The 144,179-nt window shown below is 36.2% G+C and overlaps 2 protein-coding genes and 1 long non-coding RNA gene across 4 annotated transcripts; 2 read left to right on the top strand and 1 right to left on the bottom strand.

The window, feature by feature from the left end:
* The first annotated feature begins 31,634 nt into the window (after positions 1 to 31,634).
* Positions 31,635 to 58,356, top strand: LOC147076874 (uncharacterized). The gene is made up of 3 exons (XR_015069381.1): positions 31,635 to 32,073; positions 35,508 to 35,623; positions 56,078 to 58,356. It is a non-coding gene; the product is annotated as an uncharacterized LOC147076874 (long non-coding RNA).
* An 8,694-nt stretch (positions 58,357 to 67,050) lies between these two features.
* Positions 67,051 to 118,147, bottom strand: LOC147076873 (uncharacterized). 2 transcript variants are annotated; one of them, XM_085940547.1, is made up of 40 exons: positions 117,653 to 118,147; positions 114,270 to 114,498; positions 113,190 to 113,281; positions 112,920 to 113,099; positions 111,205 to 112,367; positions 110,179 to 110,404; positions 108,231 to 108,603; positions 107,264 to 107,704; positions 106,024 to 106,157; positions 105,203 to 105,286; positions 104,778 to 104,880; positions 103,890 to 103,989; positions 103,273 to 103,400; positions 102,819 to 102,991; positions 101,879 to 102,018; positions 100,354 to 101,686; positions 96,274 to 96,362; positions 95,968 to 96,069; positions 94,732 to 95,484; positions 92,611 to 94,595; positions 89,442 to 89,756; positions 88,138 to 88,310; positions 86,091 to 86,219; positions 85,306 to 85,498; positions 84,223 to 84,467; positions 83,447 to 83,693; positions 82,980 to 83,232; positions 82,516 to 82,648; positions 82,285 to 82,426; positions 81,195 to 81,457; positions 80,656 to 80,998; positions 80,101 to 80,276; positions 78,885 to 79,572; positions 77,961 to 78,154; positions 77,085 to 77,408; positions 76,107 to 76,218; positions 74,353 to 75,380; positions 73,719 to 73,820; positions 72,397 to 73,378; positions 67,051 to 67,375 (listed from the first exon to the last, which is right to left on the bottom strand). In XM_085940547.1, the coding sequence occupies exons 1-40, from the start codon at positions 117,989 to 117,991 to the stop codon at positions 67,191 to 67,193; spliced, it is 14,394 nt and encodes a 4,797-aa protein (XP_085796673.1). In that variant the 5' UTR covers positions 117,992 to 118,147; the 3' UTR covers positions 67,051 to 67,190. The 2 variants fall into 2 exon arrangements, with proteins under 2 accessions (XP_085796673.1, XP_085796675.1); XM_085940549.1 differs by having other exon boundaries at positions 67,236 to 67,375; positions 72,393 to 73,378.
* Positions 118,148 to 119,072: 925 nt separating this feature from the next.
* LOC147076872 (pseudouridylate synthase RPUSD1-like) lies at positions 119,073 to 130,002 on the top strand. Its single transcript, XM_085940546.1, has 5 exons — positions 119,073 to 120,064; positions 122,664 to 122,904; positions 123,854 to 124,009; positions 126,710 to 126,827; positions 128,722 to 130,002. The coding sequence occupies exons 1-5, from the start codon at positions 119,966 to 119,968 to the stop codon at positions 128,870 to 128,872; spliced, it is 765 nt and encodes a 254-aa protein (XP_085796672.1). The 5' UTR covers positions 119,073 to 119,965; the 3' UTR covers positions 128,873 to 130,002.
* Positions 130,003 to 144,179: the final 14,177 nt, after the last annotated feature.

The following is a 144,179-nucleotide window of genomic DNA, read 5'->3' as shown; positions in this document are numbered from 1 at the left end:
GTTTTATAAAGTAAAATAAAAACTAAATTAGGAAATAATCGTTTAGTTAAGTATAACCTTTTATTGAAAGTACACGATATAAACCTATTTTATTGTCATAAGTTTGTCAAAACAAAAGCATGTCTCACAGGCTAATTACAAATTGATTAATACATAATTTTTTGGTACCGACTATTAATTTGTATTACTAATGACCGGCTGAATTCTCTATTCATCAGTGTGACATCTCGTGGGGATAGGTAGGTCATACGTTGCATAGCGGTAACACATTATGGGCAGATGAAGGACCGAATACAAATATATTTAAAAGCATAATTTTTAATCATACTTATATTGTATTTTAAAACATATTGTAATGTTCACCGCACATTTTCACAAGGTTGCCTCCAAACCTGTCAGCGTCACAGATCTTTACGTACCTGAATTTGGGAGAAGGTTTCGTGAAAATGCTGTAATTTTCAGTAAATGTTGTGTATTTAAATAAAAAAAAATTGAGTATTAATTATTGTTTTGCTATTATCTAGTAAATATAAAACCAAAATAATTTATGTATTTATATTTATTCAAAAACAATACATAATAGAAAAAATCAAGAAATAAAGTTGAACCTAACGGGGGCCTCTATGAGGCCAGAGCACTCACCCGGAAAGTAAAATAAGTTCGAGTCTCACTCAGTTCAACTATTTTTTCTAGATTTTTTTCTGATTTTCGTATACATCCGTATATCATGGGGTTACTGCAAAAAGTTGATAAGTCTCGAAATTATGTTATGGAGTAATTGCAATTTGAAATTTGACATGCCCTCTAAAATCAGGCATAATGCTAATTTCTTTGTGCTTTGTGTGCATGTTCTATGTATCGGATGACCTTGATTTTTTTCTATCATACAAATATTTACTTATATAAATACCTAAAATATCGACTTACCAATTTTTGACAGCAACCCCACGGTATATACTCTAGAGAAAATTTTCTTAACTTGAAACATGTGTAAAACCTTTGTGCCCTCAGCCCCTCAATTATATTGTGACTACAATATTGTAATTATTTTAATAATAAGACTAAAGTTTGTAATATCATTGTAATATTATAACCATAGTTTTTTGTATGACCGTTATGAAATATTATTATTTATGTCTATGTTTTTAAATAAATATTTTTGCTTCTATAATATATGTATTATAAAAATTGTATTTTATTTCTACCTTATTGCCCATCTACAAAACATATATTAAAAAAAATCTTTCATCATGTTATATAAGACGTATTCTAAATAATTCAAAAATATATCTTATATCAATCAACATGTGCTAGGAAACTAAAATCAATGTTCATCTGTAGGTACACAATATATATTATGTTTTATTTCAAATATCAAACGATGAATGGAGATAACTGCTTTGACTCCAGATCATTACATCAGCCAATTCTTACTGAACATGGTGTCTTTGCTGGCAGGCTCTATGAGCTTGGTCGGTTACCCGTTCAACATGTCCATGTGGTGGAGAAACACAAGGTGCAAACCACATCCTCTGCAAATGTCCTAAAACGTGTACAAAAAGGGAAGAGCTGCTCAAGTCGGTTCAACCAACTGCTGAGCCGATCACACCGTCTAATTTGGTCGTGATAAAGACCAATTTGCTTGCATTTATAATATTTAGCATCATACTGTTAAAGTAAAAACCTCTTTACTTAAATTTGTCGGCAGTTTTGTATTAGGTTTTATTATTTACAACTCTCTCCCATCTGCACTCTTAACTTAAAGTCGTGTAAATTCAGTCAAGGTGGCCGCGCGGCTTAAGCGTTGGACTATAACGCCGTGGGTCCCAGGTTTGAATCCTGGGTCTGGCAAGTACACATATTGTTTTCCAATTTGTGTCTGTCAGGGTATGGACCTAATAGGATGAGCAAGTGGCTGACATCCATTTCTCATAAAAAACAATATATGTAAATACAAACCTCTACTCTGTAGAGGCCCATGTGATCCTATTAGGATCGGACATGGTCTAAAGAAGAAATTCAGTCAAAGAACACTAGAGTGCAGAGCAACCACAGTATTAAAACATTCCCAGTTATAGAACAAAATACTAATACTTCACATGCAAACGTAGAACCTGCCCGATTAAGACCGGGTGTGGTGCAGGCCAGCTGTAGTTTTGTGGGGCCATTATCTTCGATGTTCATATTATGTATACAATTTACAGCGTTCAGAACCATCTTTATCTATGCGATTGTACACATCATCTTGAGCAGTGTTAAGAATATATACAAAATACGTAAGTATCATGAAACCTTGCAGTTGAGTAGTGGAGAAAATGCTCGCCTCTTAATTTGTAGATCACGGGTTGGTATCCTGTTATTTGAATAAATTTAATTCATTTGATATTTTTACAATATGGTTGACCAATGACTAATTTCTTACTTACCTGTTTTTTTTTAAATTTCTGTTAAGGTAACTTCCACGCAGAGAAAGGTGGTGTAACTACCTCCATTATTTCCAAATCAATCTTCATCTGATTATTTGAATTTTAAAATTTTAAATGGTGTTATATCCAGTTTGATAAAGTAGCTAATTTCCATGTCTCGTAAAAACAAAAATCTGTTAATACAAACCTCGACTCTGTTGAGGCCCTATTACCATTTTAGGATCGGATATGGTCTTAATGTAAAAATCTATCTCCAGTTATGGTAAAAATTAAATTGGCATTGCTTATAAAGCTCTGAAAGAAGATAATAATAACCTATCAACCCATTGGAGACAATTGGTACCAATTTGACGCCACTGTTGACGCAGTGATTCTGGATCGAAAAACGTTTTATTTTTCATATCCTACCAATTTCCCTACATTATTAAAAATAGAAGTATAACCTGAACTGTTTTAATGCCATAGGCAAATGGTGGAGGTAGGCTGTTAAGATCTGACATAAATAGTGCACACTAAACTTTGTCAGCCATAAGTATTTGTTTTCATTGAATTACGACTTATTGCAGATAGTTTTGGTTAGTTTTTAAAATATAATTAAATCTTATATAAAACGAGCCATAAACAAAATAATCGTCTATCTATAAAATATCTAAGATTTTTAAATTAAATCATACATCATTTAGATATTTTATAGATAAAAAATTATTTTTTATATATTATGGTTTGGTTAAGGCAGGGTTTCATTGAGTTTTTAAAACTAACTAGCACCATCTACAATTTGCATTCTTAGTTCAATGAAAACAAAATAAGTATGACTGACAAAGTCTAGTATGCACTTTTTATGTCGGATTTTAACAGCCTACATCCACCTCTCGCCACTGTTACTTATATAAGTTTTAGAAAAAAATTTAAATACAAAATTGTTTAAGTCTCTTGTCAAATTTAATACAAAATGTCTACTGACTATTGATTCACTTTTTTCTGCTTTTAAGTCTGTCTATTAAAAGAATTACGTGTGGCTTGAAAATTATTAGAAAATTTAGTTATTTTCAAATATGGTTAACTCCACCTAAGAGCACATCATCTGAAGCCGTGATAAGATTACACACACGTTAAGTAAGTATGATGACACCTCTGCAATTGCGTTGTGTAGTAGAGGCTCGCCTCTTAATTTGTGGATCTCACATTGGTATCTTGCTGGTTAAACAATTATAACTACATGTATTTTAATCCAGTGGCGATTACAAATGGCTAATGACCATTATGACTCGCACTTAAGTGAGTCGCAATAAAAAAAAAAAAAAGTTAGTAATAGATGGTTTTTAATTCCATTCAAATATTTTTGCTGTAGAGACATATTATATTTATTGGGAAATGACAATATTTGTTTCTTATTGAATAATCATTATCATCTTGGCTGCTAATTTATGCATTTTAATAGTATACCTGGGAATGCAGGGGATCTATAGTTCCGCATATCGCCGCTAAGACATCCGCAGCTATGATAATTATAATGGTAAGGTAAAGCTATTCAGAACAAAAACACATTCAAGATTAACTCATTGGCATTTATTATAAAGATGCAGTACACTACGATTAATATTATTCAAAGAACATAATTAGGCTATATTTTACTGCCTTGCAAGTTTATCCGTTTGGTAATGGTTACTGAAAAAGCTATGAACATATGTTTTAAATCATTTTGAGTAATTTTAAGTAAGAAAAACACCATCTTGATTAGTTAAGTGCCCTCTCAGCTGTATTTTGTAAGGAGGGGAAAGGGCTGTTAAAATTCGACATATGTAAATAGTGCACACTAAACTTTGTCAATCATCCTTATTTCTTTTCATTGAAATAATAATACAATTTACAAAAAGTATTGATAAGTTTGTAAAATTAAATTAAACACTGCCAAAACTAAACCATAATAGTGTAGAAGGCATGCTATGGGCGATCCGTATAAAATAAAATATATTTATTGTATTAATAAACGAATGTTTTTTAACTATTATCTACTATGGCTTGGATTAGGCAGGGTTTTATTGAATATTAAAAACTTACAAACACCATCTACACATTGTATTCTTAGTTTAATGAAAACAAATACGTTTGATTGACAAAGTTTAGTATGCCAAATATAGCACTTAATAGCATATCTCCATTCTTCACCACTGATTCTTAGTATGACAGAGGCTGATCTTGAAGTACGTATTAACACTGCCAAAAAGTGTCATCCCTTCGGTATCTAATTCCATATAAAGAGGCCGGAATAGTCATGGGGCTGACTCATGGAAATAATATGAGCAGGTTTGGACTACGAGACGTAGCAAGTAAGTATAGCATAATGTAATTTATTATTCTATTTACAAACAAATCATTAAATTAGCCCAACACAGAGAGTACAATTATACATACTAATATATAGCCACCAATTAAACCCATGGTGGCCGCGCGGCTTAAGCGTTGGACTATCACGCCATGGATCCCAGGTTCGAATCCTGAGTCTGGCAAGCACACATATTGTTTTCCAATTTGTGTGTGAGTCAGGGTATGGACCTAATAAGTTGAGCAAGTGGCTGACATCCATTTCTCGTAAAAAAACAAAAATCTGTTAATACAAACCTCTACTTTCTGGAGGCCCATATGATCCTATTAGGTTCGGACAAAGTCAGAAAAAATAAATAAAAGAATCAAACCATACGAAAAACGTTATGGAATCGCTATGAAGTTTTGTATTACAAAATCGTGGTAAGAATTTAATTGAATTCTATAAAGGACTTTCACTTGAGGTATATCCAAATATAGTTAAACATACAAAAACAAGTATCTACAGTGAGCATTAAGAAATCAAACTTAATATCAAAATTAACAGACAACCAAAATTTGAGCCTAAATTGGAGGATTTAGTTTCTAACAAACAATTGCTTAAATCACATGGTGAAAAAATATTATTTTTTAGTATAGTGATAAGAGTAATAATAATGTATATTTAGTTAAAAATATAAGTTAACTCCTTATGTTTTCGAAAAACAGAAAATCATTTTTTTTTCATTTATTTTCATCATTGTCTACAAACATTTTACCATGTTGCATTCTAAAATTGAGGAATAAAAATAGTATTACTGTCTAAATTTATAGTTTCATGCGACGGCCTGGCTATAGTGACCTTTGATTACAATATTTCAATTTCTTTGTCATATCGAATATCTATGTACACTGTACAGGCTGTATTTTGGTATATGTAGTTGTATATCATCCTATAGCATATTTCCATTGTGATTTATGACATATTTTACACGTATAATATGTGTACATATATTTAGTTTTTCACTGTGTTATACAGATATGCATGATCAACTACTACAATTAAAACGCAGTTTCTATGGCAATATTGATTGGCCTCTCATAGCTGCATCTAGGCATCATCTCGATGCATATAATGTCATTATATACGTGCATACCATCGTATGTCAATATACGTCGTTGCTATGGTGATTTATGATATGTCGTTTCATAGTATTTATGTATCTACAGTCTGTTTGGGATATTATACAGCTAAACACTTGACTAATACATATATAGACATGTCTCTATGGAAACATTAATATTCTTCTCTTTGGTTAGGTATATCGTTGGTCAGTTATTACATACTTTTAATGGGCATATTGCTTTGTTATTCATTTCAAATACATTTAATAACATCAAATTGAGCACATTATAAGTTTAAGACATTCACAATATACATAATATGAAAAACTGCAAATAAAAATGTAATTTAGCCCAATTTGATAAGCATTTCATATAACAACTACAGGTTAAAATCGTCGTAATTAAATAGGATATCCGTAGCTTAATTGGAAAAGTTCACCGTAGCGAAACCAGCGATTATATGTTCAAGTCTCGTTGTCGTAAGTTTTTCTAAAAAAAAATTCTAGTGAGTACATGCACGAGATGTTTTAACAGTATGTATGATCAATATATCTATAAAATAATTATTTCTATTTTTATTCTACTCAAATACATTATATAGGGTTATCAAATTATAACTATAGATTTTTAAAACGTCATAGCAGTCATCTTTTTGTTTGGAAAATCATCATAGAATTACAGTACAGCGTATATGAATAGGGCCCGGATTTATATGCTAGTGCATGTTTTGTTAGGGTGTATGCATACCTATGAGAGTTGCACAGAAATCTGTTTTGAAAGACACAGAATCCAAATATAAAATTTTATTGTGCATATAAATGCATATTTGAGACGTTAGAGCATATTTGAGACATTAGTGCATATTTAATATATACATGCATATTTTAGAGTTTTTGAATGTATAATTTTAGTTTTTTTTAATTATGTTATCGAAATATAGCTAAGTTAGGAAGGAAGATAGTTTAGATGCACTTGCATTTTTAATGCCATCTCCGAGCTGTGGATTTATCAATGGAAAAAGTGAAGTCAACTCGGGCACTATTATTTAAAGTTTTCCCAAGTGGACGTTGAGAGGTAGTTTTCCGCATATAAACAAAATACTGACAGATACCTATGCGGAAAAATTTAATGCCAGAGCAAAACAACTGGCAAAAAACAGAAAATAGTATTTAGGAATAGTTAAGTGTGTCGTTTTTGTTTTTTAAGTTATGTTTGGTTTACATTGCATTTATTATTCAATTATTTGTAGTTACTTGTGAAAAAACTATTTTGAAAATTGTACTTGATTAACTCTATATTCTTTGTTTGTGTTTTTTGTTCTGATATCGTATTATGTTGAAAAATTATAAACTAGTTTTTGTCAGTAATATTGGGTAAAGTGGGTATTTGCAATTTTTTTCCACAAAAAATGTCAATTTTAAACTGCATATTTCTTCGGTTTTAGTGCATATTTTATTGATTTTAAGTGCATACGTGCATGCATATAACCATGTTTTTTGTTGCATACAAATCCGGGCCCTATATATGAATTATTAAAATGTATTACAATAATAATGAATCTATAAAAGCAAAGTTTTGGCAATAGGTACGTTAAAATTACCTACAGAGCTTACTATTCGTAATTTAATCAAAATTTTCAAGTCAAATGGTAGTGTTAGCAATGTTAAAAATCCAACGCGTCAAAAACGTAAACGTACTGTTGAAAATATCGATGTTGCGAATCAAAGTGTGGATAGAAATCCAGAACAGTCAATTACAACTTTCTTATGGCACTAAATGGAACATTCTTCATAAAGATTTCCATTTGAAGGCGTATAAAATACAGTTAACAAAGGAACCTAAGCCGAATGACCATTTGGCGCATCGAAATATTGCTGATCGAGCTCTCTTATTTGACAACCCTTTGTTATCATTAAAATATAATTTTACATAATGTAAATGATTGGTCAGAGGACACTAAGTAAGTAAAATGGACAATCGCTGGATTTGTTGTTTTAATTTAATAAAACGCAATTTTTTGTAGTAAATATTCCACTTTTAATCAATAGATTAGGACCGGTTTCGTCCGCCACAGAGGGACATTTTCAATTTGTTGAAAATGTTTTTAAATTTTCTGTTGAATCATATAAACTTGACTTGACTAGCTTAAACGATCAAAAAAAATGTACTTGATAGAAATACTGAATAAACATAGAATACTGAAATGTCATTTTGACATTTCATATTGATTTCCATAGTAACGCACGTATATAATATTAATAATTTAGTTGCTATGACACCAGACCCCTAGCAACCATTAATAGTGTTTTACTTTTTACAGATTTCTTTCGAAATAACTTTTCATACAAAACAGAATTAACTGAAAATGAATTCAAATCTACTTAAAGACGGCTAAAAAGAAGAATGCATTGGCATCGTGTCCTGATATATTCTAAAAGTTTCAAATGTCTAGCTAGTCGGGAAGTTAGTTAAAATCGATTGCAAGAGTTGTACTGGATAAACAACCACCGGACAAACAAGAATACGACCTTATAAAAACGTTGTAAAATCTCAAGTGACTCATAATTATTATCCAATCATTCGACTTCCCTGACCAGTAACCATGGTAACACCAATACCGAGGCAGTGGTGACACCCACACCAATAATAATTGAGAGAGACCGTCTGTCACCATGGCAACAGCTTGCTGCAGCTAGACCAGCGGTAGGAAAACTTTCAGAAAGCTGAAAACTTTGTACTTTTATCAGAAACATGTTGAATATTTATAATCTGTCTGTATTTTTATGAAACAAGAAATATATTTTAACAGGTTATTTTTCAGTATTTTTTTAAAACGCTATCTAAATAATTGTCTTCAGTTCTGTTTATTCTAAAGTCCTAAATAACCTGGAACATGTATGAGAAAGCCGTTGATTGAAATGGTAATAATTTATAAACTCTTTTTGATTTTCAATAAAACCAATTCCCAGGGCATACACTCACGTTTTACTTAAGACATTTAAAAAAAATACACAGATGTCTCAATAATTATGATCACTGTGTAGTTCTTACAAATTCTGTAAGAATGCTATAAAAATGGTTATAACAATAATATGCCATGCCAGTCAAAATTGATATCGGTCAGTCATCTACGCCTTCTGCTTCAAGGAGAATAATTAGATGTGAGATATATCGAACATTTTAATGAGGATAGTAATTTTTCCTGTAACAATCGTGAACAAACAAGAACATTAAATTGCTCATATCTCCAAACTATATTTCTGTGGCATATCATTGTCTTGCAATAACCCCTTCAATTGAGGAGTTGAGTATTGAAAGAATACAAGTGCCACTACACCAATAACTATGTTGAGAAAAAAGATTTCATTCAAATTAAAAATGTTATTTATATTAACATATAGTAAACATTACAAATTATTTACTTAAGACGTTCACAATATGGCCTTTAGAAGCAAAGAAATATTATTAAAACAGTATTATATAATAATAATAAAAAAAAGTTCAGTATTAAGTAATAAATACACCCACGATGGCCGCGCGGCTTAAGAGTCGGCCTATAACGTCGTGGGTCCTAGTTTCGAATCCTGGGTATGTCAAGTACACATATTGTTTTTCAATTTGTGTATGAATCATAGTATAGGACTAATTAGTTGAGCAAGTGGCTGACATCCATTTCTCGTAAAAACAAAAATCTCTTAATACAAACCTATACTCTGTGGAGGCCTATATGATCTTAGTAGGATCGGACATTGCCGAAAAATATAAATTAAGTCATTAGACAGTAGAAAGCTATAATTACAAAAAAATATAACCTAGATACAAGGAAGTATACCGAATGAGTTAAGCAGACCCTATTTTAAGAATTTATAAAACAATGTCCACCTATACTCAACCTCACGTAGGTGGAATATGTCAATATACGAAGTGATTTGGTTGAACAGAGTTATTGCCCTCCCAATTGGCATTACTAAATGGCAGGTTAATGTTTGTTTTTCAATCTAAGTATGCCTTGTTTCTGCTTCACATCCGCCTTTTCGGAATAATTGTCGATCGATGTGTTATTGCGGACAATTAGAAAAATACACCATAGTATGTCTCCAAGTGGCGCAGTCATAACCGTGATTTGTCTACGCCACATCTACGTAAGGTCTACGTCACCTCTACGGTTCAGCGTAGACTTACTTTAGCTGACGCTACAGAGCTTTCAGCTTTTCCAACTAATATCAGTCATGAGCTCTCTCTCTTCAGTTGGTCAAATTCATCCCTCATTTCATCCCTCTCAATGTTATCCACTCATCTCTTCCGGGACAGCAATATAACGACTTTATAGCATTGCGTAGAGGTTACGTGACTATTGTTATCAGTTAAAAACCTGTAAACTAATATTGGTACTCTATAAACATATGAATATATCATCAACTGGTGTCAACTCACCACTGTATAAAAACCTCACCGTGCTCCCTTCACTCTTCTCGATCATTAGGTCTTCGCTGCCATCGACATCCACCGAACTTTATGAGTGCGTTCATCCAGCAGATTTAGCTCATCCCTGTGGAAGTTTAGTGCCTTTTAAGTACCATGGCATTTGTCCAGCGATTGTCCACTCGTAGAGTAATATATCCAACCAATTGTCATTTCATCTGCGTAGCGAAGATGAATATATATTTTTTTATGTAACCCTGGTAAAGTTCTGCTACTTTGTAATACATATGTCATTAGTAGAGATAGTGTTCTAATAATTTTCTAAATCAAGAATAATTATTTTTTTATCCGATAATTCGAGATTGTTATATTGATTTTTTGAGAATTTTCGAGAGTCTCGATAAATCGTCATTCTTGCTGAATTATCTCTTCTTGCCGATTTTTTGATTTCAGACCAGAATTTTTTTTTTTAAAAATTCCAGTCAAATTGAAATTCAGAATCCAGCTAAACCAAATTGTATCTTGGAAATTCAACAAATTTTCTTCAGAACCAGAAGACGAGGGCCTTTTTCTACCGAGAACATTTTTTCTAAAGCAGCTTGGTTTAGTGACATTGTCTCGATTTCTTCAGAATCTCGTTAATGAATTCTCGCGAAATGAGAATTCTCGAAATTTTGTATAAATAATTTCTCAAGATTCGAGATTGGCCTTTTTTTATATATTTCTTGAGATTTTTCAATCACAACCTATAATATTTAGTGGTTACTATTGAAATAATGATTTGATTTGACTGCTGTAAATATTTGCATTAATTATATTATTTACTGTTATTTTAGTGTAAAAATATTATGTGATAATGTCAAAAGATGAAACTGATTTTGACATACCATTAAACAGTATTAATAAGTGAATGTATATCAAACAACACTGCAATTTACATGCTACGTCGTAGAGGCGTAGAACGTGTCGTAGAGGTCTGTCACACCACATTTAAATAACACGTTAATTACATCTAATGGCCAACTGCTCCAAACGCACCAGTCGCAGTGTTAGCACTAAATGAGTTAACTAGAAATACATTAGTGAAAATGTATACTACCAAATCTTTATAACTTAGTTCCAATAGCTTTTGATGCAAATATACATATCATATATAATTTCATAATTTCCTATGCCACGTTGCCATAGTAATTTACGATGTATGTGTCATGTATACATATATTATTTAGTTATTTCAGTGTATTAATATTAAAAATATTATGCAAGATCAACTACTACACGTAAAAGCAGTTACTATAGCAACATTGATTGCCCTCTGAGCCCAGACAGCATCTCGATGCATATAATAATATGATCTATGTGCATAACGTCCAATGTAGATGTTTAACGTTGCTATGGCGATTTATGATGTCGTTTCATAGTATTTATATATCTGTAGTTTGATTGAGATGTTATGTATATAGCAGGCATGTCCAACTTCAAGTGGGCTATGATCTACAATCCGATTTAAAAACTTGAAGATTTACATGGTCATTCCTTGACTTAAACAAACTATGTATAAAAAGCACTTATATGACAGCTTATAAATACTATACTACTAATAATTAATGATACTGTTTGCTTTGTGAAGTTGTAATGTACATGTATTTCTTTACATATTTCACTGGCTCTAATGTAGCAATTAATTGTCCAAATTAGATTCCCAAACGTATTTGGTCTACTACCCCTTTTCAGAAAAAAAAACTTCTCAATGTCCTCCTGGAAATTCATATCCTTTAAACATTATATCAGGGGTTCATAAAGTGTGCCCCGCGTGACTTTTTGATGTGTCCCGCTAGATTTATGTTAAATCTGTATTATTTTTTATTCTTCATATCGAGTATTAAAAATTACGTTTAAAATTAAATATCCTCTGGCAAGAATGAATGGTCAGACACTTTGATATTTGTAAATGCGGATGTGTGGAGTGCTATTCCAGTAAATGTGCAGTTTACAAGAGAACATGGAAGCAAAAGCACCTTATCGTGATAAGAATTTAATCGAATTGTACGAAGGACTTTCACTTGAAGTATATCCGAATATAGTTAAACATGCTCATCAAATTGCTTCTTTATTTGGAAGTACCTATATTTGTGAAAAAAACATTTTTTACAATGAGCATTTAAATCAAACTTAAATCAGACAAATATCGCATCTGTTTTGCGTATTCACACCACAAACTTTGAGCCTAGATTGCAGGATTTAGTTTCAAACAAACAATATTGCATAAATCACATGGTGAAAAAAAATATTATTTTTAGTATATTATTAAGAGTAATAATAATGTATAGGTGTTTAGTTAAAAATATAAGTTTACACAATGATTTTTTTTTATATTTAAACAATATAAAGTTTAAACGATCAAACAAACAAAAAGAGTGCATTGACAAATTGATGTTTGTTTAAATAAAATTAATAAACATAACTAACACCAGTGGCGAGGGGTGGAGGTAGGCTGTTAAGATTCGACATATATAGTGCACACTAAACTTCGTAAGTCATACTTATCTGTTTCCGTATTGAATTATCTATTTATTTATTGATTTAAGAAAACAAAACATTGTGGACGTTCACAACATGAGATTTATATTATAACAATTAATATTACCCTCACAAGAGGAAAAAAACATAAACATTTGTATACAGTAAAATAAAGTTTTAAAACGAAATGCACATCACATCATTGAAAATGTCTATGTCTTTAGGGAGATCTTGACTACTCTTGCACCCCTCGCTAATGATGCCTGATAGGCGTGACTCGAGAAAATAATTCTGACCGAGAATAGGTCATGGCTCTAGGCGCATATAAATTTTAATTCTTTAGGATGCCAGCGTATCTATTCAATACACAAGACGGTTATTGGCAGCTATCATGGGTAGTTTTTCATATGTTTGTATCGAAGTATTATAAATGTTGCAATAAGTTAAGTTCATGTCTATCTCGCTCTAAAATTTAGCACACCCAAGAGAGGTGCTGTTAAAACATTGCAATTACAACTAATTTATATACATATAAATAATAAGTGCTAATATTTCGATACAAAACTACCCTCGATAGCTGCCGTTAGGGCCGACAGCAGTCCTGTGTATAGAATAGATGCGCAGGATTGGAAACCATCTCTCGTGATAGCAGGTAAAAATTTATCGAGAGCAGAAATGACCTACGAGATTCAAGAGAGTGAAAAATGAGCATGCCTTGTAGAAAGGCAGTCGAAAATTAATCGATTGACGAATTATTATTAGAAGGAAAATAATTATATGTCTAATAATAAAATTGAATAAATTTCTTCTGGACGCGCTATAAAATATATCAATACCATATTGTATTAATATTATTCCGCGCCCTTTATTTCGGAAACGTTTACTATCTGCCATGACCTAACCCACCCCGTTTCCAGGCGTCAACCCCAACCTGTTGCCAGGGTGTGTGCGGCGCCTCACGCACACATACACACTCCAGCAACTCGCTTACACAGACAAGCGTCAACGCACCAACACCAAACAATAGTATTTAGGTTGCCATGGAAACGTTGTGTTGCATACAGCTACACATTTTGATATGCACACCCCTGATTCTGTGCATGGTTACAATGGTGAAGCTAACTGCAATACTCTATAAGCGATAAAATTTGTCTAACTAGATATATATGTTATCACGCAGTGGCTAAGAGTGGAGGTAGGCTGTTAAGATCCGACATAAACAGTGCACAATAAACTTTTTCAGTCATAATATGTATTTGTTTTCATTGAACTAAGACTACAAATTCGAGGGCTTAGTGTCAAACAACACTATCTACAAAAGTGCAACTTTACAGGAGAGCCAAAAATCGTTATTTTAGATTCTCGTAACTTAACAAGGGAAATGTTTATTTAAAACCTAATGTTAATATTTTATAATTTATTGTGTATTATACATTTATCTTGCTTATGATGATGTTAAAATTTATAGGGATAGTTTTAAAAAATATGAAAACAAGGGTAACTTATGTAGTTAGCGTTAAACTTTACTGACGATTTAATAAGAAATTAGAAAAGATTGACATAACGTTGTTTGACTATCATGTAGCCGTAAATGTAAAATAACGTTATCTCAAAAAAAAAACACTTTTATGTAGATAACGTTGTCTGACTTTAAGCACTCGAATTGCAGATAGTGTTGGTTTTTTTTAAATAACAATAATTAAGCCTTCCCCAAACGTAACCATAATACACTTTTTATTTTATTCAATGAATAATAGTTCGCAAGATTTTGAGAATGTAACATTCTATATATTGAACATACATAACTTGAAAACATTTCAGATATATACCCACTAGAAAAAATCATATTTGAAAAAAATACGAAGCTCAACGGGATTTGAACCCATATAACCACTGGTATCGCACCAACTTTTGCATTAACCAATTATGCTACAAGCCTCCTATCTAATTGCGACGATTTAAACTAGTAAGTCATACATGAAATGCTTATCAAATTGCGTTATTATTCGTAAAATTAAGAATATATTTCACATAATGTGGTATTGGTTAGTTTTTTTTTTAATTCAATCTTAACCAAACAATAATAGATAAAAAATATATATTTTAGATAGACGAATATTTGTTTACCTACTATTTTATCTATTATGTTCGATCTTAACAGCCTGCCTCCACCCTTCGCCACTGCTAAATGCATGATATCCTATATCACGTTTTTATAGTGATTTACGACAGTTTACGCATATAATATTCACTTATTTCACTGTGTTAATAGACATGCAAGATACTACTACCATTAAAATTCAGTTTCTGTAGCAACATTGATTGCCCTCTGGATAGAATAGCTGCATCTGGGCAGCATCTCGATGCATATATATTATTATATACATACATCATATTATGTAAATATAGTATGGTGTTGCCATAGTGATTTATGATATACTGTACCATAATAGCTGTCATCTCATAATGCTCTACATGCGAGCATTTTACCAACACATTTAAAAGACATCTCTATGGAAACATTGATTTTCTTCTCATTGGTTATGTCCCGGATGCTTTTTATAGAAAAATTATCTACTTTCATTATGCTACTATATACTTATTTAATAAATTATTTATTTTATTCGACAAAATAAGAGAATGGAGACTTTGCCATTCTTGGTGATATTGACTTGTGTGTCTCTGATAATTATCTCAGGAATCGAGGGCATCCGTTGCTTGTTCTCCCAAGGTGCGGAATTAACCTGCCATTTAGTAATGCCAATTGGGAGGGCAATAACTCTGTTCAACCAAATCACTTCGTATATTGACATATTCCACCTGCGTGAGGATGAGTATTATAGGTGGGCATAGTTTAATAAATTCATTTTTTTGTATTTACTCTTTTCTACTGCTGAATGCTGATCTATTTATTTTTATATGATAATAATTGTTTTATTCATATTTATTTTCTTCTAATAATTGTCATATTGTGAGCGTCTTGAATTAATAATTTGTAATGTTCACTATATGTTTTAAAAAAAAAAATGAATTGAAGATTTTAGAATGTAACATTCAATTGAACATACATAATTTCAATAATAAAATTCTTCTTTCGACCATGCCCGATCCTAACAGGATCGTATGGGCCTCCACAGAGTAGAGGTTTGTATTGACAGATTTTGTTTATTACGAGAAATGGATCTAAGCCACTTGCTCAACCTATTAGGTCCATACCCTGACACACACAAATTGAAAAAGAATATGTGTACTTGCCAGACCCAAGATTCGAACCTGGGAGGAGGAGCCGCGCGGCCACCGTGGGCGTTTGATGTAATTTGAATACATCCCATGCAAATTATGCTCACTAGAAAAAATATGACATCCGAAAGGACTTTAACCTATAACAGCTAGATTCGTGCCAGGACATTCAAGGTAATCCGATATATAGAACATGCACATAAAGCACAAGTAAATTAACATTATGCCTGATTTAAGAGGGCATGTCAAACATTCAAATTGCAATTATTCCATAACATGATTTCGAGACTTACCAACTTTTGGCAGTAACCTCACAATATTATGATGTTCCTATGGTATTGCTCCATACAATATATTATATAATTACAGTTATTTCGTGATGAATAGGTAAATATTGTCTCACTATACATTGAAGTTAATGGCCCCACCAAACCACACCCGGTCTTAATCGGGCGTATCACGGGACCCTATGTTTGGTGTGAAGTATCATTTTTTTTATGACTGGGGATGTCTCGGCAAATCGAGGAGAATCATTTGGTTTATTTATAGAAATAGCTACCTTAACTTAGTAATAATGAAAATATCTCCAGGGGGCATGCTCTACATACTTTGTACTAGGGTTTTATAGTCATTCATTCAACACGATTCGAATCTATGATCCTACAAACAGTAACACAGTGCTTTACCCTGTACTTCGTTGTTTGGGTCATTAAACCACCAATTTTCACCTGCAGTGCGACGTAATTATGACAAAGCTTGGGGAGATCTACATTTGGAAAAAAAACTCGGGAGAATATATTTCTTAAGATGAATTTTCCCCGGTAGAGGAATCAATTGAATAGCATCACAGAGTTTTATTTTTCACATGAATTATTTTCATAGAAACGACACCCATATAGATCGCGCAGTCGTGTTTCTGGACAACAACAGCCAGGGCCGTGTTTAGACCTTCGTAGGCAATAGGCATTTTTATTTTCTAGAATCTAGATCAGGGGTTCACAAAGTGTCCCGCGAGATTTATGATAAATCTGTATTTATTTTAATATTTTTCAAAATCCCTTTTTATGTAACACAGACGCTGTTTCCCTAAATATGCAGTTTTAATTAATAGATTTGCAAGATAACGCGGAAGTAAAAAAACATCTTATCATGATAAGATAAAAACGCTTCTTTATTTGGAAGTACCTATATTTGTGAAAAAACATTTTCTACAATGAGCATTAATAAATCAAACTTAAGATCAAAATTAACAGACAACCATATCGCATCTATTTTGCGTATTCACACCACAAAATTTGAGCTTAAATCGCAGTATTTAGTTTCAAACAAACAATATTGCAAAAATCGGTCTGTGTACTTATGTACGCGCGTTAGAAATTATACTTCTTTGGCGTCTAAACAAAAACAAAACTTGTAATAACCTAGATTCTTCGGCTAGCTCTAGTGTGGTGATTTAGAATCAGGTTCACAAAATTGAGTTCAAAAGACATTTTCCAGTGCTTTTATAAGAATGTAGACTAAAGTAAATAGTATCACGACACCTACTTTTGTATTTCATAAACCATCATCTACTACCTACACTCTACATGGATTTTATAAGAACCCAATACATTCACCTAGTATGAAAATATCATTATTCATTATTTAAATTTAGTAAGAATGCAAAAATTCTAAAAGAAATGAAATTGCCATGGTAACTATTAAGCAATAATCAAATCGAATTGTCTTTATTGATTATAAAGCAATATATACCTACATAAATTTATGAGTGCCTAATACATTTTTTCCTGTGCATCGATAATATTTGAAAAATAGAACATTATGATAATTTTATATTTTTTCACAAACAATCCACCTTATCTATGAGCTTTATATTATGTGAGCCTAATACATTTTTTTTTAAATATGGAATATCGATATTATTTTTAGCGTAGTAATAAATAGGTGAAAAATGTAGAAGGCATTGTCAGTTCTTCATAAACAATCTACCTGCAGGATCTTATGCGAGCCTAATACATTTTTTTTAAATAATATGCGATATGAATAATATTTTAAGCTAGGTGAAAATTCTAGAAGACATTGCCATTTTTTTAAAACAATCTACCTGCAGGGTTCTATGCGAGCCTGACACATTTTTTTCAAAATATGCGATATGAATATTATTTTAAGCGTAGTAATAAATAGGTGAAAATTGTAGAAGGCATTACCATTTTTCATAAACAATCTATCTGCAGGATCTTATGAGAGCCTTATACATTTTTTTCAAAATATGCTATATGAATATTATTTTAAGCTAGGTGAAAATTCTAGAAGACATTGCCAATTTTTACAAACAATCTACCTGCAGGGTCTTATGACAGCCTAATACTTTTTTTTTCAAAATATGCGATATGAATATTATTTTTAAGATAGGTGAAAATTCTAGAAGACGATGACATTTTTTCAAAAACAATCTACCTGCAGGGTTCTATGCGAGCCTGATACATTTTTTTCAAAATATGCGATATGAATATTATTTTAAGCGTAGTAATAAATAGGTGAAAATTGTAGAAGGCATTGTCTTTTTTTCATACACAATCGACCCGCAGGGTCTTATGACAGCCTAATACTTTTTTTTCAAAATATGCGATATGAATATTATTTTAAGCTAGGTGAAAATTCTAGAAGACTGACATTTTTTCGTAAACAATCTACCTGCAGGGTTCTATGAGAGCCTGATACATTTTTTTCAAAATATGCGATATGAATATTATTTTAAGCTAGGTGAAAATTCTAAAAGACATTGGCATTATGGAAAAAAATAATATATTTTATATAAAAATAATCAACTACTTATTTCATAAATCCTTCAAAATATTTCAGTACGTATTTTTTTATAACAATAGAATGTACACAAAACAGGTTTGACCTATTAAAAAACAAATGAACAGGCGTTATGCATTTACAGATCAAAAAACATTTAGATAAGTGTACATAATTTGAAAACACCTCAAATACATACATACTAGAAAGTGCCTGAAAGGATTTGAACCTGCATCCATCGGATTCCGGCCGATGTCCTTTATAAATTTATCTACCCACACTAAACCTAATTACGACGAAATTAACTAGAATAGTTACGCAACTTAAGCGCTTTTGTGGTTTGACGCAAGGTATTCAATAATATATATTTACATTGATACATAGCCGACTTTAAGATTTCTCCAAATTGTAATCGTAACGTACTTACACTTACGAATAACTGAATATATTTATTTATTTATTTAACGAATCATTCAAGATTTTAGAATGTAACATTTTTTAATATAATTTGTAAACACCTCAGAAACATAGCTATGAGAAAAAATATTTTATAAAAATTAGTGGTCCTTTTTTGACCATCTTCATATGTTTAGGGTTTCATCTCTACATATAGGAAGGTTTCCTTTCGTTTCCGGTAATTTTTACCTATGCAGTTTGCCGTATCACACTTCACTGTGAAATGTTGTATCGGAAATATATGGTCGTATAATTTCATTTCATTTTCATTTCATTTATTTTTTTAACATATTATGGACATTACAAATTATAAGTTTAAGACGTTCACAACATGACATTTAGAAACAAAGATATATAAATATAACAGTATTACATAAAAAAAGAGATATATCAGTAGATGAATTAGATAGGTACAAGGAAGTACACCGGATGAGTTAAGCAGACCCTATTTTAAGAATTTATAAAACAACATCCACCTAAACTCATTCTCACGTAGGTGGAATATATCAACACCCGAAGCAATTTCGTTGAACATAGTTATCACTCTCCCAATTGGCATTACCAGTGGCAGGTTGGTTCTGCACCTTGGGAGAATAAACAACTGATGGTCTCTATTTCTAAGATAGTTATCAGGGACACACAGGTCAACACTGCCCAGAATGGCAGAGTTCTCATTTATACCTTGTATAAGTCGAAAAAAATACGTAGCTAAATAAAGATTTCTTCTAAATAGCAGACTGCAGTATGTAAGCATGCCTAAGAGAAAGTCAGTTGGATAAAGCCACGGATAGTATCCATACAACCTCAAGTAAAAGAGTCTCAAGAATTTCTTCTGTACCCTCTCCACCATAAGGCCATACTTCAACTGGTGCGGTGCCCAAACAATAGACCCACTCTCAAGTCTGCTTTGAACTAAAGAATTAAATAAAAGTTTTAATACCGTAACATCTGAAAAGACCCGGGAAGTACGCATGACGAAGCCCAACATTTTAAGCGCTTTGTTACAAATGGTAACTATATGGCTAATAAATGTCAGCTTACTCTCAAACGTAATGCCAAGATCCCTTACAGATGATATTCGTGACAGAACTCTGCCATGCATCGAGTATTGGAAAAACAACACTTTTGAGGCTCTGGTAAACGATAAAAGATTGCATTTATCAATATTGAATTCTAGTTTGTTACGCCTGCCCCAATTTAATATATTATCTATATCAAGTTGGAGCTGACGACAATCGTCCAAGGTGACAACTTCCAAAAAGAGTTTCAAGTCATCAGCGAACAACAAAAACATAGCACTTTTTATTACCAATGCTATGTCATTTATAAAAATCGTGAACAGCAACGGCCCTAAGTTTGAGCCCTGGGGGACACCAGAAAATGTGTAAAAGGTCTGTGACTGATAAAGGCCGTACGATACGTATTGTTGACGGTTCCTAAAATAACTCCCGAATAGCTTCAAAAATCGATCCGACAATCCAATAAGTTGGAGTTTCTCCATCAGGATGTCATGATCGACCTTGTCAAATGCTTTCGAGAAGTCATTGTAAGAACAGTGAACCCGGTGGCCTCTATCCAGTGCCGATGACACATAATCGGTAAATACCATCAGGTTAGTTTCCGTTGATCGGCCTGCTCTAAATCCATGCTGTTCATTTATTATAAATGACTCAATTTTTGGAGAAATCATGTTGTGCATGATCATCTCAAGAACTTTTGCTGGTACAGAGAGAACAGCTACCGGCCTGTAATTCTCCACTGATGACTCTGTACCACTCTTATGGATTGGAGTAACCTTCGACATCTTTCACGTTTCCGGGAAGATACCTGTCTCCATTGCGAGATTAAACATATATGAAAGCGGGCCTTTGACGAAGTCAATACAACCCTTTAAAAAAAATGTAGGAACATAATCAGGTCCCAAAGAGCAAGTATTCTTTAGTTTTTTAATAAACTGAAGTACATCGCCCTCATTAATTGAAAAAATATCGACGGATTGGGCACCACATGACGGTTTTCCTGACGTTGAGGCAACATCCAGATTTGGAATACTACTTGCATAGACAGACTTGAAATGACCAGCAAATGCTTCTGCCACTTCATGTCCGGTCACCTCTTCGCCCTTCCAACTCATCCTATCGGTAAACCCACCATCTCTTCTTAACGATTTTACGTAATTCCAAAACAATTTAGGATTTTCGCGAATGGAATCTCCTACCGTTTCCATATATTATGTTCGATAGGCCCGTCGAACAGCTTGTCTCACTTTCGAACGATAGATGCTAAACATGATATAGTCAGTCTGATCATGCCCAGCCTTCCATGCTGTATGATAGTTATGCTTGACCTTAATGTCCCCAATAATCTCCCGAGAAAACCACCTCGGGTATCGCCTTCCACCACGACATGGCGACTTCCTCGAAAAACATTGATCAAAAATATTATACACAATATTGTAAAAACATTGTACCGCCTCATTCACATCAAAAATCTCGAGCAACTCACTCCAGTCCACTTCACTCATCAATGAGTAAAGTAGCTTGAAGTTTCCGCCTTCAAACCTCCACCCGCCGAATTGGTTGGTTTTGTAAGAGGGAATTGGAGTCTGAAGCGGACGAGTCGACCGAAACCTGAGCAGAAAAACTAAAGTTGGATGATACACATCTTCGCGTACAAGAGGAGACATGCATCGTGAAAGCGATAAGTCGATATTGCTAAATACCCTATCCAAAAGTCCATTGTTCCAAGAGTTAGAGACATCATTGTGCTGAGAAAATCCAAAAACAGAACATAGAAATTCAAGGTCATCGCTGACTCTTTTACCACTACGCGCTGAGTTTAGATTAAAATCTACCATTACAATAATCTTTCTATCTCCAATTAAGTTGATATTAGATAGCATACTCTCAATAAAACACTTATACACCTCCAAGTCACTTGCTGGTGGAAAATAAATGACGCAAACGTAAACAGTGTCTCCGTCGTAGGTCAGTTTCACCCAAAGGTCCTCATTTTGAGTCTCCAAAGCACGGAAACGTTCGGCCTGTAACCCTTCCATACTTCTAACCCCCAAAAGACAACCCCCACCCTGCCTGTGGCCTGCGCCGGAGTCTCGATCCCTCCTAAAGACTGAGTACTCACTTCCAAAATATTCACGGCTAAAAACACTATCATTGAGCCATGTTTCAGTTAACCCTATGATGTCATAGTCATCAGCCAAAACACTGCTCAAAAAATCGACAGATTTTGTTTTCAAGCCCCGAACATTCTGGTAGTAGAATAATAAAATTTCTTAGGGCAATTATTATTTTTATTGTTATTATTAAGTCAGCTACTCGGTAGCCGTGGTGTTTCCATCCTGGCAACCCATTCTTTAATAAATGAATGGCGGGGCCAATTTTCCGCCTTCAAAACCAACGTGCTTAGCTTAGTAGGGATCCCTACCTTAAATGAAGCGTAATCACCCTTTGACTTCAGTTTAACTATTGTGAAATCAGCAGTACAATTAGTAATTTTTTTAATATAGTCGTTCATGTCTGCAACTGTGATGTCTCGATGAAAGGGGTAGAAGTGGTAATTTTTAACCACCTCCGTCCCCCTCACCGCCCCACCAAAGCTACCACGAATCGCAATGGCTGCCCTCTTCCTCTTCACTACCGTTGACCATTCTTCACCGGTAGTGGGGTTTCCAAGAGATATTTCAAGACCGTCAAACCTCTGGGTCGTATAGTACTGAGATAAAATTCATGTCAAAATAAAACACGGTCCTTGTCGGTTTACACTTTACATGAAGCTAGCAGCAAACAAATTTTGATAATAGTCAATATCGCTGGTTTAAAGGTAAAACTCATTATGTTACATTTTGATGTTCTGAGATAATGAGGTTTGAACATATTTTTTGCAATTAAAAATCCAATTTCAAGTTAACATTTTTTCTTCTTTTTGTATAAAATGTATAAAAAATCAGAGAATACATTGAAGGTAATCAGATTCTATAAAAAAATTAGGAACATTTAAAAAAATGAGTTTTTGTACATAATGAGTTTTTCCACACACGTTTGTTAGTAAAGTGATAGTATGTCAATACTTTGGCAAGGGTTTCGCAATGTTTTTTATTGTTTTGGATACTTTTTTAGTAGGTACTTAAGACTACTACTAAGTACTAAACAATAAAAAATATTTATTTTAACCAAAATAGGAAATAGTAACAATTCAAATTGAAAACAATTAAACATACACTGAGATTAATAATAATTATTTCACAATAATAATACACTGGTGACGGTAATAAGGATAAACCAATAATTATAATAAACAGCAATAAAAAATATTCTTTATTCCTCAACAATGTCTTCCAAAACGTCTGGCTCTGGTAATGTGTCTAATGTGTCGCGATCTATATAGATGGTAAATTTTCATACCAATATCTTAGCTCTTCCGGAATGTCACCGTTTTTACAAAACTTCATAAGATCTGTTTTTTTTCAAATTAGATATCGGTAATATGGATTGATATGCACCTACTAATTGTGGAATAACATTACTCCGTCTCCATTTTCCCGCTGCATAAATTTTTCTGCAAGGTCCTGTATGGTTATACCGATATTGGATAATTCCAGGTAATTTTTTCTCATAACGTAGACATTTAATTTGGAGCCACATTACTAGCTCTACATTTTTATCTATGTTCCTATTGCTTATTAATTTTAAATTTCTTCGTCATATTGGGTCTTCAATATCTTCAATGTGCTACAACTCCAGAAGTTAGCGAAGGTAATACCATTTTCCTCGGCTTGTAAGATCAAGTCGAAGTTGAAGCTTACTAGACAAGCCTTGCATGAAAATAGGTGCTCCATGCTTTGCATTTCACCACACTCGCAGGTTTGGTCCTCAGAGAACCCCCACTTCACCATGTTATCTCGGGTGCGCCCTGCCATGGTTTTCAGTCTGTTAGGAGCTTTCCATGTTCAGTACCCAAGACTGGCTCCATGCAGGAGGTGCTCTGCTGGCTTTACCCAATCTTTGAAACCCTCAGAGGCTAGGTTAGCCGCCCATGCGGATAGTCTATCTTATTCGGGTGAGACGGTCAGACGTATTATAGTTGTCGCCATAAAGCCTTTTCTGTATTTTAGCCTTGTTTTGCACATTTGATACCTATGCATGAATTGTCGCGGACTCTCTCTTGGGCTGCCTTTTCAACTAGGGCTGCAGTTTGGAGTCGGATTAGAGGGAGGCTATTTCTGAAAGCACGTGAACTTTAATGACAGGCGTGGATTTCAAGCACCCTGTCACGATCCGGCAGGTTTCGTTGAGCGCAGTCCACATGTCTCGTGTGCGCAGACATGTGCCACACCGGACAGGCATATTCGGCCACCGAGGTGCATAGTGCAAGGGCTGAGTGTATGTAGTTGAGCTCCCTACGTATTACTGCTTAGCTTTCTCAAGATACTGTTCTTTGCTGGTGTCTTCATTTTAGTATTAATGCAGTGTTGCTTATAGGACAGCGTCCGATCTAAGGTGATTCCCAGGTATTTGTTGGCTGTTTGTGGGTTCTAAATGCACCCCATCCCAAACAACATCAAGCAATTTCCCGCGTCCATGTTTTGGAGATGGAACGCTCCTACCCGTGATTTACCTAGATTTAGCTTAAGTTGATTGAGGTCGTAGTATGTCTTTAACTCGCTTAATGTATCTTTAAGCTGTTTCTCAATCACTTCGAAGCTAATGCTTTGATATAACACGGCTAGATCATCTGCATAGAGGAAATGTTTTGTGTTGACTCCGTTTGGCTGATCATTAGTATAAACGTTGAACAGTATGGGTGCGAAGACGGTACCTTGTGAAAGGCCGTTCCGTTGTTGTCTCCAACGGCTGCGTTTTCCGTGCAGTGTTACAAAGAATCTTCGGTTGGCCAGGAGCTTTTCAATCACTCCTGTTATTTTGAAATCATTCAGGAGGTTGTAAATGTAAAGTTTACTCAGCAGAATTCTATGGTTAATTGTATCGTACGTGGCTGTTAAGTCTACGAAGGGAAACTCTTAATGTGATCGATAACCAGTTTCATGTTTGCCTCACTAGCTTTATTGGCTGGACTTTTTTCCCCTCTTCGGTCATTGTTTCTGAATGATCCAGTTTTGGCTTAATCCAGCTAAAGCTGTATTAATTGGTCCATTTGAAATGCATCAAATTTTTAACGTTCAGGCAGTATTTTACATTAAACTTATTAACACCATCATTCTGATTATTTAGTATAAGTATCATTTATTCTCATCTTATACAAAAAATCAACCAGTAATATACAGTTGGCACAATATGATAGTTATAAACAATGCAAACCACAGATAATACACTCACTAACTTACTTATATACATGTTTACAGTTCAGGAAAAAATCATTATGTGCGGGAATGACTTTTTCCTGAACATAAATCTGAAATAGGTACTGATAATGATTTCTTCCCCAGTTTTTTTCCGTTAATAAGATAGCTATCGTCACAGTGACCTTTTCCAGCAATAGATATCGTAAAAATTAGTGGATATAATGAAAAAACTCATTTTGGCCAAAAGTGCACATAATGAGTTTTACCTCCAAACCAGCGATATACTGGATTATTTGTTAGGTTAGGTGTTCATTCTTGAATTCATGAATTTTGCCAAAATCAGCTATGAAAATTGAATTAATGTTCATATTGAATCTAATAAAATTGGAGACCGTATAGTATACGGTCATCTCTTTTCGATAAGAAAGCTCACGGCGAACTGTGCTACGGTGAAATGCTTTTACAAAAACACAGTTTGGGAATTGAATCGTAGTACAATGCAGGCATATTTAATTTGTAGTTATTTTGAAAGAATAACATTTGTATGAGACAATTTTGGTAGACAAAAGTGTATGAGGCTTGGTCAATTTGGCGTTATTTTATTGTTCATATAATTCATCCATATAATACGTCAATGCAAAGACGTAATAGACGCCCACTTGAAAAATAATGAACAGGAACCTCACGATTTCCTCAGAATCTCTGAACGGTAACCATGGTAACACTCACACCTTATAAGCGACGCTGTCTGTCACTATGGCAACGCCCAGTGGCGATTTTCTTTGAAATTGATGACGCAATTTATTTTGTCAGAACATTTAAAAGAAGCCCTCTAAACAATTCAAACTGACCATACAATTAAAAAAGTATACCTACCTAACAAAATCTTTATAATATGCACGTTTCTCATGCAATTTTTAACAGATATATAACAGTCTGGTTTCAAATACAAAAAAAGTTGGGAAACACTGATCTACATAACCACCAGACGCCATTTTTATGAGTGTAGTTTCTAATTTCTTTTTTCAATTATTTTAACAAATTATCTCTACCTACCCCAACCAAATACCATAATATTCAGTGTTTCATGGCTTGGTTTCTTCTTCTTATTCAGCCAAGTCCTCCCCTTACCTACACGGCGCCTCCAAGAATCCCTGTCACCGCCCAGTATGCATGCATCATTCCTTGGTTTAATGAAGCTAAGGATTCAATTATTATGTAAAAACTTCAATTATTTTACATACTACTCTCTATTATAATAGTTAAATCTCTCTGACTATACACTGAGATTCTACTAAATAGCTGCATCCGGGCTTCGATTTGATATACATACTTGCATAATATCATACATCATGTTTCCATGGTGATTTGCGACACATTTTACGCATATAATATAGTTAGTGTTTTCACTGTGTGGTACAGAATATATGCAAAATCAACTACTACACTTAAAACGCAGTTTCTATGGCAACATTGATTGCACTCTCAATAGCTGCATCTAGGCATCATCTCGATGCATATAATATTATATAATGCATAACGTCGTATATAATAGATATATGACGTTGTCATGGTGATTTATGACATGTTGTTCCATACTTATTTATGTATCTGCAGTTTCTTCGTGATATAGTATTGGTAGATATTTGACCAATACATTTAAAGATACGTATCTATGGAAACATTGATTTTCTTGTCATCATAGGTTTATATTCCGGATGTTTTCTACGGACATGTTGTTTTAGATTACAAAACATATCACTGCACATTTCAAATACATTTATTAACGTACCTAGCCAAATATAAAAAAAATCGTTTACAAGACTACTATCGGCGTTTATCAAGGGTAGTTTATCATATTATGTTTGCATTGAGGTACGAGAATGATAATCTGTTACAATAGTTAGCCATCTAAACAGTCAAAACTATCTATCTGGCTATAAAATTTAGCACAGCCGAGAAAGGTGCTGTTAAAACATAGCACTTATTGTAACAATGATAACTAACTTATTGTAAACATCCTTTAGATAGTTCGTCAAATGATTATTTTCCGACTTTCTTTCTACAAGGCATGCTAACTTTTCACTTTCTTGAATCTCGTAGGTCTCTTCTGCTCTTGAAACACTTTTGCCTGTTATCGCGAGGGATGGTTTCCAATCCTGGTATTCTAATGAATTTGAATTTACATGCGATTGTGATTGTCGATTATCTACGTAGTCACAGCCATGATTTATTCTGGATCGAAACCGTTTCCTCGTGCCAAGTGCACCATTAGCGAGGGGTGAAAGACTAGTTAATGAGCTCCCCAAAGACGTCTGTATAAAATTGTACTTAAGTATGTTTTTATTTTAATTTTATTTATTAATAATATTATTTTTATTTTGTATATTTATTCTCTTCTTCTCTCTTGTGAGGGCAATATTTGCTATAATGTAAATCTCGTGTTGTGTACGTCTTGAATTTAGATTTGTTATGTGCACAATGTTTTTTTTTCTTAAATAAATAATACTTTAATACAAAAATATGAAAAACTACCCTAGATAGCTGCTGATAGCTGCCGATAGCAGTCTTGTATATAGAAATAGATGCGCATATTTCGGAAATGTTTAGCATCAATGATGACCTGCCTCACCTTGTTTTCAGGCGCCCATCCCAGCCTGTTGCCATGCTATGTAGGGCGTCTCTCACACACATACAGACTGACTCCCACTCTAGCACCCCCACACGGATAGTCACTCATACCAAACAAAGTTAATAAGGTTGTCACGGAAACACCGGGCTGCAAATGTTGCGTCCTTCCACCCCTGGCCTTGTTCTGTGCACCGTTACCATGGTTACACTTACGTCAGTATTTGTGGATCACGCAACCCATCTGAGCACTCATACTAAGCAGGGTTGTTTAGATTTTCATGGAAATACCGGGCTGCATCCAGATAACCAGTGTTTCTAAATCAAATTCAATTATAAAATTGCTTTAAAATATGTTGTAGGTACAACATGGCAAAACCTCTTATATAATATTTATTACGTTTACCAAAATTTGACGCAGGCGAAAACATTCTTAGTTTTATAAAAAAAAATACCTTTCAAATAGATAATATTTTATCTATTGAGAAGTAGTTGCTTATATATATTACACAACACACATTTTTGATAGAGGACATCCACTATGTAGCAGTAGTGGCGAAGGGTGGAGGTAGGATGTTATGATCCGACATAAATAGTTCACATTAAACATTGTCAGTCATATATAATATGTGTTATTATTGAACAAAAACTTGTGGTCGTAGTAGTAGACTGTAGTGTTGGTTAGTTTTTAAAATTCAATTAAGACCTGCGTAACCAAGCCATATTAGATAATAGTGAAAAAATATTCCTCTATATATATAAAATGTCTAAAATTATGCCATTAAATCATACATTTTAGATATTTAATAGATAGAAGAGTATTTTTTGTCTACATATTGTGGTTTGGTTTAGGCTGTAAAATATCTACCTAACACCATAATGTAATATAATGTTAATTCGACGAAAACAAATAAGAATGATTGGAAAAAGGTGCACTATTTTTGTCGGATCTTAATTAACAGCCTACCTCCATCTTCGCCACTGCTATATGGACCAGGGAACACAGAATTAATTTTAACTGAAATACCTAACGGGTATGGAGTAACAGGCAACCGAGATAAATGGTGATAAACCTAAACACGTGCAACAGTACGTCATTCTAAGCTTGTCCATCGTTCTGACAACTGCTCTCGGTTTATGAACTGCATTCAATATTGGTGTATTTGAAGGTTGCAACATACACTATTGCACATATTCTACAATGTTTGTTTCATTTTCGTAGGTTACTCACACATTCAAAACAATGCGTCAAAATGTAGTGTATTGTGGTATAGCCTACCTGAATTCTATTTATTAAACTTACTCTTCTGTAACATGGAGATATCAGCGCAATAACGTCTAAAATCTTGAAAAAGCTTTCCTTGTTCATCCAAGAAGATTTTTGAGCCACTTGCAACATCTGATTCTACCGAGACTCGGACCTCGGAACAGTATCATAACAGTAACATAACTACTCTAACATTCTCTTGTACCGACTGTTTACACTGCAAATAAAAACTTGCTCGTTCATCCATCGGAGCAACTACCAAATCTCGACTTCTTCATCCACAACACTATGACTCCTACAGTGGTGACCCCGACGTTCCGCGCAACCTTCTGACGCATATATTATTATATATTTTGTCATACTACATAATACACTGGACCCATTTGAGAAACACTGTAAATGAGGCACTCTACAAGCAAATTTCTACCACTCCTTTAAAATTGTGCACACGGTTTCTATGGTGATTCAGTTGTAGAAGGGTAAAATCAGTTTAACTACAGATACGTCCTATATGTGTTAAGTTAACCCTTTGAATTCATGATCAATTCGCTATCTATCATTTAAACAAGGACATATAACAGCTTTAATATAGGGAGTAATGCTATTATTTTCTGTTCCAATAATAATAACAAAACCAGATTTTAATATACCTAGTTCAAAAGATCATAATTTTATTATTATAGAAAATAATATTAACATTTGTATTTGTTTAATAAAACATTAAATGGCAGTTATTTTCTAGATGGTATATGAATGAGATGTGGGCATCTCCCATTGATATTTTTCATTAGAAAGTTTCTCTTAACTCAGTCAAAGCACACTTGAGTGCGTGACGGCTTCAGTCGCGTGTATCTGCTCCTGATATATTATCAGCCGTACAAAACTGTCGATACTTTACAGAAAACATAAAGCATCATGATACGCTAGATTAAGACCGAGTGTGGTGCGAGGTAGTTGGTTTCGGATGTGTATTTGTCTGTGTTGGTAAAGCACATTGGCGCGAATATAGTGATTATAGGTTCAAGCAAGGCATGGACAAAAACGAACCATAGTTGCGAGTGAGAAAGCACTTCGGCACGCTTATATTCTCCGCAATATACGTTAGAGTAAGATATAATTTCTACGACTGAATTAAATATTTTTTGTCACGTCGCTGGTAAATATTGGTTTGAACGATTCCATTCATTCAAAAACTGCGAGCATGTATTGCTGAAATTTATTGTTTCTGTGTTAAATATAAAGTTAGTGGTAATTATTTTTAGTATATTTAGTAGAAAACATGGTTAACTATGTTGTGTTTAAATTTGGTAAGCAACGTAATATTATAACGTGTCATAGTTAAGTTAATAATAATAAAATTGATGTTGTACTGTGTGTTATACGCAAGAAATACGGCTTAATATAGCTGAACAATACACACTATCTTTATAATTGGTTACATGTAAATTGCACGTAAAACATTTCACCGTGGCACAATTCGCCGTGAGCTTTCTCATCGGAAAGAGATGACCGTATACTATACGGTCTCCAATTTTATTTGATTCAATATGAACATTAATTCAATTTGCATTGCTGATTTTCGCGAAATTCGTGAATTCAATAATGAAAACCTAACAAATAATCCAGTGTTTCCAGTTTGCTGTTGGCTTCCTGTAAAGTGTAAACCGACAAGAACCGTGTTTTATTTAGACTTGAATTTTATGTCAGTACTATACGACCCAAAGAGGTTGGACGGTATATAATATACGGCTATATATTTCCGATACAACATTTCACAGTGAAGTGTGATACGGCGAATTGCATCCGTACAAGTTTCCGGACACGCTTTATGTTACTATTATGAGTGTTCAATTCTAGTAGGTTTATAAGTGTTTTCAAATTATGTATATTCAAAAAGTTCATCTTTGTTAAGACAATATACATTTTTTCAAAGGTAGTATAATCAACCGGCGCTCAATGCGTTAACAAGTTTTATTATTATACAATTATATACATCCTACGTTGTATGATGTATGTTTGTATGAGATCCGGGGTCCAGACGGTTTTATTGATTTCCCGTGTCAGCAGAAAGGCTATAAAAGGAGTGCAATCGGGGAAAATTTCACAGTTCGTTTTCAACACTCGACCAGTACACTTGCCTCGGCAAAATAAATAACAAAAAAACCTCTCTTATAATATAAAATAACAGAAAATATAAAGTTGTATTAATTTGCAGTGACTTTATTCATGTGGCGACAGATTTTCAATGAAAAATTAACGGAATTACTGTCGTGAAAATACTAATATAACATTGTAAGTTATTTACCGTGTATAGACTTTAAAAAGGGGATGTTTATTAAGTATTAATCGTCTGCCCCATTACTTATTTCAAGTTGTCTGTATGACCGATTTGGCAGCCGCTATCAAATCTGAAACGTATAATACAGACAGTGTGTAAAGTGAATTTGTGACTCTCTGAAAAATACTTGAACGAGTAGAAATTGAATACTGAACTGACAATGTACACATCTACTGTATTTAAGATATTGTCGAACTTAGGCCTGTTTGCTTGCTTCCTTTTGATGGTAAGTTTTACAATTAATTACTCTAAACTAAAGCCTCCCCCTCAATAATGATCTATGTTACATTTAGACATTTTGAGATAATCAAATAAAACTATTTTAATAAACCATTTCTTTTATTCAACGAATAATTCACAAGATTTAAGAATGTAACATTCTAAATATTGAAAAACCCTACATAATTGTTGAAAACGCTTCTGAGAAAATATACTATAACTAGGTATTTAAATATTTTTTTTGAGCGGCCCCACAACAAAATATCAAAAATATCTATCTGTTTCAGACAATTTTGAAACATTTAAGCCCTATTTGTTAGCACCTATTTTTAAATATTTTTGGATAATTACATATTTTTACATATTCTAAGTTTAAGCACATATTTTCACATAAACTCAAAAATATTGGGAAACCATTCCATTAAAAATTAATTGGCATTCATCATTCATCACATCAAATTATGGTCATCTGGTAAACACAATTGTAATGTTAGAATCATCTACAGTCACTAGTGGAGCATATTAATATTTTAAACAATACTGCTGCTATGTTTCTGGACCAATTGGAATAAAAATAAGTTCAAAATTAAATAGCGTTTTAAATAAAAATACTGGACTTCAAACGCTGCAGAATATTACAGCTCTTTTGGAAAATCCATCAGATGTCTCAGATGTTTAAATTTTTTCTACTTCAGAAATAGTTTCATTTAGATACGCAGTGATAACATCTGTAGAAGTGGAAAGAAGTTTTACCATTTATAAAAATTTGCTAAGATCAAATTGTCAGAGATTCACTTTCGAAAATTTGAAGCATTATTTTATTATTTATTGTAATAAAGCGTTTTCTGTTTGTGAATAAATAATAAATTAAACTGTTGAAATATATCTATATGATTTATTGTAACACTTACTTCAAATTTTAGCACCTATTTTTGTTTTTTAGCACATATTTTTCAATTAAGTATATCTACATATTTTAGGTACCTATTATTCACTTTTTAGCACCTAAAAATCATAAGCCTAATTATAACCAATAGAAAAAATCTTTTTGAAAAAAACAAGACGGGAATCGAACCAGCATATGCTCTTGTGTATCGCACCCATGCACATAGACCACTATGCTAAAGGCGTCATACTTAACTGCGACAAATTTTAACTGATGGCTTTTTTAATACTCTCTGAAGCGTTTTCCAAATTGAGCTATTATTGGTGATCGGTTTTGTTTATTAAATCAAATAGGTACCTACTACTTCAATTACTAACCGACGTCGCAGATTTCTCCAATATTTTATGATGTAACTTACTCGAACTTTCTAATAATTTTTAATTAACTATTCATTTTATTCAATGAATAATTCACAAGATTTAAGAATGTATCATTTCTAGTTAATTTCATTGTAATTATGTAGGATGTACGTGGTTCAATTGGTAAACCACATTTGCACAAATCCGGTGAATACGTGTTTGAGTCCCGCCGGCCTTTGTATTTCTTCAAAGACTTTTTCTTCTTCTATCTTTTTTAACGGTGTCCGCCCTTTCGTTGGAGCATATATGGACACCAAACTGTACCCCCCCCCCCTCAACTGTCTTTCACCAGCCTTCTTGCGTTATTCCAGCATCCCATAACTCCGCCGTAACACTCTATATATGTCATAGTATTTAGCGGCCTTCCAAGGCAAGCCAGGTTTTAAATTATCTTCAGGCATCCGCAGCACTTGGCCGAACACCAGTCACAGTCATGTAAATTGTACCTAAACCATTTCACTGTAGCACAGTTCATCGCGAGCTTTCTATCGGTATGGCCGTATACTATATGGTCTCAAATTTTATTAGATTCAATATGAACATTGATTCAATTTTCATAGCCGGTTTTGGCAAAATTCATGAATTCAAGAATGAAAACCTAACCTAACCTAACTTGACAAATAATCCAGTATATCGGCTATTTTCAAAATTTGTAAACTGACAAGAACCATGTTTTATTTAAACATGAATTTTATCTCAGTACTATACGACCCAAGAGGTTGGACGGTCTTTAATATACGACCACATATTACCGATACAACATTTCACGGTGAAGTGTGATATGGCGAACTGCATACTTCAACGTGATGTGACCTCATTGATGTTCTGGTGATTTCGGAAGATTTTTCCAACTGACAATGTTAGTTTAAATGTTCAAAATATGCTACAGGATCAGTCTGACCATTTTAAACACCAAGAAAAACGACATTACACACTTTTTTCCCATCGCGGGAAGCGATCAGCCCGTGACAGTAGGCGACAAGCACCGTGACATGCACCTCAATGTGGGTTGCGCTTTAGGCCACCCTCTCACGTAGAAACTAAAATCCGTCAAACTGGTTGCTGATGGAATTCATAAACTGGCCAGTGACTGATGCCTCGTACACGGGGCCACTGAAACCCAATAATCTCATAACCTCAAACTGTCAAACCCATTGTCTTTCCTACTTCCTTCTAAGCTTTTTCCGTAATATCTTTACGGGAATATTCTGGCAGCCTGTAACAGTATACAGGCAGGAGTATATTGGACAACATCTGCCACATATTTAAAATTAAAAATCGGTTTGTCCATTATTAAATTTTGACGTTTTGACTTGCTATTGCTTGTGTATTTCAGTTCAGTGCTACCAATTTTGGTAAGAAAATATGATTTTGCATCGAATCTACTGATATTGGTAACACTATTTTATGTGTGACTGGAAACTGAGAGACTGGGAGACTGGCATGACGTGTCTCCCCGGTTTCAGTTGCGGGCAATTTAAAACTGAGAGATTCCAGTCTTGCCGTCAGCGTGCCGCTATTGAAATACATTAGCTAGATCATTGCCAACTGAAGATAAAGCCGATATATTCACGACTGGTCCTACCTTTCCACCCCTTCCGTTATCTATAGATGACCTGTCATTGTCTATAGAGTGCTCATACTGACGCGTCTCTCGTGTTCACTTATATGATGAGTTAAATGATAAATAATACACTAGCATTAATACACTTTCTACAAATGTAATGCATAGATCAATGCTACATATTTTTTGAAATCGATATTACCACCGGTTTTGTGTGAAGTTTTGTCTGACTTTGACAGCTGATGAATAACAGGAATGTATATTATTTATAAATAACACTGATAGAGTTAATAATATATTTGATGTGAGAATTTTTTATAATTCAATTTGAAACGAGAAAGGCCGAATCAATATGTCAAGCAATCTGGGATCTGATTTTGACAGCTGAAAAGTGGACCACTCGTTGTTTGTGCAAAGAGTTATGCTCAGGCTTTATTAATCTAAAGATGGCGGTGGCTAGATACATACTGGAGTTTCAGTCTCGTCTTTTTTTAGTATTCAAGTGAGAGGATGGCCTTATACACAAAACCTCTAAAAATTGACTCATTTGTTTTCTATTTCTATTTTTCCAGATGGCGAAGGAAAGGTGTCACTGCCCCAAAATATGTACTCCCACGTTCTTCGTTGAACCGTTCTGCATCAACGACAACGATTCGGCAATATTTCCAGGACGGATTTGAATTCACCTGTGAGATATTACTAATTATACACACCTCCAATAATCATAATTAAAACGCAATGCAGAACCATCAAGGGTTGCTAATTTAGCTGGACGTATAGTGTTTTGGTCGTATTTTAAATTTAATGGTTTCGTTCTAGCCCTCTGCCCTTTTCCGTAGGTTTACTACCTGCTATAAATTCAGTGGCGAGGGTAGAGGTTAGTGCATGCTAAACTTTGTCAATTGTACTGAACTAAGACGACAATTCACAGATGGTGTTTGGTTAGTTTTTAAAGTTCAATTATACCCTGCGAAAACTAAGCCATAATGGATTATAGTCAAAAAAATACTCGTCTATCTATAAAATATATATAATTATTATGACATAAAATCATACATAATTTTATAGATATCTTATAGATAGAGTGATATTTTTATATGTTACGTCTTGGTAAAAGCAGGGCTTAATGAATTTTAAAAAAAATACCAACAACATGTGTAATAATATAATGTATTCTTAATTCAACTAAAACAAATAAGTATGAATGAAAAAGTGTCCACAATTTTGTCGGACCGCCCCAAGCATGCCAGAATTATTATGGTTTGGTTTAGGTAGGGTTTAATTGATTTTTTTAAATTAACCAACTCCATCTGTAAATAATTGTAGTCTTAGTACAATAAAAAAAATACGTATGACTGGTAAAGTTTAATGTGCACTATTTATGTCAAATCTTAACAGCCTACCTCCGCCCTTCCCAACTGTGCTATATTATGACATATTGTTACGTAGGTATGTAAACCGTAGACCAGTGTTGAACGGTGGACGTGGGCTGTTAAGATCCGACATAAATAGTGAACACTAAACTTTGTCACTCAAACTTATATGTTTTCATTGAACTGGTACTATAATGTGTAGATAGTGTTTGTTAGATTTTCAAATTCAATTAAACATTGTTTAATCCAAGCCATAGTAGATAATAGTCAAAAAATATTCGTTTATCTTTTAGAATAATATTTTTTATCGGCGACATGAATTTTACAAAAAACTAACTAATACATTCAGTAATAATATGTATTTTTAATTCATCAAAAACAAACAAGTATGACTGAAAAAATGTGCACTATTTTTGTCAGATCGCCCATAGCATACCTAAACTATTATGGTTTGGTTTATGTAGGGTTCAATTAAATTTTTAAAACTAACCAAAAAATTATTGTATTATTTGTTCAATGAAAAAAGTTTAGTATGCATTATTTATATTTATATCGAATCTCAACGGCCTTTTTGCACCACTCGCCACTGTTGTAGGCGACGCAGTCTAAGTTGCCGTCATTAGCCTCTTAAAGATAGGCGTGTATTTTAGGCACTTACATTCCTAAGTATGGTTCTGCATTGCGATCTTAGTATAATAATTAGTTTTAATATTATATTCAACTATTTGATAGTCCAATTTTAATATATTTAAAAAATATAAATCGTCATTCAGTTCTTGACATGTTCTAAGTATTTGTTTTTAAATTAAACATGTTAAAAACAAAAAAGCTATTATCAATTTTAACAATATACTCAGTAGCCATTTAATATCTGTTTTGGTCAAATTAACTCATGGAAAAAAGATGAACCAACAGCCACATTTCATTTTGTTGTAATTTTTACAAGAATTAATAATTAATACTACAAAGTTTTTTATTTCAATATTTATTTAAAAATTCTGTAGAAATTTCAAATTATAATTGCCCAATAAACATTTTGTCATGGAGCAAGGTTTTGAAGCAGGGTACTTTATGATGTTCCGGCTATAAATCCAAAGTACCTATAACAAAGTCTGCTGACTGTCCACAATATTTTTTAATTTCATCACAAACTTGAATGCATATTATTATTATCAAACAGACGTACCTAACTATTGAAAATAACATATTCTTTAACAGGTGTTTAACTTTATCCTAGTGGCGAAGGGTGGAGGTAGGCTGTTGAGGTCCGACATAAATAGTGCACACTAAACTTTTTCAGTCAAATGTATTTGTTTTCATTGAACTAAAACTATAGTGCGTATCTAGTGTTTGTTATTATTTTAAATTCAATTAACAGTGCGTAAGGAGATTATACCATTAAAGCATACGTACATTAGTTATTGTACAGATAGAAGAGTATTTTTATCAACTACGGTTTGGTTTAGGCAGAACTTAACGAATTTTAAAAAACTAACCAACACCATCTGTAATATTATCATGTATTAGTAATTCAAAGAAAACAAACAAGACAAGTATTACTGAAAAGGTGTGCAATATTTTTGTCGGATCGCCCATATCATAACTATCATGGTTTGGTTTAGGCAGGCCTTAATTTAATTTTAAAAACTAACCAGCACCATCTGCAAATTGTATTCTTAGTTCAACGAAACAAGTGAGTATGACTGACAAAGTTTAGTGTGCACTATTTATGTTGAATCTTCACAGCTTACCTCCACCCTTTGCCACTCGTTTATCCTATATTTTTCGAGTGATTGCTTCAAATATACTTATGATAAGAAATTATAGTATAATATGTGTTTATGTGTATTAGTATTTTAAAGGTTTAAAGGGGTACAAGTCAGACCGAATTGCTTAAATATATAAGAAATGGTTCCATATTTAAACTTTTTATTTCCGCTGATTTTTTAAACATAATTTATACCTATATCTTTATATATATATATATATATATATATATTTATATATTTTTTTCGTCGTTTGCGATTAATATAATAACAGGTGTGTGATATTATATCTTCGAGATTGACATAAGTGTTTAAAGTCGATATTCTAAGATATAGTACTTTCAAATACTTTTCACCAGATAATTTACAAAACAGAATATCAAAACACTGTCACTCTATTCAATGTCTACTGGGTCGGCCGAATAGAATAACATGACCCTGCGCGTAGAAAGAGGCAACTCAACTTATGCCATGTATTCATTAGGAGACAAATCGAGCAACATGTCGCGAGACATGACGCTCAATGACTTCGTCGATGTCTCGGGAACAATGTCGCGGAAAATTTTGCTGGTACGCACCAGAACTCATATTAGAAGATGTCGAAGAAACATCAGGACGAGGAGGTTATGTCAGTGCAATATATAAAACAGAAACTTTCACTCTATTCAATGTCTACTGGGTCGGCCGGACAGAGTAACATGACCCTGCATGATCGAAAAATAAAATGTTCCAACTACGGATTGACATCTCCAAGTGTTTCCAAACCGTTATTCCAGTATTTTCTAGTAACGATAATAAATAGTGAAGGGTAACTTTTGCATTGCAGTAATTAATTTATTACACACCACATGAAACTGTGGCCAATGTGGCCAAAACTCTATTCAAAGTCTACTGGGTCGGCCGAATAGAGTAACATGACCCTGCGCGAGGAAAGAGGCAACTCAACTTATGCCATGTATTCACTAGGAGACAAATCGAGCAACATGTCGCGGGACATGACGCTCAATGACTTCGTCGATGTCTCGGGAACAATGTCGCGGAAAATTTTGCTGGTACGCACCAGAACTTATATTAGAAGATGTCGAAGAAACATCAGGACGAGGAGGTTATGTCAGTGCAATATATAAAACAGAAACTTTCACTCTATTCAATGTCTACTGGGTCGGCCGGACAGAGTAACATGACCCTGCATGATCTAAAAATAAAATGTTCCAACTACGGATTGACATCTCCAAGTGTTTCCAAACCGTTATTCCAGTATTTTCTAGTAACGATAATAAATAGTGAAGGGTAACTTTTGCATTGCAGTAATTAATTTATTACACACCACATGAAACTGTGGCCAAAACTCTATTCAAAGTCTACTGGGTCGGCCGAATGGAGTAACATAACCCTGCGCGTAGAAAGAGGCAACTCAATTTATGCCATATTGTATTCACTAGGAGACAAATCGAGCAACATGTCGCGGGACATGACGCTCAGTATCTACGTCGATGTCTCGGGAACAAAGTCGCGGAACATTTTACTTGTACACCAGAACTTATATTAGAAAATGTCGAATTAACATCAGGACGAGGAGGTTACGTCAGTTAAATATAGAAAACAAAAAAGGTCACTCTATTCAATGTCTGCTGGGTCGGCCGGATAGAGTAACATGACCCTGCATGATCAAAAAATAAAATGTTCCAACTACGGATTGACATCTCCAGGTGTTTCCAAACCGTTATTCCGGTATTTTCCAGTAACGATTATCAATGGTACCTACCTATTTAGAAATACATAATTATCAACAACGTGTGATTACAAAGTTGACATTTTTTTTGTATATTGATCAAAACATGATATATAATAATATATTAAATTATACAATACAATTCATTGATAATACCTCCAAAAATATGAAACTTGCAATTTGAGACATTTTTTGATAATTTACAATTTAAGCTGTATTAATTAACAAATGTGTATCTGAAAACAAAAAAAACAAAAATATTTTTTTATTTTAAGTCAAAGATAAACTAACAATTTTAAAAAAATATCATAAAATGTGAAATTTTAAAGGATCCCATCTCATTATTAAATTTTTTTTTAATTTTTACGTAAGAGATTTAAAGAGATTTTTTAAAAATGTAAATGCGTAGGTACCTATAACTTGAAATCCTTTTTATTGCAGCTACTTATTGGGAGCATACCAAAATAAAATGTTATAAAAATAAAAAGGATTGCAACCTTCGTATTTTTCCGCTAGGTGCCTCTAGTAGGCAGAGATGCATCCATTCAATCTCTACTGGGTTGGCCGAATGGAGCAACATGACCCTACGCATAGAAAGAGGCATTATTTTTCACAAATATCTGGTAGCGAATGATTTGGACCAAAAAACACTTCTCAAATGCCACTGACTTGTGATTAGTTCGAAAATGTCGTTTCGATCAAAATTTTTGTTTGAAAACTCGAATGCCTATACCAAACAGGCTATCCGCATCTGATATCCCTTTCGTGGAAAAACACATTTTGTACATTTTGAAATTATTTACATACCTACTTCACGAAACTATAAAACTCTATTCAAAGTCTACTGGGTCGGCCGAATAGAGTAACATGACCCTGCGCGTAGGGAGAGGCCTTCAAAATCATAGAATTTTAGATTTTTTGCGAATTCAAAATTATAGTATTGTACTATAATTATAATAGTACGGTTGACAACACTGCGTCTGATTTTAACTGAACAATTTTACGTTATTTATCTCTTGATGGTTGTTTTATTTCGTTACTACAATCTACAATCTACAACATGTCTATCGGTGAGCAAATTTCTTATTTATGCTATTAGTTGACTCTATAATGATCATTTATTATTAAAATTATTCTAATCCAGATTTTTTCCGATCCTTCGATGTAAATCATAAAGGACTTACAAGCCCGAAGATTGAGTCATTTAGTGTTATAGAGGGGCGTTCGCTGAAGGTGGCCATTCCTGTTTGTATTAGTATAGACCTATGACTTTTAATAACACATATAATAATGCGGGTAAGTATGGAATGTTGTTGGAATTCTGTGATTGTTCATCAGGTAGGTACGTGCTCTTTTTTAAAATCTCCAAAACAGATAATGAACTCCAGCAAAGTAAAGATAAGGATTTTTATGCGAGGTTTTGTTTGTACTTACAATTTCTAGACCGCCATTGTCCAATGCTCGACTCCCCTCTCAATGGCTCTGCAAACTCTGTAATCATAAATCATTTATATCATGTAAAGCACATGCAATAAGTGCGAAAGCACTACCATTGTTGATTATTTTAGACTTTTTCTTCGATTCGATTGAAACACTCGCAATATTTTCCCGTTGAATTGATGATAATACTTATGTTTAAAGCATTACAATGCATAAACTCGACTTAGCTGCAGAATCCTTTCGTGAAAATAATCAATTCATTACACACCTCATACCAAACTGTGGCCAAACCTCTATTCAAAGCCTCCTGGGTCGGCCGAATAGAGTAACATGACCCTGCATGATCAAAAAATAAATTGGAAAGGACGGCCTTCCAGAGAGTTGATCATAATATGGCTCGTACTCAGAATAGCCTATGATGCCATTTTCATGGGGATCGCTGCCTACGGTTTCAGCGTATAGCGTAAAGGCAGTGCGTTCGGCTGATAACCGAACAATCGGTGGTTCGAATCCAATCGAGTGCGTTTATTTTTGTGTGAAAAAATACATTATGTAACACGCCTAAAATACACTCTGATCTGATTTCCCAAACGCGCCAAAAGGAGTATAACTTCAAAAATATAACAAATGGGCTATCCTCATATCCATTTCGTGGAAAAGAAAACATTTCGTACCTTTTGAATAATCGATAAGATTAATAAATATGTGATTAACTACACATCACATGAAACTGTGGTCAAAGCTCTATTCAAAGTGTACTGGGTCGGCCGAATAGAGTAAAATGACCCTGCGCGTAGAAAGAGGCGACTTTTTAACTACTTATAGGCAGGGCTTTTTTTTCCATTTAACGCGGTGGAACGGCGTTCCGGCACCTTTTTTCACGGTTTTATTTCAAAATCAATTAAACGAAAAAATATTTGCGCTTAAGTAATTACAATAATAATTCGTTAAAATGATAAAATAAGGTACAGGTGGAAGCCATTTTGAATGTTGGCGTGTTAGTGTTAGTGAAGTAACCGTATAGTTTAAATAGCAAACATGCGTATGTAACTAGCTTCATACGTATGCTGCGTATTATGATTTTGACAGTTTGACGTTTATCGCATGGCAGCATCTGCGTATATTGTTATTTACGTTTGTTTAGTCAGTTTGTGTTACGATTACGTGTTGTGCAACTATTTTATATATTATTTAGTGCAACCCCAAGTTTAAATATGAAAAAAAATTCCTGTTACTTCTCAACCACCGGCAGCGGCGCCGATTCCGCAAATAAAAAGCTCAAAACAGAAACGATGACAGAAGATATGGAAATATCGGTACATGTAGATGTTCCTGAATCATCTCTAGCTGATCTCGGGGATCAAGGTCGAACTCAAAACGATTGGCCAGACTGCTGGTCATTAGATCAAAAAAACGATTTTTGCTCAAAAAACGAATGGTTGAACGTACACAAAATGAAACTTGGCTGCACAATTTGCAGAAACGTTGGAACTCTTGGAACTGAAACGACAATGGGAATGAAAATATCCAAAGAATGGGCCAATAATGAAATCACGTATTCTGGGAAAGAGAGGAAGCTACAATTGGGGTCACTTCGAAAAAAAAATTTCGATCACAGAGGATCTATTGCACACAAAGCAGCGTTAAAAATCATTTCTGAAGCCAAAAAAAAGCAGATTGAAAATACTTTTTTAAAATCGTTATCTCGCGAAAAAGTAATAACAGCAAACATTTTTCGAACTGCATATAAAGTAGCTAAGGAAAATCAATCATTCAATATGTTTGAAAGTGAAATTAATCTCCAAGAACTAAATGGGATCGAAATGGGTCATATTCTCCATTCCACTAACGCATGTGTTAACATTGTAAATCATATATGTGATGAAATGAGAAAAAATGTTTTCAAAGAAATTGTTCAATCGAAAAATATAATTTCTTTGATAATTGATGAGTCTACCACCATAAGCCAAAAAACCACCCTCATTGTGTATGTTCGATGCTGTGTCGAAAGTGTTGGAATGAATTCACCAATTAATTTGTTTTTGGATTTGATTGAACTTAAAGACGTAACGGCAAAAGGAATATTTGAATCATTACTCCAATCTCTTGATTTATATGGGATGACAGAAGAATATTTAAAAAAATATTTAGTTTCGGTTGCATGCGACGGCGCTGCTGTGATGTTAGGTTCTAAAAATGGAGTGAAAAAATTGCTGACAGAAAAATTTCCTTCAATTATAGTTTGGCATTGTACTAATCACAGATTAGAATTATCAGTAAGTGATGTTGTAAAAAAAATTTCAGGGATCAATAGATTCAAATCATTTATTGATAAACTTTATGTTTTATACCACGCGTCGCCGAAAAATAATAGAGAGTTGCATTTATGTGCAGAATCACTAGGCGTTGAGGTACTGAAAATCGGAAGAGTTTTAAGTACCCGATGGGTGGCATCTAGTTTTCGTTCAGTTTCGGCTGTGTGGAATAATTATGAATCCCTTGTGCGTCATTTTGAAGAAGCGATGAATGACCCTACAAGAGATAAAAATGACAAGTGTACTTACAGTGGCTTAAAGAACAAAATAACATCAACAGCATTTTTATTGGATCTAGCATTGATGTGCGACGCTCTCCAAGAATTGTCGGAACTTAGTTTGGACCTACAAAATCGCAATGTGAACCTTTACATTGCAAATCGAAAAATAAATGAACTCGTTCAAGTTTTTGAAGAAAGAAAACAGAATTTTGGACCCTATTATAAATGTGCTGCAGCTGCTATAAGCAATCTGCATTTTCGTGGAGTTTTACTTCACGAAAAAGTTTCTAAAAATGATCCTCCTATTGATCCGAAAATATTTTATTCCACGTTGAAAACGTCAATTGAAAAAAGGCTGCTAGATAATAAAGATGTTGAGTTTGCACTTTGGGCTCGCGTACTTGACCAAAAATATTGGCCTGAAGACATTGATAATCGGTTGACATTTGGAGAGATGGAAATTAGAAACATTTCGATCAGGCTACAACTAGATGAACGAGAAATGATTCGTGGATTTCGCGAATACATTCTCGAAAAGACATATTCTGAAAAACTCTTGCGTTTGGTATATGCTCTGAATTCTATTCCCATTTCTTCAAGTGAATGTGAACGGGGGTTTTTGCAAATGAATCTTATTATTACCCCAACAAGAGCTTCGTTAAACACTAAAACAGTTTCGGCACTCTTGTTCATCAAACTCGTGGGACCACCCTTGACACTTTTCGATCCTTCAAAATATGTTGATAGGTGGTTACTTAAAGGAAGACATTCGGCCTTAGACTCTAACACTAAGAAAAGGAATCGAGATGATGTATCAGACGAGAATTGGAAAAAACTTTGGAAATCACTCTAAACTTTTATTCAAGTTCATAAATAAATACATTACATATGTATTTACAATTATATTTTAAAGTTAGTCTTATTTAGTCTTATTTGTACAATATATTTCAAATATAATGTATGTATTTTATTGTTTCTGTAGCTTTGTTTTGACTAAAATAAAAAATTATCGTAAAAATCAACCTTTTTTTGTTCGCTTCGTGGCATAGCTCCTTTAAATTTCATTTAAGTGACATTTGAATATAATTTTATTTAGTAAAAAGCTTGACATGAAGTGAGTTCCGGCACCTTTTTTTTTAAAAAAAAAGCCCTGCTTATAGGTCTGGTAATGAATGATTTTAACCAAAAAACTGTTTCTCGCCTCATTTTAGGTACGTATATTAATTCGATATCTGCATTCGGCGCCTTATTTACGTTTTAAAATAATTCAACGACATTCAAATTAAAAACATTTCCACCGTGCAAACTGAATTAACCCTTAATTTGGCAAAGATGTTAAAAATTAAATTTGAATGTTATGAGTGTTTTGTAGGGTTTCTAGGTCGAAAATAGATCCAGAGAAAATAGAAAATTTACTGCAGTATTCGCGTCTTTTTCACTCATTGTATATTTTTATTACGTCCGATCCTAGGGGCGGCAGGTTATAAGAAAGTATGGTGAAGCAGGTAGGTATGGTGAAAAAGTATGGGGAGGTAAGCTGATAATCAAGCTGCGGCAAAATTTCCACGTTAACATTATATTATATGTGTACGTTATAATGACCAAAGTAAATCTTAATTAACGCTGTCCATTTTTTTCGTAAGTGTTCGGCTATTGTTGGCTTGCTTCATTCAGTTGTATGAGAAAGCCGATTCATTTCCCCTCTTTTTATTCAATACCTCTATGGTTCGATCAGTGTTGCCATCTTTTTCTATGTTGATTATTAGTACAGAATGTTAAAAATTACTTCTGAAAAAACTATAGTACAGGAACATGTTTCGTCTGGAAATATACTGTCACTCTATTCAATGTCTACTGGGTCGGCCGAATAGAGTAACATGACCCTGCGCGTAGAAAGAGGCAACTCAACTTATGCCATGTATTCACTAGGAGACAAATCGAGCAACATGTCGCGGTACATGACGCTCAATGACTTCGTCGATGTCTCGGGAACAATGTCGCGGAAAATTTTGCTGGTACGCACCAGAACTTATATTAGAAGATGTCGAAGAAACATCAGGACGAGGAGGTTATGTCAGTGCAATATATAAAACAGAAACTTTCACTCTATTCAATGTCTACTGGATCGGCCGGACAGAGTAACATGACCCTGCATGATCAAAAAATAAAATGTTCCAACTACGGATTGACATCTCCAGGTGTTTCCAAACCGTTATTCCAGTATTTTCTAGTAACGATAATAAATAGTGAAGGGTAACTTTTGCATTGCCGTAATTAATTTATTACACACCACATGAAACTGTGGCCAAAACTCTATTCAAAGTCTACTGGGTCGGCCGAATGGAGTAACATGACCCTGCGCGTAGAAAGAGGCAACTCAATTTATGCCATATTGTATTCACTAGGAGACAAATCGAGCAACATGTCGCGGGACATGACGCTCAGTATCTACGTCGATGTCTCGGAAACAAAGTCGCGAAACATTTTACTTGTACACCAGAACTTATATTAGAAAATGTCGAATTAACATCAGGACGAGGAGGTTACGTCAGTTAAATATACAAAACAAAAAAGGTCACTCTATTCAATGTCTGCTGGGTCGGCCGGATAGAGTAACATGACCCTGCATGATCAAAAAATTAAATGTTCCAACTACGGATTGACATCTCCAGGTGCTTCCAAACCGTTATTCCGGTATTTTCCAGTAACGATTATCATTGGTACCTACCTATTTAGAAATACATAATTATCAACAACGTGTGATTACAAAGTTGACATTTTTTTTGTATATTGATCAAAACATGATATATAATAATATATTAAATTATACAATACAATTCATTGATAATACCTCCAAAAATATGAAGCTTGCAATTTGAGACATTTTTTGATAATTTACAATTTAAGCTGTATTAATTAACAAATGTGTATCTGAAAACAAAAAAAAAAAAAATATTTTTTTATTTTAAGTCAAAGATAAACTAACAATTTTAAAAAAATATCATAAAATGTGAAATTTTAAAGGATCCCATCTCATTATTAAATTTTTTTATTTTTTACGTAAGTGATTTAAAGAGATTTTTTAAAAATGTAAATGCGTAGGTACCTATAACTTGAAATCCTTTTTATTGCAGCTACTTATTGGGAGCATACCAAAATAAAATGTTATAAAAATAAAAAGGATTGCAACCTTCGTATTTTTCCGCCAGGTGCCTCTAGTAGGCAGAGATGCATCCATTCAATCTCTACTGGGTCGGCCGAATGGAGTAACATGACCCTACGCATAGAAAGAGGCATTATTTTTCACAAATATCTGGTAGCGAATGATTTGGACCAAAAAACACTTCTCAAATGCCACTGACTTGTGATTAGTTCGAAAATGTCGTTTCGATCAAAATTTTTGTTTGAAAACTCGAATGCCTATACCAAACAGGCTATCCGCATCTGATATCCCTTTCGTGGAAAAACACATTTTGTACATTTTGAATAATCAATACGAAATTAATTAATTACATACCTACTTCACGAAACTATAAAACTCTATTCAAAGTCTACTGGGTCGGCCGAATAGAGTAACATGACCCTGCGCGTAGGGAGAGGCCTTCAAAATCATAGAATTTTAGATTTTTTGCGAATTCAAAATTATAGTATTGTACTATAATTATAATAGTACGGTTGACAACACTGCGTCTGATTTTAACTGAACAATTTTACGTTATTTATCTCTTGATGGTTGTTTTATTTCGTTACTACAATCTACAACATGTCTATCGGTGAGCAAATTTCTTATTTATGCTATTAGTTGACTCAATAATGATCATTTATTATTAAAATTATTCTAATCCAGATTTTTTCCGATCCTTCGATGTAAATCATAAAGGACTTACAAGCCCGAAGATTGAGTCATTTAGTGTTATAGAGGGGCGTTCGCTGAAGGCGGCCATTCCTGTTTGTATTAGTATAGACCTATGACTTTTAATAACACATAGAATAATGCGGGTAAGTATGGAATGTTGTTGGAATTCTGTGATTGTTCATCAGGTAGGTACGTGCTCTTTTTTAAAATCTCCAAAACAGATAATGAATCGCAGCATAGTTAAGATAGGGATTTTTTATCCGAGGTTTTGTTTGCACGTGCAATTTCCAAACCGCCATTGTCCAATGCTCGACTCTCCCTCCCCATGGTCTGCCAACTCTGTAATCATGAAATCATTCTTATCATTTATATTGGTAAACATCCTGTAAAGCACATGCAATGAGTGCGAAAGCACTACCATTGTTGATTATTATAGACTTTTACTTCGTTTCGATTCAAACAATAGCAAGATTTTCCCGTTGAATTGATGATAATACTTATGTTTAAAGCATTACAACGCATAAACTCGACTTAGCTGCAGAATCCTTTCGTAAAAATAATCAATTCATTACACACCTCATACAAAACTGTGGCCAAACCTCTATTCAAAGCCTCCTGGGTCAGCCGAATAGAGTAACATGACACTGCGCGTAGAAAGAGGCGACTTTTTTTTACTACTTATAGGTCGGTAATGAATGATTTTAACCAAAAACGTTTTGTGGCGTGTGATTCATTTGCCATTTCGATATCATCTCTATTGCGGTCCTTATTTGTGTTTTAAAACAATTCAACGACATTCAAATTAAAAACAGCTTCCACCGTGCAAATTGAATTAACCCTTAATTTGGCAAAGATGTTTAAAATTAAATTTGAACATGTTTCGTCTCGAATCCTTCAAAATAATAGTATTTTTGACATATTTGCCTAAAATTATAGTACTTATTTTAGATTTTTTGCGAATTCAAAATTATAGTATTGTACTATAATAATTATAATACGGTTGACAACACTGCGTCTGATTTTAACTGAACAATTTTACGTTATTTATGCTTGGTGGTTGTTTTATTTCGTTACTATAATCGATATAATGTCTATCGGTGAACAAGTTTCTTATTTATGCTATTGGTTGACTCTATAATGAATATTTATTATTTAAATTATTCTGATCAAGATGTTTTCCGAAGACAGATCCTTCGATGTAAATCGTAAAGGACTTACAAGCCCAGTAGACTAGTAAGCTGAAAGATCAAACATTGGGTCATTTAGTGTTATAGAGGGGCGTCCGCTGAAGGCGGCCATTCCTGTTTGTATTAGTATCCACCTACGGGTTTTAGTAAATACATCAAATAATGCGGCCAAGTATGGAGCCTCTTGCTCTATATTTTTCCGCTAGGTGCCTCTAGTAGGCAGAGATGCATCCATTCAATGTCTACTGGGTCGGCCGAATGGAGTAACATGACCCTGCGCGTAGGGAGAGGCAACTTTGTCACTTCTTATACGTCTGGTAATGAATGATTTTAACCAAAAAACGTTTCTCGCGTGCGATTCATTTTAGGTAAATATGCCAACTCGATATCATCTGTATTACGGTCCTTATTTATCTTTTAAAACAATTCAACGACATTCAAATTAAAAAACATTTCCACCGTGCAAACTGAATTAACCCTTAATTTGGCAAAGACGCTTGCTGAAGAAATTTGCTTCATTCAGTTGTATGAGAAAGCAGATTTATTGCCCCTGTTTTTATTTAATACCTCTATGGTCCGATCAGTGTTGCCATCCTTTTCTATGTTGATTATTAGTACAAAATGTTAAAAATTATAGTAAGAACCTACTTCTGAAAAAATTATAGTACAGGAACATATTATTTCGTCTCGAATCCTTCAAAATTATAGAATTTTAGATTTTTTGCGAATTCAAAATTATAGTATTGTACTATAATTATTATAGTACGGTTGACAACACTGCGTCTGATTTTAACTGAACAATTTTACGTTATTTATCCCTTGATGATTGTTTTATTTCGTTACTACAATCTACAGCATGTCTATCGGTGAGCAAATTTCTTATTTATGCTATTGGTTGACTCTATAATGATCATTTATTATTAAAATTATTCTAATCCAGATTTTTTCCGATCCTTCGATGTAAATCATAAAGGACTTACAAGCCCGAAGATTGGGTCATTTAGTGTTATAGAGGGGCGTTCGCTGAAGGCGGCCATTCCTGTATGTATTAGTATAGACCTATTACTTTTAATAACACATCGAATAATGCGGGTAAGTATGGAATGTTGTTGGAATTCTGTGATTGTTCATCAGGTAGGTACGTGCTCTCTTTTAAAATCTCCAAAAGAGATAATGAATTCCAGCATAGTTAAGATAGGGATTTTTTATCCGAGGTTTTGTTTGCACGTGCAATTTCCAAACCGCCATTGTCCAATGCTCGACTCTCCCTCCCTATGGTCTGCCAACTCTGTAATCATGAAATCATTCTTATCATTTATATCGGTAAACATCATGTAAAGCACATGCAATAAGTGCGAAAGCACTACCATTGTTGATTATTTTAGACTTTTATTTCGATCCGATTCAAACACTCGCGAGATTTTTTGCGTTGAATTGATGATAATACTTATGTTTAAAGCATTACAATGCATAAACTCGACTTAGCTGCAGAATCCTTTCGTGAAAATAATCAATTCATTACACACCTCATACCAAACTGTGGCCAAACCTCTATTCAAAGCCTCCTGGGTCGGCCGAATAGAGTAACATGACCCTGCATGATCAAAAAATAAATTGGCCAGGACGGCCTTCCAGAGAGTTTATCATATGGCTGGTACTCAGAATAGCCTCTGATGCCATTTTCGTGGGGATCGCTGCCTACGGTTTCAGCGTATGGTACATGCATATCCTAAAAATCTTTCGTCAAGTTGTATGTCATTATGTTACTATTATTATATATTATTATTTAGAATTATAGCCTTGTCATTCAGTATTCACTTTGGCCTGTCATTCGACATCCACGGTTGCACTCCCTGTCCTTAGCCGAATCCTTCCTCTTGACCTTCACATACAGGTACGCGGTGCATCCACGATGCTCCTAAAAGGTGTGAAAGTCATTGTTTATTCAATTTATTACATACCTACTTTAAATTCGGTTTATTTCTTAAAAAAAACGGTGCGTGTACTTATGTACGCGCGTTAGAAGTTATACTTCTTTGGTGTAAATTTTAATTATTTTGAGGGTTTTAATTATTTTGTTAAAATAAACACTCGAGAAAAATGACCGCTTATTGGAATGCCGTTGGTTTATTTCTTTACACTTTAACTTATATTACATATAATTATTTATCGTTGTTTTGATTTTTAAAGTAACAACTTCCACTATAACGTTTAATAGTTTGTTTACGTAACTAATAGCAAATTGCCGACAATAACAAATTCTCTGTCTAGGCAACGGAACAATTCTAAACAATTTTATACTGTATAATCGTCAGGATTGCATTATCATACTGTGGCGTAAAGGTAGTGCGTTCGGCTGATAACCGAACAATCGGTGGTTCGAATCCAATCGAGTGCGTTTATTATTGTGTGAATAAATAAATTATGTGTTACAATTGACACGCCAAAAATACACTCTGATCTAATTTCCTAAACACGCGAAAAGAAGTATAACTTCAAAAATATAACAAAGGCGCTATCCGCATATCCATTTCGTGGAAAAAAAATCATTTCGTACCTTTTGAATAATCGATAAGATTCATAAATAGTTGATTAACTACACACCACATAAAACTGTGGTCAAAGCTCTATTCAAAGTCTACTGGGTCGGCCGAATAGAGTAACATGACCCTGCGCGTAGAAAGAGGCGACTTTTTTTACTACTTATAGGTCTGGTAATGAATGATTTTAACCAAAAAACGTTTCTCGCGTGCGTCCCATTTTAGGTAAATATACCAATTCGATATTATCTTCATTACGGTCCTTATTTATGTTTTAAAACTATTCAACGACATTCAAATTAAAAACATTTTCCACCGTGCAAACTGAATTAACCCTTAATTTGGCAAAGATGTTTAAAATTAAATTTGAATGTTATGAGTGTTTTATTGGGTTTCTAGGTCGAAAATAGATCCAGGGATCAGAGATTTTTAAAAAAATTTTAAAAATGTAATTGCGTAGTTACAACTTGAAATCCTTTTTATTTCAGCTTCAATATTGGGAGCATACCGAAATAAAATGTTATATAAATAAAAAAGATTGCAACCTTCGTATTTTTCCGCTAGGTGCCTCTAGTAGGCAGAGATGCATCCATTCAATGTCTACTGGGTCGGCCGAATAGAGTAACATGACCCTGCGCGTAGGGAGAGGCAACTTTGTCACTAATTCTTATAGGTCTGGTAATGAATGATTTTAACCAAAAAAACGTTTCTCGCGTGCGATTCATTTTAGGTAAATATGCCAACTCGATATCATCTGTATTACGGTCCTTATTTATGTTTTAAAATAATTCAACGACATTCAAATTAAAAACATTTCACCGTGCAAACTGAATTAACCCTTAATTTGGCAAAGACGCTTGCTGAAGAAATTTGCTTCATTCGTTTTATGAGAAAGCGGATTTATTGCCCCTGTTTTTATTTAATACCTCTATGGTCCGATCAGTGTTGCCATCCTTTTCTATGTTGATTATTAGTACAAAATGTTAAAAATTATAGTAAGAACCTACTTCTGAAAAAATTATAGTACAGGAACATATTATTTCCTAAGGAAGAAGGAGACACGGTGAAAACCCAAGAATATACTACGACATATTATTTCGTCTCGAATCCTTCAAAATTATAGAATTTTAGATTTTTTGCGAATTCAAAATTATAGTATTGTACTATAATTATTAAAGTACGGTTGACAACACTGCGTCTGATTTTAACTGAACAATTTTACGTTATTTATCTCTTGATGGTTGTTTTATTTCGTTACTACAATCTACAATCTACAGCATGTCTATCGGTGAGCAAATTTCTTATTTATGCTATTGGTTGACTCTATAATGATAATTTATTATTAAAATTATTCTAATCCAGATTTTTTCCGATCCTTCGATGTAAATCATAAAGGACTTACAAGCCCGAAGATTGGGTCATTTAGTGTTAAAGAGGGACGTTCGCTGAAGGCGGCCATTCCTGTTTGTATTAGTATAGACCTATGACTTTTAATAACACATCGAATAATGCGGGTAAGTATGGAATGTTGTTGGAATTCTGTGATTGTTCATCAGGTAGGTACGTGCTCTCTTTTAAAATCTCCAAAACAGATAATGAATTGCAGCATAGTTATGATAGTGATTTTTTATCCGAGGTTTTGTTTGCACGTGCAATTTCCAAACCGCCATTGTCCAATGCTCGACTCTCCCTCCCCATGGTCTGCCAACTCTGTAATCATGAAATCATTCTTATCATTTATATCGGTAAACATCATGTAAAGCACATGCAATAAGTGCGAAAACACTACCATTGTTGATTATTTTAGACTTTTTCTTCGATTCGATTCAAACACTCGCGAGATTTTCCCGTTGAATTGATGATAATACTTATGTTTAAAGCATTACAATGCATAAACTCGACTTAGCTGCAGAATCCTTTCGTGAAAATAATCAATTCATTACACACCTCATACCAAACGGTGGCCAAACCTCTATTCAAAGCCTCCTGGGTCGGCCGAATAGAGTAACATGACCCTGCATGATCAAAAAATAAATTGGCCAGGACGGCCTTCCAGAGGGTTTATCATATGGCTGGTACTCAGAATAGCCTATGATGCCATTTTCGTGGGGATCGCTGCCTACGGTTTCAGCGTATGGTACATGCATATCCACAAAAGTCTTTCTGAAAGTTGTGTATAGTCATTCTGTTAATATTATTATATATTATTATTTAGAATTATAGCCTTGTCATTCAGCATGCACTTTGGTGTGCGGTTCGACATCCACGGTTGCACTCCCTGTCCTTAGCCGAATCCTTCCTCTTGGCCTGCACCTACAGGTACGCGGTGCATCCACGATGCTCCTAAAAGGTGTGAAAGTCATTGTTTATTCAATTTATTACATACCTACTTTAAATTCGGTTTATTTCTTTAAAAAATCTGTGCGTGTACTTATGTACGCGCGTTAGAAGTTATACTTCTTTGGCGTAAATTTTAATTAATTTATTATGAAGGCTTTAATTATCTTGTTAAATTAAACACTCGAGAAAACGGACCACTTATTAGAGTGCCGCTGGTTTAAAATTATGTTGTTGCCGTATTTATTAATATTATTTACTATTACTCTTTTAATTGTCTTGTTAAATTACACACTCAAGAAAAAGTGCCGCTTATTGGAGCGCCGCTGGTTTCAAATTATTTTAGTCCTTTAGTCCGTTATTATTAATATTTTTTACTATTACTCATTTAATTATCTTGGTAAATTACACACTCAAGAAAATAGACCGCTTATTGGAACGCCGCTGGTTTATTTCTATACTCTTTAACTTCTATTACTAAATTATATAATTATTTCTCGTTGTTTTTATTTTTATTTTTATTTTATTTTATTTATTTTTAACAACTGTCACTCTGACGTTTAATCCTTCGTTGTGGTGTCGCACGTTCGTAACAGTGTTTCGTAACTCTCCATTTACCCTCTACCAAACGCGCTAAAAGAAGTATAACTTCAAAAAATAATACTTTTAAATTACAAGGAATTCGCGATAAAATGTGTTTAGTATTTTCTATTATAACCATTGCCATTGTACCCTTTCATCTATAGAGTCAGCTAAACAAAGTAACATGACCCTGTGAACTAACGAAAAATATCTGATAGGACACAAATAAAATAAATGACCTTTTTCAATTTCGAAACTATAATGTCACACATATTCTCAAATGTATATTTTAATGTCCTGAGGGACTACAAGAGTTTTAACACCCAGTTTGAGATACACTGCATTAACAGATCTACTGATAATGTATTCACCATATTCAGGCCGCGGTAATGCTAGTTATTGCAATACGGTAAACTGTGTTTCTTGTTGAAAAACTATGTAACAAGTAGTTAATGTTATTGTTAATAAAAGATGCAATCTAAATACTTCGTAATATACTGTGAACAGTTAGGTTACCATAATGAATTCGAAGTTACGCAATAACTAACACTAGATTAGGAACTCGTTTTTTTTATACCGCGGCCTGACAATAATAATTATAGATCTCATAATAATATTATGAATAAATTTTATCTGTTAGAGATTTTTCTAAGTTATTACTCACAATGCAATTTCTGTTATTAACACGAATTGGTGTAATAATAATGATTGAATTACAACGTGAGAAACAAGTGGGAAAAACATTCGAATTAGATACGTTTCTATTAAAATAATAACAACATTTAATACAGACAAATTTATTCATGCAATCGATATAGATTTATACACTTTGTCTCGTCTATTGAAAATGGCCTCTGTATCGAACCCGAAACGTCGATGAAAGGGAGAGAATAGACAGTGCGAACCCAAAAAATCTATTCTGGAAAAATGTCGGTTAAATTTATACACTTGTTAAAGAATATGTTATTTTCAATAGTTACGTCTGTCTTATAATATGCATTAAAGTTTGTCACGTGAAAATAACGCGCGTTCAATATTTGTGGATAGTCGGTTTGCTCTGTGTCCCTTGGTTTTATTGCCTTAAATATTAAAGTGGACCCTTCTTCAAAACTGTTACGACACCCAGTAGGCCAGGTCTGGGCCAACTTTTTGGTTAAAGGGCCACAATAGGAATATAAAATGAACGGCGGACTGCAAGTAAAATACTATTTTTAAACATACATTATTTATTATCGTGAAAAAGGAATTTCAAGATAAATAATTACAAGATAAAAAGAACTTTTTATATACAACGTTTTTAAATTTTCTGTAGAATCATATAAACTTGACTTGACTAGCTTAAACGATCAAAAAAATTTGTACTTGATAGAAATAATACTGAAATGTCATTTTGACATTCATATTGATTTCTATAGTAACGCACGTATATATTAATAATTTAGTTGCTAGGTCCCCAGACCTCTAGCAACCAATAATGCTGGCGAAATAACTTTTCATTCAAAACAGAATTAACTGAAAATGAATTCAATTCTACTTAAAGATTACTAAAAGTATTAAAAAATGCATTGGCATCGTGTTCTGAAATATTCTAAAAGTTACAAATGTCTAGTTAGTCGGGAAGTTAGTTAAAAATCGATTGCAAGATTTTTACCGGACAAAGAACCACCGGACAAATAAGAATACGAGCTAAGAAAAACGTTGTAATAAAAAATAAATGATTCTCTTTATCCAACAATGTAATGAGAAGAATGAAACTGTTGTACATTTCTCAAGGTTTTTTTTTTTAATTTCAGGTGTTAATTTTGTAGTACTGCTTGTAAATGTTCATCGGTGATACTTGATCGTAAAGAGTTTTTATTTATATTCATAATTGAAAATGTTTGTTCACATAATAATGTAGGTTGATCCAAAAATAATCAACATTTTTATTGTAAATGTATTGTAAAATTTTACTCCCATAGAAATGATTTACCCAGGCCTAAACTGCTTTACCATTATTACTTTGCTATTAATTTTGCGAACCCTGGAATCTGTTTTCACGCACCATTTGGCAGGTATGTAAATACATGGAAACCAATTTCTAACTCATTTATTTTTACTTGTATCTTCACCTGTACCCTTTTCAAACTCAGTCCATCGAGTAATACCGGAATCCCAAGATTCCAACCTTTTTCATTCCGGGGGTGTACATATTTAAAAAAATCGACTGTGATTCCACACCATAATATAATTATGTAAATAACTTAATATTATTCAAACATAGATTAGACCTCCATAAATAATATCTGTGGGAACATAATATTATATACCGATTATAAAAACTGTTTGAGAATTGAATACAACACCCGTTTACAAACATTTCTTTACGAACATTAAATTTTAAATATTTTGATACATACACCGCGAATAGAAAACATGTGCAAAAATACTAACACACAGGCAATAATCGTTATAGACAATTTTAGAGTTTTAACAGAAGTAACGACGCGTGGTCTCATGGAATGTTGTTTTGATTAAGAAGTATTGCAATTCGAAACTTGACATGCCCTCTAAAATCAGGCATAATGCTAATTTCTTTGTGCTTTATGTGCATGTTCTATAATATATCGGATGACCTTGATTTTTTTCTAATGTGTAAATATATTTATATAGGACAGACACATAATCCCTTGTTAACTCTTAATACCTAAATTATCGACCTATGTACGAGCTTTTGGCAGCAACCCTACGAATATAAATCCGGGTACTCATTAGCGAGTAACAGTTCCAGATACTGTAACCAATAATTGTAGATACGAAATAATTATTTATTAGGTTTGCGCATTAATTATTTGGCGTCAATACCAGTTACTGTATCTGGAACGGTCACAGTTAAGGCTCGCTAATGAGTACCCGGCTTTAGATTTTGAAAACACCTCAGAAAAATACATATTCAATAAAAAATATCTTTTTGTTTAATACGACATCCAGCGGGTTCGAACCTGATTAAAATACAAAATCAGACTGCTGAAATTAACGAAAAATTAAGTGGTAAAAAACCTACTAGTTAATTTCGTCGCAACGTTGGTTAAGTTGGTAGAACACAATGGCACGAATCCAGTGGGCACACGGTAAATATTTTCTCGATTTAATCAAAACAACATTTCACGAGACCACGCTACCGTCGACTCGTCACTACAAATTTAATTATGTATACATAATTTTGAAAACACTCAGCGCTCGAAATGGAAAATTTTACGAACCGGAGCGCTCGATAATTTTACGAAAATATCAACTATATTATACTATACTACATTAATTGTAAATGTGATTTATAAAAATAAGTGTGTTATTTTTTTATTATATGAAATATCTAGCTCAGATGGTCAAATTAATATTTCCACGAGACGGAGCGATAATTTTGTGGATTTTATGAACCGGAACGGCGCTCCGGTGCGTTCCGGTCCATTTCGAGCCCTGAAAACACTTAATAATAGCAAGTAAAAATTATTAGCAAGTTCAAGTAAGTTACAACAAATGGGAGTGATTCATGACGTCGGTTGGTAATTAAAATAATACCTACTTTGATTTAAAATACAAAAGCTGATCGCCAATAGTAGCTCAATTTGGAAAGCGCTTCAGTGAGTATTAAAAGCCATTAGTTAAAATTTGTCGTAATTAAGTATGACTCCTTTAGCATTGTGGGCGTGATGCAAGAAAGATGCTCGAACCTGCATTGCATTCCGATTCGTCTTACTTTTTTCAAAAAGATTTTTTCTACTGGTTATAATATATTTTCTCAGAAGTGTTTGCAAAATTATGTATGTTCAATAATTGGAATGTTACATTCTTAAATCTTGTGAATTATTTGTTGAATAAAAAAAAGATAATTATGTATGTCAAAATTATTATATTAAAATTGATAGCAATATTTTCAGACTTGCGTTGTGTTTCATTCAAACATTCAAACATTTGTATAATTTGTTCACCCACACATTTATCTTGGGTCGGGCCTAGGTATTATGAATATTATATTATGTAACCTTATAATAATTAGTATGTATTTTAGTTTTAACACCAATTACTATTGTATTATTAAATAAATATTTGTTAAAAAAAACTTCCTGTATTAATCTATCCTTTTTGTTTAAATCATTGTAATTTGATAATACATTATTTATCTCTGACATAATATTATGTTTTTCAATAAATAAATTTTTTTTTTACAATGTGAAATTGTTATTTTATTTCTGCCCTATGACAAAAAAATAATATAAAAATACATATAGGTACCTATCAGTGGCGAAGGGTGAAGGTAGGCCGTTAAGATCCGACATAAATAATGTGCACTAAACTTTGTCAGTCATGCCGTATTTGTTTTAATTAAACTATGACTACAAATTTAATTTAATTGCAGATAGTGTTAGTTAGTTTTTAAAATTCAATTAAACCCTGCCTAACCAAACCATAATAGATAACAGTCTAAAATTATGCCATTAAATCATACATCTCATCATTTTAGACATTTTTTTTTATAGATAGAAGAATATTATTTGTTATCTATTACGGTTTGGTTGGGCAGGGCTTGAATTAAAAAAAAACTAATTAACACCATCTGTAGGTAATAATAATATATATTATTCCTAATTGAACGTAAATAAATAAATATGACTGAAAATGTGTGCACTATTTTTGTCGAATCGTCCATAGCATGCATAAACTAATTATGGTTTGGTTTAGGCAGGGTATAATTGAATTTTAAAAACTAACCACCACCATCTGCAATTTGTATTATTAGTTCAACGAAAACAGATAAGTATGACAGACATAGTTTACTGTCCACTATTTATGTCGGATCTTAACAGACTACTTCCACCCCTCGCCACTAGAACATATTAGACGGTATTACGTGAGAGGACACGAATGGTCGAAAATTGACTCAACTTTTCAAAATTTATGTATTAAAAAAATACTTCTACCTGAAAAAATATGTCATCTATCACTGTACCTACAGGTAAAACAAACATGATTAATCAGATGATCAATCACGTAAAATGGCAATTAACAATAATTAATTATTGAAACTATATAACCAAAACAAGCTTCAACCACAAAACAATGCATTTTTCTGCTACCAACGTAGAAAATATTTTTATTAATAATAAGCAATCAAAATTTAAAACACGTTTTAGAATCGCAATCAACAACTCCTATTGTATTATCATATCCAGAAAATTGTATATATCGTCACTGTTCTGGCAGAAGACACTAATTCGAAAAAAAATACATATCGAGTTAGTTATACCAAAATGTTCCTTATAATTATCAAACTTTATCAACCTTCTTAATAAATAAACAGTCTTCATTTTAAAGTCATCCTTTTTACGATTACTTAATAAACTCACATGATAGACTATTTCAAACATTTTAACAACTTCAAAGTGAAATTACTCAAAACTAGTATTCTCCAGTTAGTGTGTTCTGCCAGAACAGATACGATATACAGTTCACCATATCAGAGTTCACCTTGAGCCGTTGTACCGGAATTCATGTCTAAATTGAACACTTAAAAAATACGTCATAATAAAAACCACCAGAATATGATGGAAAGACGTAATAAAATAGGTATGTAGGTAAATAGGTAGAAATACAATCATATTATTATTATCTTTAACATAATTAATATTTTTATTGAATCTAATAAAATTGGAACATTACTGTCTACAATGCTACACGAACAATGCGTATTTTTTTATCTCAATTCTATACGGCCATCTGTTTCTGGTACAAAAGCTCATAGCAAACTGCATACATCCAATTTACATCATTCTAATTTTATGACCTCAAAAAAAAACAAACGGTTTTATACCTACTAAGCTCTATCTATCTAGCGCCCACGGTGGCCACGTGGCTTAAGCGTTGAACTATCACGCCGTGGGTCCCAGGTTCGAATCCTGGGTCTGGCAAGTACACATGTTGTTTTTCAATTTGTGCATGAGTCAGGGTATGGACCTAATAGGTTGAGCAAGTGGCTGACATCCATTTCTCGTAAAAAACAAAATCTGTTAATACAAACCTCTAATCTGTGGGGGGCCATTATGATCCTATTAGGATCGGACATGGTCGGAAAAACTCTATCTAATATATTTCTTTGCTGAGTAGAAAGAGCTGGTCTGATGAATATTTGGTGAGTATCTTCTACATATCGTCACAGGAGAAATGGTGTCTGCTCCAAGGCGTTAAAAACTATAGGTGAGGATAGGGCCGATGTGCCTTTCGGAGATGGAATATTAAACCAAAAATAGTCTGGTTGATATTATATTGTAAGAAAGCAAACAATACATATTACTCAGAGTTAGGAGTCTAGGGCTGTCAAAATGGTATCGATATTTTTTGCCAGTCTTTGAGTTGACTTATCAAAAATATCCAATCCCCACGTCATGATAAGGTAAGGCTTATTACACCAGCCTACTCACAGACCTACCCGGATTTGAATACTAATCACACAGAACAATTCAGCTACCAACTCGATTGTGTTGACATTTGATTTGATTAGTTCATAATAAACGCTCAGTTGCAACAAATGAAATTTAGACAAGTATCGATTTGCTGATTGTATTTATTAGGATATTATTTATGTCTGTTAAAATAATGAATAGTCAGGCAGTCTTTATTATGGAAACGTCAAATTTGTGTTGTTATGTCAAACACAAGACTCGCGCGGCCACTCTTGGAAGCTCAAGCTTAATTCGGATATTTTCGTACGTTATAAGCAATCTTCGACACGATCATGGCCAAAAAAATAGGAATTGTTCCAATTCTGTCACGACTTAAAAATGACTTTTCATGATCAGCGCATCTATTCTATACACAAAACTACTTTCGGCCTTTACGGCAGCTAACTGCGGTAGGATTGTATCGAAATATTAACACTTATTGTAACAATTATAAGTTGGCCGTCTGAACTGTCAAAGCAGTCTATCTCATTCTAAAATTTATCATAGCCAAGAGAGGTGCTGTTCAAACATAGCACTTATTATAACAATTACAACTAAGTTACTGTAATTGTTGCAAGTGCTAATATTTGGATACTTTTCTACCCTAGATAGCGGCTGAAAGCAGTCTTGTGTATAGAATAGATGCGCAGGGGCAACAATGACGACCTAATGAGAGAAGATTGTTAAGTGTTACCGCCAAGCTGACCAATAGATATTTTTTAGTTAACTTAATATTGTTAACACTAGCAACTGAACGTATATTATGAACCAATCAAGTCAAGCGTCAACACGATCGAGTTGGTATCTGAATCGTTTTGTGTGATTGCTATTTAAAGTCGATGATCGTTGAATCTTGTTGGGTTTGTGATTAGGTCTTCATTATAATCCATATGTAATTAAATACTTCGGGATTTTTATTGAAGAAACTGAATGATTACCTGAAATATTATATTCTGTATATATTGAACAATCATTATATACCAGGTGCTATGCTTGAAATTGTGGCAGATGGCATATGTGACGTCATATATCCAAGATAGCTACCGCTCAGGACATTAATGTGACCGTTTTGTGATAGAATTTTATAATGAACAAAAAAAATATAATGTATTCTTCGATATCTCTTGTCATTATGAAGTTATCACAAGATAAACTGTTGTTAAACACGTCGAGAACTAAGCCTGAATAATCTAGACTTAGGAAAGACGTATAGGTAATAATATGTCTTTATGACGCCCTTCCTATTTCAACATAAAATAATATATTAATACCAATGATGTAGAAAAACCTTATTCTATAGAGATAGAGCTTAAACCTTAAATGTATGAAAGTTAAGCAAAAAGGACCTACCTATTAAGTTAGCTACAAGTGACTTCACATTGCAGCTTCATTTGAAGAGAACTTCACACTTCAACGATGATATTCTTCTTTATTTCAGATTCACCCAATCAGTTAATTATATACATGATTCTATCTGCAGACGTTGGATTCATAGTACTTAATATCTCACAAAATTTAGCTATAAATATACCTGTAGAAAAACACTGCCTTGTCAATTTTATGTAAGCAACCAGAAGCCATACATTGATCGTCATAAAAATTTTAAAATGAATAGTCATGTTACACACCAATAAATGTGTATATAGGTTATGTAAACTAAGCAACAAGACTTCAAACTAGAATGTGAGCCACCATTTTGTTTACAGAGCTATCAACAGAAGAAAATTATGAACTTATTAACAATACAATCAAACGTACAAACGTTGAATCTTTCCAAAATTTCAGTGAGATTCGATGAGTAGTTAACGTCTGACAAAAATGACGCTCTACGTCGATGTCTCAATAACAATGTAGCGGAACATTCTGCTTGCCAGGACTCACATCAGTTGTTGCAGAAATGTCGCCCGAGGAAGTTGTGTTGGTACATATTTATTCTAACGAATAGTTTATCGAAACGTAAGAGAAAAAAGAGGTGGTGGGTGCTGAACTCCTTACTGATGATCTTCAAATGTCTGATGGATCATTTGTAAATTTTACTCGAATAACAGCAACTGATTTTGAAAGTTTGTTACAAAAATTCGGGCCCTTCCATAGCCAAGCAAGGACACAATATTACGGAACTCAGTCAGCCCTCACATGAGGCATGCAATTATACCCCGTTTACACGTGCATGGATTTACTGTTGACAGTAAGAAAATGTGTAGGTAAACATGTATTATATTGCAGTTGGCAAGATTGCATGCATGAATCAAAAAATTTTGGAAGCTTCTGAATTTTCATGCGACAGTAGGATTTTTTAGAGCTGGGCCTGGGCAGTAGAATAATAGTGGCAAACCTGCCGGCAAAAAAACGAATTACGAATGAATTTCCAGGTAGGCTGATTTTCACTACCTGTCAAATAGTCCATAAAATGACAACATCGCATCTCGCCTACTCTTGAGTATTGAAGAATGAGATTGGAGACAGTCAACACTTTAATGTGTAAACAGTTATTGTCACGATAGGCACATGTACAGGTGCTATTACATCGAGATACTTGTCGACTGAAGATTCTCATGATTCGTTGTCGTACACTTAAAAGTTGTCAAAACAACTGATTAGTAGAATAATACCGGGAGTTTGTATGGAACTTTAAAGATAAATGTAAAGGTGCCATGCTGCCAGAAGTTGCCGCTTCTACTCCATTGCATCATAGGCAAAACATGAACTGGATTTCGTATCATCCCATCCACTACAAGTGGGTTTGAAGATGATATTTTCTTTTTTTCTCAAATAAATTGTGAGCGGAGGTGTGTACTTTGATTGAACTCTATTTCGTTTCATGACAAATCGATACCCAACTTGGGAAACTTCATCATTTTGAGTTAATAATGCCATTTGATGTAGAAAGGTCTTTTCTTTATAATTCAACAAAAAAAATAGTCCAAAAATTTCTTCAACAGGTCACTTATAAATGTGAATATCTGGATTGATGAAACTGTAAAATTCCATTATGCATTGCTAAGTTCATTTGAACTAAATAAAAAATAAACACATACCTAAAAAATCAAGGCTTCAACATTGAAATGAGACATCTTGGGACAAAGTATTTTGAATTGTTTCCCTGTAGAGGCTGGGTATTGAAATTGAAAGCGTTGCCTATATTCTACCACACATCTTTTTTCTTTATCTTATTTTTGCTAGTGTCGGATTGAAGTCTCCCACACCAATTGTATATGGGCTTTGGTAGTGTTCGATAAGTTGAAGAATGGTCTCGTTCACCACACTACTGACTATGCTGTGCATTAAGTTGAGGGACATTCTGTCCTGTAGTGAATACGAGGCTTTAAGACTTATCAAGAAACCTAAACATTAAATGAGTCTTCGACAGCGGTTATTAGATAGGTAGGAATAATAAATAAAAAACAGGTAATTACATATTCTTGTCATATATATATATATTTTATGTACATAAATTTGAGTCGCCTCTATACAATAATTAAATATTATCGTATATTATACTTATATATTATATAATGTTATACATAATATCGTAAGGTTCGCACAATCATTTTTAATTTTTTTTTTGCTCCGTCGTCGGCAAATTAAAATACGTATGTGCGTAAAAAAAACACCGTCACAGCAACGTTGATCAAACGTAATAATAAAAAGGAAAAAAACTCCCCCCTTCAGTACAATTGCATTTCATATTTTTTTTTTTAATTATACAAAGCAAAATCTGTAATGGAAAATAATAAAAATTGCTAATATAAATAAAAAAAAGAAAAAACAAAAACACATTCATTTTCTTGCATTATAACATTAGACAGATATTCCTAAGAGTAGCGATTTGTTTTTTTTTTATTCTGTTTTACGAATTATTACATAAAATTACGAATAATATTCAAAAAAAAAATGCTTCATGAGATTTTTTTTAAATAATTCTTCGAAAACTTCGTAATGAATAAACAATCGAAATAGTCACAACACGCAATCCATAATATTACGGGATTACGAAAAAAAATTGATTTCGTAAATAGTTATAATTTTTCAATATTACAAAGTACAATAATTTTATAGTGCGCATTTTTCTGTTGTCCACATGCGTAGAATGTCGTAATTTTTCCGAATGGCAAACATTCAAAACAGTTTTGTTTTCATTGCGTCGAAAAATAAAAAATAAATAATTTAATGAAGACTCGAACCGCCATCGGATCAATATATCAGGTGGTTCGCGCCCCAGATAAAAAATGCGAAAAACAGTGACATCTACACAGCGAAAAGATAAACTACTACTTTTTTTTACAATATCATCATAAAAAATGGCATCAAACAATCATTTATGTAGTACATTAAACTATTTTTTTTTAGTTTATAAAATAGAACATTAAATGAATCATTTTTTTTTAGTAGTTTTACGAGACAGTCAAAAACTAAAAAACAACAAGTTTTAACTTCATCTACTAAACGGTTTAGAAGTTTTACAGTCATTCATTGTGAGAAAACGTCGTAGTATTGTTACAATTTCATTTATATTGACCGCCGAAACGATGAAATACGGCCGATATACAAGTGTCGTATAGTCAAATCGTAGATTTTTTAGTCAGGACACATGAAATCTGAAATCTATTCGGTGAAAAGACTTTGCGGAGACGGTCACGACTCGGATGAAGCAATATCAACCGATAAAAACACCGCGCAAACCTGCATTAGAGCGAGACACAATCATATTCTATGCAGAATGCGGAGAAGTTTTTATTTCGCGATATATATTCAAACATATATTTGGCGGAAGTCGTAACTGAGAGGATTGGAATGAAGATATAGAGACCTTCATTCACCAGTTAATTGACACGATTGGATTATTTCTTATTTTGTTTGTCATTTTCGTAGTCTTTCAGAGCGTTCGACTCGAGTTTTGTGTTGTGACATAATGAACACATGGTATATTTCATATATTATATATTATTTCATATATTATAATATATTCTCTCAAGACTACAACAGGCCATGAGGCCCAATAACAGTAGTGTAGTAGTGAAGCATAGACAGACTTTGAGGTAACCACATAAATGTATTGTGACCTCGTCGGGAATCGAACCCGGAGCCCCAGGATGAGAATCGAGTTTCTTACATCGAGGGCCACTATACGAGTCAATGTGAACACATATCAATCAACAAAATATTGATTTGTCACTATATCAACAGTGACATTATAACGTCAAAATCGTGCTGTCCAACAGCACCATCGGGTAAGATAAGCATAGTACAATACAATCACCGATAGCCTCGGGACGTGTCACAGATAAAATTCAATAAATAACATACAGTAAAACCTGTTTGATAATCAATAAAATAACATTAGTATATGTATCACTCTCACGTAAGAGGAATACATCTATATACAAAGCGATTTCGATGAATTAACTTTGCATCAAAGAATCTAGCTGCATTTTAAAGATTGAAGAAAAACCTTCTGTACGACTTGCAGCAGATTGACGAAAACTGTAATAGTTCTTACTTGAATCCAATTGGATCCATTTAAAATCAAGCAAGACCTGTGTCGTGGCACCGCAGTCTTGGCCCTAAATTATAGAATACGAAAGTGAAGCAACAAACTGGTTATTAAGTCTAATGATTAAATTAACTGGATTAAATTTTTCTTAGAACAAGTTCATAAACTCCAGATGTCAATAGCAGGCTATGATTTATGAAGGATTCATTGCATTTTTCAAAAGTTACCAGTACAACCACAGTAAAAAGTAACGTTCTGGAATCAATAGAAAGTGTTACAATACTTCATATCACTCCCACTTCATTAGTCCAAAATCTTTGGTTGAAACAAACACTTCAAGGCAGTGGCCATCTTCTAACCAAACAGCCACAGATATCGAAATATTCCACTTACGTGAGGCGAGTTTATATGACACTATGTCTGTCATGAACTAAAATGTCACGAATCTTATAAAATGCTCGATGAAACGTACACTTCAAGGTCATGTGAGTCATGTCAAGCCAAACAGCTATAGATACCGAGATATTCCACTTACGTGGGCGTTTATCATTTTTATGACTTCCCAAACTTTAAAAGTTTATCACCAACTAAAAACCATTATTGAATACTTGATACAATATACACTGAAAGACAATGGCCATATTCTATAGATACCGATATATTCCACTTGCGTAAGAGCAAGCTCATTCGTTACGTTTATATTACTCCATATATTATAGTTTTGAGGGATTTAAACCATAATTCTCCTATAGTTCTGACTAGCACAATGGGGATGCGACCTACATGAAGACAAATCTATACTGTACATCATATTTATTGAATTTTAGCAACATGGCTTATACCTAGTTACAAATCAACAGACGTCATTGGTTGTTAACGCAAAATTGATGCAGTACATTATAAAGAGATGTCTTGATGGAACGACGCACTGATAGTTCACTTGTCCCTGGCCGTCTTCGGCTGCAGAGCGATGTCGTTGAGATTGAGGCTTATCTTGGGTTTGTTCTTGGGCGGCTCGAAGTAAAAGTCGAACCGCTTAAAGGTCTCGATGTCCCGATCCGTGGATTCCAGTTCGTTGAGGTTGGTTATCGACTGGTCCGGCGCGAATACGCTGCCGCTATCTGCAAATCCAACAGCGTCATTAGACAAGGTATTTGATACACTGATATTGAAGTAAATCTTCTGGAGACAGATAAGCATATTGACATCTTGCATTGCACTTTCATTTATAGCAAACATAATATAGATATGGTAGTTATCGGTAGCTCCGTATAGCCAGCGAATTTTTGGCCAGCAACTTCTGCAGACTAATCAACATCTTTTACTCTAATTGTTGGTTCATTATCGTGCACATAACATAGCCAACAGTCGTCCAATCTTAATTAATCCAACTGCGCTGGAATATTCATACAAGGATTTATTTTTATCAAATATGATCGGGGCCATTCATTTCGCAAGAGTTATGTCCAGGTTTTTGATTTTAAAAAGCCTCAGAAATCTTATCCATCAGAAAAAGATATGTATTACAAGGTAAGCACGGCGAAGTTGAAACTTCTTTAGAATAAGTGATAAAATCAACGAACGATTTCAATTGAATACTAAAACATATGAGTCAAGATAATAAGCAGCATACTACGGCCATATTTTCCACATTGAGAAGGATGATTTACTCCAGCTCGTAATGCAGGGAAAGAAAAAGAGTAGCAGATGCACAGATAGAAAGTGATTCTCTTGGTAACGCAACGTCTATAAGTGGCTCAATATTTAAAGGTGTTGGAGATCTGATATGATTGACCCAGGATAAGGGGGTGTACTATAATTTCGTTGCCAAACAATAGACTAATGCGCTGGCTAGACGGCAGCGACTTGCCTGCGCGGTATAGTTTGTGCAAAAAATACGGAACACTGTTACATCATTTTTCAGTTTGCATGTACAGTTTTCCCGTTCATACACACGGGTTTCCTGATACAAACCGGTTTGCGCAGGTAAACTTGTGGTAAAGCATGAGCGTCTGGCCAGTGCTTAAGACAAATGTTTTAAACGGCAATTTTTTAATTGTTGTAATTTTTAAAACTGCGTTGCGTACCAAGTTTATATAAGATTGGCCAGCCGACTCCAATAATCAAAGGAAATTGTATGAAATTATTGATCCCAAAAAACCAAAAGGCCAGCGCTTTCATTAGGATATTGCTTGGTGGTAGAGCATCTATCATTGCAGATGGAAAGACAGTGGCGAAGGGTGGAGGTAAGCCGTTAAAAACTAACATGTGCACAATAAACCATGTCATTCCATCCCTATTTGTTTTCATTGAACTAAGACTACAAATTGCAGATAGTGTTGGTTAGTTTTTAAAATTCGAACCCTGCGCAAACCAAAACCATATTAGGTAATAGTCAAAAATATTCGTCTATCTATAAAATATCTAAAACTACTGTACGACAACATTATTTAGGCGATAACAGGAAGTCGCTCTTGTCGCGCATAAAATATTTCTCAGTGTTGTCATTTTTTGAGAAAACAAATCCCGCGAAATTAGGTTTTTAATTTATATCAATCAGTATGTTCTCAGTAAATAATTAATTTAGGAGTCCAATTATTGTTCGGTAAGTATCAATAGAAAAATTATTTTAAATAATTTCACCTCTTAATTATTACTATTATATTAGGATAATTATTAATACAGCGTAATTATTGAATTTGGAAGGAAATATATCATTGAACCCACATTAACTGATAATATTGCTGCAGGTATTTATTAATTAAATAATTAGAAAAACACAAATTATGACTAAGTAAGTAGAAGTGAAAGATATAACATATTCAATATTATTTTGATGACCCAATCACATTTTTTTATAATTTACAAATGATGTCTTTTATATAGTATTTTTAGTAAAATTGTTGTCGAAACACATACCTACTGTGAAAATAATTTTCTATAAACTAAATTATATCCACCTAACATTATAAATTTTAAAACAATATGTACCTACTTATCGGTTTAAAAATACAAGGACAATTAATTAACTAACCGTAAATACAAATAAGATTAAAATAATTGATAACGTCGTAAGGTCATCAACACAACTTTTAAAAGTACATTTCCAAGGACACGACATTAAAAACTGATTAAACCAATCATCATGTGTGGTATTCTACACCAGACATATTGGTTTCATCATCACTCGATACTAATTCCCTTTCACTACTGCTGTCAAAATCGACACTAAAAACTAAACTTTGGTCACTCATAGTCTCACTACATCTATCTTTTACCATATAATCCACTTCCAAATTTAATGTATTGTGTGTTCACATTGTTTTTTCCAATCGCTGGTGTTATCGTTCCAAAAGCATCTTATGTTAGCCTCTGCGTGTCAGCTGTTCGGCAATCAACATTATTACTTGCAATTCTTCTTTTCACAAGTGACCAGATAAATTCTATTGGGTTAAGATCACAGGGGTATGGTGGTAGACGAACTACTGTTGAGCCTTTTTCTTTAATCAGCTCGTCGAACAAATACTTTGGTGGTGGTTTATTTCTATCAATTATTTCTTTTAATTTAGTTTTAACCATATTTTCTTCGAATATAATATTATTGTCTTTCAGCCATTCTTGCATAACGCTTTTTTATTGGCCAAGTTGGCGGTTTATTTATTTTAATGCTATGGTAAGGGGCAATATCCATAACTATTATAGAATTTGTGGGAATGTTCTCCACGCAACTATGCCGTGTCTCTCCTCTCTATGATAACATATCTTTTAGAAAGGCTTTTTTTTAATTTAAACCCAAGCTTATGTAACCGTCGCCGTAAAAATTCTTTGCTTCCTTGAAAATCCATGCACTCTCCTAAGGAAACCAGTAAGTTTTGCAGCGTCGGAACTTGTTTGTGGACAGTATAAAACTCCTACACTTTTTGACGTATAGTATATAAGTCCATACTGTCCAATGCAATCTTCTTTTTTCCAGGCGTTACGATTTTTGAAGAGGAGGCACTCGCTGCAGTCATTTCTTTCATGATTCTAGAAACTGTCTTTGGGATATTCTTGTAAATTAATGATACACTACGTATAAGTATCTACATAATTTTAAGCATTTTTGTAAATTTTACATCTCTGTAATAATTGATTTAATGACAATAATGTTTATTCTTGAAAATATTCTTCTTGCCAATTTATTATTACACTGCCAGTGTACTTAAATGATCATTTATACTTAATTATTATACGTCAAAAATATTAATAAAATAGATTAAAATACACAGAACTATATAATAAACAAACATAATTCCCAGTTTTTGGGGAAATATTTCTAGTATTACAACACTGAATTTTGACATATCTGACAATGACAGCAACCCGTGATATGGTTTGTATAGGCTTGCCTTTGAAATGCGACTCTTTTTCTTCTTCACAATAAATCAAAAGTTTACTAATAGTAATTCGAACATGACTTCGTATTGTTTTAGACATCTTTTGAATATAAAAAGCTTCAAATTACGTAAATTGATAGATGCGTCCAATACGACTGTCAAAAATGTAATGAATAATTTGGGGGCGTTCCTTTTTTGAAACCGGAAGTTCGATTAGCTGATTGTAGTTCACAGTTCTGCCACGTAGCCAAGATGAAGTTGCCGGACAATATGTTATTAATTTTAGATTAAAATTATTCTTAATTCACCGAAAACAAATAAGTATGACTGAAAAAGTGTGCACTATATTTTGTCAGATTGCCCATAGCATATGCAAACTAGTACGGTTTAGTTTGGGCAGGGTTTATTAACTAATGGGTACAATTGAAAAAGTTTAGTGTGCACTATCTATGTCGGATCTTAAGAACCTACCTCCACCTCTCGCCACTGTGGAAAGGTGGTTTGAGCACACCCAAGTGTTTTTCGAATTGGCCGCGACGTTATTTTAAGAATACGTACAAGCCGGATTCATTCTAACGCATGTAAAAAAAAACCTAGAAAAAATCTATGGACCGATTAGGTTTGAACACACACCGTTCAAGGGTATGTGAAGCACGAAATGGAACTACGTATTAACGGAGTCACTCGGGTGAACCCTGTTATGTCAAACAACTTAAGGGCGGACGTGCCAGCGTGGGTCAAAATGGAGCTTTTTTTCTATTTTCAAAGCATGATCCTGGACATACCTTAACCGTTGTAGATAATCTATTTATATAATTTTGAAGGCTTATTATCCTTTATATTTATTTTAAACATTTGATGACTGCATAAAGTATTTTTATTACATAAAATAGTATTCTTTTAAACCTCTCGCTCTAATGTTTTAGAATATAGTAATATTTCGGTACAGAACTGTGTAGTGGTGTTAAGATTTTTTACATTTATTAATTTTTAAACGCATTTATAAAACCATCAGTATAATTTATATCGACATTATTATAGTGAAATATTTACGATAAAAAATTATATTGATAATCTCTGTGATCCCAAATTTGACAAGAGTTAGGCATTTTATTATTCAAAAAATGGGCATTTGAAGATAATTCTAAAGATACTAATTATAAGCTATGTCTTTTACCATTCAAGTGTGATAAACATCCTACGAATAATGATTGCTTTATAATAATTATTGACCTAAGAATAAGGTAGTGTTTTTTTGAAATACGCCATTTCTTTTGGCATTCCCCAGTGGTTAATCTACAACATACGGCCGTCTAACACCACTGCACAGTTATGTACTGAAATATTACTATATTCTAAAACATTAGAGCGAGAGGTTTAAAAGAATACTATTTTATGTAATAAAAATACTAATGCAGTCATCAAATGTTTAAAATAAATATAAAGGATAAGACTTCAAAATTATATAAATAGATTATCTACAACGTTTAAGGTATGTCCAGGATCATGCTTTGAAAATAGAACAAAAGCTTCATTTTGACCTATGCTGAGCATGACCCCCTTTAATTTATTAAACTACTGACTCCATGCAAACATTTCCTAATAAACTATGCATCTGACATATTTTAAATTTCAATCAATAATAAATACACCATTTTATATTACTATTATATTTCAACTATACCTGTTCTCTAACAAACACAACACGTAACGCAGGCAGTTAATGAAAAAAAAAACCAAAATATAAAGTGTTGTACATTACCAACCTCCGAAATAGTCTCCCGAGTTTCTCGCGACGCCGTTGAACGGCACCCGCTGGCTTCCGATGGCCCCCAGAGACGAGCAGCCCGACCCAGAATCGGCATACTGCGACCCGTACGAGTTGAAACCTGACGAATTACTCTGCTGCTCAAAGCCAAACCCGTACGAGCCGTCAGAACCCATCCGCGACTGGAAACCTTCGTGATTTATCGGCAGACGAGTATTACTAAACCCGCCCATATTATAACCCATGTTCGGCAGTTGATTAAACGCCATGTTGCTATTTTCTTGCAGTATATTGTGCGGAATCAGTTCCTGGTTGAACTGCGGTTGCTCCTGCATTGCGATGGGGTTTCGTGTAGTCGTCAAATTCAGCGGCTGCTCAAACGTGTCGTCAATAATATTCGAATACTGATTGATATTGTTGTATAACATTGTTTGCGGAGGCGGAACGTGCTGACTATTCACGCCCATGTGAAGATGATGCATCCTACTCGGCGACATCCTTACAGCATTGTTCTCCGCTGTCATATTACTCTCGGCGACGACTGTGTTATTTAAAGTATTCACACTAGAATCGGCCGGAGAATTGCTACTTGAATTACTGACGGAATCGTAAACAGAACTGTTCCCGCTCAGTAACCCTGACGATGAAGAAGAATGCGATGAGACAACGTTCTGAGTGTGACAGCCGATTGCGACATTTCTAGCGTCATTGTTCGGTGTCTGCTGCTGTTGCGGGGTCCTCGCGGCGAATCTGCTGCCGTATTGCGAGAAGAAATTGGCATTCGGGGCGGCAGGGTATTCGGAGTAGGGCCCCCACGTTTTGTGAGGTCCGTAAGACATCGGCCTATAGTGTTGTGACTGATTATTCATCTGCTGCTGTAACTGTTGATGGTGATTCGGGTCTGACACGAGGCTGATTTCGACAACGTTGTTATTCGGCGTCGCCGATTGCTGAGGATGGTGACAATTGGTGGAAGAATCCTGGAAAAGGAAAAAGACATGCTCGTTAGTTTTATATAATTTAGTCTCTTTTCCCAGTTTACAAAGAGAAATTAAAGGTTTGAACTCAGAAGTAATTAATATAACATCTCATGAAATGTTGATCTGCAATAATTTATGTTTTAACGACCGAGTTTCAAAATAAATCAAAAAACAAAATAGCCCATCAATAGTTAAATATTACTACGATATAGTATGTATAAAAAAACGAGACGATTACTGCTTTTATTTGTGGTGTGGTCGGCGTAGGTGCTATTTATTATAAGCCCACAGACATAATCATAGCAATCCAATCTGTTTGGGATTAAAAATAATGACTCACCGATCTGTACAAAAATGGCGCCTGCCTGGCCTGCTCTTCCTTCTCCTTCCGCACAGACTCTGACTCCTGGCACGGCCAACCCGTCGGCTTGTCAGGGAAACACTGCAAAATTGCAATAAATTACGGATGAAGATATTACAAGCACAGAAAGGTGCACGATGGCCATACTCTGCGAAGACTACAAAAAAGAATTTTATAAATTCATCATAGTTGTGGTAAATGGCAAAAGGCTGAAAGAGTCGCCCTGCGAGTGGATAATCACTGGATAAATACTACCAACTAGTCACTGACTAGTTCTCAACCATCTAATTCAACTCAAGTTAACCTTGTTTATGTCAGAACATCAACCGACAAGCGTTAAAACTACTGCAGTATGCCACACCATGACAATAGACTCAATCACTATGCGCAATGCTATGTGATCACGAGTGGCAATCATACGTGAAACATTGTTTATGAGCGAAATACGAATTAGAAATTTTGACCGATAAATCTATATCCGCAAAATTGAGGTTTTACTGTAATAATCATTACTAAATTTGATTCATAGAGGGTGTCTGGAGTTTTTTGTGAAACAGTTATATAATAATATAGAAAATTAATGCTACCAAAGAGTTCTATTAACCAATCTCACCTGCTCATCACGTCCAACGTTGGCCGGCTGGAACAGCCCCGATCCGAACATCTTGTCGGAGATATCGTTGGACGCCCCCGCGCCCCCAAACGGCCGATAAAGTCCCTGATGCCCGGATGAACACGTAACATTCTTAAACGCCTCTGTCAGATTTCCGATAACCGTATTATCAACGGAATTATCCATCTTCCTGACTCCCAACGGTGTACCGATGGGCTCGGGTATACCTTGGTGCACTTCATTCATCCGAATAGCATTATTTTTACTATTCGATCCGGTATCTAAGGAATTATAACTTCTAGAGCTTCCGATTGGATTTTGTACATTTTCGTTGCTAAATTTATTGTTGTAATTAGCGCTATTCGAGTGTGCGTTGACTGCATTAGAATCCGCGTCTTCCGATTCCTGTTTAAACAGAGAATAACCGCGGTCCTTATTCGGCATGAAATTTAAATTGACAGAATCAACTACGCTCTTTGGAGGCACGTTATTTTCAACGCGCTTCTGTTCACTACTCGCGTAATTATTGCTAGTCTGCTGCACCGCTACCGTAGGCTGTTCAATTATACTCTGCTGCTCCATGACGCTCCTGGCGTGTACCATAGACATCAACGGATTACGAATAGTGTACATCCCATTACTTGTCGGAGTGATCGTCGCCTGTCCCGGATTAGAACTCGGAGGCATGGGGATCGGGTCCGGAATCCTTCGAGTATTATTTATACTGTCGTTCAAATTCATGATAGGACCCGGGTGGAACATCGGATTGCGTAACGTCACCATTTTTGTCGGCGGATTGTTCACACTATTGCTATTGGGCGCTGGGTTGGTGTTATTGGTAACGTTCGTCGTGATGTGTGTGCTACTGCTCGTAGTGCTCAGATTCGGAGGCTGCGTCGGCCGCTTGTAACGTCTCTTAGATTTCTTCTGTCGGGATCCGACCGGTCTCTGCTGGGAGGGGTCCATGTTAGCATTCGGATGCGGCGGCAACGTGTTCAAGACGGGTTGCTGTTGCTGGTTGTTTTTATCTGCAAAGAAAGACGTAAAGGCAATAAGTATACTGAATTCAAAACCTTGGTCTGTCTGCTTGACCCAAAGATATTAAAAAAAAAACCTTATTTGAATATCTGAGTCTCATATATCACCCATGATAACTTCAAGTAGACTGATATACACAAAGATATTGAAAAGCTCCTTCATAGAGTGGAGCCTAAATGTATCCAATTGAAGCAAAAAAAGCACCACTGGTTCAGAAATGAAATTAGCTACTTCGCATTTCAGGTTCATTTGCAGGAGTAGTTCACTAACTAGTGTTATGACATTTATTTGTCAATTTGCAGAGCGTATAAAAAAACAATCGTCATGATGAGCAGATAAGCAGCCAATAATACTTCACTTCGGTTTTTTTTTCTTTTATTTTGTTAACTGTCAATTCATGGTTGAACTGCATTGTATTGTTGTTTTTATTTAATAAAACGCAATTTTTTTATAGTACTTATTCCACTTTTAATAAAGTGGAATAAGTACTATAAAAAAAATAGCGTTTTATTAAATAAAAACAACAATACTACACTTCGGCATTATTATTTAGTTGAAAAATCATGTTAAACTTATGTAAAACTGGTAAGTAAGTAGTAAAAAGTAAGCTGGCTTTTACATTTTCACTACTCAATTCATATGGAACAGTGATGCGGTCGATCAAAATACATCCCACAAAGGACGCGCTGGACACGCGTTCAGTGTTTATTGTTTACCTCTGTCGGCTTGAAGTCTTGTGGTGTCGACCATTATGACGGCAGGGGGGGCAACCACGGGGGGCGTAGGCCTGTTCACTGCAGGCACGGCAGACGTGAGTTTCACGGAAGGCTGTTGAAAGAATAAACAGTGTTATAATACACAATTCAAATTATTCGTAAATGATAGAGATACAGTAGCTCGTAGGCCGTGAAATGCTGTACGAATAACAGTGCGTATTAGTACATAAAGTGACTGTCTATTCTACATCTTTGTAAACAAGTACAGAATCAGCGGAAGGGCATTTCATTCAAAAATAGAATAGAAAAAAGAATATAGATTAATTGAGGCGTCTAATTACAAAAAGCGACAAGTCCACAATTCAATATTTTCGGGAAACAACGTTTTTATGTTTCAAGCATCAATTATTTGTTTTAATGTGAGATTATTTTTTCCATTGTATTCTATGTCGTAATTAGAACCAAATGGCAATTTGTTTCAGCCGATAAACTCTTAAATGTAATAAATATAGGCAAAATAAAATTGGACGTAGCGCTATATGTAGCTCACTTTTTAATTTACTCCGCATAAGGCACATATTTCCGTGGCACTGTCATGAGTTTACCAGATGCTACAGCATGGGAGACGCCCTTTTCAATATTGAACGTTCCCTTATCGGTTGACTTAAGCACGCGCGAAATCAACCAAACTTTAAATGAAACACGGACTTGGCGCTTTTTGTAATAAATCGAGACTTAAAATATTTTTTTTCGTAGGGTTATGTCGCGTTTTGGAATTTATAGATCAATACATATTGTGCAAAATTATACAAATACGTGCGTATTTTTTTCTCGATTTTGACCAAATGTGGACTTATCGCTTTTTGGAATTAGATGCCTCAACTATATTTTCATATTTTTTGACTTCGAAGGATTTCTTGGGAGGACTTGGATAATTATACAAATATATAACGTAGTCAAGTTGTAGAAGCAACTTACGATGGCAGACTTGGCAGTGTTGGGATTGGGCGCGCTCTTGGCGGGATCAACCCACGTGAGAGTGATGCCGGGCGGCAGTTTGAGATCAGCGACCTGCACCCCGGAGCGCAGCTGCTCCATGATGCTGCACGAGGCCGGACCCTCGTTGTCCAGCATGTGCGGCGGCGGCTGATGGTGTTGCTGGTGGTTGTTGGGATTGTGGTTCTGCATGGCGTTGGGAGGGAGAAGCGGAGGCGGGCCATGCTGGTAGTGACTCGGCGGAGGCTGCTGCATATTCACCTGCTGGGCCGTCTGATGTCGCAGCGTCTGTTGCGCAGCATTATTCTGGAATTGAATCAACGAAATAATATTAGGATACCTTGCTTGTATGTAAAATAATCTGAAATTATTTTGGTTGAAATTGTCTATTGTCTTTAACCAGTGATAGTCAAATTATGATTCTACAAAGCACCCGGGGCTCCGTGGTACAGGTTTTCAAGAACTGTTTATTTTTGCATGAACAATGGACTGTACTACAAAGAGTATTATAAAATTTTAGTATTACAGCACCTGATGGTATTTCTGAAACACTTGTTGTAGCACAGGAAAATATTTACATGTGCTCTTTGCGTATTGACATGTCATAGCAGATATTCTATCTCTGGCGCTAATGAGAGGAATTAAAAACTTTCTTTTCTGTTTCTCCTCGTCACAACTTCTGAATTAGAAACAATAATCGTACTCAGCTTCCGCAAAGGTTTAGACATTTTAATGTTAATAAAATTCCACGCAATATCAAACACACACTGAATTAAATATCCCACATTTGTCCTCACTATACCACACCCAGTAGGGTAAGCCGGTTCCCATTCATCTTGTTATCTTATGATAGCATACCTTGTTGGAAGCGATCTCAATAGTGGTATCGGCGTTGAGTCGGATCCTCTCACCCAGCACAGCGAGGGGTTTGTTGGAGGCGGGCTGCTTCCACTGGGTCTGCTGCTGCTGCCCCGAGTACTGCTGCTGATGATGTTGATTCTTGTTGCCGGCGACTGGAGCCTGCTGTTGCTGCGTGTTGCCGCCCTTCTTGCCTGAAACGGAAAAGAACATTCATATGAGATGGCCAAAAACATGAATAACTAAAATAGACAGAGCTATATTATAGACTTCTCGTATTGTATAAAACGTTAAATCTATTGTACAGTGAGTTGGGAACGTATTATAATGGTATTATTCACACAGGCAATACCTTTCCATATGGCAACTATAAATAACACTACACACCAGAGTGATATTCCAATATTCCATAGTAAAATTATAATTCTGTACATTAAAACGTTGAAAAATTGTATATCTCTGGTCTCAAAATCTCTGGGGAGCGCATTAACTAGCCTTGCACCTATCGCAAACGGTGACTGATAAACCTGACACAATGAAACAGTTCTGATCCAGACGAGGTCATGGCTGCAAAATAGAAAATTGACAGGGCATATAAATTCTAATTCTTCAGGACATCAGGATTGTAAAGCATCGTCGTAAAGCCATTGTTTGCGTGTGTTACTAGAAGATTCAATAGACTCAGATATAGTTTATCTATGCGTATGTGAAGCTTAAATAAGTTCAATACTTAGAGACAGATGACTCTGTTGGTATTTTTTTACCTTTGAAATATCTTTAGATTATTAAAATCTACCTTTCTTATGAAGGTAAGCGCCACCACTACTAAAAACAACACCGTGACGTATAGCCCAGAATACAGATATCGCACTATGCAAACAAACGCATAAAACATCCCGATTAAACCAAACAAACAACACTCACCGGTAACTGCATTGTTGCCAACATGCTGCTGCGTCTGCATGTTACCAGCCTTCTGAGCGCCCTTAACAACTTTGTTCCCGACGGAGCCCCTCTGCAAAACTCCCTCCACCTTCGCGATGGGCTTTGTCTGAGCGATCGGCACATTGTTCCCCTTGGTGACCACTCCCTTCTTCTGATCCTTCAGACTCAATGAGCTGAAATTACCCAAGACATCGGCGACGTCTCCTGCCTTTTTCTTGACACCGCCAACAGATTCCGATACATTATCTTCAGCCTTATTCTTACCGCCACCTTTAACACTTTTATTAACGCTAGGTTTATCACTGACGACGGCACTGGCAGACTTAGCTTTAACTAATGGAGTATTTTTATTAATCTTTTTATTGTTGCAATCATCGTCTTTAGTATTTGTTTTGCTATTAATAGTCTGTTTATTATTTTTGCCTTTCTTCACAGCGTTTTCGTTGATAATGGCCGCCGCCTTCAATGCGAGCTCTTCTTCCTCTTCTTTTTGCTGCTGCAGAAGTAGCGCAGCCTGTTTTCTGCGCTGTTTCTTCGTCAGCTGATCCGGCTGTCCGATATCAGAGCACAAGGATGATGAAGAGTCTCGCGTGATGGGTGCGGAGGTAGGTTTTTTACCGACAGGCGCCGGTTGCTGATTGGTTGGTTGGGTAATCTGCGGTTTCTTCTGGAACGATTAACAATCGGATTATTTGAGAATTATAGCCAATAACTGAGGATTAAATGAATTATTTACACAGAGTGGAAGTTGTCTCAACACATTTTTATTTTTATGAAAAGTGAATGTTGAACATTTGCCCAACCTATTAGGTCCATACTCTGGGTCAAAACAACATTTGAATTTTCCAGATCAGGGATTCAAGCCTGGGACACACGACATTAAAGCCTGACACGATACCGCTCGACCATCGTGGGGATATGAATACAAGTGATATATAAATAAAAATAGTAGTTGTTTCTAAAGATCATTGTGCGTAGTTAAGTTTTGTGATTACAATTTCGAATCAGGGGCTAGTATAATTAATACTGATTTAAAGACCTCGGGTGTCCTACAGTAAAGGGTAGCGGCTCTGGGTAGACCTGGATGGAGGTAGATGCTGGAGAAGGCGCAGACACACATAGGGTTGTAGTGCCAGGAAGAAGTTTGAATTTTATTTGAATTAGAATGAACTCACGTGAAGCTTGCCCTACTGACCTTGTCTGTTGTTTTTTTATTCTTGGACTGCGACAAGGCGTTGATCTGGGCGAGGGTTGACTCCCAGCTGGGCGCCGACGCCTTCTTCTGCTGAGGTTGCGGCTTGTTCTGCTGCTGTTGTTGCGCCTGCGTCTGAGCCTGTTGCTGGTCGGCCGGCATATTATCAGAGCTGTATTCTGTAAAAGAAACTCGGTTGTGTAAATACAACCTCACAAAGAAGAGAGACAGCAATCATGTTATGCCAAGTGTTGAAAACAGATGCTTGCCTATTTTACAATTCGACCGATAAGTTTTAATGTTTTTGATTCATTGGAGCGAAAGATGATGTAAAGCTCCTTCTATAGAGATGGAGCCTAAATGTATGGAATTGAAGCAAAAAAAACGGACCACTGGTCCACTGATTTAAGTTAGCTACGAATGACTACACATTGCAGGTTCATTTGCAATGAACTTCACACTACTGCTATGACATTTATCTGCCAATCTTTTATACATTTGTTTATTTGACTGCGGACAGGTATATGTAGTAGATGTGTAATTATTAGAATCACTTACGGAACATCCCCATGTACTGATACGGCGACTGTTCGTACCCTCCGGCAGTGATAGTGACCCCTGGTTCATCTCTGTCTGGCAGCATAACCCTTTTGATGGTTACCATCCCGTTGTTGTTGGCCTGGCCGGGTTGAGAAGCTCCATTATCCGTCTGCCGTGGCTGCTGTTGACCGTTACCCAACTGTTGCAGTTGTTGCTGGCTGTTTGCGTGCTGTTGCTGTAACTGTTGCTGCTGTAACTGCTGGTGTTGCTGCAGCATCGCGTGCTCGTTGGCCAAGAGACGGATGTCCGCCTGCCCGTTGTAGTTGGGGATTAACGTCGTAGTGGGTTGGGGTTGTTGCTCCTGTAACGACAAGGAAAACACAAGACTTTAAAATATATAACCATCATGGGACAAGACCAAGGGAGATGGCACAACCCTTAATTTATGCTTTGAGTCATGTAAGTGTCAACTGTTATTGAGTCCTTAATATTTCATAGACGTCTTATAAATCCTCAAGAAGTTAAACAGTTCATATGTAAGTCAGTTTGAAACTCACCTTGTTAGTGGCTCCATCGGGCGGCGCGATCGGCTGCGCTGTGAGCTTCTGATTCTTCTTCTTCTTTGCAGGCAGCTTATCGTCCTGGCCGACGGTGGGCACTAGCCTTTCGATGGCCATCTCGGTGCGCCGCAGTTTCTCCCGCATGGAGGTGACACTGTCTTCGGCACGCGTGGCAACTGCCCTCGTGGCCTTGGCGCACGCTTCCAGCGCTGACTCGCTCGCTGTCGACAGCTGACCGGGATTGCCCTGCTTCTTCTTGCCTGAAGATGGCATGTACAATAATTAGCAAATTGAACCCTTCTTCTACAGACAAGGAGTCTTCATAGTAGTCATGAGAAATGAGTCACTTTAACTTAAATAGGAGACTTTGCATTAATTACATCTATTGATTAATTCTGACTAAAGACGTCGAACAAAACCTTGTATAGAGAAATAATGATGAAATATTATGGAGACAGAGAATTAACTATCTCAGGGTATGAAACATCAAAAGTAGCATTTGTTAATAGCGGATCTGACAGCTGCGTCAATTACATAGATGCCAGTAACTGCAGTTTCAAGTTTAGAAGTGATTATTCAGCTAGGTATTTTTTCCGACCTATACGCAGTGTAAAAGAAAACTGCCATTCTTGATAGTATTGACTACAGTGGTGATGGGTGGAGGTAGGCTGTTAAGATTCAACATAAATAGTGCATTTTCAGTGATTCTTCAGCGTTTTTAATAAGGAAACCGCAGGCTCCATCTGGCGGAAGGGTTTCTTCAAACATCTTTGGTTCTGCCCTATTCAGACATTTGAGTCAAATCCCCTCAATCCGTGAATTTTCCTCATAAGTAAATATGATTCTAATCCATAGTCATATATTTAGTTAAGATTTCATAAACGTCCTTGTCGTCAACAGCCATTGTATCATGCCGGCATTGAGTGGAACACAGAAAACAACACAAATTCAGTCGCTACCAACTCTGTGCACATCAGTGTATTAAATTGCATTATTTTTTTAATGTAAATTAAGTCAGTTACCGTCGCCTAAGTTTATACATGGGAGTGAGCTAATAGAAAATGTAATCGAAAATGTTTAGATTTACCTTTGCTGCCCTGCGGTTTCCTCCGTGAAGCAATCTCCTTATCAAACTTGATGGCCTCCTTCCGCAGGTACTTGGCCTCGCCTAATTTTTGCAGAATGTCCTGACGAAGGTTTTCCCGGTCCGTCACCAGCTTCTCGATCATCTGAACAAAGGCAACCGATAAATCACCAATTAAATAATTTTAGAATACATGGCACTGGTAAAATGGATATACGATTTATCGTGCGTTACCTTCTTGGCTCTCTGTCTGGCTTTCTTGGCCTGCTTTTTGACCTTGTCCACGGCTCTTCCGGGCCCCTCGATGAACTCCACGAGCATGTTCAAGTCCCTCGTGTCTTCCAAGAGGACAGTATCCGCAGAGCACCTTAGATATATTCAAAACAGACGATTAACGAAAAAATCAGTTTAAAACCAAAACGGCAAAATGATTTACGAACGGATTAAACAAACAGCTCATTTGAGGCATATTGCAACCCAGATAAAATAATGCTCTCAGGGAGATAGTATGGAGAAGTTCACATGGATTTAAGACTTGAAAGAAACTCGCGGCAATGTTCTATGTGACTAGGTAATGCATTTCTTGTAGGCTATTAATAATTAAAAAAGAAATTGGGTAACTTCTGTGATCACGGGATGAAAAAGTTCGAAAACCACCGCTATAGATGATACATTTACAATATGCGGTTAATTCATACCCAGAGCAGATGGAAGATGTAGAATACGCTGAAGTATCCCGGCTAGTAGAGGCGGTTCTGGAGTGAGAGTAAATGGAGAGGACGGCTGCAAGGCTATCAGTGAGGCCAGCAGACAGGTCCACATTAGAAGCGTTGTTGTTATTGCCAGCAGCGCCGCTTTCTGCCGCGGTGGCGTAAGTCACAGCCTGCGATACAGCCGCGGCCGATGCCTGCTGCATTTTATTTTGGGCAGTGGCGGACGCCTTCGCGGGACCTGAAACCGTTCCATTTGTTTGATAAGCAGGTGGATATTTTGTATTCAATATGTGACCGCGTTATGTATTTGGACCTAAAAGATTGGTCTATTTGACACAATTTGAAACATTATGAGTGTGGTTGAACAAAATTGCAAGTAACGAAAATAATTACATGTCATTAAAAATCTACAGCCTCGTCTTCGATAATAATAGCATTTGAAACTCTCTAACCTTTCCCTTTGACGGTAGTGACCTCTGGCAGTCTCGACCTCCCGGCGGTTGCACTATTACTGTTACCAGCTGGCACCGGCTTCTTATTGGTGACTACCTGCGGCGCGGCAGCATTAGCTTTGTACAGCCGCGCCCCCTGCGGCTGGGTCGCAGGGCTGGGGCTGGGGCTCGCACTGTTCGCCGAAGACGTCTGATTGGATGACGAGGTCGAGTTCGATTTAGCTGCCTTCGCCCCCGCCTTGGATTTCTATAATATAAATGTAATTTTTCCATTATCAACTCTGCAAAATGATAATTAGCATAAGCATTCGTAGGTCAAAACTGTGGCTACTGTCTCTTTCACACAGAGCCTCTCAGTTGCACAGTCGTTTATGTGATTATTTAGGACAATGCTGCAGAAACTTCATTGTCGACCATTGTTGCTTTATCTCAAGTCACGTGTACGCACACAATACATTGGCCTCACTTGCCTGGCACCGATGTAAGGTCATACATTGCCCAGCAAAAAAAAATTCGAATAGCTTTTGAGAAGGACCCTAGCCAAGACAGGGAATGCGTCCGTTTAAATTGTAAGGTAGGCTCGTTATGATTGTCAACATCCCAAAGATCCATGAAACTATTTATATGGCACTCGGGCCCTTACGAGGACGTACCAATACATATAATTACGCCTAATTATCCCGCCTAATTCTTGTGTACGAGAATTGGTATCGTATGAATGTGTTATTATATAATTCCGTTACTTTACATCAAATATAAGCAAGTAAAACAATCACCTCCGCCTGCATAGCTTTGGTGTCTGCCAACAGAGCGAGCCCCTTCTCGTAGAGGGTCGGCGTGTTGGGATGCTGTTGCGCCTGGGCTCCATTGTTGTTGGTGGTGTTGGTGCTACTGCTTGTGCTACTCGTCCGACTGCTGTTGTTGGATGTCTCCGATGTAGTGGGCGTGACTGTTTTCGACTTCGCCGCCGGCTTGCCCTCGTTCGGTTTTGCTTTCGGGTGCACCGGCATCGTGGTGAATCCTCAAAATTGAAAAAGATACATTTTATTTCCGGACGGTCGCAGTATTCCACAGTGAGACATTTTGACGGGAGCCTGTACTGAAGTATTATAGTTATGTCATCTCATATGCATAAAGCATAATAATTAATACTGGTGTGTATTAGTTATTAATAATTTAAATCTCATTACATTATACAGGGGGAGGTAAAGGGCAGAAGCTAAGCAACTTCCATAAATGGCTCAATGTCAAAGGCATCTGGATCTGGTATTATAGGTCCAGTTTAGGGAGGTGTATTACAAGTTGGTTGCCAACCTTCGATGGAACACGGCACCAAAAGAATTACGTAAAGGCACGGATATGGTTCATAAGAAATCTTAAAAAAAACATGTCATGACACACGGCATCCGAGATGGACGCGCTACCAATACTGCATTTGACAGCGGGAAGAGAGGAAAAACAACATATTATTACATTTGACAAAAGTAACGATGAACTGCTTTGCTAAAAACCCAAAAGGGATCCTCATCAATGGCACTCAAATCGAGCAGGTCAGCAACATCCATCACAGACAAAAAAAAAATTAGCTGTGCTAGAGATCGCTTGCAGGTAAAAACTGGCAAGGAGTGCACGTGTGTGTTCAACTGATGTGTGCTACAACTGCTCACGTATGCATGTGAAACATGGACTCTTAATGAAAGAGAAAGGTTCATGTCGGGCACAATGCAAAAAGACCGCAAAAGAAACGAAACACTGGATAAATGAACTCAAAGTTCGGTGGATGTAAGTGGCAGTGAAAAGAACTAGGGGAGGCCTTCATACCGCAGTGGATTGACTCCACCTGATAATAATATACACACCTGGTGGGGGTTGTCTTTGCTGTGATTTATTTTGAGTTGCAGCACAATTACTGGCGGCGGCAGAGCCTGCCGTTGAACTGTTGTTATTGTTGGCTGCCGTCGATTGCTGCGCTTGCGACGCGGCCTGCGTCTGACTCGTCGTGTTCTGTTGCCCTTTGGTCGGCTGCTCCTGGTTTTCCATTTCTCCCGTTGTCTAAAAAAACATTTCAAAGCTCGTTTAATACAAGGGTGAATTTTCACATTAAACTTCCTTTTCCATACTTCTCCTCTCCTGTGCCTTTGCAACATGCTGCTAGGGTCCCAAAACATGATTATATCTAGGATAAATGAAATTTGTATTCCACCCATTTTCTCCCGCATGATTCCACAGGCTGGATATTTTTTGCGAGTTGTTTCCGTGACCTCTATACTGCCCTGCTAAGTAAAAAGACAGTGTTTTTGGTTTTAGTGAAATGAGAAGTTTTAAACTACTTTTTCTCTTGATAAAATATTGGATCGTTTTGACATAATCTCTAAATATACACTGCGTCTTCGCTTTCATGTATTCAAAACGACTTTGACTAAGAACTATTTAACAGAATACCTAGATGGTTATCTCTCTTGAGAAATCTCAGGAGATATTCTACAACTGACATTATCACGGGTGCAATTTCAATAACACCGTTCGTAATGGACGGAAGCGGGGGTTCGGAGCCCATAAATATGTACGTGAAAGAGCGGTGCGATTTGTAGCTATGATATAAAGGTAATTCTAAAGTAGTTATAGTATGAGTATGTTATCATACCTGTGAAGTTGCAGAGGACTGCTGGGTGGCGTTGGGTCTCCCGCTGCGCTGTTTCTTCCGGTTTAAGATCAAGCGCAGCCTCTCTCGGGTCTCGTTAAAGTTCCGAGACACAGGCGTGGTGACAGGAGGCTGCAATTCAATTGCAAAGTAACACATGTTAAAATTCGTCATTTCATAATATGTAACGGAACGAGCTAATCTTCACTGAGCTTCGAGAACAGATGCTTCAGGCGGATACTGGGTATGCAGTGCCATGACTGAAGCGGACCTTGCAGTCATTTGTTAGATATAAACTTCAAGGTGGTACAGATGACTTATCGGCCTTCACCCTGACCAGATTCAATCATCCACTAAATACCTGAGCACAATTTGATTTCCAACACAAGGGGCCAAAGAAAGAATCTCTACAAGGATAATGAATACAAATTTCTTGGTAGAAGATGGACGTATTCTTCTGGCATTATGGCCACGACGAAATCACGTTGGAACGGTGTAAGTGTCAAGTGTCATTTGAAAGTAACGATACCAACACCTAAATGAGTCGCCTGCACTGCCACAAAAATCTGACAACATACCTCTAAATTTTACAATGTTAAAAAGCAATGAGGTTTTATTTTATGCAAGTATCGACTGGTGATATCTGGTATGTGTCATTTTATTATGTTTTTAGGTAACGTAACATTCTGCAACGTCGTGTAATAACAAACATTGCATTTTAAATACAGTATAACCCCTATTTTACGTTTTTTAAGGGACTGAAGAAAAAAAACCTAATTGGAGGGAAAATGTAAAAGGGGGGTATTGAAAAAAGAACATTTAAATTTTATGTTTCTAAAAAAATAACGTTTTATTAAAAAACAACATTCAATTAAAATTTTTATTGAAAAATCGTTCGAATGTCACGACCCAATCATTGTCAAGTGGGCGTAACTCGCATATTTTGAATATTTCCGACGTAAATCGCGGGAAAGAAAAACGTAAATGCGGGTATTAAATGTACTGAAGTACATCGGGACTGAAAAAAATACACGCAATTGCCGGGAAAACGTGAATTCCGGGCACGTAAAAACGAGGTTATACTGTATTTGATTAATCGTTTTAACGCAGAACGTCACCATTCCCCAAGATGAAACTATAAAAGCTAAATTAATGATTTATACACCTTTGGATCGAGAACAGATCTCTACATATCTTTTGCATAATTACTGAGGACGGGGATCACTAAAATTACATGCTGCAAACCTGCGCTGATCTTATCGGTTCAGTTATTGTTGATTCGTCGCTTTCTTGATGGTGTCGTTCCATCTGGAAAACGCACGCCCTCGCAACCTTGTTCCTTCGACGTCACCAGAGGTCACTCTTCTGTCCACAGTGCTCTGATCTCTTCTGAGAATAGACGTCGCAAGACCAATATTAAGGTTTGCTGGTGGCTACATGCTAGGTGACATACCCTAGCGAACGGACGCACACTATACTATTATCGCAATGGCCACACTGCACGCTTCGCGCCTTGCTATGTGATTATTAGTCACCTAGTGAGTCTCCCGGCGAACAAACGTGTTGGTTAATTTTATTATGTCACCTAGTGATTTTACAAGATGGTGTTCTTACTTGTTATTATAGAGGATAGAGAATTTATGTCACTTTAAAGAACATAACAGTAGAAAGTAGAGTTGTTAGAATATTTCTTCAGTATGACAAAGGTCAAACACCGTATATTTTGAGGTTATGAATGGGCGATACACATGGGCCATAGTGTGCCCATAGATGAAAAAATATTGCGAGGCAGATGCTTTTGAAATTTTAAACTTAAATTCTCTGTGAGAAGTAGCTTTCTGGTTAGTTTTGAGAGTGACATCGTTGTTGACTTAAGCGCTCCCAAATGTCAAATGAACAGTGCAGAGAAAGTGCAGAGTGGCAGTAGTGTTTTTAGTAGACAAGCATAGCACCCAGCTTAACACTAGTGAAGCACCTACCTATGTGGCCGAAGCCTAAATCAACTCATCTTCGAGACGTTTGCATAGACTTTTAATCAACTCGTACTCACAGCGTGTCCAAAGACAGTGCAGTAGCAACAATTACATGGATGATCCGAGTTGTTGTTGGCACTGTTTCCACTGCTGGAAGTAGAGTGTGAGTTGGAACGTGAGGCGTCAGGGTGGCGGGAACATCGGTTCTGCTCTTCGGGACCGGACGACTCCACATGACTAGACGGGGCACCTACGCAATAAACGAAAATCAAAACAATGAGATGATTTTTCTCAAGCGCGTTTGTCGGACAGACCTAGCAAATAGATTCAAACAATCTCGATTAATTGAGGCCAAGTTAAAGCATCATTTTCACATCACCGCACACATACTAATTTAGAATTAAAAAGATAATTTGAATCGTCTTTAGACAATAATGAGTAAAACAGAATCTATACCTTACGTGCACTATGGCCGAGACGCACAGAATGTCACAAACTGTTTATCAGTTGATTATAAACTTTGCACATGCGTATAAGAACATACGCACGAAACATTGAAACGTAAGTATAACTTGTAAATCCAACATCCATCACTTTTAACCAGAAATTAAATTGTAAACAGTTTTGAATGTCATTTTGTTATCGATAAACACTAGCAGTATTTAATATGTCTTATTATATTATCAACACATAGTTTATGTAAACAGACACCATCCCTTAGAACGATATAAGAATTTCTTGCCATGTCAATAAAATTTATTAGTGTGTGTGGACTTTACATTATTTATACATTAACTATTAATTTGTAATTATTCAATGTAATATATTGTCAGATGGACAGACCAAATCAAAAGTGCCGCAGATTTCATATTGACAATGGCCATGAATACCACTGAATGCCGAGAGGAGTGGAGCAAAGCCGTAGAGAAGGTTGTCACATGGCCAAATCATCTGGGCAACGATTCTCAGTCATTACGTCCCGACGAAGAAGAAATTTCCATACTTTGAACGTTGTATGACAATTAAAAAACTATTTGGAAATTAGAGTAATTTAAAAAAGGCTATAATTCTGACTACAGACGCGACGTTACCTCACCAAATTGCTACTTTCAGAGCTGTCATTGTGTTTTTTTTGAGGTTATTTCGAATTAATGTAACTCGACAATCTATGCATCTCGGGCCAAGTATAGTATGTCCATATAGATACATCAAAAAATACACACACACAAAATGTCCTATATGTAATTTCACACAATATAATAATTATAGTAATGATCTTCAGTTATGAATGCCAAAGGTCATTAAATCCAACTCAACGCTGTTTCGACATCTACACTTTCATTTCCTGCAAATTGTCAATAGAAACAAATACACAACATACCGTCTCCGAGACAGTGGTGATGCTGGCCATCCCCCGCGGAGTCGCAGCCCTTGAGGAGCGTTTTCCCCTTGACGGCGCTGGCGACAGACATCGCTTGAATAGTTGCAGCGAGCGGCTGGGCCATCGACTTAGCTGCCCCCGCCGCCGCGCCCGTCTGATCGGTTTTACCACCGGCGGCTGCCGAATTGGCAACACCCGGCACCGCCTGCTGTGGAGCTGTCGCTGCCGGTTTCCGCTGCGGTTGAGTTTTATTCTGATGTAAATCCTGCAGTAACTTTTGCGTGCCGCACTGCTGTAATTTATCATCGTCGTAACCTGGCAATTAACATAACGATTATTATGATTTCAGTCACGCGCGGAAGAAAAATTTAATAATTACCATTGCAATTTAATCATTTGAAAACAAAGATCGTAGAAACCAATTTCACTTTGATGAAAGTAGGTTTCTACTCATTTTTGTATGCAAAAAAAAAGAGTCCTGAATCGTGTTATAAAAATTAGCGGTCCTGTCCATAGGTTTAATTTTTGTAATAAGCAGTTCCAAGACATCTGATTGCTTAAAAATGCGAGACAGCTTAAAAGTATTGTACATCGAACATTGTCCGATGTCTTGAAAATTTGATGCGTGCATTTCTGATAGCGTAAGATTGCCGCATTACATTTTAGTCTATGAACTATAAGACAGCTAAAGTTAGCATGTAAACAAGAAAATAACCATTATAGTAACATTATTAAAACAATCGATTCTTGTGGGGTACGAAGCTAATTAATTCTTAAATTACTTAACGTTAATTATGTACTTAATAATTATAATATTAAATACGGGAATGAAACAGAGCTTCCGATGTATTTTACAAACCTAATATTAATAAAATATGTATGTACCAATATCATAGAATCACAACTTATACTTAAATACAAAATAACATTTGCAACTATTTTGTTATAAAGAGAAAAAACAAGTAATAACGGTGCGTTACAATTACGTTACAATTAGACGGCTTGATACTTTGACATTCGCTATCCGTGAAAATAGTAAAATGGCCAGCCACCGGCAACGAACTAGCACCTCTAGTGGGAAGCGGTCAAAGTCAAAAACCTCCGCCGCTTTGAGATTGAGTTGTATAATATTATATCGAAGTCATATCAAAGCCAAATGTAAAATCTCTTATACAAAACTGAAGCAGTGATTTTCTTTTATAGTATAGCTTATTACAAAAAATGCCCTCCATTTTGGCTACATTTCTATACAAGAAAGTGTTACTCAACATCTTTATTGGAATACAAAGAAAGTCACAAGTTAAAAGCAACGAGAATAAGTTTGGTAGTTTTGGCATAAAATAAAACTCAGTCAGAGTTGCGTCAAGCAAGAGAAAGCGATGCAATATTGTTGATGTATGTACAGTATACAATACCAACTTCCCTGGCTAACTGCTGCGCAATAGAAGAAATAGCAAGAATTTGGAGTCTTATACGCATTTCGCATTAGGAAGGCAGTTCTATTTTGAAATTGAACAATTACATGTGTGGTCGTATTGGTAACAAGTTAATTATTTTCTCCTTCTGTTGGCAGCCCCAAAAACAAAATGGCGCTGTGCGTTCTAGTTAGGCCATCCTCTCATGTGAATACTCAAAAAGGACGAGACTGAAACTCCAGTATGTATCTAGCTAATGTATTTCAATGGCGGCTCGCTGACGGCACGACTGGAATCTCTCAAGTTTCAAATTGCCCGCAACTGAAACCGAGGAGACATGACATGCTAGTCTCCCAGTCTATCAGTTGCCAGTCACATATTAAACAGTGGTACCAATATCAGTAGATTCGATGAAAAATCATATTTTCTTACCAAAACTGGTAGCACTGAAATACATAAGCAATAACAAGTCAAGACGTCAAAAATTAAAGATGGGCGAAGCGGTCTTTAATTTTAAATATGTGGCAGATGTTAACAAATACTCCTGCCTGTATAATTACAGGCTGCCAGAATATTCCTGTAAAGATATTACGGAAAAAGCTTAGAATTAAGTGGGAAAGACAATGGGTTTGACAGTTTGAGGTTATGAGATTATTAGGTTTCAGTAGCCCCGTGTGCGAAGCATCAGTCACTGGCTAGTTTATAAATTCCATCAGCAACCAGTTAGTCAGATTTTAGTTTCTGCGTGAGAGGATGGCCTAAAGGCTTAATTACATTGGCAGACGCGCAGACCCAACCCGATCCAACGATCCACGCCGATCGTCCGATTGATTGGTTTAAAATAAACATAGTGTTGCTATTATTAAAAATATAGGCTGACCGAAAACTATTTCTTCGTTAGATTGGTGCAACACTGAACTTTTGAAATTTACTACAAAACTGAGCTGTCAAACCTAGTAGGCGGTGTTCGGATATCTGATCCTTGTTTTTGATTGGTTTAAAATAAACATAGTGGTGCTATTAATTAAAATATAGGTTGACTGAAAACTATTTCTTCGATAGATCGGTGGCAACACTGAACATTATTCCCGCGCAAATTTACATCAAAACGATTGGGACGACGGAAAATAGAATTTATCCCACTTCACTCACGATCGCTCCCGATCCTTGAAAACCATAGAGAATAGATTTTGACAGTCGTGACAGACGATCGGGCCAGACGCAATCTGCCAATGTAATTTGAGCTTTACAAGTCTATATTTACATAACCTTTATTATTGATTATTCATCATAAAAATAATACTCAATAATATATGCATTGCTTTTGGCTGCCTACATAAAATTGACGGGACAGTTCTTTCCACAGGTAACTAAATTTTATATTAAAACGTCTGCTTTGATAAGGCAATATGTGAGATGCGCGAAATCAAATTGAAATCGAGCTTAATTATATACATTGAGTGAATCTGAAATTATAGTGGAATGTTATAATAAAATAAAAAGTGTGAAGTTCTCTTCAAATGAACCCGCAATGTGAAGTCACTTGTAGCTAACTTAATCAGCAGACCAGAAGTCATAATATGTATACATTTAGACTCCATCTCTATAGAATAAAGTTTTTTCAATACCCTAGCATCTGTGCATTGTTCAAGATGAAACCTCTCACAGATGTGAATAAATCCATGTATGTATAAAACAATTAACATTCTTCCAAATTGCTTAATGCAATAAAGAATACAAGAAAAAGAACTCACCCCCGAGTATATCCCTAATAGTAATGGAGTCCTTGATGGGGACCCCGTCCTTCAACGCCACTCCGTCGACCACCCGGACGCCTCTCTCCACCTTCTTCTCCTGCCCGGCGTCCTTGATGACGATCGCCTTATCGTCCTCCACTATAACCTGCACCTGCATCGGCTTTTTGACGTCTTTATCACCCGCTATCGTTTTCTTAAGATCCTTATCACCGGCTACTGTCTTTTTAACATCTTTACCATCACTAACTATGGCCTTGATATCATCGGCCGCGTCACTGTTGGTAATATAGTCCCTCATGTACTCCTTCAAAGCTTTCAAGTTCATTTTGACTTCCACGTCGCTTTTATCTTTCGGTATTGTCTTCTCGGAAGTTTTTTCATCAGTCGTCGTCGTTTTTTGTGGATCGTCTTTTTTCTTAGCGTACGATTGGTTAATTAATTTACCCAATCCTTTACCGGCGACCAGTTCAGCCTCTCGCACTTCGAATTTCAACTGTTTCTGCTGAGCACGGTTGACAGCGTACTTTAATTTACTCTCCAGACGTTGCAATTCATTCATGGTCTTGACCCAGTCCTCCCCCGAGTAATCATTGTTCATGACTTTTTCGCAGTACTGCTTGTTAACGGCCTGATACCGCTCGACGAAGTATGCCTGATCCATCGGGACATCGGCCGAGTCTTTACCCTGAACGAGCTTCTTGGCCGCAGCCTTATCGTCTTCGCAATCCGCCATCTTTTTCTTGCGCATCCGATAATGTGCCGGAAGATCCCAGTACTCGCTGACGGCCACCCGTCTCCACATCCCGAAATGCGGCTTAATTTCATCCCAGTAATCTTCAATGCAAAACCCGTCCAAAACTTTACCGACTTTCACATCCTTATTACTTGTATCTGGCAAATAATTATCATCGCCTTCGATCAGTATTGCTAAAACTTTCGCCACGATAGTTTGAGAGGCGCTGATGCACAGCTGCTTTTCAAACTGCCGTTTCGTGTATCCTTTGCTATTATCTCTATACTTGATCATCTCCCTCATCAAATCCTCGGGTGTGGGATCGCAGGGGTGTTCCCCTGTGACACTATCGCCGTCCCAATAACTACTCCAAGCCGACACGCCGAAATCATCATTGGTCTTCTTGTCGCGTATGCCTATCTTCGAATCGCCGACGTTTGCCTTGCGCTTAGAGCCGGCGGCCAGTTTCTTATTATTCAAGATCCTAACTTCGCGTATCTGTTCGACAGTCTCCGGAGTGAGCATGGACTCGTCCAGAAAGCGCGCCGGTAACTGCAGAAACTTATCGGCGACACCTTTGTGCATGGCTTTGCGTAGATTGCTCGCGATTTTAAACACCATGTCCATCTGATCAGCAGATTCAACAACGTGTTTCACGTTATCGTCATCGCTTTCCGACATCTCATTACAGACAGTCTTACGCTTTTTAGGAGTAGACGGCGGACTGGACCCAAGCACTAATTTTCCATCCGGAAGACTTTCGCAGTCTTCGTTTGCCGTCTTTTTCCCAGTGGCGCATAAATTATTATCCTCTTCCATCAGCGCGGAAACCATCTGGCTCTTACGCGTGATCTCTGAAGTCATATCCTCGTTCACAATCTTACTCGACATGTCGACGCCGAATACTTTCAATATCTGATTCAACGCGGTTAATTTTCTGTTTTGATAGTGTGTGTTCCCTTGCTCGGAGACACTTCCTGACGGCGATAGCTCGTGCAGGGGCGGACTGTGATGGTTGTCAGGCTGAGGGCTAGAGGGAGGCGCCGACGTCTCCGCGATGTCCGCACTCCTCGCTATAGTCTTCCTGTGGTGCTCTTCGAAGTATCGGTGAAAGTTAACACCTACGTCGTCGTCATAGGTGAGGGCCAGAGTGTTCTGGTAAATGAACAGGTCGGCGATCCTTTGCATCATCTCGGTCGATATCTTGGATTTCGATGACGATTGACTTTTAGACGACGGTGACTTTGAACTGGAAACAGAGTAGAGAGAGTAATGTTAGTAGCAATTAAATCAGAAACATCTTTGAATAATAATTTCAATTTAATTCGAGGGTAAATTAGCAATTACACAATAATACAAAAAGTTTTGTATTTAAAAAATCTCACCTATCGCTAGTTTTAGATATTCTATCAGCCTTATTGTTGGGGGGTGTCGACGCCCGGTCATCCTGCTTCTCATCGCTGCCCGCCTTCTTGACGTACTCGGTAGTCATGACGATATCGCACAGGATGTTAGTCAAATTCTCCGGCACGATATCGTCTACCTGGCTCTCTTGAGACACAGCCAGGTTGGCCATTATCAGAGAAAGATCCTCGTTGCCTATCGTGTGCACGTCAATCTTGCCCGTGTCCGACACCATCTTGTGTAGCCCCGCAACAGTGCCTTGGATATTCGCGTGGACCGCGTCATTTATCACACTTGCCATTCCCTTAATATCCTTATCAAGCATTTCTAACGTTAGAACGCACTCGTCATCCAACTTGGGCGTCGTATCGATGTTGTTGAACGTTTTACTGACGTTGAACGAGTAATTAGCCGGACTCATCGTCCACGTCTTAGCCGAGAAAGCCTCCTTCGATAGCTCCATCGGTTTTTTCCTCATGGCGAATTGTAAATTAGTGTTCGTAGTATTGATGCAAGGTTCGGGTGTGTCTGCGGGATTTGTCGACGGATTCGATTTGAGTTTTCTTTTGCTGGGACGGGATCGCAGGTCTTGCGCGGTTGCCGGCGGCGGACTGGCGTCGTTTGGCGGTGGCGCCACTGTAGGAACGTTCACCGTCGGTTGGCTGACAGTGTGGCAGGAGGGAATCGAGGCAGGTTCGGCGGACGGTGACGTATTCAAAACGGGTTTTGTGTCTCTGTAAAGAAAAAAAAACATAAAATCACCAAGCACTGGTTGATCGCAGAAGATACGTTTGATCTCAACAGCCTACCTTCACCCTTTGCCACTGATATCTGCACATAGAATCATGTATGTGATTAACTAATTCGGTGAAATATCGTAGTAAAAGTGTGAAGTTACTTGTAGCTAACTCAATCAGTAAACCAGTGCTCCTTTTTTGCTTAAATTTCATACATTTAGGCTCCTCCCAATAGAAAAAGGTTTTGGCTGTTATAAATTATAATTTCACACACGGTCCTCAAAAATATACCAAAGTGGATATCGATGTTGCACGTTGGGCATTAGCTATACAAATCGTAATTATTAGCGCTCTTCATGGTTTGAACTCTATTCTCACAATAAATTGAAAACGATCAGCAATTGGTTCATATTTCGATGCTTGAATTGCTTTCAAATACTGCAAACCGCATACAAAAATATATCTATATGTTATACGTACTCTGTACTGCCTAATTTTTCCATTAGCAATTCTTTCTGGGCTCGCAGTTTTCTATTGTCGTCCTTCTCTCTCCTCAGCTCAACCTCCAGGTCCTTCTTGAGCCTAGAAAGAGACAGATACAGATCAGTACAACCCAAAGCACTTCTCAATTAGAAATAACTTATCAAAAAAGATTTCAAACTTTCAAACCAGACCAAACAATAATAGATAAAAAATATTCTTCCATCTATGTATAAAATGATGCCATTAAATGATACACAACTCCGCGTGAAACATACTATGACTGTGGGATATGGGTAAACTTACTTGTCAAAGTATTCCTGCTGTTCCTTGGTGTGCAAACCTCGCTGGCACACATTCCCTGTGCCTATAGAAGACTGATTAGATTCCATACTCTGAAATTAACAAAAACAAAAATTGTACAAACAATAAATCCAGGACGAGAAACCTAGCACCCTGTGATACGATTCGATTATGCCAAAGTGACATCCACCATATTTAACCGGATGGCTGCCAATGACGTCTCTTAACACTATACGGTCCGCGAATTTTCGCGAAGAACCTACGCCAATATCCGGTATTTTTTAATGAAAATCAACAAATTTCGATCGCGAAGTTAAAAATGATATAACTTTTGAACCTATTGATATATTTCAATAAAATTTTCAGAAAATACTTAAAATATATCAATGCATCAAATTGTGTCATTTATTTAACACTTGTCAACCTCTGGCCCGCGTTCCATAAAGGTAAAGTATATAATTTGTAAATTTTCGTAAATTGTTTATTATATGTTATTAGATTAGTTCAATTTGTTAAATATAATGTAAAGGAAACAGCCTATTGATATAAAGCAATCACAATATATTATTTTTTAATTAAAAAATGTAATAAAATATTCAAATACAAAATGTTTTACACCGCTATAGAATACGTATCAATTCATTTTTAGCGCTACTACTCATATCTCTGATTATCAAATATAATAAAATAACAAAGACTTCACACAAACTGTGAAGTGTTTAAAAATAAATGCACATTCATTCCCGAACGAACACTAATCTGATTTATTGGTTTTATGGCTGAGGCAGTGCAGTGGCGTGCATATTTTCGAGTAAATTCAAATAAATAAAATGCACGCATATACATTCCCACCGTTTATTACAATTTGGTATTATTTTAGGAATCGAGACAATCCAATAACAGTGCAGAGGCGTGCATAAAAAATTCATATAACAAAATCTATGAGCAATAGAATTGTAAAACAAACATCTACATTCCACAAAAATCAACACTCAATCTTATGGATAATACCTTTAGATAACTGGCTAGGCACGAAATAATTATTATCACACTAAAGCTGAAATTATTTGAAATAGTTTATAAAACTATGAATGTAAAATGAACTAACAACTAATACACTTTTTTTTAAATTATACGAAGAAAACCAATTACCAATATGTAGATGTAGAGGTACTTTACACTCTTTGGACATGTAAATAGTTTCTTTTCGAAGTTTATGTGAGGAACACACTTAACACTTTCTTCTTAAACGTTTATTAGTTGCGGAAATCCACGGAAATATTTGATTGTGATTGAAAATTACACTAAAATCTCCGATATCTTCAGTCACTGGGAATATCTGACATACAATCCGCATAGTTTTCCTCTGTTTAAAAACGAATGGTCCTCCATTTTAAAAAGTTTTTTTGGAGATAAAACTAATAAAAAATATATATCCTAGCTGAAATATACTTAGATTAATTATTTTTTCAATGAAATTAGTGCAATATAAATAATAATAGCTATTATTTATGCAGTTACACAAGCAATAATCTCCCGAAAAAAGCGAACGAAAATGACAACGCGATACAAGTTCACATTTATAACTATTCTCATTTTCAAGTTAAGATTTCTATCATGGATGATGAAGCATGGTGGGTGGATGTTTCATGGGTAATAAACCATTAATGACAAATTATCAAATAGGATGCAATTTCATAGCGAAAAATCGCGTTCATTTAAAAAAAAAGAATGCAGGTTCATAAATGGGTGACTACCACTGAAAAGGGTCGACAATTAAATTTCGAAGTTGAAGTGACGACACTGGAATATAACATTGAGTGTTTATTACCGTTTTTGTTTACGTCTCGTGATTCAGCCGTCTAGAAACGGGCTTGTAACTAATAAAAAAAATGGTATAGGTACAAAAAAAATACTGAATGGTATTACGTCCGCCATCTCTGTAAAAACCCCGAAATATTTTTTTTCCATCATGCTTTTACTTCTTGCACATGTCATTCAACCATCTGTCGATAGATCTTGCAACCAAATATCAAATTTCATATTTATTTTTCACAGTAAAGATATGCCTATGTGAGGACGCCACGTAGGCGTCACCGGATCGTAACGTTCGGCTTGCAAAGGACGCCAATGTGGCGTGACCGGACCGTAAAGTGTTAAGATGCAAACTTTTCCGTGAACGGAACGCCGCTCATACAAAAATGGATTGCTTTGAAATTTGATGGTTTTTATAACATGGTGAGCACCAAATCCCATAAAAGCAATTAGGAAATCAATAAATTTCGTTTTATCTGAGGCCGTAAAAAAACCATAAAACAAAATTGCATAACATAATATTTTGGAGCATTTTAAAAGGGCGGCATTCACAAAACCCACTTGAATGTTTTCAATGGGTAGGTACTGTGAAAATTTTTATAATTGATGACTTGTTATGACATAACTTATCGTCTACCTTGACCAAATTTTTACGTTTTCGTGGATTGACACATGGGGTCAATTCTATATTATATAGGGCGGCAGCGAACCTGTTAAACATACAAATATGTTGAACACACAACGACATATATTGGGAATATCGTCACATACTCAGAATTGAAACAGAATTAGTTTTTGCCACTTGAAACGTAAATTGATTTTATTTTTTTATTTTTACAATAAAATTCGCAGCGTGCAAGGTACCGCCATACATACACCTACCGGAGTGATTCACAAAACCATACCAAAAAAAAAACAATTTGAAACCTTTTTGGTTTAATTTGACACAACAAACAATTATAATATTTTTTATTTATTTTGTTTTTTTTTTTGATTTGATTATTTGTTTATTTATAAAAGAGTATTATGGCATTACAGTGATTGGCCAATACGCCATAACACAATATAATAAATACAAAATATAAAAATAATTTATTAATAACAACCAATATAACAATAAAGTATGTTATTATGTAAATATTAAAGTAAAATGATAAAAACAATTACAAATTTACCCTATTCATAGAGCCATCAAACATGCTAATCACACGATACACAGCATCATGAAACGTCACATCCGTCCTGCTATACTTGGTGAAAATATATTTCCACGAACAGAAATCAAAGTTTAACATGGCACACGATACAAAACCATATACGGTTTCCGGCCTGTAAATGGTATACCTAGTGTGGGTTTTACTTGAGAGAAAAATTCTAGCGACAGTCAATAACGGAATAAAATTCTACTTGTCTCTGTCAACGCCTGCCACCTGTAAGATCGCGCGCGCAGTACGAGACCAAAAATGACAAAGGCGACATTTGAAATGACATTTCACATTAAGAAACCCTCCCTAATATTGTAACACTATGTATTGGTTTATTGCAAATTATTTCCGCTTATATCTTATTTTCTTAGATGTGTCATGACATTTTAGGCTAGAATATTTTAATAGTTGAGTTTTTGACGTAACTCCATGGACCATCTCGATTGACCAAGTCACATTTGGCGATAAATAAAAGTGTTCAAGATCACAACAGAACCCAATGGATAAGGAAGCAGACAACAAATTAAATGGCAAGGGACTGGACATACCGCCATGCAGTGGTACACAAGGACCACTAAACGTCCACAAAGATGCCCTAAAACCCGCTGGATAGACCAACTCATAATGTTCGATAGATGTACATGGCAGCGAAGAACTGAGAAGAATGGAGGGAGCCAGGGGAAGCTTTCATCCAGCAGTGGATCGACCCCAGCTAATGATGATGATGACTGGGCAATAAATACCATCCAGAGTTACTAATTGAACTTGACTTAGTTAAAAGTGTCTTTGTTCTGGATAGATTTACTACCTTCTATAGGACGTATTATTATGTATAGACACAGTATGCGATGCAATCTAAGATGTCGTTATCGTCCTCCTAAAGACAGACGCCTATCTGAGGGACTTGCGCTTCTAAGTATGGTTTGGAAGTCACACTTATATGCGCAGAAATTAACACAACTTATTTGGCATTTATAAGTCAGGATTACGATGGTGTCAAGTCAAATGTCAGTGGGCATTGCGGCCAAGAAAAATCTTTGTAAAAATGTTGGAATTGTCTCACCTTGCTGCCGTCGAACTCAGTCAAAACCCTCATGGTCTCCACGCTGCCGGCCTTGACTGTAGCCACCAGCCACCGCACGGCATCCGCCTGCACGTCGGCCCTCTTCTCCGCGTCGAACCACAACCGATTGCAGATCCTCGAAGCGAGCACTTCCGGATCCTCCCCATCGTATCTGCTGACTCTGCTATTACTATTCACTTTATCACACTCCCTGGCACCGCTCGATTTAGCATTATTCTCGATATAACCCACAAACAGACCTTGCTTCTTGTTACTTTCCTCTTTGATAATCATATCGGCAATACTCGACAAATCTTCGACGGAATCCAAATGATCCTGGACGATTTTCTTGGATTCTTTTTCGACTATCACGAATCCGTCATCATTCATTCTTTCGTCATCGATCACATCATCCTCTTCTTCTTCATCGGACTTTAAATTCACACTTTTGCCATCGTTAATAAACATATTATCAATATCTGAACTGTCCGAATCCCAATTAATACTGGAACGCGACGCCAGCTGATTTAGATAACGTATCGTGTAGTTGTTATCGAAGACAGAATCATAATCGTTTAGCATATTCAATCGGCTGACCATTCGTTCGTACTGCGCGGCGGATTTATCATCCAAATTCTTATACTCGATCATCTTCGCGGCCAGTTGATCGGCGTTGGCGATTTTACCCGCACGATTCAGCGTAATGCCGCAGAACTTAGCCACCTCCTGGAAGGTTTCGCATTCGTCAATCGACGGCACTTTAGATTTAAACTTTGCGTCATTTAAGTTGCGTTTCGTAACACCTAAAGTTTTACAATGCCGTCGCTTGTCTTTCAGTAAAATCGGCCGTTTTTTACGAGCGCCGCGTGGAATCTTACGCATATCGTCACCAGATTCTAAATTAATAAGATTTTTACGAGCAAAACAATCGGGTCCTATATTTTCCGGTGGTAAACTATTTAAAGTGTCACCGGCCTTTTTACTTTTGGATATATTCACCAATTTATCGAGCAATATTGATAACCTCCTCCTAGAAGACGCGTTATTGCAATCCAAAATGGCCACGATGGCAGCCGTGGCAATTTTGAGATTATCGTCCGTGAGCGTAGTCTGAATTTCCCCGCAACTCTTCGTACTGTCGCTCTTCAGAGCTATCTGACTGACGTCGTCGTCGAATTCTTCATTAGAGGACACGGAGTGCCTTGGAGAATCATCGCCGATCGACGGAATCAGGTTTCTATATAATCTTCTGGCTTTAATTAAATGCGTTCTCTCCTCGCGTAAGTATTTGTCTCTGGCTCGCTCCAGCTGGTCGTCCTCCACGGCGGGTTGGCTGAAAGAGAGAGACGAACATAAGACATTACAAACAAAACATGAAGTTCTCTCCAAATGAACTTGCAATGCAGTCACTTGTAGCTAACTTAACCAGTAAGCCAGAGGAAATTCTTTTTGCTTCAATTTCATACAATTAGGCTCCATCTCTATAGAAGAAGGTGTTTTTAAACATCTTTGGGTATCAACTCACTATTCGTCGTATCTGGGCACAAAGTTGATGGAATTGTGGAGCGCCTCCGCCGTCCTGATGATGGGCAGGCATGAGGCGAAGGCCTTCAGAGCCTCCACTGACTTCTCGGGAGCCTCCCCGCGCCCCATCAGGATGCACAGCTGAAATGTTAATAACAAAAACACATACAATACAACACGGTGATATCGAGACTAAGCGAAAAGGCAAAAACAAATTTTCAAATGAAAAATCTTACTTTATATGGGGACTAAGAAATCAGAAAGATAAAAGTAGTATAATGCTCATTGAATCGAGTAAGTTGAATCAAGATCAAGATACATTGTAAACACAGAAGAGATTAATAAGACAGCAACGCAAAAGCCAGTCGCCACAGACCATGACTTTGAAGACAAGAAAAACGTAAAGTTAAACGCAAGAAATACAAAGCCCGCTGAATGTCCTCAAATATTACCAATATTCAATGCGTATTCCGTTTATGTCACAAACTTTATGCATGAAAATTAACCTGTGTTTAAGTTTCACGGAGAATTGAGACATCCATGATGTGGCTGTATAGATGCATCCTCAAGAAAGGACCAAGAAGTTCTGTGTAGTATCAAAACCAGAAAACTACAGTACCTCGGCCACATTATGTGAGGACAAAGGTACAGCATTCCTCAACCTATCTAAAGAAAGTTCAACAGTAAGACCAACGTGTGGCCGACCTCTCCCTCAGCCACACCCAGAAGGGAACCCACATATGTTTCCGGACTTAAAATGTAAAATAAACATGATAAACACATACTGGTCAGTGTCGACTAAGGCTGGTCAATATACGGTTGTGACATTCTTGTTATATTCTGGATTTTCTAAAAATGTCACTACATTGGGATGCATGACGTGTAAAATTTCAAGTCTCGGATGTGTGGCATGTTCTGTTAATGTGAGCGCCTGACATTACCTGCACAACGATATTAGCGGCGGGCCCGTCGGCCCATCGCCTGTAGACTGCGGTGAGAAGTGCGTCAGGCATCAGCAGGCTGAAGCAGTGCGCCAGCAGGTGCCGCCGCGGCCCCAGCATCAGCCCCAGTGCCCGGCTGCCTTCCATCAAAGCCTGCGTGCGCCACGACAGCTCTGCAACCACAAGCGTGTTATATATTTGCAATTTCTACAGAAATAATGTTCAATCAGCAACAAACGAATTTTGAGCCAACAGTATCAGAAACTGTCACACTATTTTACTCCAAGCAACGTTTGCTCTCAGCTAATCGGATCCATTTTGACATACTTAAAGCGGTGTTCTCATTCATATACCTACAGCACATTCAACTTCGGACAGTTTATTGACATATACACTGCCTTGAGCAGCATACGCTCAAATTAGAGTAAATTGGAGTAAAAACTCCAATGCTCACCTAACAGGAATTCGGGGGCTGACTTGTTGGCAAGAGTGTTGGCCAGCTGGGCCCCGTGCCTCGCTACCAGGGCGAGACTTAGAGCGTTCAGCCGGTGCATCAGGACACGCATGGCCAGACGGTTGAAACTGTAACAAAAACGTACACAGTATAATTACAATATTGTAGTATAAATGATAGAAGATATCTATATTTGGCCATGTATTTTTTTCTGACTTATACGAGAATTTTAATGAGAACGCTACCATTCTTTTTATGTCCCTGAGTATCCCTGATAACTATTTTAGAAATCAGAAGCTGTTCTCACAATTGGGACGGCAATAACCAAGTCCTTTCGGATATTGATTCGGTATTCCAATTCTCAAAATAGGGTCTACACAGCTCATTTGGTGTATTTTCATTGTTTAGCACTTCATACGTATTTCTTTGTTTTTTTGTCATGGTCTTGAATTTACAATTTGTAAATTTCATAAACAAATAACTTTGAACAACTTATGCAGCCAAAAATCGGTTGCGTAACGGCAGTGGTAAAAAATTCACAAGCGATAGCTGTCAAAATCAAATAAATATAGTACAGAATGATTAATATTCATAATGACGATGAGAGTGACACTAACTTGTCTATAATGTGAAGGATAGCTCGCGTCATGTCCTTCTCCGTGAGGAACCTGGGCCTCTTGCACTGACACCGACAATGCTCGCATGCTGGAGTGAACCCTGCAAACAAACGTAGATAATTATTTCTCGCACGAGAACACCGAGTCCACTTTCTAGCATCAAAAGTTATAATGACAGTTTTAGTACACTTATTTCTGTAAGTAGTAGTGAAGTAGGCGAGGGTAAGCATTGCGTCTGTTATATCGCCGTATTTCGCTTGGAGCCTCTCCCGCTCTATTGTTTTCTGTCCAAACTATCGAACCTTACATATTATAATGCAGTAAATTTAATTTACTAACACGTCAGTGATTATAAACTATATCTGGCTGCACTTTTGATGTACATCTACCGAATTAAACAAAATATAATTACAGTAGAACCTCGATAAAACAGTCTTAAACAGTATAACGGACAAAATATCCGGTCAAATATGAAGATTGTTAAAAACATCCGGTTAATGTTATACATGTTTAAATCTAAGTGCCACCGCTTGTAAACTATGTTCTGCGCATGATTATCATGTCACGCCTCTCGCACTCCAATTCGAGTCATAATGCCACCGTCCTGCTTGTGACATTTGCAATTCTGGCCGCTAATTCACATGGCTGCACGGCAATTTAATTTATTCACCTGATTATAAAAAACAGCAGACTTCAAAAGTGCAAACAAAACTTGATTCTTTTTTCAATGCAGGGTTACCGAAAGAAAGCACGTCAACATCGAACATTAACGTCACTCCAGTGGGTGTGTCTAGATAAATCATCTGAAGACTGAACGAATGTCTGAAGAAGAATGAACAGGATTTTGTTTATGTTTTTATATTGATTGAGTGAGTAGTTTTAGCATACCACGCTGCAATGCGGCTTCGACATGGACGCCCTTCTTGTGCCTCCGGAAGCACTCCTCAAAGTACTCCTGGCTTTCCTTCTTCTCGCCGCTGACCCCTTTACTCTGCAACAATAAAAACACAACATAATCAACAACATGAAGACAGTAACAATACGGTTCAAACCTGACACATTATCAGTGATCAGTCAATAACAAATTGGTACAGACTGATTCTAGTCAAGAATCTCAACATGGCCTGCATTATCCTCAATGCAATCGGATTCCAACAACCTAAAAATAAAGTGTGTATTCAGTCCAATTACGGGATACCTAGTCGCAGGATTATTCAAACTTTCCATTTACGGAACAAGAATCATATATTTTAACATCTACTCCGCTGTACAAATAATGAACAGACCAATAAAAAGTGATGTATTACTCTTACCGGATTCTGGTCTTCGGAAACCACTTCGCCGGAGAGTAGATCGACCTTCACCGTCGTCGATTCCTCTTCGAAGAACACACTCACCTGCATCAAAATGCAACAAAATTAATAGACAATAACACACATAATACACATTAAATTATTTCCTTATTTTAGGGTTTTATCATCATAATCTGCAGGAGTCGATCCACTGATGAATGAAGGCCTCCCCTAGATCATCTCAGTACCCAGTTCTTCACTGCCACATACATCCACTGAACTCTGAGTTTATCAATCCGGCAGGTTTTACTGAGTTCCAATGACTGTTTAGTGCCTCTTGGGTACCGCTACATGACTGCATCTGTCCAGCCCATTGCCATTTCACCAGCTTGGCGACCTCCACCACATCACATACTCCTGTCTACCTTCTTTAGGGTTCATCTTGGCAAAATATGCACACTTGATAATTCACGATATTTTAGTTTGCTACTATTAAAACTCCAATATGGAATGATTTGCAACTAATTTAATCGTCGGTCGCTCTATTCTCTCCTCCTGTTATTTACATTACCTTACCGTGTTCAATCCAAAGATGATCCAGAGTGGAGATTGTATCAAAAGATTTTTGTTTTTACAAGAACTGAATGTTAACCACTTGCTCAACTAAGTCCATACTGTGGGTACAAACACTTGTGTGGCATTGAAACGTGTGAATTTGTGAACCCCCACATTATATGCCGACGTTATCTTGGGTGTTCTAAATAGAGAAGATGTTCTTCTATCTCCTTCGTAAAAGCATGATTTTATTGATGGACTCAATAGCAGGAAGAAGGGCGACAGACCTGAGCAAAGTCCATGTCGTCATGCAGGGCTGTAAGAGATTTGTTGCAGCAGCAAAGGATGGCCGCACCCCGACTCTGCAGCTCCTGAATCAGCTTCACCGTACCCATCTCCGGCCGCACCCTCTTCGACAGTACTGCAAGACACACATAACACATCACATTACAGTAACGTTTGGCCTTTCGAGGCATATCGAAATTTTATCCAGAGAATTTTTACCTTTTGCCGTAGGAAACGTCTGATGAATAAAATAATAATTAAATCTTCAGTGGCTAAACTAAACAGTCTTCCCCACAGAATAGATTAATAATGCGAAAGTCAGTCGCCATAGACCAAGGTTTTGAAGCCAGTTTTTGTTTATGAGGCAAGAAATACAAAATCCACTGAGTGCCCTCAAATATTACCAATATTAAAGACGCGTTTTATTTACGTGACATACTGTAATGCATATAGAAGAATTATAGACGTAAATATTGAAAAACAACATACTCTTTAACACTTCTTATCCCATATTTCTCCACACTAAGGAATTATAGCTTCAAACGCCACACCTAAAAGGTGACTCACTTCCTAGGTCTTCCCTCATATTTTGTTACTTGAAACATCACCGCAAACCATTAGAGATTGCATTTGGACAAGTTAACAAGTTGCTGATTGTATTTACCAGCCACTGTTGCCAACCGTACTATAATTATAGTATTTATACTATAATTTTCGGCTGAGTGCTATGTACGATATAAAACAGGTATAGTACGCCTCATTAGTAGGTAAAATACTATAATTTTGAAAAAGTCGGCAATAGATTAAAATACCGCACAAAAAGCCCTTTTGTCTAAAAATAGTTGACTAATTACTTTAAATTTGAACTTTGTCTAAACAAAACGAAACGTTAATTACCTACTTTACTCGGAATTTTTTGAAAATGGTGAAAAGTATTGGATATTCAACGCGTACTATCATTTTTGCCGAAATACTATAATTTTGGAGGCTCTGTACTATAATTCCACTTTGAAAATATGGCAACACTGTTACCAGCGTAGTATTTATTATTGTCTATTAAAGACAGGTTACTAACATTATAAAAGCAAACGTCAAACTGACAGCATTAGCAGGGCTTACTATTTACCCCGACGGATCTACTAAGATTCAAAATTACATTTCTCGATTGGACAGAGTCTGGTTCATGCAATTTGTGCTTTAGCGGAGTGCATTAATATTATTTTAAAAGATAGTCATAATTACTTCGTCCTTTGGCGGTGCACGCGTGGCATCTTCCCTCGGACATCTTGACCCTCGTCTTCACCCTGCCAACACCCTTCCCGCCCCGCCCTCTCTTCCTGCCGCCGACGCCCCTGACACAAGTGCACCTGCCAGCGGAAGAGGAGGTCTCTGAGACACTACTCCTGGACTCGACGCCACTGTCCGCCATCAGACCACCGATCATGTTCATCACGGCTGCGCGGTTAACACGGCCGTACGCACAATGACAGCAGTGGCAGGTGGGATGGTACGCCACGATGGTCGTGTCACGACGGTGAGCCGGCCGCATCTCCGACACGCGGTACACGGTGAGGATGAGGACTCGCAACTCCCACCAGGCAGCTTGCAAGTCGATAAAGCGCAGCTCGCTCAGCAATGGGTGGTCTTGATCTTCCGGTTTGGGGTCATCCTCTACATCTATGGCTACAAAAAATAATGCAATCATAATTATGATACAACCACTGCTCACTACAGATACCTAAGTTTCAAATAAAAAAATTTGTCATTCATCCGGTTCGGTCATATTCGATTCACAGTGAGGTCACAATATATTTATGTGATTTTCTCAATAGTCTGGGTGTATGTGATTGTTTGACTTCTATTACTACTAAAAATTACACTACTGTCATTGAGCCTCATGGCCTATGTAGTCCTAAAAAGAATATAATATAATATGTTATACTATATATTTTTTTGTTATTAAATAAAAACTATCAATTTAAACCCAAACCTTTCATCCAAATGCCATCCAACATAATGTTCCTAATAATTAACAAGCATTAAATTTAGATATTATTTAATACATCCTTAGATAGGCTTTCTGCCCAGTTTAGAAAAATTTTCACATTTTATTAGCAATCGATGCATAATATTCCAAGTTCCCAGTGAATTGCTGCACAATTCCTATACTTACGATACCTTAAAAACATAACATCAAATGGATGGTCACCTTCAAGCGGTTCCTCGTCAGGCCCGTTCTCCCCTTCTACGGCTCCATCGTCCCCGAAGAGAGGCGTCTTCTGCACAATCTCCAAATCGAGCGGCACCTTATTCTTGACGGCGGCGTTCAGTCCCTGGATCACCTTCTTCACACTGCTGAGGCTGTTGAAATCTTTCAGGAACCTCATGCATCGTTTGCCGCTCTTGCTTTTGATTGCTGCCATTTCAGTGGTGGTATCCTGGGCTCGGAACGCGGCACACGGTGTCTTATTTGCACAGCCGCCAGGGCACAGGCCCGGTTCAGACACGAACCTGTCTTTCACGTTGATCGAATCGCAATCGAACAGCATCTGAGGAATTTCAGGTTCTTCCGGCTGATTCGCCTGTCGACAGATACACATTGCAATATTAAAATTGATCCATTATAATTAAGAGAATAATATGAATCTCGGAGATGATCACACTACATTGTGGACGGTTTTGAAATAGTTTTAAAATTTTGTCAACCGGTGATATTTTTTTTGTATTTCGTTTTGTGTATTAATATTATTAATTGGATTAGTTAAATACATATACAAACGATTACATAAACTAACGGAACCCAAACCAAGAAACTAACAATAAGATACATCACTAATTGGGACAAGAAATTTAAGAACACAATACATATTATATGTGTAAAAAATATGTACAAATTCAATATAATATTATGATATGATCCAAGGCCTGAACAAAAACGAACCATAAGTGTGAATGAAAAAGCATTTGGCACGCTTATATCTCTGCAATATGTGTTAGAGTAAGATAGAATTTCTACAGCTGAATTAAATATTTTTTGGAAACGTCACCGGTAAATATTGATTTGAATGATTATATTCCTTTAACCGGTTAAGTGCCCAAAGCGTCTTTGGACGCCCTAATTACATCAATTCTTATGTTAATTACTATCAATTAACTAATTGCGGCATAGAAAGGATTAAAAACTGCGAGCATGTATTGCTGAAATTTATTGTTTTTGTATTAAATATAAAGTTAGTGGTAATTATTTTTAGTTAATTTAGTAGAAAATATGGTTAACTATGTTATGTTTAAATTTGATTTACACATAACATATTTAAACATGACAATATAACGTGTCATAGTTAAGTTAATAATATTACAATTGAGGTTTTATTGTGATTCATTTTGCCGAACAATAGCCACTCTCTTTATATTATTACTCTGCGATATAATCTCATATATAACAGCAATTACATATCATTACGTTGTTTTCAATCAGATATCTCATAATGTTTATTGTCGTGTCGGTGAAGCGTCGCGCCAGTAGTTAGGCCTGTAGTGTAGTGAATGTACCATATTCAGTTACCGCAACACTATTAGTGGAAAAGGCAGATGTGAAGCAGAGATAAAAAGGCGCACACAGATTGAGAATAATGGGACGACACATCTAACCACTATGTATATGGAAGGATCGGGGAATTTCAATCGCCACAAAAATGATGCTTGTGTAAACATTAGTGTTCTCCATATTTTTGTACGGTGCTGAGTTACGGAACCTGAAGGCAAGGAAGGGATCATTGGAAGGCAATTGATGCCTTTGAAAAGTGGTGATGGTGCCGAATGCTTTGTATTTCTTAGACAGAGCACAGGACGAACCGATCAATCATCCAGAGACTGCAGAAAAGGAATGATTCCCAAGAATGTCTTTTTTGGACATATTGTTCGGCGCGGACCAGACAACCTGAAGACTGGTGGTTTTGGGTAGCCTCCAGAGAAGGCGAATCTGCGACGTATTCTGTATGTAAATCAAAATTCCAGCTATCTAAATATATGTGCGATTAGCCAACATTACCGAGAGAATATATCGCAGATAGAACGGGGTGCTCCATCTAAGGAGGGGATGTGGACATTTCCAAATTTACGAAGACAAGACTTTGAAGCTCTCAGATAATATTTACCGTGTCATCGGAGGAGTCTGTGGTGTCACCGTCATCGGCATCAGACATGATCCGTATATCGAGCGTGTCATCCAGGCAGTCGTACGCCTGCGCCTGCTGAGCGGGTGGCCGGTGACCAGGAGAGTGTGGGGGCGACGAGGGCGGTGACGATGCAGGAAGCTTCTTGGCGAACGATTCATTAAGATGCTTCATCAGGTAGCGTTCCACGGAGCGCATCAACGGAGCACTGCAATCGGAGACATCAAATTATTTCAATTTTATTTTACATAAAATGAACATATCAAATTATAAATTCAAAGCGTTCACGATATGACATAAAGCAAGTGTTAACAATGTTAAAATAAAAATATAGGCTAATGGGTAAATAATACAATAATAAAAATAACAGTACACAGAATCACGCAGACTGAACTAAGTTGATAGACCCTATATTAAAAAGTTATAAAACAATGTCCACCTAAATTCACTCTCACGTAAATGGAATATGTCCAAAGCGATTTGATTAAAGATAGTTATTGCCCTCCCAATTGGGATTACTAATGACAGGTTAGTTCTGCATCTTTAATGCGGGGCCCAGACAATATCATACATATTATAAAAAAGTGCTCGTAAGTGTCAAGTCCTACCAATCAATACCAAATTAATGTTCTTATTGAATATAATAAAATTGGAACATTACTGTATGTAATACTCGACATATGACCTGTAATTTTTTGATCTCAATGCTATACAGCCAACATATTATTATGGTTGTGAAACCCAGACCAAAGAAAATAAGTTAGCGGTATTTATTTGAAAGACAAATATTGCAAAGAATTGAAGAAATGAACAAGTTGAAAAATTAATTATGGGTTTGGACATCATTAAACCATTGGTAAATTCTGTGAAGGAACTGCAATGGGGGCGGGTTATATTGAAATAATGCCTGATGGTGGAATGATTAAGAGATGAAGTGAAGGCTTCATCATTTGCCATGATCCATGGGTAAAACTACACATGATAACTAAATATAAATTTAACACTCACACTTCCAGGTGACACCCATTAGTTTTGCAGACACCTCCCTCCCGCAAGTACTGATCATCGCAGCATGACCTTTTGACGGGAGCTTCGCCCCCGCCGTCCCCGCAGCCTCCCTCCGCGTTCGCATGCTCGCTGAAAAAAGAGCTGACGTCGAAAGCCGGAGAATCCTGCAGAATCTTCTTCAGATGATAATTGAAAGCGGTGCCGGCCCACTCGGAGGCCGCCTTGCCGCCCTCCGTGCAGTTGGGAAACGCGCCGTGCTCTGATTCTTTAGTGTTCTCATGCCCGGAAGATGCGTCGTTGATGTCTTCCACGGACCAATTCTGCAGGTAATGCAACAAATCTGACACCTTACTCGTAGAGTCCAGCAGTAGACTTTGAAAATTCTCCGGCGACGATTCGGTTTCGGTCTCCGTTGTCGGCGGCGGGGGCGCAATCTGTTCGATGCGTTTATTATTCGAAATATCAAACCCGAACCGTCCCTCCTTGGGTATAATTTTTTCATCTATTTTCTCAATGAGTTTATCTAGAGGTACGTCCTTGTGACGGGGAGTGTTAATTTTCTCGACGGGACAATTGTCGAAGCTGCCGGGGTACATCTGCTCGATCTGCCGTCGGACGTCTTCGAACCGCTCCGACTGCATTTCGACACGTGACTTGGAAGCCTCGAAACTGTCGCCCGCCTTGGAAGTCTTCGCCGATTCCGGTTTCAGACACTCACCGGTCGGATCCAAAGTGTGCAAAAGCTTGCATAACTTGCTGACCTCTTTGGCTTGCAAAATTTCAAGTTCCTTTGCGGATATGCCTTCGATGTTGTTCCTGAACACGTTGCAGATTGAAAAATGCTCGTGGTGTTCGCCCCCGGAATGACTCAAATTGGACTCGGTCTCCGAAACTCTCGCATTAGCTTCGGCCTTCTTGGTTTTCTTTCTCTTGGTGGCTTCCTGGTGGGGCTGGGCAGGCGGCGGAGGAGGCTTCTGGCATCCGCAGGCATCGTGATGAGCTTCCGTCGAGTCTTGCACGTCGGGCACCAGTTTGTCCATGTGTTGAGCCATGATGGCGCCGTACTTTTCGAAAAGTCGCAAGACATCCTGCTTGCAAGCTCCTCCGCTGCCCGCGTCGTGATTATCTGACTCCGTGACAAACTCACTGGCCGAAGATAGAACCTGGAAAAGGGAAAGAACCTCAAATCAGAAAAAAATATCAAATTACATTATTGCTTCCAATCTTAACCAAAAAACCGATAATGTTTCCAAGATGAATGCGTCAGGCTATAAGCACACGGCATAAGGTGGAGAAATTGTTATAAATGAATCCGCAATGTGAAACGACTCCAAGCCAGGGAGCACAGGAATATTCTTGGCGTGGTAGTAACAAGGTTGGATTGTGGAGAAATATGAGACTTAAACACGTAGATTCAATAGTTATGTCTGCATGCATTAAAGATTGTAACGTAGATAACTGAAACAATTATTCAATATTGGTGACATTAAAACTTTGTATAATCATAAACAAAATTCGTCATAAAATCTTCATCTACAGTGACTAGTTTCTATGATATTAACCTGTTGTTTGCCTCAAGCTAATTAAATTAGTTTCAATAACCTGTTTATTAGACTCACTTGCAAATATTTAGTCACTATCTATTATAGAGGTCTTCAACATCTCTGTGTAAATGTGTGTAAAGAATATTTACAAAAGACAATGAAACACGTCACCTTGAGGATATCTTCATTGCTGATGACCATCCTGTTGAGAGTGGATCTGCCCGCGGGTGCGTGATGATGCGAATGCTGAGACTCGGGAGGCGACGTCTGGTCAGTGACCAGAGGCAGCAGGAACTGACCCATGGGGGGAGCCTGAGCGGTGGCTGAGCCCTCACGGCTGTCGTACGGAGACTGAAACAAACGAGTATTGCGTTAACGAACGGTGTCAGGTTGCAGATAAGACCGACGTCAATTCTGATCAATCGTCATTGTTATTCTCACCGTGCGTGACCTGGACATCTTCGCCATGCTGATGTGCGTTGAGAAAGCGGAAGACAAGGCGGCCAACTTCGACGGGTCCATATCTTCGGAAGCTGTCAATTGAAATATAAAAAAAAACATTAAACTCAAAATAAACCAGGCCTGTCGAATTAAAATGTCAAACAAGTAGATTGAACAACTACAATCAAGGGAGTGAGGTGAACTTATTGCATTACAACACATTAAGTATAGCGATTCCAGAAATTAATATAGTAATTGTTTCATTGATTCTTGGAATGCAATCCAGTACCACACTCAGTCTTAATTGAGCGTATCATGAGACCGTACATTTGATGTGAAGCATCAGCAGTTTATTATGCCTGGGTATGTCTCAAGAGCACATACCCAAAACTAAGGTCACCACGCACTCACATCACAAGTGTGATTTGGTTGATTTAAAAGAGACTTACGAAGTGTCCATGGGAAAGTATTACGGTGAAAACAAAATTCGATGCACATTCTCGGACATTCCCAGAGGATGCGGTTTGCATCCTGTAATTCTCCGCCAGATGAACATGTCAGTCGGGTGACAAGCCCACAGCGCACAGTCAAAAATTGTCAGTGTAGTTACATTGAAAATTTGGAAAGAACAAATATATTTCTCCCCTTGGCAGAGGCATCCCACTTTCGCTGCCAGGTCTTCAACGCAGCCCAGTGTTAGATACTTTTTCAGCATCAAGATTTGGAGGCTTGGCAGTGTGAAAGTCACCGACGACAGGTTACTATATTGCATCCAAAGTTAAGTAATAATTAGCACTACCATTGGAACTCGCCATTTAATGCGGCAGCCTGACTATAGATGGCAGTCGACTGATGACGTATCCAAGTGTATATGGACAGTGTACGGCATACATTTTAATAAGTGAATGATGACTTATTAATAACAATTGAAAGATTGTTTTAAAAATTGCAAAAGGGGTTACGGTAGTTAGGACAGCTGTCGCCAGATACGGTTATGGGTGTAATGGTAAATTTAGCATATTCAACTCATTTTCAATGCTATGTAAGTAAATTATGAATATTAGATAGATATTAGCTCACCGTTATCCTCGAGTTCTGTCCAGTCACCGTCGGCGGCGGGCGAGCCGTCTGACGTGGAATCACCCTCCTCATCGTCTTCGTCTTCTTCCTCCTCTTCGTCTTCCGACATGTCTTCATCTCGGTCGTCGTCGGCCTCGTCCTCCGAGTGAGAGTCAGCATCGGCTCCCTTCGTCTCGGTGTCGGCCCGCAACGATGGCGATGCGCTTGCGTCCGCATCGCCCGTGCTCGACTGAAACACCAACGCAAAACGCACGTATTAATATCATACTTTAATTCAGAGACTCTCAAGCTTTTTCGTCAAGCAGAACACGTGACACATATCGCTAAACGTAGCAGAAAACCTCTCTGACTTACAGAATATTAAGGCTCGACGGAGTAAATTAGGAACAGAATAAAGCCGTATGGTATGCCTCAGCAAAAATTCTCCTAGTCCTAAATTTTATATAAATTTATTATTTCACAGGCAGCCCTCGACTTTCGAACATTTTACTTTCACACAAGTCGCTAATTCGTATATTTCTTAAAATTTAAAATTTTGTTGATAGTGCAAAAACTGTGCGCTTCCATGCAGTTACTCCTCTCCCCTACGCTCCCAGTCACCTTCTCAAATACGTAAAAGGGTGGTATTCAACTATCTCTTGACAAGTTTACAAAGAAAACACCTGATTGCTAATACGCCTCGTTAACTTTATTATACCCATTGATAAATATTTTAAACATTCAACATTCGAACACATTTTCAGGAACCAATTAGGTACATGCGAAAGTCGAGAGCCGCCTGTACATATAAAACTTGGCTGTCTCAATCGTCATCGCAAACTATTGGAAATTGTTTTTGGACAAGTATTTAAGACAGGGATTCTCGGAAGTGGAAGAAGATACAGTAAGACTGGAGCCATTCGAGATGTGGCTGTATCGACGTACCATGATAATTTGCGGGCAGATCACAATACCAATGAGAAGGTTTTACAACGAGTCAATAAGTCAAGACGGCTACAATCTACTATCAAGCGCAGAAAGGCTGCCTACTCCAGCTCATAATGATTGGAGGCGTGGCGTATAGCAGGTTTCTATAACCAACCTCTGCAAACACCGCAAGCGGCTCAACAACCAAACTGAAAGACGTCGGTGATCTGATAACCAACTATCCCAACAGATTGCGAACAATATGCAGCGAACCCAAATGAAAAGTGTGTATTTTCAAAATACATATTGATTAATACGGAACTTTTCAGGTTTTGTTATTACTTTTCTCATAATTTCGGCCAAATATAAAGAGTTGATGAATGACCGTTGGGAGTGTGCGGTAGATCATTGCCAGTTTTGATACCGGATGGCAGAACACAGCCTACTTGAAGTTGGACATGCCTGATATTAAAGATATGCCAAATGGCCCACCACAGGTTGTCGCTCTCCCGGTGACGACTTGCACCATGTCATAGCACCCATTAGCGAACCCTAAATAGATTTTAAATACCACCACTTATACAAAGCCATAGAAAAATATTGTCATACAAAGATATCTCAGACGGACAATCCAATCGAGCAAAAACAACGGGTGAGGCTCCTTCAAATTCACCGCTCACGATTCACATACATTTAAAAAATCCAAAATTTTGTTGAAATTCTTCGTAACCATAAAATTGCACATACGCAGTTGGCCGTATCACAGTTCACCGTGAGCTTTCATTTCGGAAACCGATGGCCGTATAGTGTCGAGATCGAATTCATTTCTAAATAAAACAATTATATATACGTAATAAAAACCACAGGAATACAAGGGATAGACAGAAGAAAATAATAGGTAGGTAAGTAAATTCGAAATTTATTTAAATAAAATTCTGAATGATTGAAAAGTAGATTAGCAAGTAGGTGCTCGTAAGTATCAAGTCCTATCAAATATCTGATAATAAAGACAGCCGTATTATCAGATATTTGAAACCGATCAATATTAAATTAATATATTGAATCAAATAAAATTGGAACATTACTGTCTTGTAATGTTCCACGAATGTGTCATTTTTTATCTCAATGCTATACGGACATCTCTTTCCAATACGACAGCTCATGGTGAATTGTTACGACAAATTTTTATGACACTATATTTGAACACTACAACTGGCCATGAGGCCCAATGACAATAGTATATTGGTAGTGTAGTAGTGGAAGTGAAACGATCACATAAACAGCCAGTGGATAGTAAATCGGTGTCTTACACACTGGACGACAAGGTAGTGGAGGTTTCCATCAACTTCTTTGGAGAAGGCTCTATCTATGAATCTTCCAAAGGTAATTGTTTCCATGGTTTAGTGGAAGCCAGCGGCAAACAAATTTTGAAAATAGCCGATATACTGGATTATTTGTTAGGTTCAGTTAAAATTATTGAATTCATGAATTCTTGCCGAAATTGACAATGAAAATTGCCGCTGTTCTCGCCTGGCTTCCAGTAACAGACTTGTACTGTTTCCGTTTATTTGTTTATGTTCAAATATCCCTATAGATTAGAGAGGTGTATTTGTTTTTAATCTACAATCAACAATTATTTATCACTGCATTTTGACTGTTGATTAAACAAACATTACAATAATATAATAATTATATTGCATTATTTATGTCAAATATTAGTAGGTCAACGTTTTATTGTAAAATGACAACAATTTCCGTCGCAATGTCGTCTTTATAAAACAAAAGTGTGTGAAAAAAATTAAATTTCGGGTAGACAATAGTGCATATTGCACTCAAAGTTCACTGACATTTACAAAATATGACGACTCCTTTATTATTTACCCCGACTCATATTACACCGAAAGACGGCGCTCCGCGTGCAATACGCAAATAATCAATTAGATAATTGTTTGTTTTATGTTATCATTTGTTTACAATCGGGCGAAATAGATAAACTATTGAGAATTTTGACAAGCTGTCGTCGAGAGTTTGTCAAAATTTATATGGAAAGGGTCAGCCATTTTGGAAATGCACTTCGCATATAAAAAAATACGATTAATTTTTGACAATTTTCCGGATGAATGAATCGATAATTGACATACAATATCAATCATTTAAAATGACAGTAATCAAAATTGTTATTTTTAACAATATTTATGCACATTTCTTTATCTGTCTGCATTAAAATGGGGAAAAACCGCCCAATATAATCACATAATTCAATACAATATTATATTTAAAGGTTTTTACTGTTTAAAACAATCAATTAATGTAGTTTTTGAATAAAAATATACAAAATTAATAAATATTGACAGTTGTAATTGATAAATATTTGATAAAATACGTAATAAGTATAAAAGACACGATTTTTGGTTGAACTCATGGGAGGTGTCAGAAATGTGGGGTATTCGGGTTTATTTTGAGTTTTTTTGACAAACCTCTTGCATTGCATTGATGGAGACACACGTTTGGTACTTTGCAGCGTCAGCTAAGCCGGCCAAGAGTCCGAGACCGGGGCTGACTTCCGTCAGTTCGCCGTCGACCAGGTCGTCGGTGTCAACATCGGACAGTTCCCGGCTCAATTTCTCCATAATTTGATGCGGCAGCGCGGCGATTTTGTCAATGATATCGTCCGGCGGGCAGTCTTCTTGCGCTCGGTCACTTTTGGGGGCGCTCGGCGCTCCGCCGTCCCCGGAATGCGACATTTTGTCGGAGCGGTCTGACATTTTCACGGCCGCACCATCACGACTGGGACTTTTCTCCTCGTGATACATCATCCACACGACGTACGCCTGGATGCAAAATCACTGTTTGTTTATTAAACATTCAATCTGTTGTAGATAGAGCGTATTAGAGCGGTCACAAAACGATTATTGGCAATTGTACAAGGTGCATTTTACTAGCTGCATTCGGATGTTTGACAATTCCAATATGGCGTCGCTATTTTTGCCGAGCTTACCAGGATTACCACCAGGGAAATCGAGCACCTCCGAGAGCTGCCACATTCAAAATAGATTTACGGAAAACCAGACAAATAATTTCCAATGTGTATACTTGAAGCAACTTCCAATTCTTGCACCATCAAGACAATAATTAAATTCGGAAAATTGATCTCGACTTCTTTTGGTAGACATAATGTTAAAAGGATTAACATACATGTTTTGCACTTAAAATGATTTTTTATGTTGCATGTATTGAGGATGGCATCCTCCTTTGTTATTATTTCGCCTGCAGTGCTGTTTTATAACAATTGTGATTGGCTCTTCACTCCACATAGGTACCTACCGACCTACCGTACCTACAAAGTTATCTGGAGAATGGGATGAGGGAGCTACTGTCGAAAACTACCCAATCACGACTCGTAACAGACACAATCTAATCATCGAATGACGTTTTTCAATATAGCGTCCTATTGTAATTCGTAGTTCCATTTTTAGCCATTCTTCCAATGTCATTACATTCTACAGATAAGTTTATAGGTATGTCCGTAGGTACCTACCAGCTACGTGATCTTCTTCCATAGTTTAAAATAATTATAAGATTTAGGAGGATTTTAAAAATAATAAAAACATTGAATGAAAAAATTGTTTTCGTGGTGGTATCTGTAGGTAGGTAAGTAGCTTTTATAATAATAAAAATTATATATTATTTAAGTCATAAATTGTGTCCATTTATTAGGTAGAATAAAATTGAGTTCATCACATTATTTTATAGTAGTACCTATTACAACTATGGATTAGTTAATAGAATATTTTAATAATAATTATTCTCTGAATTCATTTACTGTAGATTTTGCATTACTTTACATGAATTTCAGACGAGCGAGAGTAGCGTTCGAATTAAAAAAAAAAAAAAAAGTATAATTTTACAAGCAACCTGTCACACAGCTGATTTGCGTATCGTGTCGTCGAAAATATCCGAATATTTTATCGATTTCTGAATAATAGCCCCCAATATTGATCATAATTGGCGCGCAGACATTAACAATTATATACCGCTGCTGATTTTAACCAGTAATTCACTTTGATAACCTCAAAAATGGTGAAATTGCCGCGGGTCGACCACGTTGAGAGTTAGGTTAGAAATGGATTGGCTGATTTTCATCTTTGATCGATTGATTCAGGTTGTCATCGGCATCGTGGCCTACTGGGCGTTGAAGAAGTTCGCGGATTTCATCACCCCCTATCTATATGGATTCTCGTCCGAGGAGGTAACCGCGGCGAGGGAGGACGAAGAAAGAAATCGAGACTCGAGAAGGCAGCAACGGAGACATACGCCAGACATTCACAATGATTAACGATCAAATCTAACAATGACTGCACAAAAGTGACAATTAAACTCTCTTCTATATGATTTTGATTAATTTAACCCTGATTATTCAAATAATTTAGTTGTTTTCTCATAAATGAATTGTGCGTGTTTTTAAGTGACTTTTTTACGTTTATTGCAACGTATCTTTAATAATAAATCAAATTATCAACTAAAATATTGTATCAAACGTCAAAATATTGCATCATTTTTATAAAATAGCTATTTACATAGCTGAAAATAATTTACATTCAATTACCTTTTGAATACATTTAAAAAACCTACCGCTCATTTGTTTTATCAAAAGTCTAATAATAAAATTGAAATATTTTTTACTACTTAATTAATTATTTTGAGGGACTACCTATAGAGCATAGATGAAAGTGTAATATAATAAAAAATATTTTTATCAATCCACACCTCAATAATATAAACTATTCAATATGGATCAAAGCGTGGCCATTTTATACGATAGTGAGAATTTTCTCATAGTTGACAAGCCGTTTGACCTACTCATCAATTCCGATGACGAAAACGATAGAGTAAGTATCTAAATCGAGCCATATCGCTGTATTGTATTGAAATTTTATTATAAAATCGCCATGTCTGGTTTCATTGTAGGATTCCTTTGGCCTAATCACTGATGAATATCATAACAATCCTTCATAATGGTACCTATCTGCAATGAACTTAAAATTCTTAAACATAAGAACAACACTGACAGGTATAGCATTCAAGAATCCAAAATGTCATACGTCATTGCCGACTCAAGTAGAATGCCGATACATTCACAACGACTGGTCCCATATTTTCCGCCTCTCCCGTTGTTGTCTATGGATGACCTGTCATTGTTCTATAGAGTGCTCATACTGATGCGTCTGTCGTGTTCACACAGGGAATGGTGTGATTTGGATCGATGAGTTACATGATGTAATGCATAGATCAATGCTACATTTTTTTGGAAATCGATATTACCACCGGTTTTTGTGTGCTGATAACTAACAGGAATGTATATTATTTAAAAATAACACTGATAGTTAATATATATTTGACTTGAGAATTTTTTCTAATTCGATTTGAAACGAGAAAGGGCAAATCATTATGTCAAGCAATCTGGGATCTGCTTTTGACAGCTGAACAATGGACCACTCATTGCTTGTCCAAAAAGATATGCTCAGACTTTATTAATCTAAAGATGGCGTGGCATACGTACACTCTACGTCTCGTTAGTGCGTAATATTCTTGAATATGGGTCTCGGATCCTTCCGAGGTTTACTACAGGCTTATTTTGGGGCACGTCCAGAGAAATTTCTTTGATGTTTTATTTTTCAGACAATTAAGTAACTTTTTTCCTTTCAATAATTTTTCATCAAACCTCAGAGTAATGATATAAAGAGAGCGCCTATTTTTCGGCAAAATGAAGCCGTGTTTTTTGCGTGTACCGCACAGTAGAACCTCGATTTTATTATTATCAACTTAACTATGAAACGTTATACCATCGTGTCGCTACTCAGTATGACTACCAAATTTAAACACAACATAGTTAGGTACTACTAACTTTATATTTAACACAAAAACAATAAATTTCAAATTCTGCCGTAGAAATTCTATCGTACTCGGAAGGCCCTCCTCCCACAGCGCAATTGAAATCTGACAATTGGTTGGTGATGGAACTCATAAACTGGCCAATGTGATGCTTCGCACACGGCGCTACTGAAACCCACTTGAAATAATAATCACATAGCCTCAAACTGGACCATCAGCTGTTTTGTACAAAAAGTGAACGCTGCTGCGTTTACTCGAATACAATTAGGCTATTTCAATTGTGCTCATCTTGTACTTTTGACATCTTGGGTTGTTATGGTTTTTATGGCATGACACTTGTTACGCAGTGCTACCAATTTTGGTAAGAAAATATGATTTTTCACCGAATCTACTGATATTGGTACCGCTGTTTTACAGTGACTGGAAACTTGGGAGACCGGGCAACTAGCATGTTGCGTCTCTTCGCGACCAGATTCCAGTCTCACCGTCAGCGAGCCGCCATTGAAATACATTAGCTAGATACTGGTTGGAATTTTAGTTTCAGTTCCTTTGGATTTCAGTTGCTCCGTGGGAGGAGGGCCTTTGTCTATCTTACTATCACTATTCGTTTTTGTCCAGACCTTGCATCAAACAATTATTTTCCGACTGCCTTTCTACAAATCATGCTCGCTTTACACTCTCTTTAATCTTGTAGGTCACTTCTGCTCTTGAGACATTTTTGCCTGCTATCGCGAGGGATGCTTTCCAAACCTGACGTCCTAAAGAATTAAAATGTATATGCACCTGTTAATGACCTAAGTACGTGGTTCCAGCCATTACCTATATTGCATCTTACAATACTCACATAATTCACCTATTTTCTGATTTGATTTGAACAATCACATAAGCAAACAACCAACTCTACATTTTATAAAAACACTGCACTGCAGGGCTTCTATATCAAATTTTCTACGTCACTACAGTCGATTCTGGAACTAAAACCCTCCCCCGCATTCATTTTCCCTCTATTACATTCCCTGCACCCATAATTCAGTGTGTGTTCGATATAGCGTGGAGTTTTATTAATATTAAAATGCCTAAACCTCTGCGAAAGCCGACGACGAGCATTATTTCGATTTTAGAAGTATTGTGAGGAGGAGAAACAGAATAGAAAGCTTTTAATTCCTCTCAATAGTGCCAGACGTAGAGTATCTCGTATGTCAAGTCAACACGCAAAGAGCATGTGATGGAATAGTATCAGTGCGCCAAAACCATGTGACAAAACGGTGTCGAGAGATGTTGCACTGTTGTTCTAAATGGTATAAGCGTAAAAACTGTTTTATGTAAAATGCCACATGGTCACCAAATGATAGTCATGAAACGCATCACAAAAACATCCAGGTTTAAGAAAATCACATAGACTTATTTTGACTTTACCAGGATTCGAACCCAGAACTCTTGATATGAGAAGCCGGTGCCTTGTGCATTATAATAAAACATCAAACTGGCTGCCATCTTACATAACACCCACCTACAGTATAAAAATATTCCATGGTTACCAATTCAACACCCTAAAAACATGAAATCACCACAATATAATACTGTATTTCTCTTCAGAATACCCTGCACCGAATCCTTGAACCAGTGCCAATCATCAGAGAACCCCACCTGAAGCATGGATACCATTTTATACATCGATTGGACTACGCTACCAGCGGCGTCATCTGTCTTGGAAAGAACAAAGCTGTTTCTGCGCAGGCATCAAAACTGTTTGAAGGTCGGATGGTCGACAAATACTACCTGGCGCTGCTCCGAGGGCATCTGAACGTCGAAGTCCAGCAGATTAACGTAGCTATAGGTGAGAGGATTTTTTTTTTACCACAGACCATTGAATTATTATTGGACTCAACATCTGAGGAATACAATGACCCTTGGAAGAAAAACAGAACAAGAATTCTATATTTTTACTGTCAATTAACATGTAGCTAACTCCCAATTATAAGACAACCAGAAGCTTGTTCTGGTCTTATCTCCGAAGGATGGTCTGTTTACTTACTTATTTTACCCCATCAAGCCCCAGTGTTAGGCTCAGGGCAAGCACAAGGTCGCACCATTTCGGGGGGGGCTGCCTAGGGGCCCGCCGTAACAGGTCGACGTAATAAATGAGATACACACATTACAAATTTGCCCTAATGAGGAAAAAAGTGCTATTTTATTTGTAGAGTCTTAAAATTTTAAAATATTTAGTTGTGTGATGCAATTTTTGATTACTGTGAGTCGATATTCAACAACTCCATAGGATTTATTCAACAATACATAAAAATCACTAAAAATACACCGAATACACTTAATTTTACCTAAGACAACATTTAGAAAACGATTCTGTAAAAAGTCCCACTACCTTCAACCCTAGCCTGGGTAGGGGGGCCCAACAAAGATATGGGAGCCATGACAGCAAGGGTATACTTACCTCAGTTTAAAATACGGTTATTCACATCTTTACTTTCTCTCACTTCTGCGGTAGGCCGTGAGTGATACAATATGAAGCAAGTGATACGACAAGGTTATGCAGGCTTCGTCATGTGTAATTTGATAACTACTTTCACAAGCCGATTAAGGCAATTAAAATAGGAAATTTCAAAATCCCAATGAAATCATAATATATTTCGACTAATTCAATTCCTATGAACCCATGGGGCGATCAACTAAAATACATCCTACAATCGACACATTCGACAAGCTTAATATATTATTTTAGTAACGCGTTGTAATGTTTATTAGTATCATATTTTTATCTTTTTTGAAAGGTTACGATAAGAACTATCTGGACTCGAGCAAACGGATGTGCGGCGCTGGACCCGACTGCATCAAGCCGAAAGACGCCTCCACTAGAATCTTGGTCCTAGAGCAGGGTCTCTACGACGGACAACCGGCCACCAAGGTCTTGATGAAGCCGCTGACTGGTAATCAATCGTGATTTTTTTAGCAATGTCTTTATATGTATATTATTTTCTGCACTTTATTAAACATTACAGTAGAACCTCGCTATAATGGACTAATGCAGGTGAAGGTGTGTTGGTTAAAGCCGAAAGTCCGTTACATAAAAACGATTCGAATTAATAACAAAAGGAACACCTGTAAATCACTTTGATATTGATATATTCCATTTGTGTGAGACCGAGTTTAGGGGGTTACTTAGTTCTATTTGTTCTATATACACTTTTTTTACTTATCTTACGCTGTTTTTTGGTTAACTAATTCTTTTACTTTTCTTAACTAAAATTTATGACATATTATGAACGCCTTGAATTTTTGATTTTTTATGTTCACTATAATATGTAAAATAAATTTTAATTTGTATCTATTTGATAGCATTAAATACTCAATTTTATCCGATGACAGGAGATGCCGATTATAGATGTATATATGTAGTGGTTTGTTACATATGAGGCGTAGAGTTACAAAACCCGCTCTGGGCGATTTTTCAAAAAAAATAGTTATGAATGTACGCAGGAGCTCTTTCGTAAGACCTATCTTCTGTTCTAGGTGAGAGTTTTAAATTCCTCTCTGTTTCTTCAAAAAATCAAAATAAATATCGAGGAGACTGACTAAACCCGCTCTTAAAATAAATTTGTTCTGGTAAAACCCTCTCTGCGTAACCGGCCAATCAGACGCCGCGATTTAAATAATGACTCTTCACGAAACCTTTAATCTCCATACAAACCGTCAAACCGTTTTCTCGTGCGCGTCATAATTTTGCTTCAATTATTTTACTATTTTTTACTTTTAATAATGAATGTTTCAATAGTTAGTGTGACGGAATCTCAACAAGAACAATCAAGGAAGCGTTTGAAAAATTCAGCTGCTTTGAGATGTAGCCTGTTACGCCAAGAAACGTATTTAAAAATTGACTATATTTTGCTGTATTGTCATGAATAACCCAGTGGTGGCTCATATTATTTTCTAGTTTTACGTATATTTTTTGTTGTCATTTATATTTAATATTCTGTGTGATATAATAAAATATCATAAGGTTCTTACACGTTTTTATCATTATTTGGTTTGTGTCAAAAATATAATTAAAGGAAAACTATTTTCTGTCGGAGAAATGCTTTTTGTTTGATAATTTGTACTATACAAATGATAGATTTAGTAGGTTATGTTACGTTAGGTTAGTTTTTTCATCTCCCTTGATAAAAAATGACATTCCTCATCATTATTTCCACGGGACAAGTTTTTTTCGTCATAAAATTGTATCATTCGTTAATATGAACGATAATGAATTTTAATTCAAATATGTTTATTAATTTGTAGATTAGCTTAGTTGTAATAACGACACATAGTTAACAATGCTGTGCTATCTTGTAGAAATACCGTTACTTTTATAATACGTTTTTGCAATAAATTTCAGAAATTCCACGTTTACTATTATTTGTATATAAAAAGTAGCAAGAACAACAGAATATAGGTAATAAATATTTATGTGGGAAAATAAGTAAGCTCATACTTCGCGACTTTTGTTTATCGGATTTGGTTTCTGAATTAAATGATATAAAATATCTAATATACCTAAGTAGATTATGAATAATATAGCTTAAAAATATTATCGTTTTATTTTTAAATTTAATAAATAGGTTGGTAGTTAATGGTGGGTTTCCCACAGACATGGAATTTGGGGACACAGGTAATACAGGGATTAGCTAGGTAAAGGCCGGTACTTAAGTCCGCTGGGTTTTTTTATTTATGCTATTGATATTATTAAAAAAATAGTTATTGTTATTTCAAATTATCTTATAATTACCTTTTAAGGGTTTAAAAATATCTTTCTGATTCAAAATATGGTCATTAATATTAAAATTATTAAGAATTATTAGGGCACTTATATAATGATAAAAGATTAGTTACCTATTAAACAAATAATTTGCATGGTATGTAGGTAATAACTAATTGTCTCCAGAAAAAGTAACATTTTTTGATAATGGTTTTTTTTGTTTATTATAGAATAAAAGTAAGTACATGACATTAACATATTAAAATTAAAAAGTTTCACAAAGGCAATTTGACATAGTAAAAAGTAGGCAATATTCAACTAAATAACTATTTTTTTAAATCAAAAAAAAATATTTTCAAGAAAAGTAAATACCACTATTTTTAAAAAATATTACATACCAATATAACAGCTAAATATGTAGGTACAATGCGAAAAATATACAGCTACCATTAGGTAAGAATGGCTACAAAATATTTTCTAGACAAATTAAATTCGAAAATATATTACATAATTAAAATAAATACGGACCGCTACTAAACTATCATCTCCTGTCGACAATGTACCATTGTGCGACAAACTCCGCTCTTTTTAAAAAATTCCGCGTCGAACGCCGCTCTGTCAGGTAGAGACTGACAAAGACCGCTCTTGGGATAATTAAAATGCATTTATTTGAATAAATACAGCTTATACATTGGATTTGACATTTTATTATACTTTTCCGTATGTAACGGAAGAAATATATTATCTAAAATTACACTTAAATCATCATGATATGCCCAAAACAGTTTTTCGTCATTTACTCAAAACTCAAAAAAGTCTCTAGAGCGGGTTTTGTAACTCTACGCCTCATATATACTTTAAATGTAATGTTATATATTCATTTGTTTTCCAGGACGGCGGCACCAATTGAGATTGCACTGCCATCTGTTGGGTCACACGATAGTCGGCGACTTCACGTACAGCGATAAAACAGACACCGATCCGCCCAGAATGTTCCTACACGCGTACAGGTGACAATAATGTTCATTTTGAATTCAGAATCAGACCCGAACAATCGTCGCGTTCAAACGATGACATTTGAATGTTGACCAATTTAAGTTGAGTCGTGAGTGCACAGTTTACTTTGTCAGTCATACTTATTTGTTTTCATTGAACTAAGACTACAATTTGCAGACGGTATTGGTTAGTTAATAAATTCAATTAAACCCTAGACCAAACCATAAGAGTTTAGATATGCTTTGGAAATCTTACAAAAATTGCACGCTATGTCAGTCATACTTATTTGTTTTCATTGAATTAAGAATACAAATAACAGATGGTTTTTAAACCTAAATTAAACCGTTCCTAACCAAACCGTAATAGATAAGAAATATTCTGCCATCTATAAAATATCTAAAACTATGTATGATTTAATGGCATAATTTTAGATATTTTATAAATAGCCGAATATTTTATAACTATTATCTACTATGGATTGGATTAGGCAGCGTTCAATTGAATATTAAAAACTAAGCAATATTGTCTGCAATTTGTATTCTTTGTTCAATGAAACAAATAAAATTGACTGACAAAGTTTAGTTTGCAATATTCATGTCGGATCTCCACAGCCTATCTCCACTCTTTACCACTGACATGTGGCAAGTTGCAGAGTATTGAACACCTGTTCTTATGCAAGGCCCTCATAGTCGAGTGCGTAAGGCGCTGGCCTTTCATCCGGAGTTTGATCTCGGTGAGGTCACAATATTTTACAACGTTTTTCTTAGCTCGTATTGTTATTTGTCCAGTGGTTCTTTGTCTGGTACATATCTTGCAATCGATTTTTAACTAGTTTCCTGACTAGCTAGACATTTGAAACTTTTAGAATACATCAGAACACGATGCCAATGCATTTTTTTAATACTTTTAGCCATCTTTAAGTAGAATTGAATTAATTTTCAGTTAATTCTTTTTTGTATGAAAAGTTATTTCGACACCATTATTGGTTGCTAAGGGGTCTGGGGTCGTACCAACTAAATTAATAATATTAATATAGACGTGCGTTACTATGGAAATCAATATGACATGTCAAAATGACATTTGAGTATTATTTCTATCAAGTACAAATTTTTTTGATCGTTTAAGCTAGTCAAGTCAAGTTTATATGATTCAACAGAAAATTTTAAAACGTATATAAAAAGTTCTTTTTATCTTGTAATTATTAATTGATTGTTTCAGTCAGGGTGTGTGTGATTGTTTCTCTTCTATTAAGGTGACGCATCAGTGAAACGCCAAATAATTTTCAACTGTAGGCGCGACGAAATTTTGGACTCGCTGCCATTCAGTGAGAGAATGTCGAGACAGAAACACGTCACTTTGCTGCGTGATGGCGACGGGTCAATTAATTCTAAAATCGTGTAAAGATGACTAAAAACGTTACCCATTTACTTTAAAAAGAAAACATGTCAATGAATATATTATTATTGTTACTAATAGAACAATAAACAGAACATAAAATGGACGTATGTTGGATTTATATGACAAATAATATTTCGTTTGACAGGCGTCGTTTGCACCCGCGACCCGCAATCCGCGCATCGCCTAGCAACGATCTTTTTAGACCGTGCCTCAACTAATGCATGGCCTTAATAAATATATTACACTATTATCATTATGCCTCATGGCTTGTAGTGTTAAAAAGGATATATTACTTCAACGAGATCCTACAATGCTGAGAAAAACGGGATTGCTTTTTCCAACTTATGAAGTGATGTCTTGTAGCAGCTGAAGATTCTGATTTGAAGAAGATGAATACAAGATGTATTTAAAGTGTTTGATTAAATTGAAACGACATAGCCAAACTCCTAAAGTCTTCGGTTTGTCAAGAAGCAATAGAGAAATAATCATTTTATTCCATCTTCCTTTCAGGTTACGAATCCCACTGATGTCGGAGCCGATCGACATAAAAACATCTGACCCGTTCGTCCCGGGGAGCCCCATCTGCGCGAAATGGCAGCCCGCCATCTCCGTCAACAATGTCCACTTCAACGAAGGCCTAGGCGTGTTTGAAAAGTTATGATTCTCCCATTAATATAAAAATAGACATAATTTATCATATTGTAAATTTATTTTTTGTTAATATAGCCTTTCGGACGGCGTTCATCGTTTGTAGATCAAGCTACATATTCGTACAACTCAAATAATCCGGTATAAGCCTCCAGCATTTGCCTCCATGCCGGTCTACCCGATCACTATCATGAGGTCGACCAGGTCTTTGCTTACCTTCCGACTTCCCGAATTATGCTATGTTTGCCATGCGCGATTCATCCATCCTGTAGATGGTCCAGCCATCTTTGATGGACATTACCATGTGCGGGCTTCCGTACGATGTACACCTCGGTATAATATCTGTGTCCATCGCGTCTCTGTATTACCGAAGTTACTGCGCAGAACATTCTGCTTAAATGAGCCGGATACTGTTTCCAAGTCATTTTTACATACCGTTTCCGAGCCATACATGAAAACCCGTCTTATTTTTTGTTTTATGCAAAATTCAGTAGCTCTGTATATTCCATGTGGATGGTATATAGCGGACAAGAACAGGCAGGTCAGGTTTAAATTCTCTTGAGGCATGTGTAGCATGTGGCCGAGCCAGATCTAACATCTTTTCTTCACTTTCAGTGTGAATGTTGCACGGTCCACACTCTTATCTCCGTGCAGATTCATTCATGGCAACACTTACTTAAAATACAGACATTGTTGAAGATATTCTGAAACTTGAATTTGTTTTGAATGAGTTGAATCATGAATCGCAAAAACTGCACCGATGAGTACTTGATCTATGAATGGTAAACGCGCTTTATATTGTGTTACGCCGAATCTGTGACCTTGAATTTTTTCCTACCATACATTTATATACAGACATAATCCGTTAACTCTAAATACCTAAATTATCGACTTGCCAACTTTTGGCAGCAATCCCACGATAAAATATACTCCATTTCTCCTTGCCTACGGATGCGCTGTAGTGGGAATCTATCCACATGCTTTGACACATTTTCTTAACGGACTCGTTCTAGTCTTCGCGTGTATTACGTATTCCCAGATATATGAACAACATCGGTAGAGACGTCCTCCAGATGGCGGAGCAAGGTCGTATTAATAGATTTTTGTTTTTATCAGAAATGTATGTTGGCCACTTTATCATCGAAAAACAATGTGTGAATTTTGCCAGACGCAGAATTTGTACCCATGACATTGAAAGCTCGGATCTTTATTTATAATCCGACTGTATTTTTAATTATGTTTAATTTAACCACGGTTTCACAATTTCGGCCTGACACATATTAGAAAACTTATATCAAAGAAAGCTTGCAAGATCGCTGACACTGATGTACTATATTAATAAACCAGTCCTGATCTTTTCTAATAATTATGTATAAATTTTGTATATTATTATTATAACTGTATATCTTTTATTATTGTATATTTTTATGACATTCCCGAATTTATTGTCAAACCGTAATAAATCAACAAAATCATGGCTGCTTTGCTAATTGCTGAATATGTGCATATTCCTTAAAACCCATGTTAATAAAATTTTTGTTAAAATCAAAGTATTTATATTATATAAATAAGCTTATATCAATGGCGAAGGTTGGAGGTAGGCTGTTAAGATCCGACATAAATAGTGCACACTAAACTTTGTCAGACAAATGTACTTGTTGTCATTGAGTAGATAGTGTTCGTCAGTTTTTAAAATTCAATTAAACCCTGCCTAATCCAAGCCATAGTGGATAGCAATCAAAAAATATTCTTCTATCTATAAAATATCTAAAATGATGCCATTAAATCATATAATATTTGAGATATTTCATATATTGAAGAATATTTTTTATCCATTATGGTTTGGTTTAGGTAGGACTTAGTAATGAATTTAAAAAAATAAACTAACACCATCTGTAATATATATTCTTAATTCAACGGAACAATTAAGTATGGATGGCAAAGTTTAGTATGCACTATTTATGTCGAATGTTAACAGCCTACCCCATGCCATTGTCTTATACACAGGCATGTCCAACGCTTTGATCTCGATCAATCGCACCATATGCCCATAGAAATTGAGTCATTTAATATATAATTCCATTAAGATTTTCAAGGAAAAGCATTAACCATTCCTATTTTTTATTTACTTAACCGGTTTACGTGAAAGTTGTTTTTACATTAACTATGAGGAAGCCTGCGTGAGAGAAAAATAGGACATGAATGAATTCTCACGCTTTAAACTGAGGCGTAGTTCCTCTTCGTGATTAGTTTGACGATGGGTGACGGAGACCAATACATCATTTCCGCGACGAATGAGAAATTGGTGTCGGTGTACTATATTTGCTTAAGTTGATGAACGACTATGGGAAACTATGGTAAGTCACTAAGTGTTTTCTTACTGGATAGTAAATCGTAACCCACTTGAAATTGGCCATGCCTGTTCTACACAATTTCTATTTTTCATTTTTTCATTTCATTTTTTTTATATTAAGTCTTCGTTTAGACATGACAGAAACCAAGATCGGAGCTACAGTGTTAACATGGAAGTTGAAGAAGCAATATGTTTTTGAGTGTTTTACAAAAATATAAAAAAATCAAAGAGAGGGGCAGTATTAGGTATGGCCCCCACATCCTGAAGCGGACCCCCCTACCTATCGCTAAGGATAAAAGCAGTGTGACGTTCGGTTACATGTAAACTGTACATAAAACATTTCACCGTGGCACAGTTTGCCGTGAGCTTTCTTATCGGAAAGAGATGGCTGTATAGGTACTATATGTTCTCCAATTTTATTAGATTCAATATGAACATTAATTCATTTTTCATAGCTGATTTTGGCAAAATTCATGAATTTAAGAAAGAAAACCTAACCTAACAAATGATCCAGTATATCGGCTATTTTCAAAATTTGTTTGCTGCTTGCTGGCTTCCAGTAAAATGTAAACCGACAAGAACCGTGTTTTATTTAGACATTAGAATTTTATGTCAGTACTATATGACCCAAAGATGTTGGACGGTTTTTAATATACATACGGCCATATATTTCCGATACAACATTTCACGTTGAAGTGTGATGCGGAAAACTGTATATGTACAAGTTTCCAGACACGGTGACGCTCTTCAGTAGCGTTTTCCAAATGGTGTACGTGGTAAAGTCAATGTGTATATTTTGTGTTTTTTGTATATTTTAATACATCCATTTGAATTATGGGCTCTATATTACGACCGTACACCCTCGATAAACGTCAGATTTCTATTTTCAATACTTGAAAGCATCTAAGCGAGATTTTTTGAGCATAGACAATCATCGAAAAAACCGCTATTATATGGCGAAAACGCTATTATAAGCGTAGACAATAAGTAAAAATATAAAAATCATTTACAATGTAAGCATAAAATTCAAACATTTTAAATTAATAAAATTCGCCGTCAAGCTCGTATTGGCTTATGGGAAAGAGCACGCGACGTTCAGATTTCGGAAGGTAATTAAGTTATTATCTTACAAAGTTCAATATGAAGCGCTGCGATTGTTTGACGTTTCGGTATCGAGCATTCAAATAATATATCAATAATTTTATATTATCATTGATACAATTATTTGCTCCGACACTGCCATCCATTCGCATTTACCACGTCAAAATACGAGGGTGGGTCAATAATTCCTTAGAAAAAAGCATTAAAACAGTTTTTATTTTTGTATTTTTTTTTTATTTCTCAACATAATCTCCTTGGAGCTCAATACACTTGGTTAGACGTTTCTCAATTTTTTTTAAACCGTCAGAAAAATAAGTTTTCGGAAGGTCCTCAAAATAAGCATTTGTCCGATCGATGACTTCTTCATTTGAAAAAAAACGTTGTCCACTTAGCCATTTTTTTAAGTTTGGGAAAAGGAAAAAGTCACTGGGGGCTAAATCTGGCGAATACGGTGGGTGGTCGACCAATTCGAACTTCAATTCTTCAATTTTAGCCATTGATCGTAAACATGTGTGAACACGGGCATTGTCATGATGAAAGAGGATTTTTTTCCTGTTTAAATGAGGCCGTTTTTCTTCAATTTCATTTTTTAGCTGGTCCAATAAAGATGCATAATAATCCCCTGTTATTGTTTTTCCTTTTTCCAAATAGTCAACGAAAATAATTCCACGTGCATCCCAAAATACAGTAGCCATAACCTTACCAGCTGATTTTACGGTTTTCGCCTTCTTTGAACATGGTTCGCCTTTCGCAATCCACTGCTTTGACTGTTCTTTCGTCTCGGGAGTATAGTGGTGTATCCATGTTTCATCTACAGTCACAAAGCGACGAAAAAATTCATCCGGATTGCGTTGCATGAGCGACAACAGGGCTTTAGAGGCCACCACCCTATTGCGTTTATTGTCGACTGTGAGCAAACGCGGCACCCATCTTGCAGAAACTTTTTTCATGCCCAATTTGTCATGTAAAATAGAAATGACGCTACCTTTTGAGATCCCTGTAACCTCAATTATCTCACTCAACTTTAATTTTCGGTCACTTAACACCATATCGTGGATTTTATTGATCATTTCTGGTGTAGTCACCTCTACAGGACGTCCTGAGCGTGGTTCATCCTTTGTTGATGTACGACCACGTTTAAATTCATTTAACCAGTTATAAATAGTTGCAAGTGAAGGAGCAGATATGCCGTGAACTAAATCCAACTCATTTTTTATTTCCTTTGCTGTTAACCCTTTTATATTAAAATGTTTAATAACAGCTCTAAACTCAATTTTCTCCATTTTTGTAAACAAGCAAATTTTTTTTTAAATGTATGAAAATAAAAAACAACAACCCGACCAATCTGATTGAAACTTCGCAGCATACTGAATCGGTAGTGCCGCTGCATGAAAACAAACCGCTTACAGTACTAGTCGCGCCACCTGTCGGCTTTTCTAAGGACTTATTGACCCACCCTCGTAACCCGAAAAAAGCACCCGCATCGATATGGAAGGTCCGGTCAAGAGTCTCAAAAAATAGCCAAATATATGACAAATTGATGGCTTTCATTGTATCTTTTGATCCCCTGCGTGAATAAATATTACGTTTGTTCATTAACAACAGGTAAGTAGGGAGCATTACAGCGGCATTGGCTTTTTTGAGACTCTTTTGACCGAACCTTCCGTACCGATGGCGGGTGCTTTTTCGGGATATTTTGACGGGGTACTTGGTGAATATTCGCGTTGGTTTGTGCGAGCCTTAAACCTTCATATAAAAGCGCTCTAAATAGATAAGTAGGTATGCGAAAATAAGAAACATTCTTCAAAATAACGTTATAGATCACAATATTTTATATATAAAATTGAGCCATGTTAACTAAATGACATTGTTATAATTTCTTTAATGGCTTTTATTTACTCTTTGATTAGTGATTGTTCTTATAAGATTGTAAAATTTATATCCATAGTCAGTATTCCGTATTAACGCATAACCGAGAAAATTAAGATTAAAAAAAAATACGAGGTGAGTTTGGTATAATATTTAATATGAAAGATAACACGCTTCATGCATATTTATGATATGTATATTATGCCGAAAGGTAAGTTTTAAGTAGGAAAAGTGGCATTTTAATGAAAACCAGTGACGTTTAATTTCAATCAGTTTGAGCCGTTTTATCTAGGCTATTTGACCGGGCCATTTGTTTGTGGAAGCGAAATGTTAAATATCATAAACTGGAGCCTGTTTTATTTATTATACATTTAATTAAATGAATACAAATTAAATACGGAATACTGACTATAGATAAATATTATTATCTTATAAAAACAATCACTAATCAAAGAGTAAATAAGAACAATTCAAGCTATTTTCACTCGTATTTCTTATTTTATTGATTAAATTTGAGTCGAAATTATCTGAAATAATAACAATATCGTTTAGTTACAAAATTTTATATAAAAAATATTGTTATCAGCTATAACGTTATTTTAAAAAATGTTCCTTATTTTCGCATACTTACCTACCTTTTTAGAGCGTTTTTAAACGAAGGTTTATGCACGAGTGTCTTTGTGTCAAAGGTTACTTTATAATTATTTAAATTTTATGAAATGCATTGGCGAACTCTAATATGCTATACTAATTTTTGAAAACGGCGAATTTTATTAGGTACCTAATTGAAAATGTTTGAATTTTATTCGTTGTAAAAGATTTTTATATTTGTTCTTATTGTCTACGCTTAGAATAGCGTTTAAGCCATATAATAGCCGTAATAATAATTGTATTGTTAATTAGGTATTAAGTTAATTAATATTTCACTGTTCTCTGTGACCGTAATTATTGTCTTCGCTTATAATAGCGGTTATTTTTATTGTCTACGATTATAATAGCTGGATAGCCATGGTTGTCTATGCTCAAAAAATGGCATTTAGATACTTTCAAGTGTAGACTAAAAAAATCTGACGCTTACCAGGGTGTACGGTCGTAACATAGAGCCGAATTATGGAGTTGTCGAGTATCGATATACAATTAAAAATTGTATCGTACAACTACATAATTTTATATAATAAAACCATCGAAAGAAAATAGCTTTTTTTTACTATTAATGCAAATTTGTGATGTGTTTATCTCAGTTATCTGCTTGACTCGCCTCGTCGGGCCCCCAGGCTAGAGCCCTGTCAGCCCCCCTTTGGAGGCCATAGTATTAGATAAATACCCGGGTAAAGCCTTTTTTCCAATGAGCTGCCCTCTATCCGCAAATATGTCCACGAATTCCGTTTCATCAATAAAAAATTCTGCGCCCAAACGCTCCATTATCACAACATATTCTAAGCTGGACCTATTTTTCGGCGGTTGTCTAATAGACTGCTGTTCCGCGCGAACGTGTGTGAACGAATAATATAACATGCTTGTACAAATGTCTCTGCCATGTCTAAACCGAGACTTATCTTTCTACGGACTTTAAAATATTATTTATTTTTCATAGGTATATTATTAATTGTATCCGCTTTTTTAAATGAGGAAAAAATCAATGTATAGTTATTATTGAATTTTTGTATATTTATGTTGCCATGTTTATAAATAAAATTGGATCGTGTATAATTTGAAATGTATTGTTTTATTTTTTTATTTTCATGCAGAGGTTAACCTTCCCTTTACAATTTTAATAAATTACTTCTGTTCCGGTAATGTCACCTTGGGTTACCGTACGAAATTGTCAATGCTATGTATTTTGTATTCGAAAATTTATTTTTCTGTCTAAAATTGTATTTATGTTTATTTATTATTATTATAAATATTTTCTTCTCTCTTGTGAGGGTAATATTAGTTATAATGTAAATCTCATGTTGTAAACATCTTGAATTTAGATTTGTTATATCCATAATGTTTTGTTTTCTTAAATAAATAAATAAATATTACATTAAGTAAACGGAAAACGGCAACATAACTAAGTCATCATTATTTCCTATTTGTTTCATCTATAAAATAATTTAAAAAGATATCAAAACTTAGATTTCTATATATTCTTATAGCTTACAATTCATAATACTAGAGTCCATATTCTTTATACTGGCGTTCACGTCACGTCGCTCGCGGACGGAAAGCATTCTGTCATCGCGCTGTTGCCAGTTTTCAATGGGAGGGAACGAGAGGGAATGCAGTGTTATATGCTGAAGCGGGGAGGGGAAACCGCACGCCAGTATAAAGAATATGGACTCTATCTCGGTCTCACGCCTTACTTCATGTGTCTTTCTTACAGTTGAGTATGTCTCTCTCTATCGCACTTACTTTTAGATCTATCTTTTTTGTTCGTAATGGAATACGACGCCCTGTTTGAAATGTGCATTTATAATTTATGATAGGTAAACGAAATCTGACGGATGTCTATCAATTATATATGTATTTACTAGGATAATTTCAATTATATGTATTATTGATGATTCTATGGGCTAGGTAACCTAAGGTGACATTACAGTAATGCGACTGTTATAATCGATGGTCCGTCTAATTTTTATATTGTTTGTGTGGGTCTTTGGCTGATTTACCAGTCAGGCTCATGGTCGGCACTGATCGGCGAATATGTATTATCACAATGCAGCGTTTCCTAATAAAACTGATTTCTTAGCGCTAAGCAGCATCGGTGGCAACCATGCGCGTAGCGCGTCAGCTCTGCTGACCGTGAGCATTCTACCTACGGTCATCATATCAAAAGAAAAAGTATCTAATCCCACCAGTTGCAGCTGCTGGGCAGGTATACATCGCTGGAATCAAAGCGTGTAATATCTAGCCAAGAGGAATTTAACCGAAAAAGTGGATGAATCGCCGTTAAAACAACGTATCGTGGTGCATAATAGGCGGGGTGCCACTGACTACACTTGATAGCTTTGGATAACCCTCTTCTTCCACGGCTTCCCGGGGTGGGATTTGGCCTCCTCTACAACCGCTCTCCACTCACTCCGGTCTCTCGCCACATTTCTCCAGTTACCGGGTCTTCCTATATGAAGCCAGTCCACTTTTACGGCGTCAGCCCATCTCCTTCTTGAACGGCCTCTGGGTCTCTTCCGTTGGGGTAGCCACTTCGTCATGATCCTTGGCGCTCTAAATTCAGGCATTCTCTCCACATGTCCCGCCCATCGTAGTCTTTGGGACTTACAGTATCTTATGATTGTTTGCTGTTCAATCAACTCTTCCAACTCGTGGTTCATTTTTATTCTGTAGTTCCCATTTTCCAACGTGGGTCCAAAGATTTTGCGCTCGAAGACAGCTAATTTGTTTTCCTCGTTTTGAGTTAAGCACCAAGTCTCACAGCCATAAGTGATCACTGGCCTTATAATTGTTTTATAAATTAGAAGTTTACTTCTTCGGCCTAGAATTTTCGACCCCACCAGTCGCTTGCAGGCATGCCAGCATTTATTCCCGGAGATAAGAGAGATGGATAACCCTCACTATACAAAAATCAATAATAAATAATTATATTACGGGTATTTTTTTGTTACTGTTTTATGGTACCTTACGGCGGCTCAGATCAGCCGTATACTGAGCTTTGAGAACAGATATTTGCTACGGATGCTGGGTGTGCGGGAAGTAACAAGGAGATAAAAAAGTGAACCAAACAGCCTCTCATCACGCTGAGATGTTATCTGTATTATTATGAAGCCATATCTTTTCTCATATGATCCATAATACTTGCCACATTATATAGCCTAGTCCAGCCAATCATAGACCCCTCCAAACCAGCCCGTTGCGCACCACACTTGGTCTTAATTAAGCGTATCACGAGTCCCTGCGTTTCGTTGTGAAGGATCAGCAATTTTTTATGTCTCAGGAGCAGTTACTCAAGACTGCTAGCCATGCATTTACTGATTTTACAGAGACTTTCTAATAAAACTGCCCATGAGAGAGGAGTATTGTGAACCAACAGATACAAGCTTCTAATTAGTAAATATATAGTACAAAAAACAATACAGACTATATTATTACTTAGAAATACAGACATACAAAACTATGTGAAGAGATCTTCACGTCTGCAGTAAGACGGAATAAAATCGGTCTTTGCGGCGACAGCTGGTTGGCCCAACTTGAGCATCTGTTCCCTCATACATTCCCAGAGGATGTGGCTTCCATCCTGTAGTTCTCCGCCACATGCCCATGTTGGTCAGGTAACGAGTCAAGACAAATATACATTTATTTGACCATTATCTCTGTTTCATTAGCAAATCGTTTAAAATTGTACTTCATTTCACAAGCATTTGAATTCTCTCTGAACCGGTAACACGACGCAAACCTTGATTGACAATCACTGGTCTAATGTCTAGTGTTGTCTCTCCATTAAGAGAAGATAAAAATTATTTTAATTTCATCATGTCTACAAAAATAGGTAAGATTTTATTGTGGGTAGGTAGGTACATGTTTCATTGATTACAGGCAAAAACAAGATTTGATATCATTTGTCCTAAATTTGTCATTGTTTTCAATGTTTATGTGCAAAATCGTCAATAATACGTTTGACATTTTTGTTATTTTCAATAGATTAGTGTTTTAATCAAACAATAAAACTATTAGATAATGATATATTTCTGAGTAGGTACACAATATAATAATAAAAACACTTCTCATTCATTTTTGAAAAATACATGGGGTACACATCACGAGAAATGGCATTTTTCAAGGAGAGCTCACTATCCGAATGGAAATGTCTGGATCGACATTCAACTCGATGCGGAGTGTCCGAGACTAACGACTGTCTTCTTCCGACCATGTCCGATCCTAATAAGATCATATGGGCCACCACGGAGTGAAGGTTTGTATTATTCAACAGATTTTGTTTTTACGAGAAATGGATGTCAGCCACTTGCTCAACCTATTAGGTCCATAATCTGACTCATACACGAATTGAAAAACAATATGTGTACTTGCCAGACCCAAGATTCGAACCTGGGACCCATGACATTATAAGTCGACACGTAGAGCCTGGGATCCACGACGCTTAAGCCTTGCGGCCATCGTGACTTCACTGACAAACGACTCACGACTGTACTCAGTTAAAACCAAATGCTGCTTATTCGACGCTTGAATTCTGACAATGCTGCTTTACGGTAGCAAACATATACTGAGCTTTAACAACAGATGTTTGCGGTGGTATAACTTTAAGAGAACTTCATCACGCTGAGAGGTAAGAGGTGACGTTGGACATGCTGCGAACGCCTGAAGAGAACTTCAAACTAGCTTGGCTGTACTTCAATTCAATCAGATTCCGACGTCCTGTAAGGTTGCTAAATACTATCCATAGAGTGTATATGGGATGCTGGAATGCGTGTCCGGAAATTTGTACGTATGCAGTTTGCTGTTATCACACTTCACTGTGAAATGTTGTATCGGAAATATATGGTCATATATTAAAGACCGTCCAACCTCTTTGGGTCGTATAGTGCTGAGATAAAATTCATTTCTTAGTAAAACGGTTTTTGTCGGTTTACTGGAAGCCAGCGGCAAACAAATTTTGAGAATAGCCGATATACTAGATTATTTGTCAGGTTAGGTTTTCATTCATGAATTTTGCCAAAATCGGTTATGAAAATAGAGATGACCGTATAGTATACGGTCAGCTCTTTCCGATAAGTAAGCTCACGGCAAGTAATAGGGTACAATTTACATGTAACCGCTGGAATGACACAAGTAGACTGGCGAGCTTCTTGGAGGCGCCATGTGGTGTCCATAATATGTGTGGATGAAAAAGAAGAAAAAAAATTATCTATAAAACCACCAGGATCGCACGGGAAAGAATTGTAGTGTTATGTAAGTACCATTTCATTTCATACAATATTAAAGAAAACAGAGAACTTTTACCATAGATATAATAAAATTATACATAATTATCATAAGTGGGCCAACAACTCAGGGCGGATCCTAGCCCCCATTTCTCCCTATGGGACCGTCCATATATGACGTCACGCTCTAGGGGGGGGGGGTCTGATTTGTGACGAAAGAGGGAGGGGGTGTCAGAAAAACAACAAAAAGAAAATCACAAACTAAACAAAAAATATATAACATCAGAAAACACAATGTTGGGGATCGGAGATAGGTATAAGGATAAATATATATTTTTTAAATCTGTTTTTTAACGTTTATGGGAAGGGGGCAGGGCTCGAAATGGACCGGAGCGCCGTTCCGGTTCGTGAAATATGTAAAGTTATCGCTCCGTCTCATGGACAAAATAATTTGACCGTCTGAGCTAGATATGCCATAAATATAACAAAAAATCTAGCACACTTATGTTTATAAAATACACATAAAATTTAATAACCTTGTTAATATTCCCAGAAAATTTTCGAGCGCTCCGGTTCGTAAACTTTTCAATTTCGAGCACTGGAAGGGGGTGTCAAAAATGTGACGCAATATAGACTGGAGGATAAAAGGTTATATGACGATGGGGAGGGGGATTAAAAATACCCAAAATCGTGTGATTTCTGTGTTGGGTTGGCGTATTGATAGTTACGCAACTTTCACAATTGATTAGATCTACCTACATATTATCTTAAGTGGACAGCACCATGCGCTGTTGTCATTCACCAAGGCCTACCGTTCAACCTCCACGGACTCGCTCCTTCTCCTGGCTGGGGTCCTTCCTCTTGACTTGCAGGTTATACAGATACACGGTGCGATGTGCATCCACAAAACGATCTTCAAAGGTGTGAAAGCCGTTGTTTCCTCACCTCCAAACCTGGATGCTGAAAAAGTATCAATGAGGAAGCTGACAATACGTCGAACGACGCTGGACGCGGCGACGAAGACCTGGGAGCGAAAATGGGAGGCCTCAACACATTAATATAATATATATTTGTTCTGTTCAAAAGTTCGCGATTGGAGATAACCGGTTTGACTCCTGACCACTACACCAGTCAATTCTTGACTGGCCACGATCAGTGCTCGAAATGGACCGGAGTGCCGTTTTACCGGTTCGTGAAATCGGTAAAATTATCGCTCCGTCTCGTGGAAAAAAATATGTTGACCATCTGAGCTAGATAGGCCATATAATAGAAAATCTAACACGCTTCTTTTTATAAAATTTAATAACTATATTGTAAATATCTTTAGAAAATGGTCGACCGCTACGGTTCGTAAACTTTTCCATTTCGAGCGCTGGACCCACGGTGGATTCGCTGCCAAGCTCTTGAATACAACTCGATCTCAACCCAGACCTTCGTTTGCCCTCCGACTTCGTCGGAATGTCAGTTTCTATAAGATGCAGTCTAAATATTAATATCTCCCCGCATCAATTGTCAATAAATTAAGATGAAAATAATTGTAGCATATGGCGCGACCTTGTGCTCGAGATGTTCTCCGAGGTTGATGCATGACCCAGTGGCAAGTAGATAGGTACGTAATAAGTCATAACGTTATGACCATGCTTAACGAAGCACCTGTGGCTATTACCATTTTAGGTAATTGACCGCGTCAATGTGCCTGTCAAGGCCTTCATTTGGCAATGCACAATACCCAATAATAAAGATGAGATTAGTAGAGGTACTGATAATGATAATAAATAGTATCTATTAGCCTAAATAGCCAGTGCCGTGCAATGCGGTAAAAGCAGGTGCGCACGCAAGGGAAGGGTTGTCCCAGAGATGGAAAAAAAACAACTTATTTAGATAAATGGAAAAGTGTTTCTTTTTATTATTCATCAAGACATCATGAGTGACGATCATGATCCGGATGAACTGGATATCTAATTTCAATCCAATTACCTTTATAAGTATAGATATAATGTGAGGCACTGCGGCCAAACGACCTTTAATCCTCGTCATCTGTAGTAGGACTAGTGTTTGTTTACCAATTAATGAAGAGCACGTGGCCCTTTGTCGTGGGTCTGAAGGAAGAAAAGAAAAAGAACAGGGAAAAATAGGGGTTTTATAATGGCTTCTCCTTTGATTTGACGGAGTCAGCACTGCAATCGAACAGCCTTCTGGACAGCTCCACTCCCCTCGCCATTGTCCCTACGATATAGCATAGCATGTCTAAAAGATAAGACAGCACGGACGATACAAACGGACACTGATAAAAATGATACAAATAATTATTATGACCGTTAAAACACGCGCATTCGATAACCACTCGTGCACAGCTCGTAATAACTCAAAGATGAACACCCTTATAATCTATAGGTCTGGTGTTTATCACTGTAGTCAAAGTGGGGTGCCTGGGTATGAGGAATGTACCTGGAAAAGTGCGGTATTCCGCCGTTGATGCAACAAGAAACTATCATCGGGCACGCGGTAAATGTGGAAGTCAGTGGCACCTGTTAAATTCTCTTATCCCTGCCGACGCTTTAAAAATCGTTAAAAAAATAATATGAATACTGATTTTTTAAATGAACCCCCCCCCCCCCCAACAATACGTTTGTGTGCGCGCCTGAGTGAAAGATTTAAATAAAATAATCAATTACAATTAATATTATTAGCATTGGTAAAGAAGATTCAAATTGGGTCGCAGCACTTTCTTCTGTGTGCCGTACGCACATTCCGATTTGTAACGCCGGCCTTTTCAATGTGGTGACCATGCCTTCGTCATTACTTTGTACCACACAAATGTCCCAAAACCAGGGAACTAAAAATAGGGAATGAGTTTCCCTCTGCAGTGACGTCCATAGGCAAAATGCCTCCCTAGGCAGACTTAGAATGTGTCCGGAAATTTGTAGGTACGTATGCAGTTCGCCGAATCACACTTCACCGTGAAATGTTGTATCGGAAATATATGGCCTTATATTAAAGACCGTCCAACCTCTATACTGACATAAAAATGTCTAAATAAAATACGGTTCTTGTCGGTATACGGGAAGCCAGCATCAAACAAATTTTGAAAATATCCGATATACTGAATTATTTGTTAGGTTAGGTTAGGTTTTGATTCTTGAATTCATGAATTTTGCCAAAATCAGCCATGAAAATATTAAATCTAATAAAATTGGAGACCGTCTATACGGTAATCTCTATCCGATAAGAAAGCTAACTGCGAACTGTGCTACGGTGAACTGTTTTACGTACAATTTACATGTAACTGTGTTTGAAGGTTGCAACACACACTATTGCTCGTCTATAATGCTTGGTTCGTTTTCTTAGGACATTCTAAACCCTGCGTAAAAATGTAGTGTATTGGGGTATAGCCTATCTGAACTATATAATTTATTAATCTGTTGATCCATACTCTGACTCCAAACACAAATTGAAGAATAATATTTATATTGCGTATTTGCCAGACCCGGGATTCGAATCTCATACCGCTCGGTCATCTTGGGCGGTTGAAAAGATTTCACCACAATCACTGCTAACCTTTTAATTACCACTTTAAATAACACGTTAATTATATCTAATGGTCAACGACTCCAAACGCGCCAGTCGCGGCACTAAACAATCCCAGCTTGTTCCGATCATGGTCATCACATCCCGAGCGTCGAACGCTGTTACGTGCCAAACTCCACGCAAATAATTTCGCGAGCGACCATCATCAGAACAGCAGTCAAGTATTTGTTGACGAGTTTTCTTTGCCCTGTCTCTAATAATATGTTTGTTTACATACCGGTTTTACAACGCCTACTTCATTTCGGATTATTATCATTTGATACATGATAGATTAATATAATATAATTTCTCAGGGTCGTATTTACGCTTGTAGGGGCCCTGAACTAATATATAATATTAAAACAACTGATCAACACCATTTTACAACATATTTTTAAAAGATACGTCTTCTTGCTTTATGGTGGTGTCCGTCTTTCCAGTGGCGGGTTTAAGGAACTTCGCATCTATTCTATACACAAGACTGCTATCGGCAGCTATCGAGAGTAGTTTTTCATACGTTTGTATCGAAGTATTATAATTATTACAATAAGTTA

Source organism: Rhyacophila brunnea, unplaced genomic scaffold (assembly GCF_057557595.1).
Source record: "Rhyacophila brunnea isolate RB1 unplaced genomic scaffold, BYU_Rbru_1.0 scaffold_13, whole genome shotgun sequence".
Classification (NCBI taxonomy): Eukaryota; Metazoa; Arthropoda; class Insecta; order Trichoptera; family Rhyacophilidae; genus Rhyacophila; species Rhyacophila brunnea.
The sequence above is the reverse complement of the archived record's forward strand: the minus strand, read 5'-3'. Positions and strand labels throughout refer to the sequence as shown.

Excerpts from the sequence above, each read along its gene's own strand:
- LOC147076873 (XM_085940547.1), bottom strand. The coding sequence starts at position 117,991 with ATGATGTATCACGAGGAGAAAAGTCCCAGTCGTGATGGTGCGGCCGTG. Across the intron at positions 113,282-114,269 it reads GACAGAACTCGAGGATAACG|CTTCCGAAGATATGGACCCG; the intron begins GTGAGCTAATAT and ends TTCAATTGACAG. Across the intron at positions 88,311-89,441 it reads TCACCACTGTCTCGGAGACG|GTGCCCCGTCTAGTCATGTG; the intron begins GTATGTTGTGTA and ends TTTATTGCGTAG.
- LOC147076872 (XM_085940546.1), top strand. The coding sequence starts at position 119,966 with ATGGATCAAAGCGTGGCCATTTTATACGATAGTGAGAATTTTCTCATA. Across the intron at positions 120,065-122,663 it reads CCGATGACGAAAACGATAGA|AATACCCTGCACCGAATCCT; the intron begins GTAAGTATCTAA and ends ATTTCTCTTCAG. Across the intron at positions 126,828-128,721 it reads ATGTTCCTACACGCGTACAG|GTTACGAATCCCACTGATGT; the intron begins GTGACAATAATG and ends TCTTCCTTTCAG.